Raw genomic sequence first — 103,628 nt, forward strand, 5'->3', positions numbered from 1 at the left:
ACGTTGTTGTCTTTTGTCTCAAATTTGGAAAATACCTCTTACAATTTCTTTTAGTTAATTGATCAAAGTGAAATTAAAAGAGCTTTTATTAAATAATGAATGAACATTTGCAGCTTCAGGAGGTTGTGTGAGGAAACCGGGTACCCTGCCATGCCTGCTGGGTTAATAACAGGGCCCGGCCGGTGACGGAGCGCTGGCAGGATGCCGCTGGGCTGAAACGCTGTGTCATTAGCTCCCGGAGGTGATGAATAGCCTGTGGTCAGGAGCCTGTGCTCCCGGCTTCCCTCTAAAAACCACAGAATTTGCTCTTTTATCCTTCGTAGTTGGGCTTTGAGATACAAGATATTGTTGTACGTGTTTCATACAGGTTCATATATGTCATTTTCTTCACATAATAAACAAACTCCGTTGCTATTTTCTAATTTATGCCGGGATAAAACAGTCTAACCTTAATGAAGGTTATGGTTTTCAGTTTTTGTGGGAAGGATTTATGAGAGTTGCCGATTCACTTTGGAGGCTTCACTGTTTTGTGGCATTACTCTTGAGAGGTATTTTTGTTATTACTTCACAAGATGTGTCAGTTAAGTCTATTTTTTAGGGTGCCTTTATATCGTCTGTCCGTCAAGAAAAATTCATAGAAGTTAGACTAATTTTGGGCATTTCTTCTTATTTTTAATTTTGATCAATGAACATAATCCCTGTCAAATATACTAAAATAGAAAACATGTTTGACCTCAGATCGAGAGGTTAAGTCAAATATAGAACTCCTTTTAAGATAATACGAATGCTGGCAAACTCTGTTTTACCTCAACAACTATTCGATGGATTGCCATAACATTTTTTTACAGACATAGATGTTTCTCTGAGTGTTAGCATTTATCTCAAATCAGTGTTGTACCTACTTATCTCATGCATCTGCTAGTATGACTCTACACTTGATTTAATTATATCTTCTCCTAAGGAAGATTTTGGGTTGAGCCTATCATTTTCGCTCCTAAAATAATCACGACAACCAAATCCCTCTGCTTTATGGCAAAGCTAATCCTTGCATGTAATGTGTCTGTATTGGTACACTTTATCAATAACTAAACAGCATTACAATTACAACCTTGAATCTGTCACTTCACTTGCCTGCATATCAATACGTGTGAAGTACACCCACACTAGTTGCTCCTGCGATAGAAATTGCACAAAGATGTGAAGCGTGTGACCTTTTATCATTAGGATACATCATTCTGGGGAGATCAGTGGAGTGAATCAACACAGAATATGACTTCCAGTATATAATTGCTCTGACTATTAAAGGTTAAATGTTTGTGAAATTGGAAACTGGTTAGGAGAAAATAACATTTGAGTCGCTTCTTTTGCTGCGTTTACAATAGCAACACTTTATTGATCTTTATGTGTGTCAAATGATACTTGTGATAATAATATCATCCTGTGTTTCCCTTTATCTCGATAGACATGTCCAAATACTTCCACTTCTCATTGCGGTCTGCCGCCTCACTCTGGCCTTCCCCACCCAAACCTCATCAGCATTCGGTATGTCCGCATTTTCCCATTACCTCTTACTGTTAGCGTTTATGCAAATTGCGCTATAAGCAAAGAACAAGAAGGTGCATTTAAAAGTAAGATCGCCATTCTAACGTGCCACTCTTTTCTGCTCGCTTTCTATCTTTTTTTGTTTTTGTTTTTGCAGATGATGTCCGTCAGCTCCAGGTGAAAATCCCGCACTCGGGTCCTGTTTCCGCCCCGCTCGGCAGCTCCGTCTCCATCCCATGCTTGGTCTACCGGTCCTCTTCCTCCCCCGTTGCACCGCGGGTCAAGTGGACCGTGGTGTCCGATGGTGTGGAGACACAAATCCTGGTGGCGCGGGGTGAAAGAGTGAAGGTCAATGAGGCCTACCGAGACCGCGCCGCATGGCTCAACTACACGTCCTCCCCCGATGATTTGTCGCTGTGGTTGGGGGACCTGCGCTCCAGTGACTCGGGCCACTACCGCTGTGAGGTGCAGCAGGGCCTAGAGGACGCCAGCGACCTCGTACAGCTCAAGGTCAAAGGTAACTAAGTGAAACACATGGATCCATTGGGATGAATAATAAGGTGTACGGGATACAACATGTAATGGAGATAATGGGATCTGCTTTGATTGAAATCTTCTTATTACAAAGCAGTTTCATTACATTTGTATAATCGTCCCCATTGTACATTTACCGGTAATACAATATTGGTAAAGGAGCATTTTGTATAGTTTGAATTGAGATGTGTGCTTATTTGTGTGTGTTTAGGTGTTGTATTCCACTACAGGGATGCGCTGGGTCGCTACGCGTTTTCCTTCCATCGCGCGCAGGGTGCTTGTGAGGCCATCGGGGCACAAATTGCGACTCCTGACCAGCTGCTGGCGGCTTATTACGATGGCTACGAGCAGTGTGATGCAGGCTGGCTGGCAGACCAGTCTGTCAGGTATCTCATCGACTCTCAGCTCAAACCTGTGCTTTGCCGTGATGCCTGCGCTGCTTTGTTTAATGAAAAACATTCTAAGCCTTTCATTCACTTTCACCCAAAATTCAACATGAATTATCCTTTGTGTACATGTAAAGTATACAGGATCTCATCTAGAATTTAAATCCCAGTTTACAAAGTTTAAGGGGTAACGTTTTCGTGACTTCTGGCAGGTACCCAATCCAAGTGCCCCGTGAAGGTTGTTATGGAGACATGGATGGCCAACCAGGCGTCAGAAACTATGGGACAATGGATCAAGAGGATCTTTATGATGTTTACTGTTATGTCGAGGAAACTGACGGTATAATTAAGATACATATTTCTATGACTAAATCAGACATTCTAGATTTCTAGGCCAATTCAGTGTCTAGAATGGATCGGACGGTATTTATTTAAACAGTGTAAGTAATGTCTACATGTCAAATATTTTGTGTTTTTAGGAGAGGTCTTCCATGACTCCGTCCCGCAGCAGTTGTCATTCGATGAAGCGCAGTCTTACTGCAGAGCAGCTGGAGCAGAGTTAGCTACAACAGCACAGCTTTACTTGGCGTGGAGTGAAGGTCTGGACCGTTGCAGTCCTGGCTGGCTGTCCGATGGCAGCGTGCGCTACCCCATCATAGCTCCTAGAGAGCGCTGCGGAGGGCCTCAACCGGGCGTCAAAGCCCTCTACCGCTTCAGCAACCAAACTGGCTTCCCACATCCATCCAGTCTTCATGACGTGTATTGTTTCAGACGTGAGTATTGAAATTGGATAAGCATGCAAAAAACAGAGATACATGTAAATGTTAGGTATTTACAATGTATGTTTCATTTTAGCTTTAACAGATGACAGATCAAAGAATTAAGTATATTTCTCTAATCCCGTTTTGAATCACTAATCTATTCTCTACAGATAATAGAAGTAGTCCCACCGACTTTCCCATGGACAATGGGTCCACAGGGCAGGAGGACATTAGACAAGATGTTGTTATTCTCATGGAAACCGATCAAGAGCTGCAAATAAACCAACATGTAGAACAGGGGGAGCTCAAAGCTCAACAGGTGCTTGAATCCTTTCCCCTTTTCTCCTCAAAGGAAAACCTGGTAGACATGCACCCAACAGTTGTATCAGACACAACAAGGTCCCTTATAAACACCACACCTACCTTGGAACTCCTCCATGCAATGAATGAAACGTCATCTCCTACTGAAGATAGCTCCCCACATCATACAGCCCTGATGAACACCACTTACAGCACCACAGAGACCTACGATTCACTAGATAACGTGTCATCACTGCCCAGTGTTTACAATGAGACAGATTCCCACTCCAACTTCACCTTTCACCAATCTGAGCCTGAGGATTTGCCCCAAATGCAAGAGACCAACGTGGATTTTAACCGATCGCAAGCCGATTATCAGCCAGACGGTAATCATACTCAAGAGGTGAGTCTCTGGGAGGTGACCTCTATGACCCTTGACCCCAATGTTGAGGTGAAGCTGGAGGAGGAAACAGTAGAAAATCCGGTGCAGGTGTTTCTCTCAACTCAGGCCTCAAAAGAAGAAGAACTTGTTACACAGCCACCACAAACGACTAAATCTACCGTCACGGAGCTAACCTCATTGTGGGCTCGTCTGGATGGATCTGGAGATGTTTCTCAAGGTTTGTTTTGTATATACATTTGAGTTTTTCTTACAGAAGAACATGCATACATATATTGGATGAACCGTTTAACATTTTGGAAAATACACTTATTTATACTCTTAAGAAGTGGATGAGAAGATTAACATTTCTTATCCTATATCTCATTTTTGGTGAGCATGAGGTTCATCAGTGGACAGATTAGTTTAACATAAAAACAGCAGGCTGGCAGCCAGGCATCGTTTTTTGGGCAGGTAAAAAAAAGGGTATTTCCCAAAATGAACAAACTCTTCCCTTAATAGTACTTACCGCACTAAAAATGGGTTGTGCTCTTTTCTAGAACGTGACCTTGAGATGGAGGCAGTCAGCTTAATCCACGCATCAGATTCTTCTACTTCCGGCTTCACTGCTCCTGCATCACCTTCTAGTTCAGCTGGCAGTGCTTCTATTGAGCCTCGAACAGCATTCTCTGAATCGACCCTTCCCCCTGATCCCACCACAGTGGGCTTGGATATCTTCTCCACGGCATCACACTTGTGGGAGTCCCCCATCTCTACACAGGAGGGAAGTTCAAGCTTAGAAATTGAAGACACAGTTACTTTGGAAAGCAAAGAAAAACAGCCACACCCTACAATGTCTGAAGACAACCTCGTTTCTGCAGTAAGTTTAGTTACCACTGAGTCTCCAGAGGGGTCGAACGCCTCTCTGTTGCCTACTGATTCCTTCAAAGCACGATATCAAACATCAGGTTACAGAGTGTATTTAGACAGTAAGACCACTGGGTATGAAGAGGCAAGTGGACATGAACTTGCTACAGTTACTGCGATCCTTGGTGAAGACATTACACTTGCTCCAACCAATGAAGAGGACGTCAATGCTACACTTGAAGAAGAAATGAAAGTTTCCCCAACTCTTGAAGAGGAAATCTATTTGGCCCCTGCTTTTGCCCTTGAAGAAGAAGCTAAATCCTCTCCAACCCCTGAAAAAGAAGCTGACGTTTCTGCAGGCCTTATAAAAGAAGTTAACGTCTCCCAAACCCTTGAAGAAAACAACAACACTGTTCCAACTCTTGGAGAAGAAGCTAGTGTTGCCCCAACCCTCAAGGAAGGAGAGAGCTCTGCCCCAAACCTTGAAGAAGAACCTAGTTTTGCCCCAACCCTTGAAAAGGAAGCTTTTATTGCCCCAACCCTCAAGGAAGGAGAGAGCTCTGCCCCAACCCTTGATGTAGAAGCTAACGTTGCCCCAAACCTTGAAGAAGTACCTAGTTTTGCCCCAACCCTTGACGAGGAAACTTTTGTTGCCACAACCCTCAAGGAAGGAGAGAGCTCTGCCCCAACCCTTAAAGTAGAAGCCTTTGTTGCCCCAACCCTTGAAGAGGAAGCTTTTGTTGCCCCAACCCTTGAAGCAGAAGCTAATGTTGCCCCAACCCTCAAGGAACAAGAGAGCTCTGCCCCAACCCTTAAAGTAGAAGCCTTTGTTGCCCCAACCCTTGAAGAGGAAGCTTTTGTTGCCCCAACCCTTGAAGCAGAAGCTAATGTTGCCCCAACCCTCAAGGAACAAGAGAGCTCTGCCCCAACCCTTAAAACAGAAGCTAAAGAAAACAACAACACTGTTCCAACTCATGGAGACGAAGCTAGTGTTGCCTCAACCCTTGAAGAAGAAGCTAATGTTGCCCCATCCCTCAAGGAAGAGGAGACCTCTACCCCAACCCTTGAAGAAGAAGCTAATGTTGCCCCATCCCTCAAGGAAGAGGAGACCTCTACCCCAACCCTTGAAGAAGAAGCTAATGTTGCCCCATCCCTCAAGGAAGAGGAGACCTCTACCCCAACCCTTGAAGAAGAAGCTAAGGTTGCCCCATCCCTCAAGGACGAAGAAACCTCTGCCCCAACCATTCAAGAAGAAGAGAGTGTTGCCCCAACCCTAAAAGAAAAAGACAGCTTTGCCCCAAATCTTGAAGAAGAATCTGACGTTGCCCTGATCTTTGAGGAGGACTTTACTGTCTTTCCAATTGAGTCCCAAACACCAAACTGGGCTCCGCTGACCACCACAACAGGGCCCCAAGAGTCTCTGAATGATCTGAATAAAGAGTCCAGCAGAATGAACTTCCCCATCACCTCCACAGCAGCTCCAGAGTCTTCCTCGAGGACAAAGCCCCCTGCTGCTACCAGGAAGTCCACCACACACTGGTCCAGACACACTTGGAGCCCCACCACTTCAACAGCAAACATGTTCCACAAGACGGCTGAGCCCTGGAAGGTGGCAACGTTCATACCACTAGTGGATCAAGGTCTGGTGGATGTTGAGTTTAGTCTCACCCAGCCGCCCACCACTCTTATTTTGCCCAATGAGAGGGCAGCTGTAGGCGGTACATGGAGAGCTTCAGGTAATGTTAAAGTCACTCTCATCAGCCTAACCGTCCTCCTCTTGCTGCTCGACGCAATGACGCACTAAAATCCCTGATCTGTCCTCAACCTGCCTTTGCTCCATTTTCTGTGAAACACCTCCCCTCCTTTTTTCCAATGACTTCCTACGTTTGTGTCACTTGTTGTCTCAGAAAGCCCACTCACCCTTCTGACTCCTCCCGCTTCACCTTTAAAAGCTCCTCACTTCCCTCCCTGTTATCTCCCCTTTGAGATACTCACACTGGGACAGCTCCCATTTGACTGTTGTCAACACTCCTCTCTTGTTGTGCATGATGTTTTCTTACTCCTCCAGATATTGACTTCTGTGAAGTACTGTAATATACTGATATGTTCCTGGGCGTTTCAGTACTTCTTCTGCAGTGATTTTCTGCAAGAGGGATGGTTTTGGTTATTGCATTAGTAACGTTTTTCTCAGTATCTTGATTAGTATTTTATTTGCAAGTAATAAATCAATGCACCACGTGCAAATTATTCTCTTTCTAGTTACTTTGTTCTCACTTATTTGCAGTAGGCTTTTGCAATAATCTGTAAGAAACTTTTCTCTGCAATGTAACAACAATTATGTTTACTGCAACAGCATTGATCAATGCAACAGCAATAATGGCTTATATTTAATTCATGACTGCACATTAAGTGTTGAAACTTATCTTTCCTCAGATTTTTAGACGTGTACTGCTATTTTAAACAGCAAAGGTTATTAGATTTTTAAGCACAAATGTTCTCTGTTGTTGAGTGGTAGCATTTAGAAATGTTGCTGAAGTCATGTTTTATTGTGTAGTTTTTCAGGATTCGTACTGTACCGTGTGGTGTAAGAATGCTAAAAAGTATGTGTGTTCTTTTGTCTCACCATCAGTTGATAAATCGGTTCTCAAAAGTTTTAGTCAACTGTAAACCGTTTTATTTGTTCCTACTAGTGTTGCATTGGGTCTAAGCCAATGTCTTAGAACGTAGTTATGCACAATAAGAACGTAAAGGTAAGTCCATTTTCTTTCACTAAGTCAAATGTTTTGACTCAAAGTTAGCCTTCACTTTTCACATTTGGGACACGGCATGCAGAGCTAGTGGAGATAAGTTTATTAACAGGCAAAGGACAGAAAAGGGTGTGTTTTTTAATTAGTGATTAAATATTGGACTATTTGTGTTAATGAGCGACTGGTGACTCAGCACGGTAAGACAGTGGGAAAGCCGACAATCATTTATCCAGTAATTGAAATGACTTGCCTCACATAAATTAGCGACGGGCCATTAATTTTTGTGTAATGTTTGAGAAAATTAATTAACACCCAGAAATCTTGCAGACATTTTAGCAGAGAGGTCTTAGAGTTTCACAGAGGATCTTGTTGCTGTGCAAAAAGAATCAAGGTAGAGAGGCCAACTGAGTCACAGCGCAATGTTTGAATGTTGTTATACTTAACCGCGGTTGTGTATTTTTCTGCAAAACTGAGGGTTTTACTTTGAATTCACATGATTCTCTTTTGACTGTGTAAAACAGTTATTACCTTCCACATACACACAGAATGACCCAATGAAAAGGTTTAAGAGTGCAATATAATTACAGACACCACTGAGCTTGTTTATAGGTTGTCAAAGGAAGAAAATCATCCAAATCTAATTGTAAATGTTTGATTTCAGTTTGGACACAAATATCTCTATTTTACCTTCTTCACAGATGTAGAAACTTAAACTCCAAACAGTATTTTGCTTCGACTTTATACTACAAGGCTTCTTTTGAAACAACTGTCTTGTGGAAGCGTCTGTAGCTGAGAGATATTTCCTCTGTGAAGTTTAATCCTCCGTATAGAGGTTAGACAAAATAAATATACTGTTTGATTTATTCAAATGGATCGACAAAAAAACTTGATTAACGGACAAAATTCTCTTCATCTGCAATTCAATTTTTTTTCCGTATCATGGTTTGAAAACAATAACGGTCCAGTTCAAGCATTTTATAGCACACAAATGCAAAGTGTAAAACAAAGGTTAATACGGAACAGCCTATGGGAATTTCAGGGTAGATGATGAGTGAAAAAACACTGGAGAGACCCAACAACACCGTACACAAGTGTTGATTGATTGTATTAAGTGATTTTGTGAATCAAGCATGAAAAAAGAAGACGACAGGTATCAGAGAGATACTAAAGAAGACAGAAGACCTGAGTACTTTGACCTTGTGTGACACAGATGTTTGTCCTCTGCTGGCAGTTGTCTCCCGGTGCTTCAACATATCCTTTTAATGGCCTTTAGTGTGACACAAGTATCATTAGATTGGCTCCTCTTTTGATGCATCTTTTTTCATCCTGATAATTATACTTTAACACAATAACACAATAACAGGTAATGGAATACTTAAATAATACTGTGAGTATTTTCTGCAGTGTAATAACCTAAAGTTGTCTCTCTTGTTGCAGATGCCTGTGTGATCGACCCCTGTCACAATGGAGGCACCTGCACTGACCAGAACGGGCAGATTCAGTGTCTCTGTTTGCCGTCATATGCAGGAGACTTCTGTCAGACCGGTGAGCGCTCTGCTCTCCCGCTGTGGAACTTGTTTCTGTTGTTTGAAGACCTGAATACTGCGTGGTGTACAACCTGTTACGGTTTCTTGTCTCTTCTGTCTCCTCCTCGGTGCTGTTTGCAGACCTGGAGCGATGTGAGCCCGGCTGGGACAAGTTCCAGGGTTTCTGCTACCAACACTTCAGCAGGCGCCTGAGCTGGGAGGTGGCAGAGCAGCACTGCCGCATGCTGGGAGCTCATCTTGTGTCCATCATCACCCCTGAGGAGCAGAGTTACATCAACAGTATGTTCATGTCCAAGACACTGCTTTGTCCTATGCAACTGTGTTTTGAGGGCTCAATATAACTGGTTCGTTTTCCTCCCAAGACAATTACAAAGAATACCAGTGGACCGGTTTGAATGATAAAACCATCGAGGGTGATTTCCGCTGGTCTGATGGCAACGTGATGGTGAGCAGTATGAGAACCCACCGGTGTGACTGACCTAAAACAAATAATTCCACTCGTATGTGTGAGGACCGAACAATTTGCTGTCCAAAACAGGTTTAATATTTAAATGAAATCAAAAATGTTAAAAGGAGTTTCCATATTTATTTAACACCTCAAGTAAAACTACGTACACAACTAAGAATTTCCAAAAGTGTTGAGCTATGTCTTTAAGGAAGCGTAGTAGAAGCTATTTTCAATAGATACTTATATTGTCTGTATGTTACAATTTTCCTTTTTTTCCATTATTTGTGTGCCATCTTGATACAACCCTTGTATCTCACTTTCTCTTCAATTTTAAGATTCGGGAAAACAGTGAAGGCCGACTGATGGTTTAATGCCAAAAAAGTGTTATTCTAAGATTATGTGTAATTTTCTTCATAGAAAATAAGGAAATAACTGCGAAGAACCATTTTATAAACCATTTTATAATTGTGAATTTACTTCTCCATCTTCTGATTACTATCATTTATTATTATTACTCTTGTATATCCAACGTTTCATTGTTTTCATGCTCACAGCTGTATGAGAACTGGTACATAGGGCAGCCAGACAGCTATTTCCTGTCTGGTGAAGACTGCGTGGTGATGGTGTGGCACGATGAAGGCCGATGGAGTGATGTTCCCTGCAACTACCACCTTGCTTATACCTGCAAGAAAGGAACCTGTGAGTAATACCAATCAGACAGTTAGAGCTCCTCTTTAATGGTTTTGGCTCCCTCTTGAGGATGTTTTGGGCTGTTACAGCATCATACATCAGCCCTAACGAGGACCCAACCTGCCTCAACTCTTCCAACAGCCTCCTGCGGTCCACCACCCAGAGTCCGAAACGCCTCAATCTTTGGAAAAGGCCGACAGAGATACGAGACCAACGCAGTTGTGCGCTATCACTGCGCCCAGGGTTTCCAGCAGAGACTAACTCCTCTGATCAGGTGTCTGTCTGGAGGCAGGTGGGAGAGGCCCCAGGTTCTGTGCATCCCTGGTAAGACGAATGATTATCGTAACCCTGACAGGTTAAACTATTTCTGGGAAACGTATTGAGATTCTGATGCTGTTACAGTAGAGTTCTCTTCCTGTACAATAAGTCTGATAGGAAGTTACACGGTGACTGTGACGCTGCTGATACATATAATCTGACAAAATTCTGGTGGTATACAAATTTTTCACATCAAATATCAGTGCGTCAAACGTTAAGTATCATATTCCTGTGTACCTCAGAGCTTTCCTTTTGATCAAAAACAGTTCAAATCAGCGAGCCGCACTTGTTTTTGTGACATTTTCCTTCCTCGCCATGCACATGAGCACTGCGGTGGATCTAGAAGGACGTCCTTCATTTTACTGAACAAAGGATCCCATACTAGACTTCTTGAAATGCGAATTCACACACAGCTAAAATAATGCTGTCTAAGTAAATCCTGCTGTATGTATTAGGAAAATATATAAATCTGTATGTGGGAGCCGCTTCTCAAGATCTCCATCTTCAGGAGGAATAAATAGGCTCGGGGCAGAGTACACACAGCTGATACCCAAAGAGCAGGTATCTGTATCAGGACTTAACAAGTGCCGGTTTATTATGTTGAAAATAATAATAATTGGACAACAATTCCTGATCAGCCTTCATAAATTATCTTTCAGAGGACGGTGGCCCAAACCAACACTCTGAAGTGACGTCAGAGACCAACGACAACTCTGCAGCCGTCGAAGATGAGTTCGATCCCACTACAGAGACGCTCCAGTACTGGGAAATCAAGTTTTAAATGTCCATGCAATGCTTTCCTTACTGGTCTTTCCTCTTAAATTCATTTTTTTAACGTGACAAGGAGCGAGGAATCAAATGCTTTTACCAATGAGCGCTTAAAAAGGGGACAATATGAACTGCAGACTCATGTAGATACAAACTGAAGCTTCCTCTCACAAAGAAGCCCGCGGCACCTTTTCTTTTGATGGAGGTAAACATTCCTACTTTTAGAATATTGTCTACTGTACCGTGGTTTAATGTAATGCCATAGAGTTTGAAATAGTTCAAAGTATAAAGACAAAGTACAGTAAATCTTCAAATGACGGTCGGCTCCAATTCTCCGGTTCACGTTGTTTGTTATGGAATCTTTTTACAAACATGGTGCTATGCTTCATTAGGAACTTTATTCTCCCAACAGAGATGTTTCTCCTGCTTTCTCTGAGAATCTAATATTTTCAAAGCACAAAGTTGATTATACAGTATTCAAGTACTGTACATACTGTGCAGTAATCCCAGGTGTGAAAGTGAATTTATTCACTTTCACACCTGGGATTACTGCTGCCCGCGTTCTCCTCAGACAAACCTTTTATTTCCAGCAGACACAGTTTTGTTCATCAGCTTTATGTTGTAATAAAGTTTTGTAGAACAGAGAAAAGAATAAATCCTTCTCATATTTTACCCATTGTACTGTGTGCGAGCTTCCTTTCATAGTCATCCGACACTCTCATAACTAAGAAAATAGGATATACTTTATATACATTTCTTTACTAATAGAAGGAGTCTGTTGTATCTAACTCTGTAAGAGTTAATGTGGCACCTAATGAGGATTTTGGTGAAATTCTATCAGAAGTGTTTACGGTCTTATATGCAATACAATTCATATATGAACTAGATTCTGCCCCTGGCGCAACTTACTCATATACTGTAGTAAAGATTAAAGGAAGCTTATACTTCGTTATTTATACGTGACTTTACATTTTTAATCTACACAACTTTTCATTTGCAATTATTGCATTTATCTGACAGCATTAGTTATTGCTTTTCGATTAAGATTATCCACATTATGTCAAACATATGGTTAGTTTATACAGTATGCATTGTTTTAGAAGAACCCAATAGTACATGCATTTGTTCGCTTGATAACAATTGATTCTGCTTAAACACTAATGAAGAACAATGCATTTACTCAATGTCACTCTTTGAGTGGGGTGTAATGAGTATGTCTACTTTTGCCGTTAATACTCATTTTTGTTTTGCATTTTAGTTTTGAATGGAGGAGATGGACTTCTAACAGTTTTTTTCCGAACTATTTTAAACCATCATAGTAATTCTTAATGTCACTAATTTATTTATTTATGCTTTTCAGATGATACAATTTCTATAAACTACTCAGTCATGTTGTATTATACAATCAGCAACTCAGCATCAGTTGTATTATGTATCAGCAACTCCAAACAGGGAACAAACAAAGGTAAAAAAAAAACCTTTGTGATCATTCTGTAACTGCATTAAAATTTGAAAAACTGAAAAACTATTACCCTAATTTGGTAAATAATACGTGTAGTTGTCATTTTAATGAATATTTTGATTCTGATGAGGATTTTAAATGTCTGAGCATCAAGGAACAACAATAACAAAAATGTGTCAGGTGATCAACGTGAACGTGAGCACGTGTGAGCCGTAAGCAGCAGAAAAGATTCGTCACAGTTCTGTCACCCAGACCAGAAATTGGGGAAAAATCACTTTTTGTGGCCCAAACAATGTCAAAATGACCGTATATAAGTACCTTGCATTATTTTAACTCTGTTTAAATGAAAAGTTTAGGGTCCCGTCAAATTAACCTTGCAGTGCTCGTGCATGTGAAAGCTGAAGAAACGGTCATTCTGCCACCAGGTGGCCTCCGCTGTCCACGATTTGTTGCATCTGCAGGAAACTGATGGCAAAACGTCAGGGAACAGTTTGTTTGTTTTAGAATCTGAGCCCTGACTGAACATTTCGATCACTGACAGGTTAAGAGAAGAAACATATGAAGGTGTTACTGAGAAGTGTGTGGCGGATACATGTTCGCCACCTCTGTTTCTTCAGTACTATACTAGCATTATTATTCTTGTGCATTATGTATTATTAAGGGACACAATCAGGTTAGTACAAATGCCAACCCTTTGCTCTACATATTTCCCAACTTCCTTTCTGAATAGTTCTAAACTCCATTTATTAAATATAGGGGTTGTTTTTTGGTCAGCGGAGGAAATCAATGAGATAATTGGGGGGTGCATGAGAATAATCTGTCGGGTAACACAAAGATGAGCAACATACATTGCTCCATTTGATTGTAGATTTCAGTATTTGTAATATTCGTGATTGCAAGGGCTTTGGAGATATATTTCTTGTCTCAAACTGAGCGAGATTGTATTATTACGCCTGGTGCAGTGGTGAAGAAGTCTTTAATGTATTTACCTAGTAGTTGGAACAAAAAAAGTACTAATTATGCAGAAATTTCAACATCAGAATAAATTATTTCCAGATGAATAATACATAAAGAAAATCAATAAATCAGCTATAGTTTAAGTCATTAAACTATTGTGGCGAAGTAAAAGTAGCTGAAAATGGAAAATGTTTGAGTTTCTCAGAATTGAATGAGGGCAGTTCTGTAGGAAATATCCTGGGTTTTCTTCCATCACTGCTTTGGTGTAATATTGTAATCATCTAATAGGATCAGGATCAGCTTTAGACCGGCCAAAAGCCTTCCCATCGTTAAAATGGTGTTTGTGCACTTGCCGTAGTGCAGAATTCCAAAACATGAGAGCGGTTTCACATGATGGCTTAATGGCACATTCCCAGCAATGTGCCATTAAGCAAGGCTTCTCCCCTAAAATGGACCCCCATTAGTGCTGGTCATTGGCCAAAAATACAGGATTATAGATGCTCCAGGCACCCTGGTGTGCAGTATATGTGTGCAACCTTTCTTCCTTCGGGTCCAGTGCAATTAAAAAAGACTGATCCACATTTTGAACCTGATCAGAGGGTAAAGGTGAATTCATGAAGCTGGGCGGATGCTCACAGAGGTGTTGGAGCCGCACCCCCCGTTCTCAGGCCTTCAATAGCGTCACGCAGCTCAGGCTGAATGCAGAGGGTTGCTGTCCGTTCTCTTAGTCATAGAGCCGATAACACAGCCCCAGATGGGAGTGTATTGTGGCCTGTGACCCAGAGGTCACGGGGTCAGAGCAGAATGAACAGAGGCCAGTCGTTAAGGACTCCTCACGGAGTTCCTCTTTCTTCCAAAAGACGCGTGGCTCACTAATTGAGGGCCCACCTCTCAAGACCCCAAGTGTGAGGCCCTTGACACCCTGAAATGACCGGTGGTGTGAACTGCAGGGTGAGGAGTGAGGTGCAGGAAATGAAAAGGAGGGAGCAATGATTATGTTGTTAGACCAGCATCACCATTGAATTTTGTCATTATGGAGTATTTAATTAATGATTTTGTTTGATTTAATGGGTTGGTTTTAAAATGTCTTACCTATACTGATATATTTAGTCATACATGTATGTATATATATATATATATATATATACAGTCAGACACTTTTATTGATTATACTTTGGTGTCCGTTCATGGGTTTTTTTAACAGAAAAATGGCACCGAGTTGAGAAAATTTGCATTTTAACTTGAAATGTCATCCCAATGTTTAATTTCAATTTTCTTGAAAACGTCCGTCTATGTTTATTTAAATGAAGTGTGTTTTCCCGCCTAAAACAAACTTTTTCATAAAAGACCTTTTATCAACTGAAAAACAAAAACTTGTTAGTTTCTTGCACACGGTTCCATCTAAGGTCACCGTGCCCCGATATCGAGAGATTTCTATACAGGAACCGGACAAAGATGTTTGAATGAACATACTGTATGTTATAATTGGAATACAGTGCAACCCTTCACGAGATGTGTTAGACCGCACAATGAAGAGAGACAGCGGGGTGAGGGGACGTTGCAAAGGCGTGCCAAGTTGGCTGGGAACCTCGACAGTGAGCTTTACCCACAACCCTTCACCCCACCGCCAACGCTCACTGGGACACAAACAACCTTTGATGCTTCTCCCTCACTTGTGATTAAGACAAAACACAAAGTGTTTCGTGGTTTTGGGGTCCCGACTTCCTTCCTGGTCTTACTACATGCGACATGCAGGTATACGCTGGCTGGTTGTTTGTGCGGCTTTAGGGATTCTACACAGACGCAGGAGGAGTGGATTTTGAGAAAACGCGTGTTGTTTACTTTAAAATATTTAACCCAGTGATTTAATGGTGGAATAAGTTATTCTACTGTTCACCAGCTTCTCCACAAAAACTGTAATTAGAAAAGAGAGCAAACACGATATGCAGTTTATTTTGCTGCGTTTTCTCCTTCATCATTTGTAATATCAGATATTGTAAATCATTAATATACGTACTTCTGCTCCCCTTCTACCTTTTGCACAGTTTTTTGTTGTTTTTTAAATTACATTATTTCTTGAATCAGGTTCAGTCTGTAGTATCCTGTAATAGCTGCTCTAGACAGCTATAATGATACTGTACACATGGAAAATCTCATCATTATATATCAGCTGAGGGAAGGAAACATTTCATTCTCGTCACTTTATGGAACCATAAAACCATCTCACAACACCAAATACCTCATGTTGTTGTGATGAAGAGTACAGATCCTCGTATCCATTTCATACGCACACTGTTTATACAATTGGGAGTGCTGTGTTTAAAAAGTGAGTGCATGTGGAAGCTGCAGCAGCTGTATCGGTTTCTCAGCGTGACAGAAAGTGTGGGCTGCCTGCAGCGCGGCAGCTCAGCTTTCAGATCAGCTCCACTGATATAATGGGTTCTTTAATCCGAGCCAATTAGACCCACAGGGCACGGGGAGTGGCTGTTTTCACACTGCAGCAATTTGCACTGGGGGGTGGGAGGACTGATCGACAGGCGGCCGTGTGAAAACAGAGAGACAAATAGGTTATAATTTGAACCCACGGAGAGGCAATATGGAGGACGCAGCCTGCATGGGAAACTGTCTGTGGGAGTGTACTCATTCAGGAGCAGGTGATCAAAAACCAATGAGATCAGTGAACCACTTGGACCATTAAAACAAAAAATAATGCATATTGCAAAGAATCGGCCATGTATGTTCTCATGTCATGAGTTCCACATGTGTGTGTTGAGACAATAAGCAGTGAACATTTGGATGTGTTAATGGGCTGAAAGCAATGTGGACAATGAGGGTTTTCTTATATAATATTAGGAAACAAGGTTCTTCTACATCTCTTAAAATGTTTTCATCACCCCTCAGCTTCACCTGACTGCAGGTTGCAGGTCGGTAAACTCTTGCTTGAAATGTTAGGAGTTAAGCTCAAGTCCTTAATATTTTTGTTATTGTTACTGTTTCAGATACTATTGAAGGTCTTTACTTGGATTACGAATTTTCTATTAAAGCAGAAAACCAAGTAGAATTACTCTGCCATGAACTACAGCATTTCTTTTAATATATATATATATATATGAAAACCTCATAATCCTAGTAGTGACATTTTACTGCCATTTGGTGTCAGGAGTTGATTTGGAGACGGGTTCAACGTCTCGATGTCGGACCCTCCGCCCCTGATGCGCTGCAAAGCTCCAGCTGGGGGTGCTCTGAACCGGAGCTGTTCCAACTGTAAGACGGCATGAGAATTACCTCCTTTTAAATTTCCTGCCTCGGTTTCTGTCAGTGTGATGGGAATGTGGGCAGAACTCCTGGAGGATTATCGTTCAGTGCTCTTTGAGGCTGTGTTGTTCCTACAGCTGTTCCTCGACACTGAGTAGTCATCCATGTCGGGATGACATCACGTCAAACACTAACCCTCCCTAAACCGCCACTGTACTACTACGTCTCGTGTCAGTTTCAATCTATTTATTATTTTGTATTATCTGGACCCAAGAGTCAAGAAAGTTTGATTGACTTTATGGATGTACAGTAATTATATGTATTATATAAGGATACATCACAAATGTATAGTGGAAATAGCACTGAATGAAAATAAACAAGTGCAAGGTTTTTAAATACAAACATGGTTTTCTTTACACTTCTGCATAAAATGCAATGCATTCATTGGTTAAATAAAATATTTATTTCAAAAACACATTTAACAAAGTCAAATATGACCCAAAGCTTCTGCTGACATTTGGTTCATCATCACTTTCTCTTCCATCTCATTGACGGTTGCTAATTCCCATATTTTCCTGTCATTTTGAAAGACGTCCCCAAATTGATTTATTGGGAAACCCAAAGTCCTTCAGTTAAGTAGAGATGTCCATTAAATGTGAGATTGTGACACAAATAGTCTCTCCTCAGTGTTGCTTCTTGTGCCGCGCGGCGAGGCATTAGCATGTGAAAGCCCACCGTTCCTGTGAACTTATTTGACCTCCGACCTCCTCTCTGTGTCTAGCAGACAACAAATAGCTGCAGCTGCGATGGCGGGTTCCCAGTCGCCTCTCACCCACAGACTCCAGTTCAGATCGACCGGGCCCTGTCTGCTCAGAGGCAACAATGAGCAAGTAAGAAGAAGTGATTATTATAAGTGGTTCGGTCTTGTTTTGACCAGCAATGACTTATTGAGACGCATTCTTCATGGTCTTATATACTTCACATAGTTTAAACTTTTCAGAGGCCAGACAAGCGCGAGCGGAGACAGACATGCATACACAGTGCAGATTAAGAGCAGAAAGAACCCTTATTTCTGTAAAGTCAAGTCATGTTTGGTAACCTGCAGAGGGCGCTGTGTTAAAATGAGAGAAAAGATATGACAACTAATAAAACCGAGATCCATTTGAACCAAGCTTGTTGTACCTTGCTGGTAAATGCTTAAATGACAAAGTCACCCCGTGGGTTATTTTTGCTTAATAATAATGTTGGTTCAACATAATGTGGTCTAATTCAGTTGTTTAAGGAAAGAGTGGAAGAATTTTCACAAATCCAAAAGGTTTCCACTTTAGGTTCAGGCTCTCAGGAGGAATTTTTTGGCTTGTGCGTCAAAACAACGTGTGCTAACGACCCCTCGTCACTGTTTTCGTATTGTATGCATGTATATGCTGGTTGTCAATTTGAACAATACGAAGGGAGAAACAACGTGATCACTTTCACGGAATTAGTCGATTGTGTTCATCTGTTTTGGCGGGTTTCTTCAGCTGGGGAGAGAAAATTATTACACTTTTCTAAACACTCTCAGCCACATGTGCCAGACGTTTCTAAACACAGACCTGCACAGCCGAGACTCAGACATGCAAACGACACTTTCTCACACACACCCACAGTGACGCAGACAGGTTGAAGGGCCTCATCTCGCCTGCCTTTCTTCGCCTGTCTGCTCCATCTGACCCGGGCTTTTTATATGTCTAATTAAGTAGTCAGACCCTCCAGCATGCCATGACATACTCACGGCCGACTCCCAGCCATGTTTTGTGCCTGTGGCTTCGTCTGGACGGGTTGGTTTTATACAGCAATCTATAAGATATTGTTTTCCCTTCAAGCTCGACGCCCCACTGTCAACGGCGTGGAAGAGTCGAGGGATAATTCACAACATGTTCAATGGCACCCACTGGACTGTTTTTGTGGGAAACTAGCAAGTGGTTGACTTTTAGACAGAGGTGGAAAATATCGGACAATGTTCATTTGTGTGAAGAGGTTCAACTGGGAATTCCCATGCACAATATTTGTCACACATTTATGAGCAATACAATATGTGATACTGTGACAAAAAGGATAAAGTCAAGAGGTTCTTTTTTTAAAGTTCTCTGCACTATTTTGCACGTTTTGTAGGAATTAGCCATTGAGTTTGGCATGTGTGTGTGTGTGCGTGTGTGTGTGTGTGTGTGTGTGTGTGTGTGTGTGTGTGTGTGTCAGCTCACACGTGTTTCCACGGCTCGGTGTGTCTGGACGACACACTTAGTCCTGCTGTCTGTCCCTTCCACCCCTCCTGACTGAGTCACGACCTTAAAGCTCTCATCAAAAAGGAGGTCAAGAGGTTAAACTCCACCAACCAGCAGGTCAACAACCTCTTTACCCCCCCCCCCCTCCCCCTCATCCCTTGTTCTTACACGCCATTTCATGATAATTTGTATTTCACTAGAATTCCAACAGAAAGATCTTTCTACCCCACTGCTTTCATTGATTTCTATTGTTCCTACAGTGACTTAAAAATGTATGTTATTCCTATAAATGGTTAATGCATTGTTTATTAATCTAGTGGTTTTAACTTTCATTTAGCTGATTGATGTACAAATAATGTAATACTTCACAAAAAACTGAGACAAAAATCCAGCAGCCAGGTTTTTGTAAACCCCACGAATCATCCCACGACCCGTTAGCTTCACCTCTAATAATGTCTTGTATAATGTATGTATGTTTTGTTAATACTGACTTTTTCTTGTGGTGGAGTATTTCTACATGCTGATATTGGCACTTTAATAAGTACTTCATCCAAAACTAACTGTCCAGTTTTAGCAAGAATTAATGGTATGAGATCAATAGGCTGCGTCTCTGTAAAGATTAACTAGCATGATGCTACAGGTGTTTTTATGAGAAACCACTGCGGCCTGCGAGGACACACCACGGCAATCAGAGGGATCAAAGGTCAAGCAACTTTGGATTTTTAAAGGCCATCAAAGAGAGTCACACAGAGCGAAACACACGCATTCTAATTCAAAAGGTCAATTGTATGCGTGGTGGCGAGGTGGTGAATTAAGGCGGAAGTGACCATTGTCCGACTGCCCCGAGGTCAGATCTCTTCATGGCAAACTCATTTTTAACCTTTAACATGTGGAGGATTGTTAATCAATGAGGGGTGTAAGAGCTTTGTTTTTCTACCTTAATATAAACATGTTCTCAGCATTATGAGGATTAATGCAAAGAACAGCTCATGCTGTCTGCCTGGTGCTCTTTTTATTTCTCTGTCAAACCATAAACCTTCTGTCAGTTGGCACCTTTCGATAAAGGTATTTAAACAATAAATATGGTTCAGACATAAACATCTGTACATTAACTTTGGCAAAGTTATCATTTAAATCATACTTAATAAGAGAAGATTATTCAGTCTTTTCTTAGTCTTTTTTACTTTTCACAAATAAGTCGAAAAGTCAAAATTCTGAATTTATTTACCATTTTTTAGAAATAAAGAAGCACTGTTGTGACTTAGCTCTTTGTGTTTCTCATTATGTGATTTGATTTGCCTAAATTAAACAGGAATCTATTATCATCCATTTACGCCTAATTATACTGTATCGTAAAACTGAAGAAAGCGGTTACTTTGACAGATGTACAATGTGTACAAGTTATACCGGTATTTTGGTTTGTATCAAACATGTGAGGTGCAGTTCCAATTCCCATCGAAATTACATAACAGATTACATCTCCACAAATGTCATGAAACGGCATGAGTATTACTTCAATATCTAATGAACTTGTGCTTAGAGATGAAAAATCAATTGATTGGTATAAATTACCATAACGCTGGTCAGAAAATTACCATTTATGTTCACGGGTTTTTTTTCTACAAAAAAAATACAGAAAGTCCTGTAACTCTGAATATGCTGCATCCCAATAAAGTTGTGAATGAAATTTGCCCTTTTGAGGGATTTGAGGAATGAGGACATGAGACGATCATCTGAAGTGACCACTCAGATCGGTTTCCTCCCCGGGGAGTCTTCTGTGGGTTTCACCACAGGATCCTTTCACACGCATTTTGTATTCATCCCCTCATCACGCAGACGAGGATTTGCCGTTGAACTTGAACTCAGTTCCTTCACACCGCCTGATTTCACGGTGGCGGCCTCGAGCCTCCTCTCGCGCCTCCCCTGAAATACCCCCCCTCCGCCCCCCATGCTTGTCTTTGTTAAGCTGTCTTCCTTGACTTTCCGCATCCCCCGTCTGGCCCTCTGCAACCTCTCTTCCATTTCTGCCCCATGCCCTCCCTCGCAGCCATTCTTCACTCCTGGGTTGGGGGGCTCGGGGAGACGGCCCACTGGGACTCGCAATGCAGAATGCTAATCAGGCCCTCGGCGGCACTTCCCACGATTTTCCTCCCAGACGTGAGCTTTTGTTTTGCCATTGATTCCATTATAATCGGACGGTTCCCGTAACTTTCCTGCCGTCTGGAGGCCGGTCTGCGGCGCTGACTGCAGCAGAGGGCCCACCTGTCATGTGGCCCTTCTCACATTCAGGCAGGATCTTTTTTTTTGTTTTTTGTAAAACAAAAGAAATGACCACGTTTGAAAGATCTACAGTGTGACTTTTATTTACAAGAATTTACCCAATTTAATACACTGCTGGACAAAAAGCTTCCAAATCAAAATTTTCCACATGCTGTTTCTTGCAACGTGTTCGCATTCATCAGTTTAACCGTTTATTTATTCAGGGTACAGGAGATTAGTTTAGCATACATACTCTTTTAACACTTAAGAACAGCTGATACTAAATTAAACTAAGAGTAGAGTCAGAGTTTGTGTCAGTGCGTAGAAAATGATTGAAAATGGTCTTTAAGTCGCAGAAGTGTATAGGTGTTTTGATTTTTTGGGTGACATAACAGATTATTGCATGAGGCTTCAGCATTTACAGCAAATGATCTCCTGCGAAGGTTCGTGAATGGCTGTATGTATATTTCAAGGACATTCTGCGTGTCATGATAATGAATGTCTTTTTTTGTGCCGTTGGCTGCAAATACGTTTAGGCCACAAAACTACTTAAGAAAACATCATGGCGTGGCTGATAATAGGTACAGTACCAGTCAAAAGATTGGACACATCGCAATTATACTGTACGTACGGAGGACTCATCTCAACAATCACTTAACTTCAAAATAACTGGACAACACCTGGGAAAGTAACCTCTATTCCCGTTCTCTTTCTGTCCATACAGTGAGTAGAAGGAGATTGCTTTAACAAAAGCTCAAAAGAGACCAATATAATCAAGAACTTGAGCACTCGTGAGTTCAGCCATCAGCTTGCCTCTCCAGATGTTTCCAGCTGCTTGATGCAGCGCGGCAGCAGCTCGATCCACTGGCCTGCGTCTCCTTCAGAGCAGCTGTGCCACGCTGTCCCAGACGCAACACACCATCCAGATGTGACTGCGTGAGTGTACAGCGCGTGTAAACATTGATCAGTGATTGTGTTTAGTGTTCGCATGAACATTTGGTTCTCTGTTCACAGCCGGTGCGTTTTTAATAATGAGTGTGTAATAATAACGTAGAGCCCAATAAAGGCGGCTCACATTCAAACACTCTTTAAAATAGTCCAATGCAATTGGATAATGTGACGTCTGACTGCGAGCATCATCATCACCTGTATTCATCACATACAACACTGGTTGGATTTGAACAGATTTTGGGGCATGATGCATCATCGTTATCTTGTATTATCACACAATAATGTTTTTTCCCACACCACTCTAATTTTGGGTTAAAAATTTGCGTAGATTAAACATGAGGCTGCAGTTTCAGACTTGGTATTAAGAGGGTTGGAGGAAAGTATTTGTCTTCATTCTATCACTGATCTGCCTCAAGCTTTCATGTGGCTGACAGTGACGGTACAGGATGAGAGGAAGTGTGTATCCGACCGTCTAATTCATAAAGAAATGATAGAATAACAGAAATGGCAAAAGGATCGATGGTAATGTTTGCAAACACAGCCCCAAAGATAAGCGTGCTACATTAGGAAATACTTTTGTCAGGAACTTAATTTCACTATAATCCTTATATATTTGTTCTTTCTATGTTTTTATATATATAATCCGGCTAATCTACATCTATAAATGCAACATCATATAGGACAATTAGCTCTTATTTTGTATCTTCTGTGTCAAAGTGGAATATGTGGTTAATGTTTCAATTGCTACTAATATATATATGGTTTAAGGATCTTATTGAGTACTTTCTTTATTACCTGTCTGATACAAAATCAATTGAACAATTAAAATTTCCCATACCTATTGAAATAAAATGGATTCATATGCATTTGCATAGCTAACTTGCAAAATGTGCTTTGCTTCTTTTTGTTATATCTAAGATCAAAATAGATGCAAAGTTGACTGTAGAAGAAACCAAATGCATTTTTGTAAATTTGAACGTAATGGTCCAACAGATTCATGAAATAATAATGATGTCATGTTTGAGTCTACATCCTTTAAATTATCACATATCATATATATTATCATATAATACACAAACTTAGACTTAAAATACACACACAAATTCATTGTCTCATTCAAAAAGTGAATACTTTTATTGTTTCAAATAAACTGCAGGTGAAACTGTTGCATAGTACAGATTTGGAGCACATTAACAGCAGCTGGTGTGTCATCCATAGTGCATTATAATATAATCAATTGTTCCCTCTGAATAGTCTTCAAACTGCATAAAATCGATTGCACATATCCACAAGTTATCCACAATGGATCAAAACAGAATCCCATTCATTCACTAATATTACATTAAACGAGGAACTGACTTAACAAATGAAATGTGTAAATAAATCTACTTTTGCATTTACTGACTAAATCAAAACAGAATTAACTGTTTCTCATTGAACCTCCAGATAAACACATTTGTTATTGCACTTGTGCTCATATAGTGCATATTAGCATCAAGATTCTCTCACACAAGCTGAACATTGCTAATGTGAAAACTTAACAAAACAATTACTGTGCAAACACTTTAACAAAGAGTGCAAAACAACATTTTGCATAGAGGAAAGAAATTAACATAATGTAGTTTTGATTGCACAAAAACGCTTCTTGCAGGGATAATGGTGCTATTGATTAAATGTGTACACTAAAAGTTTAAATATATATATTTGCTTTAAAAAACAAAGCCTTGAAAAGGGCAAAACCAAACACTAATATGAGATGGTTAAATGTAAAAAAAAGGCAAATTAAGGATGATTTTTATACAATTTATGGTTGATGGATCAATTCCAAGAGACTATTTTGACATCGCAAACAGAAAAAAATTTGTAAACCAGTCACATTGACTGTGAAACATTACATTGAGACATCAAGAATTTTACCTGATAAAAATGTCCACATCTTCTTGCTCATTCAAATAATTACAATACAACACAGTTTAAATGCTATGATTTAAGATCTAAGATAAGATTCTCTAAAGAATAATACATTGCGAAACAAGTTCAGAACCCCACAGCAACTATTTTATCATCATCTGATCTAAAATTAGTTTGAACTTTAGATGATTGAGAGTGTGTTTGAGAGAGAATGATCTATGCTCTGCCATACATGAAAATGTAGTACAGATGTTTCCTGAGCAGCTGTGCAGAGCAGCACATGAGAAAACCCTCCAGCAACACACCCACACCGATCACCGTAATTCACCGCAATTTATTCGTCCACTGGACGGTGTGTTTCCTTGTGTATATTAGTGGTTAAAGATGTCCTGTCTAAGACGAACATCACTGGCCTCAAAGTCACAGTCCAAAAGAGCAAAGAGGCAAAGATCCGATGATTTCCAACTTCGGACCAATTAGGAACCTTAAACGAGAAGACAGAGTTAAAGTTAAAGACAGTCCTTTTATTGACCACATTTATCTACAGTGTTTTACACTTTGCATCAAGACAAAACTCAAAATGTGCAGCAATGCAAAAATACAGTCAACGTTTTTTTTCATTTATGACCTAACAACATGTACAGTCCAAAGTTTGGACTGGTGCTTTATCCATGTAGCGATATTTTTATCCTCTATTTTATTCATATTGTGCTGAACCAGCTGGCTCAAATTCAGTTGCTCTGATTCTCCAGCGTTCAGCTTTACTCCAAATAAACTACATTGATCCTGGGATGCCATCTTGGTTCAATAAGGCAACAACGTGTCATATGTGATATTTCTTGAGAAATCAATCCCTTTTTTTCGGACAAAGCCACATCATTTTTACGGATCACGTGCACAGACATTTGGGGGACTCGAAGCCAAGTCATGCATAATTGAACACAAAGCTTGGTGTTACTGTTTACTCTATCGCTCTCTGAGGGGCCTTTACAGTAAGCTCCCATTCGCCGCCCATAGATGGCACACTAATAAAAGAGGAAACAAACTGAGCCCACAATCAACTCAGACAGATGACATAAAATATGTCCCCGACCCCCAAACACACCAAACTCCAAAACAGACCATGTCTGTGTTTGCCAGTCTAGACACAAGCTGCTCTTCCAATCCCCTACATCGGACCTTCTCTCCTCCTTCTCTTCCTCCTCTCCTCCTCTCTTCCCCCCTCTCCTCCCCCCTCCCTCCTTCTCACCCCCACCATCATTGTCTGAATCGCCAAAGTGTTTTTTTCCCACGCTTTATTTTCACCGTCCTGTTTGCAGCCAGGCAGGAGGAGGAGGTGGGGGTGGAAGGGTGGAGGGGGTGGGAGGTAAGAACTGATGGGGTCGCCATGGAAACCCCACATTGGCATGCTCCTGATTGGACTACGTGGTGGCTAATTATTCAGCGCATATGCTTAAAAAAAACAATAAAGTAGGACGTATTGAAATGCAGAGCCAAGCATCGCATGGTGTGTGATTAACATATGAGCCCAGCGCTGCTTTTGATGAAATACGCCTCCATGTAGAAATTAACCGCAATGAGTAATTTTATGTGCATATCCGATGCTTTAGGGCATATCGTTAAAATTTCAACTGTAATCCTTTTTTTCATGCATGTACTAGCTGTGCTGTATTATGTGAACTTTCACAAATATTTTTTTGTACCAAAAAATCAGCTTAAACCAGATATATTATCTATGAGAAGATCACTAATTTGCATTTATGCCAATTTACACGTGGGGATCAAACTTTGACATCAAGCTGCCAAATCTAAAACAGGAGCAGCATGCCAACGGCAGGCCTCTGAGCCCTGGCACGACAGACACATTATGTGTGCGTTTGCCTGTGTGCGTGTGTGTGTGTGTGTGTCAGTGAGGATGGAGGGTCTGCTGTGTGAAAGGAACCCGTGGGCCAGGGGTTTGTATATGCGTTCGCGGGGAGGGGTTGGTGGGGGGGTGGGAGGGGGTTACGTTAACAATGGCAGTCATTGTTTACCAATCTCCCTCGTCCATTAATCAGGACGATCCGGCTCTAATTGGCGTTTTGGTTAAGCTGGTCTCCAGACCCCCTTTCCCTCCACTGGCCTAAATAATGGCGTTACGCCACAAGTGCCGCCGCACATTGGGGAGGACAATGTGCTGCTTGTCTAAGGGCCCAGGATAGGATCCCCACCCTCTCCTCTTCCCGTCCTTTCTTAGCGGGCCCCTGCACCCCCCAAGATAAACCTCACACAGTAACACAAAGAAGGCCTCTCACTATTGAGATCTCACTGTCGCAGCCTCCCTCTCCTCATCTGTCTGGCCCCCTTTCCTCCTTCCCGTCTTTCTCAGTCATTCACTCACTACACTTTTTACTTTCTGAATGGATACGTTGGTCGCTGGTTTCTTGAAAGGAGCAGCTTCAATGGTCGGGTCAGAAAAACACGTTGTACTTGCACTCGACCGTTATCCCATGCTTAAAGGTTGGCTAAAATGCTGCCGTGGCATAAAAACAAAACCCCTATTTCCAAATTAGGAGAATTTAAATGTTTTCACTCGGGCTGAAGGGCTGTTTGCTTCTCTAAAAGTTTAAACATTTGTCAGATTTGTAAAACCCTTTCATAGCTAAAAAAGGATGTTCATTAAGCACAAAGGCCAGAGAGGTTGGCATGATGGGTTTTCATCCAAAAGGAAAAATTTACTCTTAATTAATTTAGAGTAATTTCCAGTTAATTCTTAAAAGACATTCATCTCATATCTTGGACTTTTATAAACCATTTATAAACCATCAAGGCATAATCATAAAGCTGAGAAAAAGGAGAGAATGTCTGACCGGTTGGAAACACATTTCATTCAAAAGAATCCAAAAGGGGAGATGTGGTAAGTTTCTTTAACAAAATTTAAAAAAAATTAAGTGTTGTGAGTGAAATGAGTGACAGTTGATGCTGCTCTGTCAAATATTCCACGCATCACAAATATTCATCTACAAGCCACCAATTAAGTCCAGTGCACATGTGAGAAAACTATGGGTGATACTGAGTGGAGATTTATGTAGCCTGCTAATTACGGCTGCTGGAGGATGTCAGCGAGCATGCAGGTGTTTCCTTTCTTCCACATCCTCGAACAAAGCGTCCTGCAGCGTAAATAACGTGTGAATGCTGCGCATGGAGAAATAATGCTCGTAGAAATGATAAATCTTTGCAGTCCAAATAATAATCAGAATGATGACCTGGAAACGGAGTCGTCGAATGGGGTTTTCAGAGCGTCTTAAAAGTCCACAAAATGGCCGATCGCCAGCGTCTGCAGCTTGACGACGGGAACGCCGAAAGCAACGCGGGAACCGCAGCTGCCCTTAAAAATGCCAGTTTGCCAACGCTCAAAAGCCGCTGGCTCCTACGGCTTCCTCTTTATCTCACCCATTCCCGCGGGTCTCTCGGGGCGATCCCCACAATTAACACACTGGCGGTAATTAACACTGTCTTGAGGCGACCAATGGCGCGGAAAGGAGCGAAGCCAACGCGATGTGGGGGAAGGTGCAGCGCTGCCTATCCACATTCTGCTTTCTTTTAGCTGCCATTTTGTGCCAGTCTTAACACCTAAGATGGTGGCAGGACTGTGACTTTCCGTGCGGGAGAGGAGGACAAACTGGCGAGGGAGGGGTCGGAGTGTAGAGGAGGATGGTGGGATTGAGGAGGGAGTCTCTTGTTTTTCATTCTTCTAGTCGGTACATTGCCGAGCGGTAACATCGCCGATTGGAACATTGGTGCCCAACATGCGCAACACACAGAAGCACAATCCTCCCAAACATGGACACGCACACATATATACACACACGTCAGGGAGAAAGTGTGTATACAGCGAAGTAAACAGCACCCTGCGATGGTCCGTTTGTGTAAAGAACGTGTAATTTACATGTGCTTAATATACGGCACACACATGCTAAGACACATGTGTGCCCATGCATGAACACACACACACACACACACAAACAACCAACACAGCCGTTCTCATGGTATGGTCTGCCCCTGAGCATGCAAATGACATTCATTATGCAAATGCATACAAATCAGAACCAACCATCTGAGAATCCAAGCTGGGAAGAAACGGGAAGAATCAAATCAAATGAATGAGGGGAACGAATGTTTGGGCGAGTGTGTGAAGAAGGTACAGGGTCAAAAAGTGAACACGTGGTCAACAGAAACATAGCTTGGGACTTTTGTAAGCTTAAAAAACATTACAAAGATATCTCAAATATAAAAATAAGCCATTTCCAAAAGCATAACTGAATGAAGGGGAAGCAGTGTTAAAGCATTCTTCCAGATAGTTTGTGCTACGTCACACTGCGTGTTAATAGAGCTTATGAAGGAAGAAGCTTGTGATATTTTATATTGTAGAAAGATTGTTGGTTTCTAGATATTATTTTGGCTCAACCAATTTATGTGGTACATGGGATATAAGATAACACACACACGCACAAACACACACACACACACACACCATCTTCGTCATTCGTTTGAGACAAAGCTCATTGAGTTCTGAAAGAGCATCAACTGGAGGGGAGATGCTCCAAATGATGAGGGCCTCCTAATTGCCCCTTGAGGTGTTTTTTGTTTTGTTTTGCCTCTCTAGCCACCACAGCTTCTGTGCGACTTGCTCTCTTTAACCGCAAAATAATCCTCATCCTGAAACTGGATATTCGATATATTTGTCTTTATTGTATTGTGCAAAAAGTGTGGCCACAGCTCCATGTAGCAGCTACGTGTGGTGATGCTTCACCGAACGACTACAGCAACAACAACAAAACAATTTCTTTCCCAAAGGAAAGGATTCAAGCTTTTCCATTTCAGCCAATTATCTGCCATCATTAAAGTCAAAATAAAAGCTAATTAGAAACTGATTGGGGCCAAATTCTTACCCAAACAAGGTGAAATCTGACAAAGAGACTCCTCAGTGTGTGTGAGACAAAAAAAGAGAGAAGCTTAAATTACGGGAAGGCGAAGATAGGATCTTAGAATCAATGTTTTTTTTTAAAGAACATTAATCTAAATATTACATCCAAGTGTTTTGAATCTCTAAAGTCCTTCTTCCTCTTGTTATTCCTATTTGTAGTTGCAGTAATAACACAGGAGACCTTATTTGATTTGATTTCGGGGGGGTTGTAATAAAACAAATATAAAAAACGTAAAAAAAATACATACAATTAGGTGAGAGCCATAAATGTCTGAGGCACAGGGCAGCGGTAATAACTGAGTGTGAAGTACTGCAGCGGCAGCATGTGATTACACAGCTAACGTCTGTAGTCACACATGGGTGGGACAACAAGGTGGCAGAGACGTTTGTTTTATACAGGATAGACCGAGCAAACGTATCAGGCTGGTGCTGCATGAACGTCAGCGTTTGGCTAAAGGTCAGCAGTGCTCGAATCTGTCCACCAGCTCAGCCTTAACATCTTCATGGCTTCAGCCCAACGCGACCGGTTTAAAGTCACGGTGCCGTTGATCATCACAGCAATGTCCTTGTAGTTCATTTAAGTGAGATATACAGACAGCAGAGAAAATGTTATTCCAGAATATGGTGGGAAAAGCAACCTATGTAAAGGTTTTTCCAGAAAACAAAGGTAGAAGACATTTCATTTCCAACATACAAATACCAGATTGTTTTTTAGTTTAGTTCTGCAATGTATATTTCAATGGGAGCAGGTACACAGGTGCACAGATGGTACAGCTTAGCTATATTGATCATTTTGTCTTTCAGTATGACTTTAAGTGCTGCTGTGCAAACGTTCACACTATTGTCGCACAGCAGCGTGCTTGTTCAACAATCCAATTTTATGTATTTTGTGAAGATCTAAAAGTTTTTTTTTTATATTAACAATTTCAAAATATACTATATGTGTTGCACACTGGATCCTTTATAAGAGAACACCCTCTCGCCCCATCCCCCCTAACAATACCTCTTATGTAACACAGCATACCTTCACGCCATCGTTTGACAGCGTCCGTTGTCCGAGCCCATTCCCAGTTCTTCTCGTCCTTTTCATTTAGTTTTCTTCCACCGTGCAGGCGTGTAATGGGATTCTTGTTACTTTCGGTTATCTAGCTTTATGAAGAATGTACGCCACTCATACAGCTAGATAACCAAAGATAACAGACAACCCCTCAGGCCTGCGAACACAGCGCTCTGTCAGCAGCAAACGCACAAACGCACACAGCGCCTCCAACACACCTGTAAGGACAAACAATGACAGGGAAAATGTATAAAGGGCTAATTTGCCAAAACAAAATTGCAGAGGTGGAAATAATGCCAATGATAGTCATAAATCTGATGTGTCAATGCAGGTGATTTATTACATGATGTTAAAAAAAACGCCTCAGTGAAATGAGATGAAAAACAAGCATGACTAAAGATTCACATGGGAAAACATTTCCCAAGCTATTAAGTGTCTTTTATATGACTGAAATGTGACTGAGCTCTTATAGGAATTCAGAACAACACATTAAAGCCGACTATCCAGTGAACTAAAGACAACAACAATAAAGATCTTTATGAGGGCAGCAGAAGCCTGGGATGAAATAGTACTCAGTGGAATAATTTGCATAAATAACACTCTGAAGATAATAATACAGTATGACAGAATGAAAGAGGAAATCCCTTTGAAATGCAACGCATGGACTAATTGTAAAAGAGGTAATACTTTCCCACTATATAAAGGTATTCAGTTAGTATTATTTTAACTACAGGCAGATAAACCCTTTAAAACAGCTATATTTTCTGCACTGTGCATTATTAAACATTATTAACATTTACAGCCTCAAAATGTTCCCTGTATGCGTTTGAAAGCAGTTCAGTTCAAATGCAACACCAGCTGCAAAGGAATTAGTTAAATAAAGGCCTATTGCTCGTTGGACACATTTAAAAACCCTCATATCATCAGGCAATATGAAAATAAAGATTCCATTCCTGTAAATATATTTGTGGGAATTGTTGTGGATACGTTAATTTGTAATTAACGTTAACATAAAATTTATAATCTTTAAACATATATTTATGTGTTTTTGTTCATATTTGGACGTAATTTGCATATTCCATAAATATCTGCTAAAATGCTAAAATATTTACACAGCCAAATAATTTGTGTCTATGTGTGTCTAATATATTCCCTTAAACCTCTTTTTTTATTTAATGGCTTTTTGCGTGAGAGGGGAGTGACGTCACTGGCATCGCTGGCTTTCAATTAATGCAGCGAGGTGTGATGCCCAATTAACACACACACACACACACACACACACACACACACACACACACACACATGCCGTTATGAGAGGCTGTTCTTTCGCATCGCCAAAATAGGCCACAGCCTCATCCGCGAGCACACAGGGCGTCTTTAAAACCCCACACACAGATGCTGTGAATGTATCATCTCATGCTTTCAGCCTGCATTTTATTTTATTTTTGTTTGCAACCGCTTTTCGCATGAGTTTAAACGGGGATGGATTACAGAGCATGCTGTGGATTTTTGCCAAACTAAAGCTAAACATCCATTAGTAGAGATTACGTTGCTGTTTTACAGGCCGTGACTCACGAGCTCACAACTCCAACGTTCACACTCACTCCTTCAACTCTCATACTTGAGTGTTCTCGTTTATTAATACTAACTGTTCCACATATTTGCATATTGTTGGATTTGCAATTAACAGTCTTTGTCGTGTGGAAGTGAGTGCGTAAGCATGTTGTCCCTACAGGCAGAAATATAGTGAATAGAATTATCTGGCTACAAAAAAAATCTGCTTTTCTCGGTGAATCACCTTTTTCAAATAATAATATTAGGATTTATTTTTCAAATTGCATGGAAGTTGATGCCCAAAGATGTTACTACATATTAATTAATTACGTAATGGTCGTTTTTTTTACAAGAACATGTGTATTTTGGTGTCCCTCTAAATGCAATAAAGGATGGAATAAAGAAATAATACTATCATTGCTGATTATGTATTAGTATTTGTATATTTGTTTGTTAATCACTTCCCTGGATTAAAGCAAATCTAAAATACTGAGCAATGCTGACTGTAAATTATCGACTCAAATGAGACGAAATAGACACGTGTGTAGCTTCTGTCGTTCTTTTTTTCGATGTCTGATGCGTTTTCTTCGTGCGCGTTTACAGAAGAGTGTGCACGGTGTGGGGTGATTGTGACAACAACAGTTTCAAATGAGGAATAAGAAATACGGTATTTGGTCAGGTCCAAACTGCATGGCACTGCTGACCCTTTCATTTCGTATTAAGTACCGAATATGGTGATGGAAAATATACTTTAACAGATTGTCAGGGTCATTAAAGCTTTCCGTAAATGCTGCAGAGTCTGAGCGGAACACTCCCTTCCGAAAAAGGATCCCGAAAGGATTTTTAAATGATTTCCGGAATAATCAATTAGTTCCACGCAGTGTGCAGCGTGGTCGCTTGTTTTTTTTTTTTTTTAATGTGTGTGTGCGCGCGTTCAGGTGCCCGTTTGTGGGACTGCGTAAGTAAGATGTTGTAATATATAGATTGTCCTCATTTTCTTGAAGAGCATTCAGAGCTCACGTGACAAGTCGTCAAGTGTTCGCCCACGCTTCGAGCTTCGATGGTAACGTGACAGATATAAAGTAGGACCATTCATATTCACCTGAAGGTTGGAGTACGCCCTCGTCTTCACTTCTGGTGCTTTTGTGTGTCATTTTCTAGTGGGGGGGGGGGGAGAAAGAATGACTTGAGGATATACGAAAATAAGATCCATAATATCTAACAAAGGCATCCTTATTTCATCTCGCTCTTTCTCCTGGAAAACACCCTGCGTGGGAAATCTGCCCACTAGGTCGCATAAAGGCCCAAACTAGTCCGGTCTATGTTGCTCAGCAGGGTCTCTTTGCACCTGCAGCTTCACTGACAACGTGGCTCTAAAGATGCTGCTGCATACAGCGGCCCCTTTTCACATCAATGCATGTTTTAGACCTGTGTCCGCTCAGATACCTTCTAACCTTTGAGAATAACGGACGAGGTCAATCTACACCGGGGCCTGCGTTTTACCTGGATTCATCCTTTTTTTTATCTGAGTGCAGAGTCATGGCTACTGCTCATGCAAGCCCTGCATTCGTGTCTTCATTTTCGAAGAGCATCCGACTAATTTATCCTTTGCGTCATCCGGCCTGGACCACGAGCTCAGTGATGAGACAGAATACAACAAATCCCTTTGCACGTGTCAAATCTGTTCACTTTGAGAATAGAAAAAGTCTAACAATACAGTATTGGTCCGGAGCTCAGCCAGCTGGTTTGGCGCAATACACCCCCGAGGAATGTTAGGTATTATTTTATTTTATGTACTAATCATAGGAATAAAACCTAAACAGGGAGTTCCTTCCACCCACTTACACAGATTAAGTCGGCTTTACAAAAGAAATCTGCTGTGTAATCTCAGTCCATAGGAAGCCGAGTTCTTGTCCAAAAATCCCATTTTGCTTTTTGGCAATATCGCCTGAAGCGACACTGATGCCCCTCACAAGCAGTGTGACCCGCAGCCCTGTAAAATAACACTGAAGTAAAAAGCGCAATTACTTATGCAGGGGTAATAACAATGGAGCCTGTGGCTGATCGGGTCTCAAAGACACTAAAGCTATGTTGCAACTTAAAGTTGAACAAGAAAAAACATTATTTTCTGGAGTCATCTCCGAAAGGTCTTACCGAAAGTGCGCAGACGGATGCTGGAGATGGAAAATGCGTCCTTCTTGGTACAATATTAACATTGATAAATATAACTGGGACTTAATCAAAAGGCCTCGTGGGTGAAAGGAGTTCACCCGTGACTGTATAGACACTGAAGGATCTTCTGAAATTGCGAAATGCTTCGGACTCGCACGCTGAGATTTCGGCAAAAAAGCCTCGGACACGCTGCCAAGCACACGTCTGTGCTGCTGCTCTCAGATGCTGTTCAGCCTTCAACTCGGATGCTGCTGCTGCACATATACACCTTAAACTGGTCAGAGCCAGAACGAGCATCACTGGCAGACGTGCATTTGCCGTATCTGTTCGGCCTGCAGATGCTCACTTATTTCCCAACTGGGTTACACGCGTATTGCAGAACGTTGCCGCCTGTGGACACGCAGGACGCCTCCATGTGGATCCTCTCCTGCAGGATTAAACTCACTCTTATGCCTCAAACCACTCATAACACAAAGCAGGGTTCTTACTGTTTCCTCCTCGGGCGCAGAAGAAGGGTGGGTGGGTTGCACGGGTCTTGGATGAGCTCCTGGTAACCAGCGGTGCCTCCGGACTGAGAGCCAAATGAGCGCGTTCGTGCAGCGACGTGTGGAGCTTTTTGGCGACGGCGCATCGTGACGTCCCGCCGGCTCATTCCATTTTTTTAAATTGAACGGGTGTCTTGGTTTCTTGGCACACGGGTCTCCCTCGGATCCGCCAACCCCCGGTCCTCCCCTCGGCGAACAGGGGGAGTTGGCGCTGTCCGATGGCTACATCTCCACCGCTGTTGATTCCAAATGGTTTAACATTTCATTTGTCCTCAATCATATACGGCGTCCAAGGTCCACCCCCTTGTGAGTCAGTGAGGTAACACGGTTCCCACCCTCTGAGATGTTATATTATGCAAGGCGGCCGATGTAATTGCAATACGGGCCTATGGCAGCGTCTCTCACGCCCCCCATCAGACGCGTGCAGAAGTGCATGCTGGTACAATCACGCATTCACCCATCCAAACTCACTAATTACTTTATGATGCTATCCCGGAAATCCCCCTATATGTTCCTTATGACATCTAGCGCGTTGTTCATACACTAAATAATATAATATATTCAGTCGAGCTCCTGCTAAATGTATTGATTAATGTATCATGAACATCATGGGCGAACGTCTGTGTGCCGTGAGTCTGCTGTTTGCTGTCACCTGTCATCATTGTAGCACCGTTTTTAAATGTGATTTTAGGCCAATTGAAATGTATTAATGAGAAAATGGAAGACTTCAAATTACAGTACATTTAATTCTCACATGGTTCAATGTGAATTGCCTTGTCTTTGTATTTGTCTTCCCACCCAGAATTGACGTGCAACTCAAAGATGCTGCTGTCTGCAGCTGGAGTTTGTAGAGACTCACTTGACAGGCAGCCTGGAGAGGCGCTCCAGCTTGGTTAATTATCATGATAATCACACCAGAAATCTTTTCAATCAATGAAAGACGAATCCTCTCCGACGTTATTGTATACGGTCTCCTTCTTGTTTATGTGCGTGGCCTAGACGGTGGTCGTCATTTGCATCTAATAAAGTTATCTCAGTCACGTTGATCTGTCTAGACTCCATGTGTGGAAGTGCTTTTACATACAGAGCTTAAAAGTCGCATCACTTGCACCGCCACAGTGCATACGGGTGCGAATGCATGTGCTGCAAGGGTGGAGTATAACTTTTGGTAATACCTGAACATAATAATAATAATAATAATAATAATAATAAGGAGAACTTGCCAGTCGTCATTGTCAGTTTCAGGGTCGGCTGAGAGACGCAGGAACCCGGGGAGAGCTTCGTTAATGGACTTAACCCAGAGGAGCCCTCGGGGCAGAATTGCTTATAATAACGTGCTTTCGTTTTGAGGCCAACAAATAACTTGTAATATGCACAATGTTATCAAAAGTGAAGGTGTTGCTCAAATGAATACTGTTGCAGTAGTAGCGACAGTAGAGTTTTGCTAGAACTTTGTCTGAGATGCAACCACGTTCCCACTTACTTCATTAAAAGGCATAAGAAGCAATAGCGTGCTGCTCTGTTGCTCATTGTAACGCGTTACACTGGCCGTGAGAAGCAGACAGTCTTTTGGCTGGTGCACAGCAATAAAACACCCTCAGCCACCCCTCCATTGTTTTACTGCTGCCAGGCCAGACACGTGCAGGCTTCTCGCGGGCGACGTGCATCGCGGGGGGGGGGGGGGGCAGCTTTTATGCACGTGAACGAGCAATATTAGAACAGAAAAAAACTCACCTGTACCTGTAAATATTTGATGGAATGCTTTGGCCTAACCAAGGGGATTCGGTCTATATTAGTGCATGCATATGCATGCACAAATACATACCCCCCCACCCCTACCCCCCTCTTCACGTCGTTCCAATATTCAAATTGGGATCCTCTGATTTAAATGGGAACATGGTGGTGTATACTTAATGAAAGTGGGGGTACTTCGTGCAATTGAAGTTTTGCTGTCGAGTTATTTCAGTAATGTTGCAAGAAGTTAGAGGTTTGCAAACCACTTAACAAAAAAAAGCCAAATAGCAGCATTTAATGTTGCCCGGTGACCCAACCTAAGGTAAAGAATGGTAAATACAGGCTGTATTTGCTCGTAGAATATTGTGGTGACAGCCACTGCTCCCCAGATAACTGGATGCAGTTAATGGGGACCAGAAAACTCCTTCACTTCCTGGATCTCAGGAATCCTTGTTGTGTAACTCCGTGACAGAAAGTATATGCAGATCACACTGTGCCTATTTGTAATCAAATCAAAGTCGAATCTACACCGAAGTTTAAGTATTTTATCTGTTCATTTGATATCATCCAAATTAATTCAGTTTGTTACTGCACAACATGGTCCATTAATGTTTCATCATGGTAAAGTGAGTGGTTTTCCCTCTGATTTCCTAATTTAGGGAAGAGTAATGATTTTGCGTCGTCCCCGGTGTTCCCATAAAGAAAGAGAAAAATGAGAGTTGTAGTTGTGTGACCAAACAGTCACCAGCTTCAGTTAAACTCACTCACTCTGCTCACATGAGGCCATATGAAGTGTGTTCTTATTTATTGTTTTTTTTATTAAAATATTCTAGTGTTAAAAAAAATTAAAAGAAGTTCAGCCAGTCCTCTTTGGGCTCATAAAAAATGGACAATAATTACATTGAGCATATGACACACATTATTATTATTATTACAACAACAACAACAAGTCAACAGAAATTAGCCTAATTTGATTGGATAATAAAGCCACCTTAGGCAAACTTTGGACGATATGAATATAATATAATTTACTTATAATGACTTTAAGTGAACAAACAGAGGGAGTGGAATTCAAAGTGGATATGGGTTGAGATTCAACAGGCTTGTTGTTTATAGTCGAGGAAATGCCGAACAGAAGAAGACAGTTATTATTGTTACTGCACTCTGAGACCATCGGGATGACTTCATCATCAACTTGCAACAGGGTAAATGAACATTTTATTTGGTCTGTACATCAAAAACTTCCGTCCAATACCGTTTGTAACAAATATGTATTTATGTATATTTAGCCTTGGAGCTTTAGAGTATTTTTGCGGAGGTTACAAGCAATTCTTTTAAAATATTTGATTCTGTCTTCATTCTGGATTTTATGGGTGACGTTGGCAGGTTCACATTTCCAAACAGGAGTTACTTAAATATTTTAGCCGGTTATGTCTCAACAATATTTTTTTGATTGCCCATTAATTATGACTTTTAGGTAGAATAAGAGATGAGAGCTTCGTTTAGCCGAATTACTGCACTGAAAATGCATGGTTGAAAAAATAAGTTAAAAATATATGTATTTGGTGTAACTGCATTCTATTAAATTAAATGTATTTTTATATATTTGTTTGTTATATTCTCAGCAAGACACCCGCGGGTAGATAATCCAAATCAATGTGCAGGCATCACATACCGGCATTTTACAAATAAGTCTTCAAATCCAGCGCAGGTTTTCTGAGACGTGATGAAGCATCTTACTTGCGACTTGGTTCATTAATTTTTATGCATTTTATTATCGAGGACGGGTCTTGTCTCGTACATTTAGATGTATTTGGCGCCGTGGTCTTTAGCGACCAATAGAATCATTTTTTTCTTAGTATTAAACGGGTGGAAAGGTCTAAACGCCGTAGTCATGGCTGCGGCGGGCCACGTGTAGTGTTTCAAGTATAATTATATGGTGTAATCGATGTATTGTAGTGAACACTAATAAAAATAAAACATCATTGAAATATTTGATGATGACAATGAGATCGTTATGATTAGTGCCGATTAAGTTTCTCTGCTCTGCTGCTGCCATCACGAGGACAATATTTGTATTACAGGCTCAACGCTGGATTGTCGCCAAGACCTCAAGAATAAACGATAATAATCTCCACCTGCTTTGGTTTCAAACCCCCATCTATTTAGGACAGTGGACACTGGAGCAGGACCTCCTCTGTTGCAGCATGTAATGCTTTCACAAAGTACTCAGAGAAATGTCAGTGTAATGCACACGGAACAACTGTTCTTTCAAAACAAGTCAGATGTCATCTGTCATCTATATTTGTAAGTGATGAATCCAGACTTTTCAACCTTTTTGTCCAGCCAGCATGTGAAATAACATTAGGGTGACCAAATGTGTGTCTGTCTGTTTAAGGAGAAGCGTTAGGATTTTGTAAAATGGTTCACTTGTTAATGGTCTTGCATCTTTGGCTCGTGCTATTTGTCTGCACAGAGTAAACACAGCTGAAGCAGAAATATGAATCTCAGAGATGTACAAACGAATATCCTCACGACGGCACAGCGCGGCGAGTGTGTGGGCAGCCGGGTGGGGGTATAAGCCTGGGTGGAGAGCACCAGGCTGACAGCACAGCACATTTGCAGGCATGCACGTGGAATATGATGCCCCCATCAGGTTGGAAACACTTTCATCTAACAGCAAATGTGCTGGTTATGGTGCTCTTTGTTCAGGGTTCACAAGTGAACAGGATGTTTAATCATGTGCCGAGGCTGCATATAACCTCTGCATGTCTAATATCCCAGCATGAATTACAACAGAAGATTAAAGGCATCGACATGTTGAGAGCCATTGAGATGCAACCAAGGTGGTATCTATCATGTAACGTTTAATAATGGAGCTTCCTCTCCTCTGTCAAGTCTCACCGCTCACTGCTACAGTTTATTCTATTTGGTGTTTGACGTCTCTGCTGAAGGACACCTAAACAGCAGTGGCTCAAGGATCACACGGCCAACCTTGCAATTAATCTGCCCTACCAACAGATGTACGGCCATTTGACTGTAAACCTTTCCACAGCTAGACGCCCACTCCGTTCTTCTGAGGAGCTTGAGGCCAATTCTTTGCTCAGCTAAACTTTTCCTTCCTTTGCTGCCTGATCTCTCTTCCATCTGTACTCTGTAGCTGCTTTTCTTGGAGACATTTAGGTCTGTTTTATTTAATTTCCTGCATCCACAAGAGTATCTTCTTATCCCCTGGTGCTTAGCTATTCTATTACAATGTTCTCATGGTCCATAGTGATGTCAGTAACTGAGTTTGATGTTTAAGTCATCTTCATATTTGTATCCTGTGGGTTTTGATACTGTGTTTTCAATAAAAATGTCCTCATGTGGAGCCAAGATGTCCTGTGTTATGTCCCTGTCAGCTGTTCTACTCCCAATGATCCTGTGTCTGATACTGATTTTGTTTTCAAACTAGGATACAGATCTGCCTAGAAACCCATGACGAAGACAAATGCGGCCAGCATGTTACTAGAGTTTTTTAAAAGCATCTTTATATCCTCCCATGAGGGTCAGTGCACATCAACATGATTTCTGTTACAAGACAAACTGTGCCAGTGTCCTACTGGTACCATTTTAACATATTTTTTTGAAAATGGGTTCCTACTGACCCAGTTAGATCGACCCTCCGCACATTGTTGATGTGCCTTTTCGCCTCTGAACCCCCAATTGAAGAAATCGTTTGACGTTTTTGGAAAGGATTTTGTTTTCTAGCAGAACCAGTGGGACAGACAAAAGAAATGTGTCCTGTTTGTTTTCACTCTTTAGGCTATAGGCTGAGCTACCCACATGCATGCACTAGCTTTGACATGCAAATATGACAGTGGTATTAATCTAGGATCCCAACATCTGGAACAGCTCTTCACTGCAGATTGTGGAAACAGGCCACAGCAGCTCTAGTAAGCAGTGATCCAAAATGCCCTTTTATACAGACATACAGCAAAACAAATCAGCTGAGTAAACTTTAATCCACAGTCATATTTGTCAACGGGTGAGATTTGTACTAAAGCAGAGCTTTTTCACTACATAACTCCTCCCAAACACACACACACACACGTCATTGTCAATATTAGGGCGGACCGACACATATTTAGAGCGCTTCTCCACTAGTATGTGTCAATAATAGGCTGTTCTGCTGCCCTGTGTCAAAATCCTCTTTGAATGCTGTTTAATGGGCCATATTCTAAATAAGTCAGTCAGTCAGTGTAAAATCAATATTAAAAACTAACTCGGGAAGAATGTGTCGTTTTGTGTGTGAATTGTGAATGTGGTTAGGTGAGACAGATAAGGAGGCATATATAGGTCAATTGCTCCACGGCCCTCTGGTGGGTTAATGTTAACAATCATATATTAGTCTACAAACAGTGGTGGTTTTATGTGAAAGAATAGTCAGCCAACTGCATATACAGAGCAAACTTACATATTTCAATACAACGATATTGTGTGCGTTGCATAAGATACATTAAATATAACAGTGTATAATGGTAATTGAGTACACATCTCGTGCATCACGTCGGCATTATTGTAAGTCATGATGCCATAACAGTCTGATGATGTTATGAGATGAAAGGTCTGGGAGAACAATGTGTGGACGATTAACGCTTCGCAACCCTTCATAACATTTCTCCCTGTGACTCATCGCTCGTGTGTTCGTCGTTTTACACGCCGTGGTGGTTACGAGTCGTGATAAAACAAATGGCCTAGCGGTTTCTTTGCGGGCGCAGCGGGGCAACAGTGACATTTTCCCCACATGCAAAATCATGCAAAAGGTAAATACTGAGGCGGAGGGATACGGACACTATTGCAGAACATGGCCGTCACCTCCGTCATGTCCTCTCGCAAAGACCGCCCCGTTTTTTGCAACCCCGCGCTTTGATTGGACAAGGGGCTCGCATGTCAGCTTCTCATTGGCTCTCCGACGGGTCAATCACGGGCTAAGTTCAATGACGTCGACCGCACACTGGGTGCGCTGTATCGCCTGGGTGGACAGTATAGTTACCTCAACATTTAATGGAATAAAATGCCGCGGACTCGTGTAAATTGACAAACCGCTTCAACGCAATTAATTAACGTTTCTTAACTAAGACGCCAGCGCGCACACAGCTCGTGGCGACAGGCCTACTTGGGGCTGTTTATCAGCGATATTTCAGGGTAAGTGGAGTGATACGTTTCCTTCCTGCGTCTTTTCTCCTCGCGCAAGAAGCGCAGACCTGCTAGCTTTATAATTTTTTATTTGATTTCACCACGTAAAATAAGCACCCCGTTGTGTCGCAATTCGCTCCACGGAAGCACGACGCGAATGTGAATGCGACATGTCCGTCGGGTGGTGTTGAAGCAGCCGAGCTAATGGAGAGCGTCGGGGAGGTAATGGCTGTCGCTCCGCTCGTAACTTCTACATTTTGTGCAATGGCCCGTTTGGATAAGCTCGTTCCGGTTTTTGCTCTGTAAAGCAACCCGGGGTTTTGGGGGGTGTGTGGTGGTGGTGGGGGTGTGTGGTTGGTAAATGAAGGTGTTTGGTAACAATCGAGGCCACATGATTTGCTGACGGTGTTCGGGGTGACGCTACCTGTCCGCGGGCCCCGCCGGCCCCTTTGGTCTCCATCCGCCGTTGCGGTCTGTGGACGTTCCTCCTCCTGCTGCCACTGACTTACAAAAAACAAATCCCCTTTGACCTCGTGTTGGAGTGTCCGCACCAAATCCTAACACGGTCAGTAGCTTAATGACGTGTAAGGAAAGCACGGGACATGCGAGAGGCCTGTTGTTCAAAGGCTGCTCCTGCAGCTGCGTTTTCCAGCTTCACCTCAAGAAAAAAATGTTTCTGTGTGTGTGTGTGTGTGCGTGCGGCCAGATGAGATTTAGTACAAAATACTGCAAAGGACAAATGCCAGGCAGCGATGCTGTTGCCATGCAAACGCCATTTGCATGGCTGTGTTTACTGTAAGCGCAACTGTACTCTTCAACATACACAATTGGAGCGCCTTTTAGTCAAATTTAGGGGAACTACAATGTTTGAGCACGGGGCTGTGTGCGTTCGTCGTGCTGGAAATGAGCAGCCGTGGTGTTCTGTGCCGTGCCAGGCCAGATGCCAGAGCTGTTGGGCAAGAAGTAGGCCAATTTGACAGTTGCACACCACTGTGTGCCCCCGCAGATGGGTTCCTGTCTCCATATGAAGGTAGTACGGTCTCACTGATGAGATGGTTCTCTACCAGCAGCGTGTTTAATACAATGGCTAATATGTGTTATTGAATTTAATGCGACACTAGTATTTTTGAGTTGCATTTTTTACTTCCCGAAATCCTTTCTACAGTTTCAACAACAGAAGTGCTTGAAATAAAAGTGGTGTTGAAGCTCCGTTCCTACTAGTGGGACTGAGAATAATGCCGGTCGTTGTTGCCAAGATGAACAGAATCAGCCGAGAGTCTTTGACAACATTCCTTAACATTTAATTCAGGTCTTCAATTGTTGCCGTTGTGTTGGTTTTGGAGTTTGACCCTTTTGTCTCTCAGGTCACACATACATCCTACTGTCAGCATAACGTCTTTCACTCCAAGTTCAGTCCTCTGCTAGTTTAGTCAAGACATTTGTAATTTCTCTACGATGTGCTTTTCTTGTATCTGATTTTTTTTAAACTGTACGACCTCAGTACTTTTTTTTTGTCTGCTAATATCAATCTTCCCGTAAGACCTAAGTGAAAAGTATTACATTATCCAAACTCTTTGCTTGAATAGCTATTATGCTTTGATTTTTTTCTTCTTTTTTTTCTTCTACAGAAGCCAACTCTTAATTAAGACATTTAGTTTGTTGTACAATGAATTTAGAAAGGTGCACCGCACATGAAACCACTTGCTGCCATCATGCTTCCACAGTCACACGACTATGTGAGTGTAAGTCAACCCTTGCCTGAGCCGTGCACAGACAAACCGCTCCGACAAGTCACGCTGGGGCTCCGACCAATCATCTCAGGGCTTTCGCACATTTCATTGGCTGGTAAATAATCCGGTAAAGGTCACGGCCACTAATTACGCTGCTCCAAAAGTGACAGATGCCTATCCTGAGCCTGATTGCGTACTTCTTCATCAGAACAATATTCAAAGGTTGCATAACCGTGATTCAAATAAATGTGCCAGGCTCCCATTTTCTTCTTGTTTGCCCGCGTGACCAAATGCTTTTCCCTCCACGAAGAAATCAGGCAAACCTGGTCCAGCCCATCGTTTTCCATTTTCCTCTCGTACGTTCACACAGCGAGCTCGGTTTGGCTGAATGCAGGGCTCCGTTTAAACCAAGCGGCGACCTCATTATGCTGGCGTCCAATCAGTCCTCCGGCCGCCTCCTAATTGAGCCATCGACGCCTTAAGGGGGGGGAAGAAGAGGGATGAACGTGTCAATTACAGTAATGAGGGGGCAGCCATGCAGAGGGCAGTCGGGGGGAGGAGGAGGCGGGAAACAGAAGCCCCGCAGCGTGGCCGCGTTCTGGTCCCTTCACGGCTAATCAGAGACTGTCGCCCTGCAAAGTTTAGTAGGGTCAGTGTGGAAGGGCCGCCGTTAGTCGTCTCCCCCTCTCGCAGTGGGATGTTTCTACGTTTTGTCGTAATTGTTTAGCGTTGGTGCCTTACAGGTGCAGCTAATGGATGATTTTTAAAAAATATTATTGGTGTCCAGAACTGATTTAAAAATGTTCACTACACGGAACTAACTTTTGGTTGATTCTCGAGCGGGATGCTCTGTGTGAAATGAGGTTTCGGAGGCCCCATGTGCACTGGCGTTTTCAATTTTTCCGTCTGGCCTGACAAAAATCCCACAGGAGAGCGTTGACGTGGAAGGTCAAGACTGGAGGGAAAATGTAAAACGGTTGCCACAGAGCTGAGCTTATGAGTAAGAAGGAGAAGCTAGTGTTTTAACAACCGATTGGCTAATCACACAGCTGTGGAGGAAACCAATCCGCGATCGATCAATCGGTTCCTATTCATCTGCCGTTAGTAAGGAGATTAAACAGACGTACAAAAAACTGAAACAAATTGATAACGAGAAAGTCAAATCCTAGCTCCTCCGGTCGGCCAAAATACATACAACCTTCATAGTTTTTGAGTTCTTTAATGTTAATCTATATTGTAGAAGAAAATAAAGAACAACCGTTGACTGAGAAGGTGTGTCCAAAATGTTAAATGTAACTGTATATTCATACATGTATGGCCAAGTTTATTTAGTCTTAAATCTATCATGCAGATGTAACCAATGCTTTTTGTTGTCATTCTTTGCTTTATATATTTCTATGACTAAGGCCTTTGTGTAAAGGAGGATTTCAAAGTATAACTAATTCTGAAAGGATATTTAACAGGTAGTCCTCCTGCACCCAAAGAGACATATATAACATATGTGAATATGCCACCTCTTCCATACAACGCTAACCTTTAACCTGGCACGTGATCATACCAAAGCTTCTGAAAGGTTTTCTCCGTATGTACATTTGATCGTAAAGAATAAAACCCACCCCCATTTTATTTTTTTTAAATGTAGAGCCGATCTAACTTCGAAGCTGCATGTGCGTATGAAAACATGCTGAATTTGCTTTTTAGTTCCGATGACACAAGTTTTAGCGTCTATTGGTGTACTCATGAAATAAGTCATTTAGTCTGTGTGATGTTTGACTATGACAAATTCATTTCCCAAAGTGATGTCTTTAAACGGCCCTTATGGCTGTATGTTGTTTTGAAGAAAAAGGAAAGAAATCTGCTTCACTACAACCAAAGATGAAGTGAAGCTTTTTAGTTTTGTGTTAAAATTGATGAACTGAATGGTACAATACAGATGTTTGACAGTTTTTGGTCACTTAATTGGGTAGAATGGAGGCAGTTGGACAAAGCTAGAGCAGCAAAATACTCGTCACACTGAATAAGCTGTTGTATCTTAAAGCTCATTTTTAGAACTCTTTCATTTGGTCGGTTTGTCTGTCTTGACGTGTTTATCAACTTGATCAGTCAAATAAAGCCTGACCTCAAGTTAAAAATCAACTTAACTGAGTGCCATTCCACTCGATTGCTGCTTCTTGGTAACGAAGGTTGGAGTGAACCAGATCGGAACCGTACACTGTTGGAAAGAGTCCTTAACGTTCGTCTGTGACAGTTCTTGTCTTTGTTGTCACGTACAAAGAGGCATTACGTTGCAATTTATTTTCTCAAGACCAGAATAGGAGGATTTATTGATTTGTGAATGTACAATCACCATCGGCAGACAACAGTTTATTTCCCTCGCGACGCCGTTCTGATGTCTGTGTGATATTTCAGTGACCTTTCTGTCCCTCTGTGTCCCAACTTTCTCCTCACCACAGCGTTCTGTCGCTGCGTGAGACAAACTCTGAAACGGAAGACCTCCTCTCCTCAACGCCTCCCGTCTCCGCTGCGCCCGACTCTTCGCCCTCGCTCCCCGCAAAGTCGCCGCCCGAGCACACCTGGGCAGGGAAATGTGCGCGTGCGTGTATCCTCGGATGCGTGACTGTCTGAGAGTTTTGGGCTGAAGTAAGAGGTTGACGTCTGCCGTTCATCTCTCCCCTTCTGAGACGTGCTTCTCCATCAATTGACTGCATTTATCTCCACAACCGCAAGGCATTATGGGTAGGAAAAAGATTCAGATCCAACGGATCACCGATGAAAGGAACAAGCAGGTGAGTACTTGTCTTCTGTTCTTTAGTGTGTTTACGGATGAGGACTTCAACCCAGTGTTTTGATTATTGATTAGAACTGTTAACTATACTTTTTAATGAGGAGTTTCCAGCTTTGATGCTCCTGAGCTATAAAAAACTCATTGGTAATAAGTGTCAGATCAGATTTATGACCTGGTGTATTTGGCTTTTGTTTAAATGTTTTAGACTTTACAGTTATCATTAATATATAATTCGGTTTTCATAATTAAGTCACATTTTGAAAGAAAAGTGAGTTCTGAAACTGTTTGATTGAAGTAGATTGTTTGATTTTATGGAACAGATTTCTCTTTAATTCTCTGGGTGCTATATTGTTGTTTTTGCTTCATTCCCAATCGATCAATCCAAATCAATGATACACATTGTTGCAGTGAAAGGGCTGAAAAACTAAAGCCATACTATATCTTATTCAGCTTCACTTGTTTTTTTTTTTTATTCCTCACAAGACTGCCAACTCCTTTCAGGTTTCCTCCCTGACCAAAGTCCGTCTTGTTTTTTTTCAGTCGGGTCGTATGAGTAGTCGTACAAAAATGTTAATTTGGTATTTTAAGGGTTCTTTCCCAGCGTAATCATTTTTTTTCTGAACTACTTTCCCATAGCTCTGACTTGCAGACCCGTTCAATAAATTGTTTGCACAGTGAATACTGAACATGTTTCACTAGAAATCAGGAAATTGTTGTGACTTAAGGCATTTAAAATAATTTAAATGGAGCAATACAATAACACAAGCTGTCAAACTCTCTTAGCGCCTGTCATCACTAGCCGACTTTACTTCTATTGTATAATGTAAGTTATACTGCTATGGAAAGATGAGTCAAATCAACAAATTACAAAATTCTGACCATTTCCATGTGTAAATATTAGGGGTGTAACGATTCATTTTAACAACGATTCGAATCACGATTCATGGTTGCCGATTCGATTCATGGACGATCTGGGTTAATTTAGAACGATTTGATTCGATTCAGTGACTTGAAATCGATTCAGTAACTTTACAGGCAAAGTTTCTGAGATCCCTGTTGTTTCAGGAAATCAGGTTTAAATTAATTATGGATATTATAAACAAGCAAACAGCAATTGATGGCAAATGTATTAACCTTTTTATTTGAATCAAGTGCCATTTTCAATGTAAACATTACACAATGTTCAATTCACAGAACCCCGGATTTTCAACCACATTGTAGGGTCGCATGTCTTTACAGATAAACTTGGCAATTGTTACTGTGATGTTGATTTTCGTGCTGGCGAGGCCTGAGGTGTCTGCAGAGCTGGAGTTACCTGCTGCTGCAGCGGTGACGCTGCTAGAGGCGCCTGACTGTCGGCGTTGTTTAATCACACGGCGCCTTAGTAGATGGCTGGAAAGATTCGTGTTTCCGTGTTTTTTATTTGGCTTCTACATATTCTACAAACGGCGACCGACTTATTTAGAACACCTCTGTGTTTGCAAAAGCCAAAATGTTTCCACGCGCTAAGTTGGTTTGTAAATGTCTCGCTCGCAGTCGTCTCCTCCACGCTGTGTGTTTTTGTTGTTCCGAGATTCGCGCGGCTGCCGCTGCGTACTGATGACGTCACAGACAGGCAGACTGAATCGAGTGACGTTTAATGTGTCTAAAGTGCTAAAAAACAAACAAACAAACAAACACTCATCCATGCCGTTTTTGTACTAAGTAAGTATCGATACAATCGATTATGTATCATTTCAATCGATTTGTAGTCTATATATGTCGTCCGGAATGCCGATTTGCGGAGCACCGATCGATTCAGTTGGATCGCAGGAATATAAATCGATCGATTCAGTGGATTAGTCGTTATACCCTTAGTAAATATCAAAACCAAAAAAATCCCAACCTGTTGTTGAGGTGTAGCTTTCTGAGCTTTTAACGACTGTTAACACAACATCTTTTGTATTCCCCCACATTCTATCCTGTTCCCCTCCTCCCCAACGTTCTCTCAGGTGACCTTCACAAAGCGAAAGTTTGGCTTGATGAAGAAGGCCTACGAGCTGAGTGTGTTGTGTGACTGCGAGATCGCCCTGATCATCTTCAACCACGCCAACAAGCTGTTCCAGTATGCCAGTACCGACATGGACAAGGTCCTGCTCAAATACACCGAGTACAACGAGCCTCACGAGAGCCGGACCAACGCAGATATTATCGAGGCAAGTCCGTTGCATTGGCAGCACTTGTGAACCAGTCAGCCAGCTGAGGTTCACGGTCTAAAAAAATGTCACTGCTCCGTTGTAATGTTTATTATTACTGGGAGACTTTACCCGTTAACAGTTGAAATTCTCTTGAAATTGGGGGCCAGAGAGTAAAGTCAAACTTTGTCTTAACTGGTAGATTTACTAAAGCTTGTTTCAGCCCCGTCGTGTAGAATTTACACAGGGGACAAAACCCCCTCTAAACTGACTGATGTAGTACGGCTCACTTTCTTTTCTTTTTACTTTCACAGACTTTAAGAAAGAAAGGCTTCAACGGTTGTGAAAGTCCAGAGCCGGATGGTGAAGACTCCATCGACCAAAGTCCCCTAAATGATGACAAGTACCGCAAGACCACCGAGGATCTGGATGTTCTCTTCAAACGCTACGGAGTAAGAATCCAAGTTTATTAGAAATACTGTTGTTAAGCTTCTTTCTTCACTGTAACGTTGTTTGTTGTTATTGTTTTTTTGGGTTGATGGTCTGCAGGAAATCGCTACTGGGGTGAAGTTCCTCTAACGGCTTGTCACTTTTTTTCTTTTTTTCACTTCTTGTTTGCAGAAGGAGAATGAAATAGGAAATAACAGATTGTTAAACAGCTTTTTAACCACGATCATAAAAGGAAATGGTACTGCATTTTGAATTCACTTTAAACCACTAGCGTTCTGGACCCACCAACATGTTCCGTTTCTGCCTCAACCACAACTGCTCGCTGTTTGAACCCACTGTTTTATACTTTCCGGTTGGAATCTTAATACCCGTCTATCAAGGCATTTACTGACCAATACCAATTCTGACCAATAGTGTCCCCTGTAAATGTTTGTTCTGTTTAATTGAGGCTGGGCTGAGGTAACTTTGGGACTATCTTCGAATAGTCAGAAGAATCGTATGCTGATTTACAGTAAATCATTGCTGTACTTCAAGAACCAACTTTAACTTAAAGGCAGAAGGAGCAACAGTTATAAAATCTGCATTCAAGGTTTCCCTTTTTCTTCTTCCTCCTTGCTCGACGACACTTGCCTGTGAGTTTAGTGTTGGTCTCTCTATATAGCAAACAGGCACAGTCTTTATGTCCAGATCGGAGAAACTTTCTGAGCCGACTCAGACAACACAGATTACCAGGATAGAACCGAGACTGGAGGAGCAGCGGTTGAGGAGTGACAGCCAGAAGCAGAGGAAGAGGAAACGCCAGAAACAAAGCAAAATGAATAGAAAAGCGTAAACAGGCAGAAGGCCGAAGGTCTCCACATAAGCCGCACGCTTTTAATGAGTCGTAAATCATGGTAGACAGGGATTATTATTATTATTATTCTTATTATTCTTTTAGTCTATACATTGTTTTAAATTCATGTCATTCTCTATATGCATTTTAAATGTAGATGCATGTAAATATGATTTATTTGTACATATTTACCTAATGTCATGAAGTTTACAATCCGAGCAATAAAGTAATGGGGATTTGATGATCAAACACCTATAGCCTTAGTGCAGTGAAACACGTACTTGCGTTGTTTACCTTTTTAATTAAAGCCTGACAAAAGAGATGTGTACAAATATGCTGTCTGGCAAGTGGAGATGGAGCGGTAAGTACAATGAAGACTAAACGTAAAATTCTCTCTTCCCACTTTGCAGCAGTCGACCGCTCCGTCCCAGACTTTCTCGATGCCTGTCACAGTCCAGGCGTCTAATCCAAGCTCATTGCAGTTCAGTAACCCTGGCAACGCACCGGTAACTACCTCCTATGTAACATCATCATCGCTCACGGATACCCACCTCCTGTCGCCCCAGCAACCGGCTCTTCAAAGAAACACGGTGTCTCCAGGGTTGCCACAGCGACCAGCTAGTGCGGGTGAGTGAGCGAGCAATACCCTGCCTAGTGGGGCAAGACTGAAGTTGTCAGTACATTTGATGTTCAATTTACATCGTACTTCTTCTTTAGTGGTGTATGTAAAGAGCTGATTAGTTGTGGAGGGAAAGGTGCTCATTAATCCACTCCTTAGTTCACTGGGCTAATCTGCATTGATGGACATTTGTTGCTTTCCTCAAACTTAATTATATTTGTATGACCTTTAAATTATTATTATTATTATTGATATATATCAATCATTAAAGGTCTAACGTAATTCCACATGCTTTCCTCTTACCTAATACTTTTACACGTCGTACCTCGATGAGAAACAAGAGGAAACGCATTGCATCACATTTCATTTAGCTGATGCTTTTATCCAAAGCGACTTACAATAAGTGCATTTCAACCATTCTGATACAAACTCAAAAGAACAAAAAGTGAAAGTACAATTGTGGAGTGAATAAGTGAAAAACAATTAGGCCCATATATATAAATGATTGCCATGCATCTTGTTTTTCCTGTCTACGTGCACACCAGTGTCACCCCCACACCTGTAACCAGCGGGCGTGGTAATACACCTGAAGCTGTTTGGTAACTGCCATAAATGCCACAAGAACAAAAGCTTCTGCATTTAACACGCTCGTTACGTTAGCAGTTTAGCAGCCTTTGCTCACAACTATTCAAAACCCAACCCAAACAAATCAAAATAGATTCAGGCGCATCAAGAGTTTTATTGTTTTCATGTTTTGAATGCCCTTTGGAAGCACTGGGGTTGCTGTTTATTTATTTCAGTTTTTTTTTTTTTCTTTTCCTGGATTATGATTAAAGATGAAAAGGTTCACAATATGCAGTTAAATGCAGGGAGGCAAACTATTACAGTAGTCTGTAGTTAAAAGGCCAATGTACAATAAATCATTTGAATTAAAATGGTAAAAGCAATTTTTTAAAGTTATGTGGAGGTGTATATTGGCCGGCTGTGAATGTGGGGTTACTTAAATTTATATGTACGCATATATACACTTATATGCATTAATAATACTTTTTACTAAAATATTTAAAATTAGTTGAAATTGAAAGCTGGTTGTTGCCCTCAGAAACAGCAGTTTTCATTCTATTGGAAATTATCTTGCAGCCGTTCGAATGCCAACACAAGGAAGTTTGTACAGTGAATTGCTATCAGAACATTTGAAACCTTCTGGTGTCTCATTAGTTTTCAGTTCAGATTGTTTATTGTTTTAAACCCGTTTTCAATAGGTGCTCTTCTCGGAGGAGAACTGAATAATTCAAATGGAGGCTGCCCGAGTCCAGTCCGTGAGTAATCTGCTGTTATATTTTTTTCATCTTACAAGGTTTTATCTTGTTTGTTTGTTTGTTTTTTAGTGACACCTTTGTTTTTTTTTAAGGCTAAACGCCAACATATATGGATTGAAGTTATCAACAAGTTCATAGTCATTGGTTTCCTCTTCTTCGCTCCACGTGCACATCCAGCCTCCGTTCATGTGTACTCAGTGAAGCACATTACCGCTGTAGAATGAGTAGACCCTGAATCAAACGCACCTCCCGGTGCTGGCCTCTATAGCGAACCTCTACCATGAATAACCCTACACCATATTGACGTTTGGCTTTTTCGTGATGAAAACCGACTGTTATTCTAGAGAAAGAAAAAAAAAAAAAAATTTGTTGTATTGGTTATTTTTATCGGTCATAGACATTCATCCATTTTAAATGTTACATTTTAATCTTGTCTGAGTTGGTTAACAATCTGTTAACGAGGGTCTGCTTTCAAACAGTCTTTGACAGTCCTCTGTTTCATCTTCACTCATCAGGGCACAATGCAATGAGATTTTGCTTGGTTTTTCTTAAAGGACTATTTTAACCGCTTCCGTTCCCCGCTGTCTGAACTCACCTGTTTGATTTTCCTATTGATTTCTGTCCATTTGCTTCTCTTTCTCCTTGCAGCTAATGGATACACTAGTGCCAGGGCCTCCCCAGGCCTCCTCACTGTTTCCAACGGCAACAGTCTGGGGAAAGTAGTCCCGGCCAAGTCTCCGCCCCCACCTCCCAGCCCCCAGATGGTCAACAGCCGCAAGCCAGACCTCAGAGTCATCACCTCACAGGGCGGAAAGAGCCTCATGCAGATGGTGAGCTTAACCGACTGCCTGGGTCCTTTTTTTTAAATTAACATTTTGAACCTTACGCACAAAAATATCACATCATACGTTTTGTTAACACACTTGGTCACTTGGGATGACAAAAAGTAAGAATGTTACAAACAATAGGAAAACAAAGACTGTAACCCAGAGGCTTTATTAAGGGACATGGGTGGGAGGGGGGGTTGTCAATTATTTTGACTTTTAGGGTCAGGCTTCTGAGAAGTTGCGCAAAAGCTGCAGAACTACCACAAAATGAATCATTGTTTTGTCAGCTATTTAATTTGGTATGTCTGTGATTTCAGGCTTTGTGCATTTACTGTAACTTTTAGCATTAATTTATTTATTTCATAAGTAACTTAAAGTAACATGCTAAACTACAGTAAGTAGTTTTATTTGTAATGTATTTTCTTATTGTAAAAGAAGGTAAGAACTATTTACTTTTAGTCACTAATATTGATCTGTTACCACCCTTTGCAGACAGAGGATGAGCTGGAGTTGGTAAACGAGGTGATTTTTTTCCATCGTCAAGTCACTCGCATGAGTCGATGGCCATCGACTGTCTGCACTCCATTAGCATGGTTACAAACTGTACAAGAGTTTCTCATTGTTTTGGTCTTGCTCCACTGACATTTCTTCGGCGGGCATTCAGCTTGAGGGTCCCACGTGACTGCGAGTGATTAAGGGCTCGTGGTTGTGTTGTTAGGATTACTATGTGATCGCAATGATAGTTCAATAGAAATAGAGCTCGGTAATCTGTACTGTAGCAGAATTGTTTGCGAGGGATCCAGTCTGTTTTGAATCCGGCCCGTTGCCTTTTAATATGTAACACGGCCTTCTAGCATGAGTGTTTCTTGCGTCGGCATTGTCGTGCGAAGCGACGCGGCGCATGTTTCCCATTTACTGACTCTCATTTTCACCAACCGCAAAGTTGGTAAATTACAGATTTAAAAATCCATCATGTATTATATCAAAGGCATTTGAATCCAATGCTTCCCTCAGTTGCATATTTTATGTGAAGCTCCAAAACAACCAACAAAAACATCTTTGTTGCACTCCAACAGATAATACTTCTCCCAATATATATATATATATATATAATATATATATATATATATATATATAAAGAGCAATAAATTATTATATTCACCACAAATATATAATTTAAAAAAGTTAATTAGGAAGGCTGCAACTTATTGAATGAGGAGCTTGATGTAATCTATAACTACATTGTAATTCAAAGCTAAATTGAGTGAGCAAGGCTGCTTATTGTCAGTGGCTAGTTTCACTCCACTTAAAGTTGTTGGACAAAAATCTCATTTTTCAGAAGATACTACTTCATCACTCTCGGCCCGCCAACCCCTCCTTACTTCTTCACAAAGACAGCTAATGTAATTTGCCCCACATAAATCCCCCCCAGTTTCACCGGAGTGTCCTGCTACTTCTGAAATCTCTTTGAGCTGAGGTAACAAAACCTTAAAGCAGCAGCTTCAGAGAAACACTGGATAATTAGTTACTTTATAAACACTGAGCAAGCAGTCAACACCCCCCCCCCCCCCCCCCCCCCCCCCCAAAAAAGGCCACATAATTAAAACGCTGTTTAATCGGCGTGCATAGCGACATCAGCGACATGCTCCCAGGCCTGTGGCGACATCCACTGGAGAAACGTCACACGAGCTGCAAATTAAGAAAAAGTCAGAGCAACTTAAAAGAAAATCTTCAACCAATTGTTAGTTTTAAACTGAGTGGACAATTTTAGATAATCTATAATGTATTTACGATCAAGCTACAATCTTAAATGCATGTAAATCTTTTTTGTTTATTGTGATGGTAAACTGAACTATCTATACGTTTGTCTCTTCAGACTTGAGCCTGATCAGTCAGGCGTTTTATGATTATGGCCCGTTTCTTAGAGGAAACAATTAAAGGCTGATTAATTGTTTTCAGCACTAGAAAGTATTCTATTCCCGTATACATGTTGAGAATCAACATTTCTTGTGGAATTAATTTAGGCGTTGAGAATATTTAGAAATGATTGAGTTGAACACATAGTGAATATGATAATTTCACCAAAGACACAAAGTTTGCTTTAACAACCTAATTTTAGACCTTTTTATTGAATTGAAAACGCTAGCCTTAGTTTAGCATTGATTTATAAACTACAATGTATCTGGTTAATGTTGTTCTCACTCTGATGAATGCATCATCCTTAAAAATATAAAATAAACTGCTTCATAAATGTTTCTGAAGGTTTAATACATTGCCTTTAATGTAATACGTCTGTTTCTTGCACACTCAAAACAAGGAACTTGTTTGATGCATGACGTCACGAACTTCCCGACAGTAAATCCACTCGACTTTGAGATTTACTTGACCCAATCCATCATTTTCAATTTAGTCATATGCACATTGCATTCCCAGCATGTCTGAACCGACCATGTCGAAACGATCACCGCATCTGGAGATTGGTTCCAGCGGTGACTGGCGTTTCTGTGTCTTCCTCTGGCAGAACGCTCAGCGGTTGGCAGCAGGAGCCCAAGCGGCACAGAGCCTGACCACGCCGGTGGTGTCTGTGGCCACGCCGAGCCTCCTGGCACAAGGGTTGAACTTCTCCGCCATGACCACGGCATACAACACAGGTGAACTGAAAGCAAAGGAGCCAAAACATCCTTTAAAGCTCTGTGTATCTTTTAAAAAAACAAATCCTGGCTTTTTATTTGATTTTTACTGCAAAGAAAGTCTGAACAATAAAAACTGACAGAATTATATAAAATCTATTCTTCTCCCTCAGAGTACCAGCTGACCAGTGCAGACATCACAGCTTTACACGCTCTGGCGTCACCTGGCGGCTTGTTGCCAACCAGTGTGTCCACATGGCAACAGCAGCAGGCTGTTTCACAGCAGCAGCAGCAGCAGCAGCAGCATCAACAACAGCAGCAGCAGCAGCAGCATCAACAACAACAGCAACAGCAACAGCAGCAGCAGCAGCAGCAGCAGCAACAACAGCAGCAACTTAATCTTGCTACACTCAGCAACTTGGTGTAAGTGTTTTATCTCTCATTGCTGCTGTCGTTTATTTAAGTGAGGTTTCTTAACAGCGCCGCCGTCATTCACATCCAGTGTCCGGCATGATGATTAGGAGGGGGACGATGATGATGATGATGATTACAATAACAGAAGGCTGTTGTTAACCCTCTCTCCGTCTAATGAAAACCCTTTAACGCTGAAACATTGTACTACTTACATTACCAGTCAGCTCGCATGAAATCCATAATGCAACCTTTTATGCGCAATCAACTCATATCTTGTTAGTGAATTGGTCTCACCTGCATTTCACCATCTCCTCATAATCTATCTGGTGTTCAGCGTAGTCATTTTTATTTCCCAGAGGTCCTTCATTAATTGCATACATTTGAAACTGCAGTCTTTTAAAATCTTTTGGTGGATAGTTTACATTCACTCTGTTATATTTAGTTTGAATGATGTAAAAATACTTTATACTATTTTACAATGTAAAATAGAAGTACTATAAGTCCTTCTAGTAATGTTAGGCTACACATTTCCCACTACTTCAACTGACACTTGGCTATGAATAATCTTTCTATTCGTCAAAATGGCAACACAGTGGCCATGCGCCTTATGCAACCTCACTTCAATTTCCTACAGTTTTAAAGACTGCTGCAGAAGAGAAGAAACGATGGACATCTTGATCTTTTAAAATTCATCGTTTAAGAACAAAAACATGTGATGACCTGTTTTCAATGCATTGATTAAAATAGATACCATCTCTTGAAAGTTGGTTATTGCTCCCTGAGCACTCTTTTAAAAGAAATACTTAACTTTACTATACTTTATCTCACTGAAGTACTACTTGAGTAGTTATTATGAAAAAGGTTGACGTCTACATGCACACAAACACGTGACGACATGTCAGTCCAGCAGTGCCAGACAGCAGGCAAAGTAACCGTTTTTTTTACTTGATTTATAAAGCATGAGTGAATGATGTCAACTAACATTTAAGCCATTACTTACTTATAATAATTAAGTCTTATTTACTTGTAGACTTTTATACCTTTTTCTTCTTGTACCCTCGGAAGTCCTAATGAGTTTTGAATGTCTTGAAGGCTTTAACAAGTCAAAATTAATATCAATTTATTTATTGTGATGTAATGCAACATGGCAGATATTTTTGATATATATATTATTATTACTTTTTAAATATAAGGTTTCATATGAAGATTGAATAAAGAGGAGTGACAAGCCTCAGCATTGGATCAGAAGCCACTGCGGTGCGAGCTGAAGCTGCTCGGGCTGAATGCTGCAGGGTTGCTGTCGCGTCTTAGCATATTAGCATATTGTAGCACGTAACGCCAGATCCTTGAAGTGTGTGTGTCCTCTCCTCTTGTCCACAGCATGTGGGGCGTGGACAAACAGAGCAGCGAGCTGTCTAGCCAGGTGTCCAGTCTGGCTGCCAACCTGAGGTGAACAGCCACTAGTGTGTGCGTGTGTGAAATGTCGTCTCCCTGTCTGTAGTGCAGTCCAAATGGATTAATGTTGTTCTAAAACAAAACAAGGTAAACGTTTACCAAGATGCAGCCATACATTCAAAGCACCGGCCTTAAGGATAAGCCTTCTAAACCCTAAAAAGAATAATTTTGGTTGATAAATATCACAACAGATCCACCAAACAATACTTTACTTGAGTAAACAACTTAAGTGCAGCTGCAAATAAGCCTTTTATTGTATAGTGTTTTATAATACTAACATTGTGATTGTCTGCATTAAAAGTGCATTACTGCAGCAAAAAAAGCTATTTGTGCATTAATTATTGTTGACTTAAAAAAACGTAAACATCCAGGTTGGGGTGTCTACGGATTTTTTTTTTTTTTTTTTCTTTGACATTATTGCTGTTGTTGAGGAAATTCTGCGTGCAATAATGTTTCACCCTTTTCTGCGCACATGCCTTTTTTTAATCCACCTCTTTTCCTTTTTGGTTTGGGCTCCAACATTTTGTTTTCCCCCCCCACAGCGTTTGCTCTCCGTCCAACCTGCTCTTGGGTAGAGATGAGTGGTTGGGCCGGTACTGTATCACACTTCCTTTTCTCCTGAATGTCTGTGTGCTTTTGGCTGCCTTCCCCCGAGCATGTCTGCTGCAGTTTGCAGTCAAACAGAAAATGAGACTTCGTTCTGGTTTCCCAACATGTCTCTCCAACCAGATTTTATTTTCTGTTAATCATCTGTAGTTTCTTCCCACCACAGCTGACTCACTGCGAACCACCTTGTCACAAAAAAAAAACATTTTCACGCTTCCTGGGCTGATGTGTTGATCTTTTTGGGAGCAGTGGGCGGATCATTCCCGCTTTGAAGGCTCTGAATTGATTGGATTATTGAATAATGAAATGTGGCTTCGCCCTGTTGGTGCTGTGCCTTGCGACGTCTGTTGTTTTTTTGTCTTGATACCAAGTAAACTTCCGGTTTCGTATATGCCTTTGTCAGGAAGCTAAAAATGTACGTTTTGTTTTCTCACCTTTCCTATTGGTCCCTTATCGCCCTTCCCGCCGTGACCCCGTTCTCAGGTCCGTGACCCATATACCTCAAGGCGCCATGCTGACCGTCAACACAAACCCCGGCGTGAGCATCAAGTCGGAGCCCATCTCGCCCGGCCGGGATCGCAGCACCCCGTGCCCTCCGCCCTCCTCTACCACGCCGTCCTCCACCTCCGGGGGAGCCATTTTAACCGCGCCACCGCAGTACCCCGGCTCCCTGCTGTGCCTGGAGCCCCCGACCGGCCGCTCGCCTGCGGACAGCGTCAGCAGCAACACCAGCTCCTTCGAAGGCAGCGATCGTGATGACAGTGGGGGTGCAGCTGGAGGCGGAGGCGGCGGCGGCGGAAGCGGTGGAAGCAGCGCAACTGGTGCCGCAGGAAGAGGCGGTCCGGGCAGCCGCCCTGACTTCAGCCCCTCGGCCGAGCTCCTCAGGGCGTCGAATGAACCGGAGCAGGAGGGAGGCAACATCAAGCGCATGAGATTGGATACCTGGGTCACATAAAGTTGTGAGCCGCACCTCTTTGCACCAACAGCCAAGTTTTGGTGAAGCGTAAACCCCCACACCCGATCTTTACCGCCCAGCGCCATGTGACGCCACTCACCCGCCTCTGTCCCAAGTTATTAAACTCTCCTGCGTCACCCACACTTATGAGGCTTTGCCAAATATACATTAAGAATTTTTTTTAAAAGTAATGTTTCGGGGATCGCGCTCTGCGTGAGGCGGGGATTGCTATGCTGGATGTTTCCCCCCTGTAGGTCCTCTCATAAAAGGACAGTAGATTCACTTTCTTTTGGTAGTATTTACACATTTCTTTCACATGCTTTCCACCTTAATGTATTTAAATCAAGCACTGCTGAATTATTCCCAATGTGGTAGTGGCTCGTCCACATCACGGGACTTGTATGACTCTCCACTTCCTGCTATTTTAATCCAACGTGGCTTGGGTTGTGTGTTCTCCATCCTTTTTATAAGTCACTTCGAAACAGCACTTTTTGCATAGAACTTAATGTAGAGGAAGTTTGAGGGCCGCACTTCTATCCAGCACTGAGCAACCCGACTCTTATAGGTTAAGGTACCGACCCGTCAATGATTCTCTCCGCTGCCACATTTCCCAAACCGTCCTTCACCCAGGCAGACTCGAGCCCAAATGTCACACTCACACACACACACACACACACACACACACACACAGATGATAGAACGACATTGACTAAATATCACCGTCAGGAAACGAGAAACTGTTGATGCTTTTAATTCGCCGTGACGGTCCTCAGACGGGCTCCTCCCGTCCTCTCACCTCATCCTCTTGCAACTTTTGGTAAGTTCTTGCACCAGAAATCCAGCCAGCCACTCGGCTTATGACCAGGAGTAGATGCCATCAAGTTTAATGCTTCTTTGAGCCTCTCTGGTGGCTTTTTTGGCAGTAGAGATTTGGTTCTTTCAGTCCAGATGTTCTTTATCTGTTGGTATTTAGAAGCAGAAAAATCAGTTTTAAAGGTCTGTTGGTTGTTCAGAAGTAGGAATTCTGACTTTGTATAAAAATCCCTCCTATACAATAGCTTTGATGTCCTCTTAAGCTCTCTATAGCTCTCCTTAGCTCTTTGCCGTGTTTCAAACAGTAAAAGGAAAAATACATTTTCTATATTTCTACCGCTTCAGTTGGCGACAAAGTAAAATAGCTTTTCAGCTTAAACGACGTGTATGTACATATGACTATATTTGCATAGACTTTGCTAGGTATCCCTAAAAACAAGCAATGTGTTGATTCTCAGTGGATCTGTTTGCATATACGAGTGTGAATTTGATATGTTTCGGTGCAGGGGTTTCGCCACACTAGGCAGTGCTGGTGGCTCGGACTCGTTTCAGTAAAACTATTTTATGCTAGTGTTGATGGTTTGTGCACTTTTTGTCTCACTCACAGAGGCCTGCTTGGTTGTGGTGTCATCGTATTCTCCTGCCACAATTTTGTTTTTAAACCTAAATCAAACCCACAATAAAATTGTCCATTATCAACTAATTATGAAATAATTAGGTCACCGCCGTTCACTTATTGGTCGACTCTTTTCCATATATAGCTTACACAGATTATGCCTTTTCTCACTCAGAAATTAAGTGCTGTGTTGTTTAATTGTATGTTTTCTAGTACAAATTTGTTTGGTTTGAACCTTTTGTTTGTGTACAAGTGTACAAAGGCTGTTTATAGCCTGAAAAGAGACTCCTGATTGCTGGACCTTTTTTTTCCCCCTTGAGACGATGCTCAAAGTGCAGACGGCCGTGTCTGCTGTTTGTTGACTGTTTATTATATAAAACATCTTACACTTTTATATCAGTGTAGGGCAAGTGGACACAGCGTCTTGTATGAATTAATGGAGTTTGGTGTGATTTAGTAGCAGAGTGTGACACTAGTGTTTGGGTTTGTGACAAATATCCACAAAAAACATCACCCCACTGTGCAACAGTTTCACAGCAGTGTTGTTGATGCTTTCCATACGGTAATTTTTACATCCCTAATTCGACAGTGTAGCCCTTTGCTCCGCTGAATTCAGGTTAGTTCTTTTTATTGTCTCTTTATCAATTTAACATGCAACACTTTCAATAATATTGTTAGTCGAAATTGGCCTTTTAAACTAAACTTTTTCCTACATTTTGTGAAACTCATTTCTGACAGTTGGATGAGAAGATTAATAGAAATGTGTGTGTAGTAAATGTCAAGCCAGCACTTCTTGTGCCACCTTTTTATTCTGATGATCATCAGCCAAATTTAGCCAATCGGCCGTGACTTCCCATTGACCGGATGGATATGTGGTATGAAACTTCTCATCCAACTGAAATATAGAATAAGTATATTTCTCAAAATGTGGAACAATATATTTAAACTAAAGATCGTTTGCACCCTTCAGGGGGAGCGAATCCGTCATCTCCATTTTCACATCAACTCAATTTCAGTGGAAACTTTGTGGGCGCTGATGGTTGACTGAAGTGTGACACCACACCGATTTGGCTTATTGATGTACAAAAAGGTTCTCTATTCCAATCTAGCTGTTAGTCACAAGACAATCTATATGACAAATGAAAACCTGCACCCTTGTTACTTGTTGTGTACAATGTTTTTAGACTCACTATTTTTGGATTAATTTGTGCTGGTGACAGTTCCATTGTCTATTATATTATTATGGAGCTATTATTTTATTGCTATTTTGTGTAGGATAGTTATTTTCTCATTTTCTCTTATTGACATAATACTGGTTTCCTTTTTTTTTTTTAAACAACTTGCTGAAAATTGCACGATCAGTTATTGTGGTATTAGCAAATGCAATGAAGGAAATACCAGTTAAATGCTGCAGTTTTAATTAAGATAAAGAATATATTTATAAAAACGGGGAATTGAAATTAGTAATTCATGAAATTTGAAAAAAAAAAAAAGTAAATGCATGGGATACAGGTAACAAAACGTATGTTACGCACAGTAATGATTAAGGATATGCATCACAAATGAGTTATAAAACAACTCAAAATAATGTAGCATATGAAATACTAAAGATGAAATTTATAGCTAATATATTGTGTTGAGCTAGTCTTTTTGTTTTTGTTGTAAAGAAAATAATTTGTTTTTTGAGTGATTTACAATTTGTGTATATTTTCATATACAAAGTATGCACTGATGTTATTGAAATTCTATACCGCTTTTACAAAAAAAAGTGTTTGTTGTACCAAAGTATCCAAGTCCCTTGAAACCTTCCCCTTTTGCGTATGTTTTACCGTATTTTATATATTAAATAGACGAACTGAGTGAAATGAATTGGAGTTTGTGGTTTTATTTGAATTTTCTCCATATCAACCCCAAAGGTGCCTCTAAAACATTTCTTACTAAGACTGTTGTACATATAATATCCAGATATATTAACTTCAACAAGGATGTATTTTAAATTGCATTAGACTTTTGATGTTCTTTCTTTCAGTGTGATTTTCCTCTTCATCCTCCCCTTGGCTCATTGTCAGTTACAAAAGTGCTGCAGGAGGGAACTTTCACGCGTTGGCTGATAACTACACATCTATATTTAGCTGATGTCTCATGACCTCATGTGAGTTAAACAGCCACTGTGTGAGCGAGGCAAGAACTAAGTGCACACGTGGGAAGCAATATTTTAATGCTGGAGCAATCTGGATGTCCGTTTTTGGCTTTCAATACGTGTACTCAAATCCTGTACTTGAGTACAAGTAGCTACACTGGATAACTAGTAAAATCACGTTAAGAAAGGGGCAAATGTACCAATGAACGAATATATTGTTAAATCAGTTAGTCATTTATGGGCTTTTGCAGCAGCGAGATTGGAGGTTGTTTTCAGTCCATTCTTGTGAATGCAATATAGCATAGTATTGCATGTAATGTATTGTTTACCATAAGGCATGTTACAATGTAGTAAAAAAAACTTATTGATACATGATGAATTATGACTCAATACTTTTCCACATGCTACACTTTAAACTCTGCACTATTCGTTTGCAGTATATACTATGACTAATCTTGAGTGGGACTTTAACCTTCTTGACTTTTATGCTATATTATGGCTTTATTAGGGGTTAGGTTTTAGTACATGCTATACTGAGCATTTTAACAAAATGCTATACAATGGATTTTTTGAAATGCCCAAATTGCAACTTGATTTGACATGCTAAACTCTTCTACATGTTTTATTTAATTATATACTAAGAATTGTATAGATTATCATACCAAAACTTACGGTAAAGAATGTCATAAAATTTAATACAAAGGTCATTCTTATTGTGGCGACTGCAACTAACGACTTAACCGGTCAGAGCGAAGGTGCTTCCTCCCATTTTAATTACAATGAGAGACATGGAGACGGCCAGACGGACTGTTTATTAGTTTGTGTACACAATAAAATATGAAGTAACCTTGATAGAACTGTCAAGTGTTTTGCAGCAGAGTATAAAACAGTATAGAGATCTCGCTATGTTTTAAACTAGTCTTTTTAATAGGTTATGCTTAAACTTTACAATTAGTCTTTGTTTAGTTGTCACTTTGATTGATTAGTATGTCAAATTAAGTATGTTGCCAAACGTCAGAAAAACAACATGGTGTCCGTTTAGTTTGGCATGCCGTTACTTCAACATGAGTAAGATAGTATTCCGAGGAGCAGGATTGTGGGAGGTGTCTACATACCTGCCAGAGGGCTCCGCCCACTCCTTCAGTAGACTCCAGATGTGGTACGATGCACACCTGGAGCGCAGTTGAGGGAAAGTTGCAGCCAAGAAAAGTTGGTTAGCGGCCCGGCACCAAGTGTTTTCACCGTGTCCAAGCTTGCTAGAACTCACGACTGAGCCAGATTTTGGTTTTGTTTTGGTAAATTGATCAGGAATAAATCCCAACTGGAATCTGCCCGTGTGTTTCACCGCCACTAATTTCTGTGTCCTCAAAACCGTTACAGTAATGTAAAATGTCAGAACATAAATATATATATATAATGATAGAACTAAGATTTCATGGTATGGAATTAAATGATTTGGGGTGTTTTTTACCATTATACTTCAGTTTCTTTCCTCACCTGAATTATGACAGATGACCAAAATTTACAACAAAACTAACATTTTTCCCCCTTAAGTCATTTGAACCTGAATCACCAGATGCTGCGTATTGTTGAGTATCACATTTGATATAGTTTTACTAAACAAGGTTTTAAATATATAAACTGAAAAAGTTACAAAGGAAATAAACTAGACCAGCATCACTTTTTAATAACAAAATCTTACATGAAAACCTTTATGTATCTCATTTACTTCACTTCTTTAATATGAAAGTTTTCCAACTTTTATTGTCACATCCAGCAAACAACGGATGGCTCAAACTAAAATCTGATTCTTTCAAGTCAACAAAAAAGGTTGAGACTGTTCAAAGATTTGCGATTTAAGGTTAGTCACATGAAAAAATAAGGTATTTCATTTTGGATGCACATCAAGACCTTTTATGTAAACTTCCTCATGTAAATAAGTGCATTTCTTCTTAGGCAGAGATTCAACATATACATTATTGCACAACATGCGGTCTTTGATTTATTTTTTTAGAAACATTAAAAGTTATATTTGAGTGTTCAGAAAATCATTTTTTTTATACTATATGTTTTTACTGGTAGTGGCTTTATAAGCGGTCACTGTTGATACAAACAGAAAAAATGACTGCTGTACAACATTAAACGCATTAAATACGACCAATGTAGTCACTTGCAGCGTATCATTATCAATTCAATAATAAAAATATCTGCTTCCCCAGTTGTTGCAGCATTTAACTTCCCTTTCTGTATTTATGGTAATCACCTGCCAAAATAGACGTTTACAGTTATTTGTCTCTTAACTCACGGCCTTCAACCCCACCAGCGCAGCTTGGGAGGAGGAGTCGTGGTTGGAGGTTCAACTTCGAAAACTGCCTCTCGTCCAACTGAAGAGCAGACAAAGTACAGGTTGGTGCCCAGCATGACCAGTATGGGGAAGAATGAGAAGCCAAAGCCGAGGCCCCTGATGCTGCTGCCCAGAGAGAGGCAGAGCCAGTAGATCAGCCTGCAACACGGGAAAGAACAACGATGAGTACAGACGCCAACGAGAGGCACGTCACCATTCATGTCTAGTGCATCATCAGCTCGGTTTGGGTAAATAACGACAAAAGCATCTGATCGCGACCCACGTCAGCTCCTAACAGGCTTTAGCTCCTTCATACCTATCATCATTTTTGTATTAAATGCATGTTACATTCAAAAATTATTGATTGATTATAAAATAATTATAGAAAGGTAATTGTGACCGGATAAACTTCCTAACAATAGTGTGAACAGAATTTGGGCGAGTAAAACATCTCAGCGACTTGCCCGAACAAGAAGTGGCTGAAAATGCCAAATGCCGGCTCAATTTATGCGTTGTTGAAGGAGTTCTTAAGTGCATCTTGAATAACAGGGGATTTGTAATAATCCTTTATGATCAGGTACGTGGTGTAGTTGTGTTGAGCAGCATCATGCTGAGTAAAATAAGTGCATTACTGATGGGAATGAATGATCTTAAGTATGGTAGTAAGTTAGACATATATTTCACCTCAACACACTTCACTGAAAAGTCCCCTAACACCAGACTAATCATCGATTTGTACAAATTACTATCACATGCATTACTACAGCATCATCCAGCGGAAGTTTTATAACCAAAACCTCCTCAACTATTCTTGGTTTGGATGCCAAACATTTAACAACGCGTTGCAGTGAACAAACATACCTGCCAAAAACGAATATGATGGTGAGCAGCGGCACCAGTTTGAGCAGGTCCTGGCTGATGTACGTTGCCATGACAGCGAGCTGCAGGAAGTAGAAGAGGAAGAGGGACAGGGACTCGTTGACAAAGTGCTGGTGCACCGCCACTTCTCGGTTTACCCGATTGCTCTGGTAGAGGGGCGTCAGGACGCTGTAGCGCAGCCGAGCTACACCCTGCACCACCACACCTGCAGAGGGACGAGGCTCAATTTAAATTGGTTTTACACTGCGTGGAGTTTTTAATTCAGCTTGCGGTTTACGGTGTTTGTTTCAGATGACGTAAAGTATTTGCGAGGTCTTACCGAGCAGGATGGGGATGATGGCGAAGAAGGAGCACCGTAGCGTGTACACCACCCTGAGGGGGGTGCTCGCAAGCACGGGTGGGTCAAAGGGCAGGAACACGTAAGCTCCCCACACCAGGAGAGGGAACAGGAGTCCAGCAGCCGCCGTCGCCAGAGCGATCCTCAGCTTGTTGCGGCACAGACCCTCACACAGGTCTGAGGAAGGTTATTCATTGTTGTTTAGAGATTCGTGGGACAAGAGCTGCATCGCTAACCAGTTCGGCCGGATTTCAGCTCAGTTGGCCACGATCGGTCTGATTGGTCGTAGATATCGCCGATTCTGTGTCAGTTGCATTTAGATGCATCACGCACCACACAATAGTTCACAACACACCCATAGTGGCACACACACTAACCAACGATTGTCACAGTCCGTAGAGACCATGGCGCATGGTATGCCGCTTCTCCCCCAACGGCATGTGCCGTTTCTTAAAGGCAGATGCCACTTGAAAGTAGTCTGTCCGACTGATACATTGGTTCTGCTTGCTGGTCCTCATGCAAATCAGTCTCTACTTGAGCACTGATACCTGGAGTGAATTATTTTTGGATTTTCTCATTTTAAATTAGAAAATTTTAATTTTCAGATTCTTTCCTGAAATGTAAGAACAACAAATTGAATTTACAATTAAGGAAAAGTTACAGAATGTAGCAGCAATTTTAATGCTCATCTTTCTTTATCCGGCCTTAATTTATTTGATTAAATAGATGTTTGAGGAGGATTTGGGTAAAGTAAACATTAAGAAATATGATACTTTGGTGGTCTGTGTTTTTTTTCCTATTCAGGGCAAACATCTAATAAATGCTGTGTTGTAGGTTACTCGTACAATTTAATGAATGTGTCACTCCCACAGTTTGTTTTTATACTCACAGAACTTGTCGTCCTCTTCTGTCCACTCTGGATGAAAGTGCAATGCCGAGTTGTGCTCCTTCCCGACATCCTTCTCGATGATCAGCCTGCTCTCCTCAGGAAGCTCTTTGCTGGACGGACGCACAATTGTCACTTGTGGGTTGAAACTCAAAGCACCTTTCCCTGAAATCCAATTTGACTTTTCTCCCTCCTCCTCTTCCTCCTCCTCCTCCTCCTCTTCATCATCTGCCAGAGAGCCATCCCCATTAATGTCCCGCTCCATCTCTATATCGTCGTCCCTCCACCTCTCGCCCTCAGGCATGCTTTCCCTCCACCTGCTCGTTCGGTCCTTTGACAGGTCCCGGCCTGCTCTGTAGAGCTGCTCTGTGTCTTTGGGCTGAGGAACTCCTTTCTCTGACCACACCCCGTTGTCTTTGTCTGTCTGAGGCCTGTTGTCTTTGTCTCCAGGCCACGGGAGAGTGGTCGGCTCGAGATGAGCAGAGGTGGTCATTTCTTCTTCCTCCTCCTCCTCCTCCTCCACCTCCTCATCATCATCATCCTCCTCCGAGTCCAGTTCTTCTTTTTCCTCGCCTGTAACCAATCTTTCCTCTATGCTGTTACTCCCTTCTGGCTTTTTACTTCCTGTTATTTGTGGCTCTGCAGGTGGGAGTGCCATGTCCTCACTTAAACCTGTGACTAAACCACCTTGGCCAGACATGTTTTTATTAAATCTTCCCTCTGTTTAGTCAACTGTTGCGTTGTCAAGATTATGATTTTCAGCAAAGTGTCCCGCAGCTGATAAAAGTCATTGTCGTGGATTTCTGTGAAAAAAGAACAAAATAAAAAAAAGAAGAAGAGTGAAACAAAGTCCTGCTTTGACAATCAAAGTTCACAGATTATCACGGGTGTGTTGCCTCTGCACAGGCCGACATGCTGATTACAGCGTGTTTGTCCGTCTTGTTTGAGCAGAAAGTCAAACTACTTCCACTTAAAAAATAGCTTTATAATCACCTTTATTTAAAGTATTAATCAAATGGTGACAAAATAAAAACAAAAGAACTCCCAGACACCAAAACAAAGTACAACAAATAAGGCAATTAAGAGGGAATTGGAAGCCATGTCAGCTTATTTGATGAATATACAAATCACTACCTTATTTCACCATGGCTAATAAAATCTAAATCATAACGATTAACTTCATTATTAATTAATCTTACATTTTTTAAAAGGATGTAACCTACACTACTTTCTAGTTTTCGCGTACCGATATGTTGCGTTAAAATATCTCTTTATTAATTTAATTATTATATTATATTAATCTCTTAATATCTGGAAAATGACATAAGCCTTCTTGATAAAAGTTTACTGTTATCTTAAGTTTCTAAGATATGGAGCCAAACCCAGGTCAAAAACCAAAGTTAAAAAGTTTTGTTGTTGAACATTGAAACTATGTATTCAAAATAAAAATAAGTAGACAAAAAATATTTTCGGGTTGAATATAGTTTTGACTATTTTTTTTAAAATATTTTTTCCAATCTTCACTTTTCATATTCGGTGTATTACATTTTTCGGTTGCAGATTTTTTGTTTTCAGATTCAAATCTTATATTTTCAGATTCACTAAATAAATAAATAAAAAAAATGTATTAAAAAAAATATATAAAACAGTCAAAACTATATTCAACCCGAGAATACTTTTCGTGCACTTTTTTATTTGTTTAATACATTGTTGTATTTTCAAGGTTCAAGACCAAAACTTTAAAACTTGTTTTTAAAATGAACAAAACTTTTGACATGGATTTGGCTCCATATTAAGACCATGACGCTTCCTATGAACTGGCAAGTCATGGTGACCTGACATGACCCCGTGACCCGAATACAAGAGAAAGCGGTATATCCACATACTTGTAGCAGATGCATAATACGCGAGTATTGCGCAACCAAATACCGCTTCGACGCCGACCGAACCGCCTTTGTGACGCCAGGAGCACGTTGTTTGTTCAACTTCCCACCGGCCAATTATTAACAGGAAGCGGCGTTTCGCTCGGGCCATAAAGCGAGTGACGGGCGGTGAAGGCCGCATTCCTGCACGCACGCACGCACGCACACACACACACGCACACACACACACACACACGCACTTTGCCTGACAGAACTGCAAGTCTTCCACAAAAGGCCTCGGAGACCCTCTCCGCCCCCTTCAAATGTCCCCCTTCAAACCACGTCTTTAGTCGCCAACTTCCAGACTTTGTTCGGATTGACGGCGTGTTTCAGTCGCACAGACAGGTGAGGAATTTAGTTCCTCGCTTCAGCCGAAACCTGCCTGGCGGGCGGCTGTGAGACGTCGACCGCCGCGTCTCCACTGAAACACGTCCACGCGTGTTGACCTTTCGTTCAGCCGACCTCGCGCTTACCTGCGTGGGCTTCATCGCCGAGAAGAAACCACCCGTCAGTCCGCCCGCCTGGTCCGGAGCAGCGGGAGCCCTCGCTTCGTCACACAGGTGGAGCGAGGAGTCACCCGGCAGGTGTAACGAGCTCCTGATTCCCGAGAGGGGGAGAAACAGCGGGGAGGTGTCACTCCGCGCGGCTTCCAGCGAGCGAGAGAAACGTCGGCGCGGAGACGCGCCTCGGCCGCGCGCTCACAGCGATAGGAAACTAACTGGTTTTTCATGACCCTAACCCTTAGTCATTTGGGTTTTACGTTTAATAGTTCTGCAGTCTACTAGTGGAACCTCTACTCTTGACTTCCGAATGTGTGCTCGTTATGTAAATACAACTAAATAGTTGTATTGCTCTTTTTTAAGGGGTTCTCTTTAAATTTAACAATGAATTTACTCAACTAAGCACCTCTTGGGCACCTCACGCTGAGACGATACCTCAGCGTGAGGTGACAGAATATAAAACAAAAATCCAGAAAAATCGCATTGTAACATACTGTACATAACATTATGTAACCTTTTTTAGTCACCATACGTTTGCTGTAGCTCATGTTTGCACTCCTCCAACCAGATCTTCTCAAGATCCTTCAGGTTTCCTGTCTGTCGCCGGGCAACACAGACTTTCAGCTCCCTCCGAAGACGTTCTACTGGGTTCAGGTCTGGAGACGGGCTAGGCCTCTCCAGGACCTTGACTCCTTAGTCGCCCTGGCTGTGTGTCGTTGTCCTGCTGGAAGACCCAGCCACGACCCATCTTCAATGCTCCTTACTGAGGGAAGGAGGTTGTTTGCCAGTATCTCGCAATACACGGCCTCGTTCATCCTCCCCTCAATACGGTGCAGTCTGTCCCCTTTGTAGAGAAGCATCCCCAAAGAATGAGGTTTCCATCTCCATGCTTCACGGTTGGGATGGTGTTCTTGGGCTTGTACTCATCCTTCTTCCTCCAAACACGGCAGGAGTTTAGACCAAAAAGCTCTATTTTCGTCTCATCAGACCACATGACCTTCTCCCATACCTCCTCTGGATCATCCAGATGTTCATTAGCAAACTTCAGACGGGCCTGGACATGCGCTGGCTTGAGCAGGGGGACCTTGCGTGCGCTGCAGGATTTAAATCCATGACGGCGTAGTGTGTTACGAATGGTTTTCTTTGAGACTGTGGTCCCAGCTCACTGACCAGGTGCTGTTCTGGTTCTGGGCTGATCCTGCATGGAGCCGCAGAGCGAGGGAGATTGACCGTCATCTTGAACTTCTTCCACTTTCTAATAATCGAGCCAAAAGTTGTCACCTTCTCACCAAGCTGCTTGCCTCTTGCCCCGAAGCCCATCCAGCCTTGTGCAGGTCTACCGCTGATGTGCTTACACAGCTCTCTGGTCGTGGCCATTGTGGAGCGGTTGGAGTCTGTTTGAGTGTGTGGGCAGGTGTCTTTTATACAGGTGATGAGAACAGGAGGGCTTCCGAAAGACAAACTAACAGGTCTGTGAGAGACGGAGTTCTTACTGGTTGGTAGGTGATCAAATACCGCTAAAAAAATTTCAGGCATTTCATTTCAACAGCCTATCACAAACCCAGATAGAACGCTGAAATAAATATGTGGACACACCAAAGGCCCATTTGGCAATTAGAAACTTTAATTGTTTTACACAATCCTAAAAATGTTTATATACATCAAGTAATCATGAAGAACAAGAACTAAAAACGTTCAAACAAGGTGCCAAAAATACAAGGGAATGAATTACTGAAAATCAATCTAATCACAAAAATTATAATCTCATGACAGGGAAGAAACAATGAGAAATCACAGCTACTTGTCAATATTAAGATAAAATAAAGAGCAACATCTGAAACTAGGAGAGCATCAGCGCGTGGCGAGAAGGCATTTCTTGCAGAGGCGTCAGACCTGGTGAAGAATGTGCGTTTTGTAAAAGTTGAGAGGCTGATCTGTGTAACTAACTGCTACATTCAAAGCTTTGACAACTCAGGCATATTTAAAAAAACAACAATACTGAAACGGCACGAAGACAATGATGACATTTCAAAACATTTAATCTAAAACGCTCCTTACAGATTTGGAATATAAAAAAGGGCAGGTCAGGGGTTTTGGGTCCAAAGGCAAGGGAACCTGATAAATATATATATATACACATATTCTTTTGTTGGACACTGGGGGGGGGAGACACACAAATAGTTGCACAACACAACATTCAAATATCTCCACCTTTTGCAAACTAAAATTTGCCTACGTCACATTTAGCAGAATTCTTTTTCAATCATTTGGATTCGAGTTTGTGGCCGACAGTCCAGTATACACATTTTTTTTGCTGTGTTTTTCTCAAACTCCTGGAAGAAATATTTGCATCTTTAGCGGCTAAATTCTCCACAGCTAGTTGCCAGTGACCTCTTTATCTAACTTTTAAGTAACTTTAAAAAGGGTTTTCTTTGCTGAAAAGTGCGGCTTCTTGTGAGATCAGCGACATGAACTATAACAGCAAAGTAACATTGGGGTTAAACTAGTCGAAATGGCCGTGAACCTCTATTAAGCCGAGGGGAGCTGCGGAGCCAGAAGATTCTCTGTATGCTCATTGCAACAAGTGACACCTTCTGCATCGGTCAAACAATAATAAATATCCATAACAAAATAACCATTTCTAAATAAAAAGGCATGTGTCCTCGTCAAGTAAATGACAAACAGAAGTCAGCATAGGGTGGGCGAGCAGTCCCATAACGGATCTGTGTGTTCCTAAATCCCTTGTTCAATCTTTACATGATTCTGCGCTGAATTGATCATTAGAATGACAGATTGTACAGAGTTACGAAAGCTGCTGCGATGGAGGGGAGCCGGGAAATGGGATATTGTTTTGTCTTCTTCCCTTTGACAAAAAAAAAATACATTAGACAACTAAATGTAAACCGTAACAATTAGTGCCAGTCCAAAAAAACATTACTACTAGTAATATTCAGATGACAGTAAGGAAGACATAAAAAAAAAAAAAAAATCACAATAGATCGAGATGGACGTGTTAGTCAGAAAACAGAAGCGCTGCAGAAAAGCCAACCAACCGACGAAATGACTACAAATATGTGTATTCATTGACACGACTGTTATCGGTTTTAAACAGGAACTTTTTTGGTCAGATCGGGGCGGCTCATCAAGCCTGGTTACTAACTTCTGAGTCGGCATCCTGATTGATGGATGCATCTTTTTTTATCTCCGCCTTCTCTTCTTCACATTTCAGTGCCACGGGAGCTGAATCACTCTCTGCTGTCGAATGGTCGGCATCTGCACTGTCGATCGGTGCTCCCCTTCCTGCTTTACTGCTGTTGACTGAACCTTTAGGACGGCCCCTTTTCCGCGTCGGAACAGCATCACTTTTTGGAGCACTTGGGGGACGGCCCCTTTTTCTCTGGGGTTCGACACCGGGGTCGCTTGGCGAGGGCGAAGATTCAGACAAACTCTTACGCAAGTGAGCGCCTCTCTTGGACTCTGACTTGTGAGGCCGACCGCGGCTTCTAGGAGGGGCTGGTTCTGACCCCTCTGCAGGATCAGCTCGGGGGTATTTCCTGGGCCTTCCCAGCGGCTTCCATACTTTGGGCTTTTTCAGCTCCTCGGGGTACTTCCTTGGTCTTCCCCTTTGGCCTTGTTTCTTGTTTAAAGAGCCTTTGGGGCGACCCGGCCGCTTCTTAGCCGGCGGGGAGCCATCCGTTTCTTGTTTGATCTTTTTCGGCCTCCCCCTCCCTCTTGGAGGGCTCTCTGCGTCCTCTCCGTCCTCACTGCTCTCCTCCGTCTCTAGCCTGGGCTTGTTATCGGGAGAGCGTCTCGGATTCTGACGCTGTACAGAACTGCCTCCGTTCTCTCTGCTTGTCAAACTTCCCGACTTGCGCTTCGTGGATCCTTTTGGACGACCCCTTTTTGCTTTTGGTGCATCAGAGGCACCGTTTGGTAAGTCTTCAGCATCGTCACAGGTGCTTTTGTAGAGAGATTTTTTGGGGCGGCCTCTTTTCCTAGGAGAACGGTCTGCTGTTGGACCGTCTTCATCGCTGCTCTGTTTGTTGGGCTCTTGAGTTTGCACAGAATTAGCGGCGAGGTCGTCTTCTGATCCTTCCAGCTCTGTGGCTTTCGGGAGTTTCGGACGTCCTCTTCCCCTCCGAGGAGGTTTGGACTCACTGGTGAAAATGCCTGAAACCTGCTCGGTTTTGGTAATGTCTGTGAGAGAAACTTTTAACATCTTAAAACCGTGTGGCCTAACCCTTCCACTTTTAACTGGACTGTTATTGGACTCCTCTACACTGGACTCTTCCTCGTGGCTCGCCGCATCTCCCTGTTCCGTCTCTGCCATCTTTTGTTCTTCTTCTTTACAGTTGCCGTCAGTTTGGATTACTTCAGTTGGGGGTTTCACCTATAATTTACAAGAATAAAAGCACAATTGTTTAATACTGATCACTTTTGAACTATGTATTATACCAACTTTATTACATAAATAAGTTTGATAAAGCTTGACTTTAATATTGCCCCTTAGTTGGCCCAGAGATGGGCCATTATTACAAGAGGTGAGTTGTGAAAACCCTGGCGATCGAGGAGAGATGTGGGTTCGATGGCAAGCTGACAGTCACATAGAACAAGACTGTACGGGTGTGGGGGGGGGAGGCTCAGTAGCAGATATGTGGTTAAACGATGCACAGGGAAAAGACAGGTTTAGAAAGACGCTGCAACAGGAAAAACAAGGAAATGAAAAATGATTAGGAAAATAACATGACTCGATCCACCCTCGCCCAATCAGCTGTCCGCTGCTCTGAGCACTGCACTCCACACACGGTTGGGGCCGACACAGACCACGCGGCTACATTTAAGTGGAAAAAGTCATAGACCAGAGATTCTGGACTCTGCTTCGGCAGATGTACTCTTCATCGGTACACCAAGTCCCACCACGCACACGCCGAGGACGGAGAACCGATCAACAGCATTAAAGACTATGACAGACTATGTTTTGTCAGCTGACAAAGTAACTGGGCCTGATGAGAGCACAGCACCAGGGCAGAAGACGAACACAAAACATTGGCGGCCAAGTCTTTTGAAAGACGCACATCAGCTTAAGAAAATCACTACGGCAACAGGTGCTTCAGAGCTGAGGTGGGAGGACTCACTCTGGTGAGGGGAGGAGCAGTGGGGGACCGGACCCCAGCGATGGATCACCACACACACACAAAAAAAAAATCCCAAATTAACATTGGATTATTACTTTTAAAAAACTGCACAAATAAGATGCACGCATTGTTTCATAGAATGATGGAATCATGGTTTGGAAAGAGGAGAACGTGGCAGTTTCAGCATTTTACATCAATGTTTGTGGCAGTACGCTTATTGTGTATGACAGGACTTCTGCAGCGACGGGTAGATGCTACCATGACTGAAACATTTACAAGAGAATTCTCAACAGGAGTAAGAGAATCTGGGAAACTACGGCATGCTGAGGGGGAATCAATTGCAGATAGGAAACATTTTAAACTCATATTACATCGAGGGACAAATAGGTTTAGCATTTCTTAAACTGGATAGAAATCATACGGGATGAATTGCAAACATGTTGGTAAAAACTGCTGCTAACATGCAGAGAGCGTTTAAGGGATGAAGCTTGGAAACGGTGCATCACCTACAGACTTTACAAATAATTATTTCTAAAATACAAAGTTATTTTATGTTTATTCATAGATTTGAATATTGTCTTGAAGCATTATAACAGTCAAACTCACAAAGGACTGAAGATATAGTTAATTTCAGAGAAACTTCAATAACATATACAGCTTTGGCTCTTAACGTAAATATAACTAAAGGTTACGAAGTTACTATTTTGCTAAAGATAACGAAACTAATCCGCAAGAATACATATACGGTCTGCGGGGTACGATTTTTTAAATATTATTTAAGGCAAGATTAGGTCTTATTACTTTAATTAAAAGATGGGTTTTGCGGGGCTTTTATTATTATTCTGGAACATTTTGTGTTCGCTACATATTTACAAATTAGTTACATCTAAAACAATCTGTAATGGGGTCGACTATCAATCTTTTTCCAGCATATAACGTTAGTTAACATTACCGTTAGCTTCAAAACCGATGGCAGTGGGAATGAAAGCTATCGAAGAAAAAGAGGAATTCCTGCAGTAAACAAAATGCGTAACTCACCTTAAATTAATTATCTGTTAGAGCTCAGCTTAATTTTCATAAATTGCCAATTGTCGGAGCAGCGTGTTATTTGAAAGTATTAACGTTAAGCCTTTAATGTGTCTGTGATGGCGGTTTAAATTTGCAACCATTTCCGGGAGTCCGTGACAATTATTAGGCCCTGAAAGAAACTGCAGCACAAACTTTAGTTCCGCCTAAACGTCCGTGCGTCGCTACTGATATTTATCATTCTATCATCTTCTTGCAGGTACTACGGGAATATGTCGCATTGCTGCCTTCTTAAGGCTTTAATGTTCCAGTTCAGTCACGCTAAAATACAAATAAAAAACTAAAATATAAAATAAATATATACATTTCATATGCTACCACATATATATAAATTAAAATATGATTTAAATGAATTACTAATTCTTTAAGTGTAAATGATTATTGGACACAAATAACACAACAGACATGTGCACGCACATGTCGTTTTTTAAAGTTTGTATTAGAAATGTTTTCATGCAAGTCTCCTTATGATGATTAAAAAGACTAAAATTATAGCACTTCAATTCTACTTATAATGGCTATTATCTATAGTAAGTTGTAAATCGGCTTATTTAATAAAATTGCACTTTGTTTCTTGTTCTTTTGAGTTTGTATCCTAATGGTGGAAATGCACTTTTAAGTCGCTTTGGATAAAAGCGTCAGCTAAATGACATATAATGTAAAAAATGTTTTTTGTCTCAAACGACAGGGTAAATTCAGTTAAATCGCTCCAAAATGTCCAGTTTATTCCCATCAATTCACTTACATTCCCCCGGAAAGTTTCCAACTGAATATTCCCACAATTTTGCAACTCTATTCGACAACATCCTTTTTACAGAAATAACAAAAGTGACAGACACCACATGAAAATCTAAACGCAGTAATAAAAAGGAGAACGAGATGGACGTGTTAAGTTAGAAAATAGAAGCGCTGCAGAAAAGCCAACCGACTGACAAAATGACTACAAATATGTGTATTCATTGACACGACTGTTATCGGTTTTAAACAGGAACTTTTTTGGTCAGATCGGGGCGGCTCATCAAGCCTGGTTACTAACTTCTGAGTTGGCATCCTGATTGATGGATGCATCTTCTTTTATCTCCGCCTCCTCTTCTTCACATTTCAGTACCATGGGCGCTGAATCACTTTCTGCTGTCGAATGGTCGTCATCTGCACTGTCGATCGGTGCTCCCCTTCCTGCTTTACTGCTGTTGACTGAACCTTTAGGACGGCCCCTTTTCCGCGTCGGAACAGCATCACTTTTTGGAGCACTTGGGGGACGGCCCCTTTTTCTCTGGGGTTCGACACCGGGGTCGCTTGGCAAAGACAAAGATTCAGGCAATGTCTTACGCAAGTGAGCGCCTTTCTTTGACTGTGTCTTGTGAGGCCGACCGCGGCTTCTACGAGGGGCTGGTTCTGACCCCTCTGCAGGATCAGCTCGGGGGTATTTCCTGGGCCTTCCCAGCGGCTTCCATACTTTGGGCTTTTTCAGCTCCTCAGGTGATGGCAGAGGGTACTTCCTTGGTCTTCCCCTTTTGGCTTTTGGTTTTCTCGGGCGACCACGCTTCCATGGTTTGGCCTTATATGCAGGTCGTTTCTTGTTTAAAGAGCCTTTGGGACGACCCGGTCGCTTCTTAGCCGGCGGGGAGCCAGCCGTTTCTTGTTTGATCTTTTTCGGCCTCTCTGCATCCTCTCCGTTCTCACTGCTCTCCTCCGTCTCTAGCCTGGGCTTCTTACCGGAAGAGCGTCTCGGATTCTGACGCTGTACAGAACTGCCTCCGTTCTCTCTGCTTGTCAAACTTCCCGACTTGCGCTTCGTGGATCCTTTTGGACGACCCCTTTTTGCTTTTGGTGCATCAGAGGCACCGTTTGGTAAGTCTTCAGCATCGTCACAGGTGCTTTTGTAGAGAGATTTTTTGGGGCGGCCTCTTTTCCTAGGAGAACGGTCTGCTGTTGGACCGTCTTCATCGCTGCTCTGTTTGTTGGGCTCTTGAGTTTGCACAGAATTACCGGCGAGGTCGTCTCCTGATCCTTCCAGCTCCGTGGCTTTCGGGAGTTTTGGACGTCCTCTTCCCCTCCGAGGAGGTTTGGACTCACTGGTGGAAATGCTTAAAACCTGCTTTAACTTGTTTAACTTCATTGAACCTTGTGGCCTACCTCTTCCTCTTTTAATTGAATTATTATTAGACATTTCTACACAGGACGTTTCCTTGTGGCTTGTTGCATCTCCTTGTATCTCAGCAATCTTTTCTTTTATACGGTTGCCGTCAGTTTGGACCACTTCACTTAGGTTTGCACCTGTAAATGAAATGTTGAAAAGCACAATTACTGTTTATTCTGATACGGGGAGATGAAATCCGTCGCTCTGATTGGTTGAGAGTGGGTCACGAGGGGTACATTATTGAGCGATAACGTACAGTTACTGTTCACATTCATCCGAGCGTTGCACATCACTGAGCACTCAAAGTAGCAGGTTAGATTTTACACGACCGTTAGTTAACATTTTAGCTTTTAGCTCGGTGGCGATCGCCAAAAAAACCCGGAAATCCCACAAATGATCGGTTTCGTGCAATGCAAGCTTTTGCAACCGGACAATTAAGGTGGATGTCATGAGCGATGTGAATGAATGAGATGGTGCTGGGCCCAGTGCTGTTTACACGCACGTACGAGAACTATTTTTCTCTAGACTACTGAAATATTTGGTGGCTACAAATATTTTGTCCTGAAAGGCAGCTATTTACTCACTATTCATAATTTTTCTGGTAACTTGAGTCAGTCCTTTGTCTTCAATAATGTAATTGTTTGAGGGTTGCCCAACAACGCCCCCCAACTGTTACATTATTGGACGATAAAGTACAGCCTCTCATACCTGCTTTAATAATAATCACCTTTAAACTATGTATGTTTTATTCTATATCTGTGTGTAAGTTTGATAAAGCAGGACTTATATTTCCCAATAATATCGTAATGATGACTAGAAGTTAGAAGATGAACAAAGAAAAATAACCTGTCTGATGGTGTTGTTTACTTGTGTTTTGATAGAGGCATCAATACTAAATTGAGATGTTTTCACAATCAGTTAAGTTCTTCATAAGGATTTTAGGATACATTTTTAAAATATATCTCATTGTGTTTAATCAGTAATGTGATCAATGATTAATCATAAATAAAATATGAAGTAACGTTATTTCTATGTTATGTTCATTCTGAATGTAAGAGCCGATTTATGATGTGTGTCAGGATCTGATCGATCAGCCTATATGGGTAGGAACCTTTGGGGGCTCGGCAGGTGTTTCCAGCGGGTATAGGAAAAACTGTTTTTGACTTTTAATTGTAGAAGCTAAGCCACCGCTACAAGCCACTGAGGCATTTTGTCGGGAAAACCTAATTGACGCACTGGGTAGTGTCATGTTACGCTCCGGGTGGATGTATGTAAAACGTGTGGTAAGCGTAAGTTGGCAAATAAATGGGACTCGTTTCCAACTTAACACAAAGGCTACAGGACTCTCATTCATCCTTCATGGTACAACAGCAGCGCGTCAATTAGGTTTTCCGGACAAAATGCCTCAGTGGCTTAAAGCGTTGGCTCAGCTTCTACACTGAATATTGTCTGTATTGAAGGAATATAACAAACTGACGTTGCTATTTTCAGAGAAACTTTTATTAATAAAACATATAGCTTTGGCTCCAAAAAAAGCCAATATTGTTTTTCTTAAGAAAACCTTTTTTTTTTAAACCGTGTGGCCTGCCCTTACCTCTTTCAATTGCGTTGTTATTGGACATTTCTACACTGGACTCTTCCTCATTACTCGCCGCATTTCCTCGTTCTGTCTCAGCCATCTTTTTTCTTCTATACAGTTAGGTTTGCACCTGTAAATTCAACATTAAAAATCTGTTATTGTTTTATGCGTAAATCAAACTATTTAATATTGATTTTAAAACCAGTTGTACATGTGATGAAGCAAGGCGTTACTATTGCACTGTAAAGACAAAACATTAGTACGATAAAGAAGGATTAATGAAGTCAAAACAAAAAGATCTCCGATAACTTTGCACCCGATTCAGAATTGTATTTGTGGCAGCAGAACGGTGTCTACATTTGAGCTATGAAGCAATTAGCTATTTGAACTACAACATGGGGAAAATGTAATACAAACCATTTTAGCATTGTAAAAAGGCCAAAAGGTTAAAGTCGGGGAGAAAGAAAGAAATAATTGCCATCTTATTTTATATTCCAGTCCAACTCTCCATGTAATCTCCATCGAAGGATTATACATAACGAATGCCTTGATTAATTTATAGCAGTTTAAAGTCCCTTTCAAGCAGAAAATAGCGTGTCCACAACTTCTGCACCGTATCTCCCTGGGAGAGGGACTATTTGAGGAGGGAGTTGGTTATACATGTATTTATTTGATACGGCGCTTACTTTCTGCAATAGCTTTAACTCCAATGAAACAAAAAACTATGGGTTGAATTTGGATGGTTGTAGCTCATGTGAGCACACTCATATATTTATATTTAATCCAATCTTACGTTGTTTTTTTTTACATTTACATTTTGGAAAGAAACAACATGAAGGATTAGTTGTACACTGCTGGTCTATTGCATGGCGTTTCATATTGCAAAGGGGGGAAGAATTAATAAACGCTAAAGTCAGTAATGTCTTTGGGTCAAATTTTTTTTGAATGTAAAATCAAAACTGAAACGTAACATTACACAAAATGTTAATGCTTTTTGTGAAATGTAAGGTTTTTCACAATTCCTATCCCGACGTACCAGATTGCTTTCCAGGTAATAGTCAGCCACAAAAACGACTGCAATGAAAAGAGTGGCTATGAGCCCGAGCGGATACAGTGGTGCAATAAACATAGTGCATACATCACCTTAATGAAATACTCTGCAGGAGTTTAGCTCCATTCTAAACAGACTACCGACTCATCAGCTAGACCACGAAGTGAAAGTGCGAATGTGGGCGCTTAATGTTGCTGTGACGCGCCATTTGAATTTGCGACCAGTTCCGGTCGTCCGTGCTGTTTAGGAGGCTCTGAAGGAACTTGCCGCACGGAACTTTAGTTCCGCCTTGGCATTAAGTTTATGTTCCCAGCCACCGGGTCCGTGAAACAATCGAACGTCATTCTACAGTATGAGATAGCGCACACTTCAATATTTTTAAATGGTGTGTAGAAGCCCAAAACAACTTATTTGGACATCATGGTACTTTGCGTTAAACGATCAAGTGTGCACAGCTAAATTAACGTTGCGTTAGTTTATTGCATGACGTATAATTTCGCAAGGGCGGAAAGGAGTAACACCAATAATAGACCCGTGTATTAATATCAAAATTATTAGTTTGTGTCAATATTATACATATTATGGATTTTTTTATTTTTAGAAAAACGAACCAAACACTCCATTGCAACTGAAGCATCATGCAATAAGTGAAATATAACTAAATATGTAGCAACACAAATGCTATGACAGGATCCTGATGACGATGTTCCATATTGTTTTCCAGGTTATAGTCACCTTCAAAATCGACGGGAATGGGAATAGTTACTGCAATAAACAAAACGCGAACCTCACGTTAAAGGAATTATTTCTTAGAGTTTAGCTCAATTGTCATAAATTGGCGACTGCGAAACCGCGTATGATTTGAAAGTAACGTTAAGCCTTTATTGTTTATCTGTGAAGCTTTAACTATGCAACCACTTTTTACGCTCTGAAGGAAACTGCAAAACAAACTAGTTCCGCCTAAACATCCCCGTATCGCTCCTATTTTTTTTAACCATTCTATCATCTTCTTGCAGGTAATACGGATATTAGAATTAATATCTAAGCATATCTAATGTGCTTAGATATTTATATGTATATGTAAAAGGTCCTCAACCCTTCAACAGGACTGCTATCTGCTGCTTTGTGCAAGGAGGAACAGGTTGAGCACTGCTCGAGCTCTAGAGAATGACCTCCAGCAGGCCAGTGGTGTGACTGTCTCAGCCAATCACAACAATCAGAAACCTGTGCTCACTGCCCAGCACCGTGAAGCTTGATCATCATTTGCTATAGAACACCAAAATGGGCATGTCCGGATTCTCGTCCGGATTCTCTGGAGAAGCCAAAGAGAACGCTACGCTGCCTGCAGCATCGTTCAGCACGACCGGTTTGGTGGTGGTAGTCTATGGCCGTCTGACTGCCATTAGCTATCGGGATGAAATCCTTGAACCCATGTTCAATCCCTACACTGGTGCAGTAGGTCCCGGGTTCCTCCTGATGCACGACAACGCCCAGCCTCATGTGGCAAGAGTACGCAGGCAGTACCTGGAGGATGAAGGAATATATACAATTGAATGACCCTCACAATCACCTGACCCAAACCCAACAGAACACCCCTGGGTCATTATGTTTTGTTCCATCAGACGCCGCCAAGTGGCTCCTCAGACTTTACAGGAGCTCACTGATGCCCATAGACAGATCTGGGAGGACATCCCTCCTTTCGTCGTCCCATTAGGAGCGTGCCACGAGCTTGTCAAGCATGCATAGAAGCACGTGGCAGCACAAGATATTGAGAAGCGTCATTTTTTCACTTTGATTTTTGGGGCGCCTATAAAATGAAGCCCACTGTGGGATGTCACATCTAAATATGTGGCATCCTTTCATTCCTAAGACATTAAACTGTCCACATCAGTGTAGAAATCCAACATTTTCTGAAATATGTGATTTCAAAGTGTTCCTTTAATTTTTTGAGCATATACACATATATTGTTTAGCCTTGAAGAGGGTCCCCACACTCTCATAACTGTGTCCTCTACTCACCTTATTTAGTTTATCCCATTCCTGTGTGTAATCTCAAGTATCTAACTCCAGATCTACAGATTTTCTGATTAACAGACAGGTTGCACAAAACTCCCTTTCATAAGTCCATAAGAAATAACCCACTCAATCAATACATTCTGTGGTTTTGCTGCAATAGCCTTGCTTGTTCTGATCTGCGGCTTCTGGTGCCTATTATTGCCAAACTTTACGGCATAAATGACAGTAAAGGAAGCTTACTATGATATTTCTCCACTTAGTTCCTACCTAGTTGTTACAATTGTTTTGAGCTCTGCGAGGGTTACGTGGCAGTCTTTAAGTAAAAAAATAAAAAATTGAGTTTTATGCATTGTTTGAGTATAAAAGTAAAAAAAATTGCATTCCATCACCGTGAAACATTTGTATATTCATTAAAATATGCTCAGCCAATAGGATTGATTCATAAGATCCGTTGGCCTTTATTAATTCCACATAGGACAATTGTCACAGCTGCAGAAACACATCAGGTATAGATTAATTATTCAAAATGATAGCTGCTGCAACAACGTCCTCCTTATTCTACTTTATTCACTAACTGTGTATATAATGTGAGAAAGATTGTGTGATAGTCGAGTTTATTCCACTAGTTTTAGCTCTTTGTCCTTCCTGTAGCTCACCACAGAGGGGAACCAAATTCACAAAGACAGAAAAGATACTGGGGGGGTGAAAAAAAAGAGGAAAATTAGAGGCAGATTATGTAGCACAGCGTAGCTGGACAAGGGGAGTGCAGGGTGAAAGCAGATTGAGATTGATCAACCAAGAAGAATTTGAGAGAACAGAGGAAAGTGTTTATATTGTGTGAGCAGAGAAGCAGAAAGAGAAGGAGGCCATCAGCTCAAAAGAGAGGGACGGAGGCATAGAGAAAATGACAGACGTGGCCGGAGGAAAGGAAAGGAGCGCTTGAGAAAGACAACCCCTGAGAGACTGCTCGCTGAACCCGGTGCCCCGTCTCAACCCTCCTCCTCCCTCCCCATGTGCTTTGCCATGGTTACCAGACAGGGCTCCCATGCAGTCGGTTAATGTGTTTTTCAGCGGCAGGAACGAGCTGGGTACTAATGTGTGTCAGTCTGTCTCCTGCACAATCAATGTCAACTGTCCTGGGACGCGCAAACATGGAGGGGGCAGAGAGCCAGGGAACACTGAGCCACCTTGGCCGAGTTTGAAAGAGCACCACGTCACTCTCATTCAATCACCTGAAAACTGCTCCCTCTGCGGCTTCGTGAATAAAATATGTCGAAGAGTTATGTGTTTTCTGTAGGTGCCTAATTTCAAACGCTGATGATTGTCACGCTGTTCTTAAATGTTTACCACACAATAAACTGCTGACTGCGTGAGGAAAAATGTATCCTATGCTGCTTACATACCACAAACACAAGTAAAAGCATCCAATCAGGTTTCAAAACAACATTTTCAGTATTTATTGGATGTACATGGTATTCAACAAAACAACAACTTTTCACCACTTTTATTATTTTATTTATTTTATTATTTTAAGGGAACAAATATTTTCAGGTGCATTGCGCAGCATTAGGAAGACTACAAATGAAAAGGCAGCGAGGGGATGACTGTCTCTTGACTGCAGGTCTTGGATGTTTTCAGTGACTGTGAACAGATTATGAAACTTGTGCATCATACATCGGGGTCACGAACCTTGGCTGTCTTTTAATTGAACCGTTCAAGTGTTCAGCTCACAAAGCTGGCCAAAAGGAACTGCCCCCTCCAGAGAACCGAGTCTCCTTTTGGCTCTCCGTTATGTCTGGAAAGGTTGACGAGTTCATGCAGTGGAAACTGCTTTGTAGATTTACTCCGATCTGTAATTTATATTTCGGACATTTGGCATAGTAAAAAAATGACATTAACTTGGAAGATGCAGCTGCATGCTACTTTATTCCCAAGGACCTCACCTGTGACCTTTCATATCATCACAGGTTAAGGGTCTCAGGGACAATGAAGCACGCCGTCATTCATTTAGCTCAATAAAATCCGCCACGCCTTAAATATTTCTGTCAGCCCCGAAAATGAATCGTCAACAAATATATTTCTGTGGTGTACGCCGGAATGGCCAGGTGCCGTGTATGTAAATTGGGAATTTCCCGTTATTTAAGTGAAATTACAGTAAAATTGCACATTGATACATAATTAACTCCAGATAGATTTATAGAATCTTACAGCGCAACAACAATAGGTGGTTACCATTGTTTTTTTTTATCGATGCCGCTGCAGTCCACCGCGACACGTAGCGTTGCACATCTGTACAAAACAGACTGGATCCAATCCTGCAGAAAGAAGACGGATTTAGTTAGACGACATTGTAAAACACATTAAATGATCAACTGTCGATATTTGTCCGTTTCATCGTCAGGGCCCTTTTACTGTCGGTCCTCCTGAAACAACCGCCTCCGAAAATTCAGTGAAGGTCTGTGCCGAAAGCCATTGGCAATAAAATGCCCCCTGCTGGCAGACAGCTAGACAAATACACGCAAGTGCAGAGGAAAATCATTGAATTGAAGTTAAAAAAAAGGACGGGATTTTGCATATGTGATGAGGATATGAGCTTTAAGCTCCAACAAAGTGGTGATTCGGTCCAGAGACGCAACTCCCTGCCTGTGCGCGTGCATGAAACATCCACAGACCGCTGTGCCTGGAGCCACAGACACCGCTGTCGTCTTATATTTCCTGCAGGCCTTATGATCTCACAGGAGGATTATGCAATCACTCCCCCATGACAAAAATGTTTCGCCTTGAGGGAGTAACACTGATTTACTCTTTCCCAGACAAAATAAATGTCACACAAGACTGACGCTGCAAATGCACATGAAGAAAATGAGACGGGGTCCAATCAAGCTCCAATCAATCGTAAGTCTGTGCCGCCGACAGCTTTATTGTCTGCCAACAATTAAGAACTATCACAATTTACTCAAATCTCTCTGTGATCAGGTGCGTGGTCGAGCAGACAAACACGGGACTGCACGAGGGCACACAGCGCATGAGACGCTTTGCCGCCGGGGAGAAATTAAACTCTGTCTTTCTCCGTTTCCTCTTTGTCTCTGTGCTGAGAGATGTTTCCCTCTGTCCCAGTTTCATGAGCCCCACTGCTGCTCTCAGAAACGCGCCGGAGACAAAGACCGGAGGATGAAATTCAGAAGCCAGAGGGAGATAGAGAGAGAAATATTCTCATGTAAAAAATAAATACCCGTGTCATAGAGAATGAACATGAAAGTGAAAAGAAACGAGGGGAAGATGGCGGGTGGTCGCAGTCAGTTGAATCGCTTGTCTGGATCTGTTAGCCGGGCCGTTTAAATCGTTCTCAACTCACCATTTGCCCCTTTCTGATGTCCCTGACGCAAACACACACATGCATTGGTGCACACGTCCGTGAGCACATGCAACAACATATTGCACGTATGTAAAGGAGGTTCACGCACAAAACACAACACACTCTTACGATGAGTTATTGATCCATTTCCCCCTTGACAGAAAAAAAGAGCATCAATTAATCCAGAGGTAAAGAAAAATAACGCTTGATAGAACCTATCCTGCCCCGTCTTCACAGCCTTCCTCCTCACCGAGCGCTGTACGCGGCGGCGAACTGAAAAGCTATTCCCCTCCCGCTACCCCTCCATCTCTCGCTCTCCTCTTTTTGTCTCTCCTCTGCTTCCATCCCTCTCTCAGGCGCTGTCCCTGGCTTTGTTTGGTGCCTGCTCCCCTCTGCCAAGTCACATCACTAATTCTCCAGGCGATTAGAGTCCGAGCAGGCAACGTCTATGAGGCAGGTACGCAACGCGCGCGCGCACACGCATGCGCACGCACACACACACACACACACACACACAGCAAAAAACAAACACACACACACACACAAACACACAGACAATTGCATTGATTCCATTATCTGGTGCTGTACCAACACCGCCACTTCCCCCAGCAACCACCAACAGTGCCTCCATCTATGACCCCTTCTATCATAAATCTGTGTCACCTAAATACATCACACACACACACACACACACACACACACTTATGCGAGCATGCAGTATCTTCAGCTCTTTCTTCCTTTCTTGCCTGAACACTCTATCATTGTCCCCGCCTTCCCCCACTCTGTCTCAGCCCTTCCCCTCATCCTCATCCTCCTCGTCTCACCCTCGCTTTCTCCCGCTCTAACCCTTCTTTTTCAGACGCAGCAGGACGTCGCCGTGTCCACGCTGCAGTCTACGTTCATGCAATGCCATGTCTCTGAATGAGCGTCTGTTACTCTGTCGTTTTGTGTGCGTTTGAACATTGGTGCATTTGGAGAGCGAGTCAACGTGTGTGAAGGGAGGTGTGTGTGTGTGTGTGCGCGCGCACGCACGCACGTCCTCGTGCACAGCGGTGCACTTATGCATCTGTGCGAGTGAGTATGTTTGTTGGTGTGTGAGGAAGGGAGGGAGGCGGTGGGAGGAGGCGGTGGAGGGAGCTCACAGACGGAGGCTGTGGATTTTACACAGCACGAGGATCAAAGCCACAGCCGGCCCAAAGGTGATTAAGCTCCGAGCCGTTCTGACCAACACTCCTGCTCCATATTTCACCAACACACCAGTCTGCTATCGGCACAATTCGCAAATTCCTGAATATCCTCCCAATCACATGGGAAGCAATACGTGAGCCATTAGAAATTGTGACATGACATAGCTGAACTTTTGCATATTTAACAGAAAACTCCCAAATTACACAATGTTGTAAACATTTCAACAGACAAATGCAAATTTGTTATTTCTTTATCTATGCAACTAGAGATACATTTAAAAAACTAAATGAAACTATTAAAAAAAAAAAGTCAGCAAATATCATCCATGAAATGCTAGTATTAAATTCTAAAACGTGCAGGAAGTGGTCAATTTCATAAAATGGCTAGTGGAGAGCAGCTGTATTGTGACGGATGTGTTTCCTCTTGAGTTGGAACATGCCGGGGAGTCGTCTCTTTGTGTGAGTACAGAAAAGAGCAGCGCTTGGCAGAGATTGCTGATATATGCTCTTTTTTCCCCCTCCTCGCCGGAGCACTGCAACGCAATGCGGATACTGAGTGTCTGAGCCACTAGCCAGACACACTGGGGGACCGGGGGGGTCGGGGGGGGGGGGGGGGAGTGAGGAGGAGGAGGCGGTGGGGGCTGGTTGGGGGCTTGCAGGGAGGAGAAGGAGGCGGTAAGCAAGTTCACATACAGTCTGGGCACACCGTCGTTATCTGCCATGACTACAGGGACGGAAGAGGGAGTGAGGACACTTTGTTGACTAAATGGATGCACGCCTTAAAATGGGTCCCAACTATGCAATATGTAATCAAACCATAAAATAGTTCAACAAAAAGCCAAGGTTATAACATACCGCAGGGTAAATTTCATACTTTCAAACTGTTGAAAACACAGTGCTTTTCACTGTTTTAATTTACAGACAGTCAAGTGCAACCTGACCCATAATGATATGAATTAAATATGAGATCTTTATCCCTGCGTTTCACGTTCTCGCTCATACTCCAGCATATTGTCGCCTAAAGAGGTGTTAGGTATTTCTTCTGCAACGGGTGCTAAAAATGCACAGAAACAAACCGTTATTGATATTTGGCTCTAAAGCCCGTTGGACTGCACCAAGTAATATATCAAAAAGAGCACAGCAGAGCCACAAGAGTATATTGATTCCTGGATTAGCTGGGCTGTTACTATTTCAAATGCATTACATTTACAGTCAGTGCAGAAACTGGTCTGATCTTGTTTTGTAATTATGGGCTGGAAAATAGAAAAAATAAATGTTTTATTATTAATTTCAGAACCAATAATGGATATGGTCTTAATAGTAATGCAGCTACTTTGTCCACCTCTGCTAAAGACATCCATCAGATCTTAAGGACCACGACCATACACACTCCATTACTTTGTCATGTTTAATACACATTGTCTGGTCAGGTAGTTAGATTTAAGATTTAAATGGGTGGCCTGTAGCCCTAAAAATACATCCAAATTGACAACTTTCTGTCCTTGTCCAGGTCCGTCTTTGAACTTTAGACTTCATGAGGTAGCGAGGGATATCCTTTGTCTGTAGACGGGGCGACACCGCGGGGAAAGCTAGAAGGTTGTACAGTTATCTCCAGGCTGTTTATGATGCGAAACCATACAACCAACTACCTCACACCGCAGAGCACCAGAGCAGCGCTGGGGAGTCTTCCTCTTCTTCTTCTTCTGTGCTGAGTCTTCTGTGTCTTTTACTTCTTTGTCATCATAACCACAAGTATTTATAATCCAGCTATTTTTCACACAACGTTACAAAAACGGAAAGTAAAAAACATGTTGGCAACACTTGGAATTTAAATAAATGGTGAACTGGTGAATTTACTGCACGAGAAGCCTTTTTGGGGAGTTGTCTCCCTCTTGTGGGTATCCTGAGCACCCCCCCCCCCCCTCCTCCCCACAGGCCCAAGCAGATCGGTACGTCTCTGAATACAAAGACAAGCACTTAACCTGCAGCCGCTTCCTGGAGGCGTCTGCCTGACCTCGATGTGCAACCGGTGGAATCTTCCTTCGCCTCAAAGCTCTGCTGAGCAAACTTCTTTGTCGCTCCAAGGTTGAAGTTAAAGATCCTCCTCTTGTTTTCATTTTACTGAAGCAATGGTTAGATTCCAGTGTCATGGCGTCAGAAGAAGGCTGGTGTTAAACAACACGCCTTCAGCGGGTTGTAGGAGGAGGATTTGTGTATTAACTCAAGACATTTGTCCACAAATATTGTAAATATTTAGAGGTACATTAAAGCTGCAACTGACTATTCTTTGTCATTATGTTTATGGCTCCATGGCACGATGAATGGCCTTGCTGTGGGAAGTTGGTGTACAAAAATAAATTGGTCTTCCCTTGATTATGTTCCACATTAAGTGCTCGCCTGAGTGGCTGAAAGACCTTGAAGCGCTTTGAGCGGTCAGAAGACGAAGAAGAAGCTGTATAAGTACCGTCCATTTACCGTTCTCCACAGGACTCGGGGGGGTGGGGGGAGGGCACTTTTGGTTATTCACAGACCGGAAGTGGGACTCCCGTATCCCCGTTTATACAATTACCGCACCTCATCCCCAGATGCCCCGCCGTCAACTCTTTTGCCTACTTGCGATCTCCGGCTTGAACGTGAAATACTTTTCGTGTTTCATTTAAATTATTATCAAGATCTCTCCCCCAAGGGGCTAAATATTCCTTGGAAATCTATGATAAAACTGACTTTGTGGGGGAGGATCATTATCAAGTGTTCCCAGACAGAATAGAGGAAGTAGTGAAGAAACATTAAAGAGGGCGAAAACGTTGCAACTGGCCGCGAGCGAGTCGGATGGAATGAAGAATGAATGAATCTGACTCCATTTCTGTTGTCAAAACGTTTCATTTTCTCACTGTAAATAAAGATAACTGAAGTATGTCATCCAGATTGTGGGCTGTTAATGTTTGTGTTTATCTACTTTTGCTCTTACCAGAATCGTGGGAATGAGGTCAGATATCTTGCCGCATTAAAAGCTGATTTGCACTGTTTAATAAGGTACATTCTATGTAAGGCATAAATTGGTGGAATTTGAGAGCAGTTTCCAACACAACAAAGAGGATCTAATGGGTGTGTAATTGCGGACAAAATTGGAGTAACAGCACAATCCAGTCGATCGCTCTCATACACCAAAAGTAATGAGGCACACCCACACATCTCGCTGAGGTGATCGCCTGCAAAAGCAGCAATTTATCTGTTGTTTGTGGTCAATGGCTGTGTTTTGACACTCCTCAAGGACTCATTGATTACTTGGTAGCTGCTGTGCAGCTGAGTGGCTTCGCCTCCTGTTCAGAATTTGGTTAATGCACCAAAAAATGTAACCTTTAAGTCTTCTATTACTGAAGCTTCACCAATAAAGCTGGATTGAAAACATAAAAGTGGTACAAAGCTGACTTTTCCAAAGCAAACGTACTCTACAGACTGCCTGGACCAGAACTGCGTTTGAATATGTACGGCATGTTACAGGAAAACGCGAATGATATACAAAAATGATACGGCTGTGTTAAGTCTTGCTCAATCACATAATGGACATAAAAGCCATTTGTAATCAGTCTCAACCTACTAGCGTTAAATATTCCACATTTACCCATTATCAAATAAGCCAACTAAGTGTGAACTTCAAAAGGTACGGCGGTGAGATATGCTTAATAGAGACATCGATTTTTTTCTTTTATTGGCTAGCTTCCAAACACAAACCCATTCACCTCGCCTCTCTGCACTGCCCTCTGCCATGCTAAAAGCCCCCCCCGCCCCCCCGCATACCCTTCAGTTCCTTTATTTGACTGTCCTTCCGCCCCTCCTAGTGCCGCTTGTTTGTCCTCCATCACTGAACATTAGTATTTTCTTTTTTTCTTTCTTACACAATCTCCCAGTTCGTACCATCAAAGTCCCCCCCCCCCCCCCGTGATGTCCTTGATTCCACTCCTCCCCTTTTTAAACCTCTCTCACCATCTCATTCGCAGTCGGAACACGCATGAATGCGGCATGGTTGTGCCAAGGCCGGCTCTTTGCCAATCCGCCTGGGTGTGTTTGTGTGCCAATGTGAGCCGGGTGGGAAGCCCCTGCACCGGAGGCCAGGGTCCCGAACCCGGGCCGGTGGGGTCAGATGAAGCTTTTGATGGGATTACAGTTCAAATCAATCATGTTGACCCAAAGTGTGTGTGTGTGTGTGTGTGTGTGTGTGTGTGTATATATATATATATATATATATATATATATATATATATATCATAAACCAGAAGATTTGGCCCATGAGGACGCAGATAATGCCAGAATGCCGAGCGGGACGAAACATTTCATAATGTCCTGTTGATAATACATGTATCAAGTAAGATTAAAGTGGCATTTTCTAATCACAACCAGTTTATACATGCTTATACAGGCTTGTGATTATAGAAAATATATATGCGGATACTGCAAATAGTGATTCTGAAAAAGATTTTTGAAATCCGTTTGTTTTCAACTAAGAAAATGTAAAACATATGGATGCATGACGGATTTTACACAAAATATGTTAAACAACAATGGCCTGACAGAAGTTGCCATCAACTGCTAAAGAGCTCATGGTGTTTTACACAAAAAACAAGAACCAAAATATATTGACAAACCTAAAGACATAATAATGACAGATAATTACTGAAAGCAAGCGCTAATTATTTATTTACGGTGTGTGCCGATTAGGCAAAACAAAGACTTCAGGTGACTCTCCACCACTCATTGTCTTTGAGGAGAGACGCAGAGACAGTGAAGGGGCACAGACGAGGGAAATCTGCCCAGTGACAGCAAATAAACTGTTAACCACAGTGATGAAACGCCTGGCGAGTGCCAACTCAACAGGAATGCAAACCTCACACGGCGCCTCTCAAACGCCAGGCCAAGGACCGCTGAAGGCAAAAGGTCATTTTGGTTCTTTTTTTCTTCATTAATAGAGAACAGAAAACATGTTTTAACATTGAATTAACTTCGAGTGAGTTAAGTCTGGTTGTTTCTTCCCAGTTATATCTAATGATTCACCGGAAGAGAAGGAAGACAAAGACTACATGCTCGCCGCACCCCTAAAAACTGGATGTGACAATGTGTAGCGAGGGGATGAGGCCCCTGTTGACACGATGCCTTCTTCAGTCAGTTGACAAATACTAGGACGAGTACCCACAACAAACAAACTATTAATCATTAGCTCTCTCAAGATAGAATGAGATTCTGTGGTGCAATTTCTCCTGAACCCCTCTTTTTTGCTCTCCCCGTACCTTATTTACAAAGGCTGAAAACGTTGCCATGGGAACACGCTACCAGGCAACCTCAGCCACTTGGCATGATGCCCGATGGTTGCTAGGGCACTGTTGTTAATGGCTATTGGGTATTGTCGGCCAGTATGTGTGTGTGTGTGTGTGTGTGTGTGTGTGTGTGTGTGTGTGTGTGTGTGTGTGCATGATGTCTTGTACATATGAGTAGGAGATGGGAAAGTGTATGAAAGAAAGAATTGGGAGAAAGCACTGCTAATCAGGCAAGAGAGCCATTTATGATTTTGTTAAATTAAATACATAATGGCTTTCTGATTTGGTCTCCTTTCATCCGGTTGGTGCACATCATTGCACAACAGTCAAGAACTAGTCTGTCTATAGTGGCTGAAGTATCACAATGTTGCATCTAAATGCAAGAAGCTTGTGTTTTATGATCAGAGATAAATTAGAGAGACAGGCAGAGACAATGAAGAGACTGTCAGAGAAGAGAAAGAGGCTCAGCGACATGGAAATTCAAGCGTCTCTCTGTATACTTGCAGCTGACACTCACCATCTTTAGCTGTGATCTCTCAAGCTGTTTGCTCTCTCTTGCATTTCAGGCAGATTCAAAGAGTCTTTGTTGCTATAAAAGGGAAGAAACAGATGTTGCTAAAGCATTTACCTCACGCCCAAGATCTAGTCTGAGGTTTTCCCATGGCTCTCCTCTCACTGGGGAGCTTCTATGGTTGACCACGGAATTCCTGAAACCACAGAGCACCGTGCAGATCATTAGCATACCAAGGATAGGACGGGAACATCAATAAACACGTTGAGCCATGAAGTTCGGATGAGTAAATAAGTAAAGTCAACCACACAGACACAACCACACAGACACAACCGTTCAGCAAAAAAATACCCCGGACCGAAGTATGAGAGAATACAAAGAGATAATTAAACCATAATGGACCAAATCCCTGATTAGAGATGAGGCACTCGGCAGCAAAAAGAAATTAATTTAACAGAAGCCTGCATTTATGATGGGCAAAGCATCAAACGTTGTGTGCAGAGTATAACATGGATGGAACAAAGTGTGAGATAATGGTGAGATTGAATACTGTGCAATGAACAATGCATGAATGAGTGGATGGTGCAAAAAAGACATATAAAGCCGAAACGGTTAAAGTCAACGGGGATGAATAATACATTAATGATGCTGGAAAACGCAGTTCGACATCATAAATTAAACAGCAGCGAGCCAAATAAATGCACTCATTGTGACATTGCAACACAATGAAGACAACAGAGACGTGGGGCTTTTGTGTTGGTGTACGCTCATTAATCCCCACGTGCACATGTACGTATGGGCCTCTGTGTTCCTGTCTGCACGCACTTATTGTTGCCTGTGGTGCATCCTATCTAATTTTATCGAGAGGAGACAGCATCTCTGCCTTGCCAGCCCCCACCACCCCCCCTCGCCCTTCCCCCCTCCTCTCCCGGGCCTTTGAACTCAATCCGCTGCTGGAGATGTAGCCTGACTGAGCACAGCATGTCCTGAAAGGAGGTCAGAGGGCAGGAGAAAACGTCTGGTGTCATGGCAACTTGATGCCACCAAAGCAAACATTTTAGCGGCTGGAGGAGGGCTTAGTGAAGAGAGAGCATTACTGAATTAAACATTAAAGCTAAAAGACAAAGCTGGTGATGTTCTTTACTTTTGTCATTATTCATTTATTAATAACTTCCCATGAAACTAGTGCAATAAAACCAACTGTGAATTGACCTTAGTGACACCTGAAGAACTGTAGTTTATTTTGAGTGACCCTCAAATACGATGTCATGCCCATGATAACAATTATGATCTCTGGGCATTTATATAATATAGTATATCGCATTCTTAAGTTCATCCCTATTCCTTATGATCCAGTGCAGTGTGGAAAACCCATCAGTGAACATAGTTTAGCCTTAAACTTGATGGATTAAATTTGCTAATTTAATTGTGAAAAATAATGCACAATTGCTGCCACAAATGACGCATTGGCCCACATACCTCTCTGAACAACTGCCATTTGTTGTGCTAATATTTCAGAGAACAATTGAAAAAGCCTGAGAAATAATCTGCAGCAGTAATTGTGTCGTCTGCCTCAGACTGTCTGCGTTTTTTCATCTTACTCCTGAGGTGTGGGATCAATATGGCATCCAGGGTCCTTTGTACGCCATTAGTTTGTCTGCTGCCGAAACGGGGACCTCTGCAAGCTTTTGTGTTTGAAGAGTGTGCGATCACGGGTGTGTCTGTCTGCCGTGTGTGTGTTCGTGGGCATATTAACCTTCAAATCATGTTTTTCTTCAAATAACGGGTTGGTAAATGAGCATTTTTCTGTAAATGTGTGCACATGTCAGACTTGTTCAAGGCGCGCACATGTGCTGCATCTGCATGGGCGCGTGTGGGAGGCTTGTGTGCGCATAGCCTGTGTGTCCTCGTGCTTGTTCAATGCGGCAGAGGGTGGAGTGACGGATCAATAGGAAACAAATGAATTCAGATCAATATTAAATCAGGGAGTGAAGGAGAGCGGAGAGACGAGTGGGGTGATGCACCACCGAGGAGGAGATGGGGGAGGAGATGGGGGAGGGGTGGAGAGGTGATGCGTTGCCAGCAGCACAGCGACTAACTGTACACTTGGGAAAAACACTCATTTCAACAACGCAAACCTGAGTGATTTGAGATCATAGAGTGTTAAAACGGATGGTTAAGTGAGGAGGAGAGAAGACGATGCACCGAAGACGGGCCTGCGATTCCCACATCACAGCTGGCGCTAACTGAGACTGGACGGTCTGGTTAAAAAAGTTACATATTTGTTCTCTTTGTTGTATTTTTATAATATGAAAAGCCTTTTAAATGGTGTTCAAAGAATGATTCCTGAATAAAAAGATGAACCTCTTTGTATAACTTTACTAATTCCCATTTTCCATCCACGCTTTCAAATATTTTCCAGTTTGTGATGCTTTATGGCGCTCACAACAATCAGCATTTTTCTAGTACGAGAGCATTTTAACACAAGACTTTGTAAAGTAAAGTGTTTAATTGTTAGAATCACTGAGCTGAGAGAGAGTTGCGGCTGTGAATAAACAAACCGTGATCAGTTTCTGCAGACAGAAAAACCCGCCTCTGTCTGCACAATCAGCTCTGAGCCTTTCAATATTCCTAACGTCAGGCCAGCCAGGATCTCATTGTGACCTTTCCACTTAAACCCCCAGTTGAAGCTTGACATTCACAGGCCAACCTGTAAGGACTAGTCAGCTGGGAGTGGGCTAGACGTTCCATTGCTTCACTGCCAGGTTTGGAAAATACAAAATCAGCGTCTACGTTGTTGTTTTAAGGGATACAATCATCAATTAATCAATTTCGTTTTGTCAATATGTCACAGAATAACCTATAATAATTTATATGAGCTGAAAGTGATGTCCTCTAAGTGTTTTCGCCCAACTTTAGTCTAAAATCCAAAGATATTTAATGTAAAGGCTGAAAAGTGTAACATTTGAGACGCTTGAATGTGTTGCATCTTGCTTGAAAAATTACAACAAAATATCATTGAAGATTTTTGTAGCTGCAAATAGTTTATTAGACCATTCACTGAACTCATTAATCAACTAATTATTTTAGTTCTAAATGTTAATATTTAGTTCTAATTGTTGTGTTTTTGTCTACAACAGATGTAGGAAAAGATTGACTGTCAAAGTTGCTGGATTGAAGCCATATTCCTGTCCAGTGCTGGGAAGGTCCTCAGTATGATACACCGGTCAGCTGCAGTGGTCTGGACTGTGATTAAGAAATGCCTAGACATTAGATTGAGTTTCAAATTTCTATTGTTGAGAATGTTATTTTGAGCTGAGCAATACATTAGGCGATGGATTACAGCAGTATCAATATCCGCATCGCAGACTTTGACCTTTATGAAATCTGGAGTCTCCCCCTCTGGCAGTGAGTGTTATTACACAACAGTATTTGTGACGAAGGCATCTAGTCGGTCTCTCCGCATCTCCTCGCCCCCAGGAGCGTTTGTCCTCACTGTCAATCTCTTTTTGTATTCGGCTTTCTGTATCGGCTCCAGGAACGTTTCTTGGAAGTCTTTGTCTTAGTCCCAGCTGGTGCTCCATCACTATGGTCTCTCATGGTGAGTTCATTTATTCCGGCCCAGCCTGAAGTATATGTGCATATCAATTACATATACTAATATTTTAATTAATGATCTATCATCCATTATCTCTGATCAGCAGTTGTAATTGGTGAGCGATAGATCAGAGGAGAGCTGATGTCATTTTTCTTCCTTTCTTGCGTTTACCATCGCTTTGAAAGGACAAACAGGATTGCTGGGCTGTAAGTATCTGCTCAGGAATGAGATCAAAGCATCAAGAGCCACTGGGGAGTCGGAACTGAATGAGGGTTTAAAGTGATAGTGGCGAAAAACAAACACATGACATGGATGCTGAGTGCTTCCTAACAGGCACTCTCCACTTCAAGCACAAGGTTCCTCGGCTCTTGAGATGGATTTCAATGACAAATTCCTCAGTTAACTTTAAGTGCAGTATCTCTGAAGGTAAATGATCTATAGTAAGCAGTATTGTTTAATTTAAAAGATGTCCTTAGCAATGCATTGCAGCAATTCACTATTTGGCCTTGAAAGAGAAGTGCTCTATGAATGGCAGCGGGACACTAAATGGTAAACAGATGTTGTCGTTTTTTTATTTATTTGCGCACTTTAATTATGCATACACATGTGAAGAGAATCACGTTACGCATAACAGGCACTCCCACATGACCACGTTAACAATAATCTGATTTAAGTTTAATCTAATAGTGAACAGAATGTGTGAACAGTTCAGCTATTTTTCACTATTTTATTTGGGAAATTGGCAGCACAAATAATGCGCACGCGCATTTTGTAATCAATATGTATCAAAGCAACAATTTCTCTATTTGCAAGGTTCTAGATCACACATCGCATGGTTTTGCTACATGAATGAACAAATAAATAAACATAAATGTTACCATCACTTCATATGACTCATCATAAATGGCACATTCTGTAGCAGCCGATGGAGCCACTGGAGCAAAGAAGGGACCGACTGCAGAGACAGGAGACGCAGCCGAGGACTAAACTCTGAGTCAAACCATCAGACCTGATCATTTCAAGACGCAGACAATCACGGCTACTCATTTCACCCTTTGCCAAATTTACACTACGATTTTCTACTTATCCAAATTTGCAATATGCAATATGCAAAAGAGGATTGCATTGATTTAAAAAAATAACATTTCTTCTACAAAGGAGACTTATCTGCAACTGTGGCGAGTGACCTGAAATGCAGCAGCCTACATTTAAACTTTAAATTAAGACAGTATAATTCCTCAAATTGCATGAACCGGAATTAGCAGATATGCTGCATTTTTATGTGATAAAGGGCATAATTTCTAGATTGGTAATCTGTGTAGTTGTCCGTATCCATCACCTTTTTTCTCTCTTCCTTTTCTTTGATAGAGGAAGTGAAACTGACGGAGAGACAGGCAGAAAGAAATAGTGAGATGGTCCTGAGGCAGTGATGTAGAACATCACCATCAACCAGACAGTCTGCTGAAAAAAAACAAAAGAATGGAGAGCCAAACTCTCAGCTTTACTCCCCCTCTCCTCTTTAAATCTGAACGACTCTGCTCCTCTCTTTCTCTCTCCCTCTGTCTCCCCATGTCTCTTTGTGTGTCTCTCTCTCTCACTCTCTCTCCGTCCCCCTGAGCTGTGTGCCCGTGTGCCCCATCCCCGCCTCCCTCCATCTCCCTGCCTCTAATGTGCTTTGGCGTGTGTTACCCACGGGTGCTTGCACGCTGCGGCCGGCTTCCTAAAGCCGGGTCACGGGGGGGCAGCTGAAGCGGCGCGATGCCGCCTGTGACATCATCAGTCCCCGCTGTTGCTCACGTCTCGCCGCCCCTCGCTGTCTGTAACGGCCGCGGCTTCAGGTGCTGGATAGCGGGCAGAGCGGACACACGCGGAGTCACACACATGGTGTCAGAGAGTGATAGAAAAAGCCTTTGGAGAGCTTTATCTGAGAGTTGTTACCTAAAATTGTTAAATTATTTTAGTGTGGCATTCATTTCGTTACAAGCTATAACTGTCATTATTTCTGACATGTTGATTATCGTTTAGGGAACTAAACTCTTTGCTTAATAATTCAGTTGGAACCTTAAATGGACTTCAAGACGAGCATCAAATTACAGCTAATAACATGACAGGATGGCTACTATGGTCCGGTGTCAATCATAGAGAAGTGTGTTATACCTTTAAATATATATACGCAAATTATGCCTGCAATTTATGATCATTGTCATTGATTATAATTTGTTTTCAATTCATTCACAGATTAGCCAATAAAAGGTCCATCTTTGGACTAAGGAATCCATAATTAATCATTTTTGCTTCAAAGATTAATCATTTTCTTGTGTATTCTTTAGTATCTTTAAATTCCATTAGTTTTGACCTAAATTGCCTACAGAATGAGGAGGACAGAACAGTCAATGATTCAGCATGATAGAATAGTTCAGATCGGAAAAGCATACAATAGAAAAAACGTCACTTGTTTCACCGTAAAGTGGAGAAGAAAAAAATATCATAAAACATTTCCAGCTGGACTTCATAAGTGTGTGTATGTGGAGTGCAGAAGAACAAGGGAACCTCCAGATGTGGCTGCACATACACCTCTGCAGGGGGTGGAATGCTGCGCACGCTTCCCATACGTGTAGAAGGGAGAAACGTGCTTCCATTCAGTGAGCATGTGTGCAAAGGTTCAGACTGTGTCAAATCAACACATCTGCCAGCAGCGGAAACACTCCTGCGCTTGGGGGTCTGTCTGTCACCCCTGCTGTCAGCCAATGAAAAGGTGAGGGTCCGCAAACTCCTTCACTCAGGGATACGGGTAGCTGGTATGAAAGCCCGCGGCCTGTATGTGGCAGCCTATATAAATCATACGCGACCAGCGCCACCAGGCACCGCATGCACACAAGCATATAAACAATATATACGTCCACTTATTTTCCTCCCTAGTCCGCAAAGACCTCTCAAACGGAACTGCAGGACTGAACTCAACGTACCACAGGAAAAGACGACGTAGGAAATTGAAGGGGGCCTGAAGGCATTAATGTTTCAAGATGAAAAACAAGCAAAGTGCAGGGAGACAAATAAAAGACAAAAAAAAAGAGCGGGGAAAAAAAACACATGCGGCAAAGTATGACGCTGTGACTGAAGGACAGATTAACAAAAAGAGTCGCCAGAGAGAGACAGAGACAAACAAAGAGCAGGCAGGAGGAACAAAAGATGAGAGTGTGTAAAGGAAGAGAGGGGACGGCGAGGAAGAAGGACAGATTATGAGCGAGACAAGACACAAACAGCGAGAGAAAGATTGGGCAGGCGCGGTTAGATAAAGACGTAGGAGGGCAGCGCGCGCGTTAAAGTAGGCGACAGGCTCGTCGGTGCAGTGACCTAGTCGCGCAACACTGAGGAATTCTCCCCGTCGACACGAACGCATTCCTCCGGGTCCCCAGACGTTAACCCATGAGACGCCACCACACTGTACTGCAGGAGCCCCGGCGCGGATTCTCATCACGTCGTCAACATCCTCAGACGCTACAAAGCATTGCAGATTATTAACGGAGCGATTTCAGAGTGCAAACTGCATGAATAAGAAATTTCAGGTAAAGCGCACGGCTCGACCAGCTTTAGTCTGTGTGTGTGTGTGTGTGTGTAGAAACATCAGGCCAAGAAGGGCTCTATTGTGTTGCGGAGGCAGAATGTAGCCCTTATTCTCCTGCTGCTGGACCGGGGGCATCGGGGGGACATCAGCACAAAAGGCAAAAATGTAATGTGAGGCATCTCCAAAGCCGGCTCCTAGGTTGGACCACAGACCGGCCTTTATGCGCACACTCTCTCCCTGTTCAGCAACATTTGATAATCGGGACGTGACCAGCGGATGACCCTTCGACTTGTTGCTTTACTAAGATAAGTCACAGCCAACAGTGCTGCAGCAAACTGACACCGATAGCCGCGGCAGCAAAAGTAAAGATTGTTTGCGGGCGGCTTTCACGTACAGGCCCACAGTTAGTGCACATCTGTGAGCTTAATCACGACAGAATGACTCAGGAAAGAGAAATTCAATTATTCTGATGGCGCATCGACGTTTCGATCGGGCCACAGACTAGGATGGCTGACCGAGTGTTCCTGACTGCTGAGTGCCATTAAGCTCTGGTCAGCAAAGCACTTATTTTGACTCTATCGTTACATTAAAAAAACAACACAGGATGAGGTGCTTACTCTGGTCCCCTGTTGAATTAAATAAAGGTAAAGCTTTTCTTACCTGATAAAAAACGTCTTCTCTCAGAACCTCAACCTGAAAAACACACACACACACACACACACACACACACACACACACACACACACACATTATTCGCATTTGAATTATTCTGTAAAACAGGATTTAAAGCAACTGACTGTAATAGCAGCTGAGAAAACAACAATTCAGCAGCGCAAGTGTAAACCTGCTACTACGCAGTGACAGCTTGCATGGGAATTCCTGAGGTCTGTTCGATCCGTTAATGTATGCTGCGGTTGAATGTCATCAATTATGAACGAGGAACATTAGAGATTCACAGAGAGCTGGTGGAGACTCGCAGCTTGTGGCTGTTAGACTGTAGTACCTTGAATGTGTGTAACAGGATACGTGGGTTATATTGGGCAATCGGATACGCTACTTCTGGGCACGCTATCTTTAAAAGTAGAGTATTTCTCAAGTGAAACAATAATCAAATTAGAGGAAGATTATTTTGGTTAAATCAAGGACAGAACGAGTTCAGTCAAATTACACAGAAATGTATACGACGTTTGTAAATGAGGCAAGCTGCAGCGAAGCGATCCTTCTGTAGGTGGAGTCTATTTCCTCAGCCTTTAGGTGTCAGGCACCCGAGTCCTTACGTGTGAATACTGCAGTATCTTTGCGGCCTGGGCCTCTTCCCCTTTAAGGCAAAGAGTGTGTTGACCCCGACAGCGAGTTCATACCATAAGCAGACCCATATAGCTCCTCCGCCGGAGCCTCTGATCACAGCCCCGCTGAGCTGCGGCCTCAGTTATGTAAGATTACATAATACCAGGTCTGTCTGGGTAATATTTCATGACCTCCGGGCCCTACTGCGCTGGCATTAACAATGAATCCATGAGCGCTAGGCAGGTTTGACTACATGAAAGTTAAAAGTTTAAAAACAAATCGGATCAAGTCGACGGCGCCGGGGGGGATTTATCTCTCCCGTCCTTCTCCTGTTGTACGTTTTAAGTTTGGTCCACCTCCGCAGCCCCTAAATGTTGAAATCAAAGATCATTCCTTTCATTTACTTGAGAGCTATAGTGGAGGTCGAGGAAAGGTCGAGGCCGGACGCCACTAAACAAAAGCGTTGCCCGCTTTGGTGCAGTGATTCCGTCTGCCCGTAAAGCCCGTATGATTGTGTGGTAATCAAATCATTGCAGACAAACTCATTCAGGCACACGCTTAGACAGGGAATATTATTAGAGAACTAGGCCAGTAACTGTTATATAACGGCTTTGGCTCTACAATTAACAACTTCTTTAACCATAACTGCAGAAGGTTTTTTTTTTTTTTTTAATTACTGCGCTGTTTTAATCAAAACGTTCCCGATAACCATGTCAGCGCAGAATTTTAATAACTTTGCTTTATTCAGAAACAAATGCTAGACAACATATATTTACACCAGAGAAAAAAAGAAAAAGAAATGCACAAAAAAAATCAAAAGCTGTTTCAGTAACACACGCTAACAAATTAAATAAAACGTTGGACTTGGAACAATATCCATTAATCGTTGTGATTCAGATAATATATGACAAGTAATAGAGGAAATGTGGGGATAGATAACAGAAGGTTATGGAAATGAAAAAACGGCAGGCAGATATAAAACACACGACAGGGAAAAAAGGGAAAGAACAGAGATGCCGGGAGATATCGGAGGCCGATACAGCGGGAGAAAAGGGAATATCGGATGGACGAGAGCAGACTTCGTGATCCGTCGTGTGCCATCGTCTACTCTTCAGGCTCATTCTACGCACAGAACACCGAAGCATTCGTGTAATCCACTACTGACGAAACCTTTACGTGCAGGGATTTGCACCAACCAAGTAACTTCCCAACATCAAGCAAAAGTAATCCCGCCCAAATGCGCAGGTTATGGAAATGAAGAAACTTGTTGAAAAGAACTCCGCCGTGTTAGTATCTCTCGTTAATAGCGAACCACGTCTTGGACTGTCTTGTCTTTACAGACGAACCGACAGACAGGTTTGGGATACCCGGATGAACGGATGGGAGAAGCATGGGAGGAGTGAGATACGCAAGCAGAGAAGAAATCCTGCAGTATTTTCGCCTCATTCTAACCAATCCCCTCTAATTTTTGATGGCCTTTATGACAAAACAACACCGCACGAGCAGGAGCGACCGTCCGCCGCTGCAGTCCCACGCCAACACGCTAACACGGATACACACATGACAAATACACAGGCGGATGCACACACACAGAGAGGCGACACAGCCTGCCTCCTTCATGTCGCTAGCCTCCCGTGCATGGGCCCCTTAAAACGAGGTGCACCCGGCGATCCCTTTGCAAAGCCCTCATCCGAATGTGAGCAGAGGTAATCCCTCCAGGAGAGGCAAAGAGAACGGCGATAACACAAGATAAAGAGTGGCGGAAGGAGGGAAAAAGGGAAAGACGGAGAAAGAGGTCAAGCAAGAGATGGGAAAGATTAGCAGGGTGAGGGGATTAGCAACAGAGGGAGGGGGGAAAAGTAAAATAAAGTGTGGTAAAGGCGGGTGAGAGGAGAATGGTTCAAAGGACATTACCAAAAAGGCACATATGATGCATGTGTGGGAAATCAAAAAAGGGCATGTGCATGCAGTATACTCACAGAGGAATGAGAGGGTGAAGTGATGAAAAATCATGTCAAGGAGCCAGAAAAAAAAATATACGACCGCAAAGAAATGAAGTCCAGCTTCTTCTCATTCTGGAGTTTTGTTCTTTTCCCTCTTTTTCCCTGCGATTTGGACGATTCCTATCCGGCCGTCCCTCCTTCCAAAGTTTATCCCCTACTGGTCCCCCTTCTCTGCTCTTCCCCCTCCTGTTTTTCTTGCCAGCACCGGCACTCTTTCTCCCACCTCTCTCTCTCTCTCTCTCTCTCTTTCTCTCGCAGACCACGCTCTCCATTCTCTCATTCTTTGCCTCTGTCCCCCTTTCTCTGTCCATTCATCTGACACTCTTTTCCTTTTCTTCAGCCCTCATTTCCTGCTTCATAAATGCTTTTTTTGAAAAATAAAAAGAGGGTTTTCTCAACAGAGGTCAAGCTCTGACAAAAAAATTACTGCAAAAGAATAGAAAAAAAAACGCTGACGGGAAAGGACAAGCAGTTTGTCATTAGGCGGGGACAATCCATGGCCTGCGTTTTCTCAGGGGCGCCATGCAGGGGAGGGGTGACGGCGCCTCCGAACACGAGGACGCGACCCAGGCAAAGAGTGGCGAGTAAAAGAAAAAAGGAGGAATAAAACCGAGCTTGGAAGTGGATAGAAAGCGCGCGTGAGGGGAAGGAGTGGGAAGGACTCCGGGGTGGGTGTGTATGTGTGTGTGTGTGTGTGTGCAGAGGTGGGAGGAGAGAGAAAGTGAGACGACAGAGAGCGACTGAGAGAGAGAGGAAAAAGAGAGAGAGAGCGAGACTAGGGGGCTCATGGAGAAATATCTAAGAGGGAGGGATGGAGGAGGAGTGTGTCGACGGGGAGAGGAAAGAGGAGGGCGCACGAATAGCAATACATTTTTTCTTTTTTTTTTCATGCTCACGCTATTCAAATTTTGAGCTCTCATTTTTTCACCCCTTTGTTCCAACGCTGATACCTTCTCTGTCTGTGAGGGGGAAACAGCGAGGAAGAAAGAAGAAGAGAAAGAGCTACTGTGTGCTTTGTTTCCTG

The 103,628-nt window shown here is 42.1% G+C and overlaps 3 protein-coding genes and 2 long non-coding RNA genes across 14 annotated transcripts in view; 2 read left to right on the top strand and 3 right to left on the bottom strand.

Moving 5' to 3' along the window:
* Nucleotides 1-11,959, top strand: part of LOC120826564 (brevican core protein) — an 18,844-nt gene extending 6,885 nt beyond the window's left edge. The window contains exons 4-16 of the mRNA XM_040188970.2: nucleotides 1,463-1,542; nucleotides 1,700-2,059; nucleotides 2,288-2,462; nucleotides 2,675-2,802; nucleotides 2,942-3,235; nucleotides 3,394-4,143; nucleotides 4,463-6,505; nucleotides 8,954-9,061; nucleotides 9,184-9,342; nucleotides 9,426-9,508; nucleotides 10,066-10,210; nucleotides 10,343-10,525; nucleotides 11,179-11,959. Coding sequence (XP_040044904.2) covers nucleotides 1,463-1,542; nucleotides 1,700-2,059; nucleotides 2,288-2,462; nucleotides 2,675-2,802; nucleotides 2,942-3,235; nucleotides 3,394-4,143; nucleotides 4,463-6,505; nucleotides 8,954-9,061; nucleotides 9,184-9,342; nucleotides 9,426-9,508; nucleotides 10,066-10,210; nucleotides 10,343-10,525; nucleotides 11,179-11,300 — 4,630 coding nt within the window. The 3' untranslated portion in view covers nucleotides 11,301-11,959. The remainder of the gene's footprint in view (nucleotides 1-1,462; nucleotides 1,543-1,699; nucleotides 2,060-2,287; nucleotides 2,463-2,674; nucleotides 2,803-2,941; nucleotides 3,236-3,393; nucleotides 4,144-4,462; nucleotides 6,506-8,953; nucleotides 9,062-9,183; nucleotides 9,343-9,425; nucleotides 9,509-10,065; nucleotides 10,211-10,342; nucleotides 10,526-11,178) is intronic.
* An 11,583-nt stretch (nucleotides 11,960-23,542) lies between these two features.
* On the bottom strand, nucleotides 23,543-34,908 carry LOC120826529 (uncharacterized). Its single transcript, XR_005713261.2, has 4 exons — nucleotides 34,581-34,908; nucleotides 33,023-33,077; nucleotides 30,334-30,584; nucleotides 23,543-24,827 (listed from the first exon to the last, which is right to left on the bottom strand). It is a non-coding gene; the product is annotated as an uncharacterized LOC120826529 (long non-coding RNA).
* Nucleotides 34,909-41,279: 6,371 nt separating this feature from the next.
* LOC120826710 (myocyte-specific enhancer factor 2D homolog) lies at nucleotides 41,280-61,643 on the top strand. 10 transcript variants are annotated; one of them, XM_078081499.1, is made up of 14 exons: nucleotides 41,339-41,558; nucleotides 45,733-46,065; nucleotides 48,056-48,259; nucleotides 48,553-48,690; nucleotides 49,931-50,147; nucleotides 51,402-51,458; nucleotides 52,107-52,288; nucleotides 52,778-52,807; nucleotides 54,807-54,936; nucleotides 55,089-55,194; nucleotides 55,231-55,338; nucleotides 56,710-56,778; nucleotides 57,327-57,377; nucleotides 57,874-61,643. In XM_078081499.1, the coding sequence occupies exons 2-14, from the start codon at nucleotides 46,012-46,014 to the stop codon at nucleotides 58,343-58,345; spliced, it is 1,818 nt and encodes a 605-aa protein (XP_077937625.1). In that variant the 5' UTR covers nucleotides 41,339-41,558; nucleotides 45,733-46,011; the 3' UTR covers nucleotides 58,346-61,643. The 10 variants fall into 10 exon arrangements, with proteins under 10 accessions (XP_077937626.1, XP_077937625.1, XP_040045142.2 ...); XM_040189208.2 differs by having other exon boundaries at nucleotides 55,089-55,338; XM_040189209.2 differs by lacking the exon at nucleotides 41,339-41,558 and adding an exon at nucleotides 41,580-41,771 and having other exon boundaries at nucleotides 55,089-55,338.
* A 1,935-nt stretch (nucleotides 61,644-63,578) lies between these two features.
* LOC120826713 (uncharacterized) lies at nucleotides 63,579-80,028 on the bottom strand. The gene is made up of 10 exons (XM_078081877.1): nucleotides 79,866-80,028; nucleotides 78,738-78,852; nucleotides 76,040-77,280; nucleotides 71,931-73,172; nucleotides 69,315-69,379; nucleotides 68,756-68,879; nucleotides 66,364-67,084; nucleotides 65,457-65,651; nucleotides 65,120-65,342; nucleotides 63,579-64,417 (listed from the first exon to the last, which is right to left on the bottom strand). Exons 2-10 carry the CDS (start codon nucleotides 78,820-78,822, stop codon nucleotides 64,225-64,227), a joined length of 4,089 nt encoding a protein of 1,362 aa, XP_077938003.1. The 5' UTR covers nucleotides 78,823-78,852; nucleotides 79,866-80,028; the 3' UTR covers nucleotides 63,579-64,224.
* Nucleotides 80,029-83,222: 3,194 nt separating this feature from the next.
* On the bottom strand, nucleotides 83,223-103,210 carry LOC120826715 (uncharacterized). The gene is made up of 5 exons (XR_005713288.2): nucleotides 102,581-103,210; nucleotides 99,975-100,007; nucleotides 92,269-92,347; nucleotides 84,022-84,104; nucleotides 83,223-83,430 (listed from the first exon to the last, which is right to left on the bottom strand). It is a non-coding gene; the product is annotated as an uncharacterized LOC120826715 (long non-coding RNA).
* Between the last annotated feature and the right edge of the window lie 418 nt (nucleotides 103,211-103,628).

The sequence above is a fragment of the Gasterosteus aculeatus genome, chromosome 10 (genome assembly GCF_964276395.1).
Source record: "Gasterosteus aculeatus chromosome 10, fGasAcu3.hap1.1, whole genome shotgun sequence".
Taxonomy (NCBI): Eukaryota; Metazoa; Chordata; class Actinopteri; order Perciformes; family Gasterosteidae; genus Gasterosteus; species Gasterosteus aculeatus.

Bases quoted from the DNA above. Each gene is read 5' to 3' on its own strand.
- LOC120826710 (XM_040189208.2), top strand. From the start codon at position 46,012: ATGGGTAGGAAAAAGATTCAGATCCAACGGATCACCGATGAAAGGAAC. The intron at 48,260-48,552 runs GCAAGTCCGTTG...TTACTTTCACAG, and splicing joins CCAACGCAGATATTATCGAG to ACTTTAAGAAAGAAAGGCTT. The intron at 51,459-52,106 runs GTGAGTAATCTG...TTCTCCTTGCAG, and splicing joins AGGCTGCCCGAGTCCAGTCC to CTAATGGATACACTAGTGCC.
- LOC120826713 (XM_078081877.1), bottom strand. From the start codon at position 78,822: ATGGCTGAGACAGAACGAGGAAATGCGGCGAGTAATGAGGAAGAGTCC. The intron at 68,880-69,314 runs GTATGGTGACTA...CTCGGGAATCAG, and splicing joins AAACATGAGCTACAGCAAAC to GAGCTCGTTACACCTGCCGG. The intron at 65,343-65,456 runs GTAAGACCTCGC...GTCCCTCTGCAG, and splicing joins CATCATCCCCATCCTGCTCG to GTGTGGTGGTGCAGGGTGTA.